The following is a 144,179-nucleotide window of genomic DNA, read 5'->3' on the forward strand; positions in this document are numbered from 1 at the left end:
GAGCCCAGTACTTGGTTTAATACCCTTGAAATTCTTAATTTATTAAATTTTTAAAAAATCTTGTATTGGGCCCTGCAGATTATATAGTTGATTAGGACATGTTCCTAGGAAACAGTGATAGGGGAGTGGGAAGTGGGACCAGGAAAGGTAAGAAAGGCAAGCAAGAATAGGTAAATGGGATCAAATATAAGGTGATCCACGGAAATTTAGTGGTGAACATGCTATAATGTATACAGTTATCTATATATTTAAAAGCCTAAACAACAGGCCAACCATCCGACCGTGTGACCATCTGACTGGTAGCTATGACGCACACTGACCACCAGAGGGCAGATGCTCAACTCAGGAGCTGCCGAGCTGTGGTGACTTGTCAGCTGTGGTTCTCAGGTGATGCACCCTGAGCCAGAGAGGAGGGAGCCTGATTCCAGGGTGCATCACCTGAGAACCACCCTCTCATAATCTGGGACACCTCGGGGGATGTTGGAGAGCCAATTTCAGCCTGATCCCTGCGGCCAGGCCGAGGGACCCCTCTGGGGCATGAATCCGTGCACCAGGCCTCTAGTTGAATTATAATGTTGCACACCTGAAACTTATATGTTGTTAATCAATGTTACCTTAATAATAATAATAAAAATAATGTGATATCCAGCCAGGTTTCATAAGGGAAGGGAGAGAATTTGGCCCAGTCTTGTAGGGAGCTCTATAAACAGTGGAGATGCAACCTAGAGTTATCCTGACTGCAGGAATTGGAGTATTTATACCCTCATGTCCCTTAGTCATTGGAGAAAGGCTGGGCTAGAGGCAGGGACACATTACTTCCTAGTTACTTCCAGCTGTCCCATGAGCAGGCAAAGCAAACCCTGCAAGCTAAGGGTGGTGCTTTGACAAGGAGATGCAGGTTCTAGTGATGAGAATGAAAGCACACCTGAAACCAGTGTGCACAAAATTTAACAAGGGTCAGAGGGAGGGAGTATGGCAGAACACTGACAGTAATTGCTAGAGTTAGGCTGTACTTTAATGTGATTCAGGGTAAGAGACATGCTTGCCTATCAAACTCAAGATTTCATGGGTAAAATTACTAATAGCAAGACAATATATGTAAGAAATAACAAAAGTAAGTCAATCAAAAATATAAATGAAAAAATCATATAGGAAGTACCATGATATGAAAGTGAAATATGAGTGGCTGAAGTTTGGACACATTGGCAGATTGGAAAGAACAGTGGATGCAGGGCCGTGGGTAAAAGCATAGAGTCTGGAGCCAGGTGCCTAGGGTTTGAATTCTGGTTCTGCTACTTTTGGACTACATGGCCTACCGTCCCTGTGTCTACCTGCTAGGGTTAGGAGGATTAAAAGAGTTAATATATATATATATATATATATATATATATATATATATATATATATATTTAAAGCAACATCTGCCAAGTAAGTATTAGCTCTTGTTACCCCTGCCTACTCCGTGCCTCTCAAACTATCTGTGGTATTTCATTTTAAATCTGTTACAGTTGATGCTTTTATACAACATGATAGATCACAAAATGGATAATGAGAAAATGAAATAAAAGACATACAAAACCCAAGGCCATATTTTTAGTTATTAAAGTCAACAGGCAGAAAATTACTCAGTCAAATTGCTATAAAAGTTTCTATTTGCTCATCTTCAACTCCTATGCTCGTCCTATTACAGACAGGTAACAGGTCCCAGGCTTCCCTGTTCTATGGACCAGTGGACTTTGAATAGCACTGGATTAGAAAACCTTCAGTAAGCCACTTAAGTTTTTGATGTATCAGTTTTTAGGTTTTTGCAAGAGATGAATGAGCTTATGCACTTATGAAACTATAAAGTGCCTCATAAATGGAAATTACTGGTAGGACTGTAGGAGTTGATTCTGTAATCTGTGGCCAAAATTCCGTATCTATACCCTGGATAGAAACTCCAGGGTATGATAGTATCAGTCCCTGTTGGCATCACACTGTTCTATAGAGGTATGTGCTTGGAAGTGTCAGTGTCTGTAAATCAGTCAAGCATTTTCTACCACTGTACGAAGCAGGAAATAAAGGGCTCCCCTGGCAGGCTGTGGCTTGCACCCCAACAACTACTGCCCTCCACAGGTGGCTACAGCCACACTCCTGGGGCAAGGCATCCAAACAGAAACTTTCTCTACCTGCGGCATCCCTTCTGCAGCCTGGTCAAGTGATTTCACCAGAATGATACGTGAGTAACGGTCAGAAAGAAAGAGTGGCCGAAACCGGTTTGGCTCAGTGGATAGAGCGTCAGCCTGCGGACTGAGAGGTCCCGGGTTCGATTCCGGTCAGGGCATGTACCTGGGTTGCGGGCATATCCCCAGTGGGAGATGTGCAGGAGGCAGCTGATCGATGTTTCTCTCTCATCGATGTTTCTAGCTCTCTATCTCTCTCCCTTCCTCTCTGTAAAAAATCAATAAAATATATTTAAAAAAAAAGAAAGAAAGAAAGAGTGAAGATAATGGCCTTACTACACTAGGCCCCACTTCCCTTCAGCGGGTGCAACTCAACTCACAGACATCCCTCACCAATGCTCTGAGACTCCATCCATTTCAAGTACGGACTCTGCCCACGCTGGTTCTGAGTGACCTCCTTTGGACTCACCTTCTCTTTTACCTCCACCCTGTCAAATGAGAAAGCAGATATTTAGGTATCTATGGGAAGTTGTCTGAGTAATAAGATTTCTGAACATCTGTCTTTTTTACTTTTTCTGGACACCCCATCTGATTCATCTTGGTTTCTCCCCATTATCTTTAAGGCCATGTGTGGCCCGTAGCAGGTGCTCAATGAACGCTCGCCGAATGACTCTATGTACCAATCATTTGAAGTCTGTGAAAACAGATGTGGCTCTTCAAACTAGGGACCCTGAATCCATCCAGAAGAAAATCCAGCCAAATGCAATGAATCCATGACACAGGACTCTGCCAGGTGCTGGGCGTTAGGAAACACACATTTCATGGGGGAGAGATGGAGGTGAAGCTCATGACGGGTGCATGTACTGCAAATACAACAATCCACAGTTGCATCTCCACTTTCTGGGAAACGAAATCTCTCCGTGGCCCCAGGGCCCTTTAAATTTTACTGTGACTGTTTTCTTAAGAAATTCCTGGAGCGGAGCCTAACTTTGGTGTAGGGGGTTGGCAGCGCGCATATTGGTGGCCCAGGGGACTGTTGGCATCGGGGTTGGCGAGGGGTTCGCACGCGAAAGGAACTCCGGAGAAGTCAGAGCAGCCCCCTGGAAGGCAGCGAAGTGGGGGGCCCCGAGAGTCCTTGAACTCCAGGGCTTCCGTGAACTCTGGAAAGGCCAAAGGAGAACGGCCGCAGCGGCCAGATGTTGGCGGAGTCTCACAGCTCCCGACCTCCCCCCTCTGCCCGCCGGGACGCGACAGGGGTCGGAGTCCGAACCGGGAACGATCAGGGCGTCTGGGGCAGAGGGAGGGCTCGGGCCGCAGGAAGGAGTCCTGCCGCCACCGCCCCGCCCGTCGGGCTGTCCGCCCCGCCTACCCCGAGCGAGGCGGGGCCAGGGCGGGAGAAGAAGACGGAGGAGGAGGAGAGGTCGGAGCCGTCTCCAGGAGCCCTTAGAGACCGAGTCCCGGCGGCGGCGGCGGGGCAGCCACCGGCAGACCAGGGAGCACCCGGCGGTGGACGCAGGTGGTGAGTAGGGCCCCCGCGGGGACAGGGGCGCAGCGCGGGGCGTCGGCTGGCCAGCTCGGGGGCCGCCTCCGAGTTCCCGGTGCTGGGAAGCGAGATGGAGGGAGGGGACGGAGGAAGGGAGGAAGAAGGGAAGAGTGTCCCGGAGGGCGGGGACTGGTCGGGGCCCTGGTCGCCGGAGAAGGGGATGGGGGAGGGAGGGCGAGGGACGCCTAGAGCGGGGACCGACGGCGCGCTCGCCTCGACCAGCGCAGCCGGAGGCTCGGGGAGCCAGGGGCCCTTCGGGCTGGGGCTGGGGCTGGGGTAGCGGCGCCTGGGGGTGGGGGCGGGAGCCGGGGGAAGGTCTCCCCGCTAGCTTCCTCGCCCGCCCCGGGCCGTGCGCCCCGAGCGCGGTCGGGGCTGGGAGGCTCCCGTGTTCCCAGCACAGGCTTGGCGGTGGTGCCAGGTTTGGGAGGAGGGCCAGCGTCTGGGGGCGACCTGGCGCCACGCCCCTCTTCCCTACTTTCTTCCGCTCTTTCTGGGGAGTCGCCCGCGGGTGCGCAGCCCTGGAACCCGCTGGGCGCGGAGGGTCTGGCGGGGAGATAGCCGGTCACAGAGGAAGACTCGAAGCGCATACCTCCCGCCAGGGACCCCGAGCAGGTGGTGACCCCAGAGGGTATTGGCAGGTGATAGGTACGTGGGGAAGTCAAGACTCGGACATGAATCGTGCATGATTAAAAATATAAGTATTGCCCGGACACTTACTGCGTGGATCAGGGCTACTTTTTTCATTTTGTTATTTTTTAAGTGTTAACTAGAGCATATCAATGAAAGCTAATTTCCAAACGCTGTAGCTCACGTCTCGGACACTCACTTGTCCCTCGCCGTACGTTTGTGTCTTGTAAACTTGACTTACATCATTCATAACTTTCGAAAAGGAACTCGTGATTCTCGATAAATCACTGCCGTGGAGTCAGACTTGGGGCATCGGGTAATCTAAGGGGAGGAATTGACGAGGCCTGTCATCTTGTGGTCACCCCTGTCCCCGGGCGTGGTTGTCTGTATACAAACAAGTGCAGAGAGAAGGAAATGGACAAAACCGGAGAAAAGGGAGGTCCCCTGTACCCACGTGTCAGGGCACGTTTAATGGCTGCTCCGAGTGGAAACAAACCGGGAATTTATTAGACCTTGTGGAGTTGGAGAAACTTCACATGACCAGCTTCCTTCCCATCAGTTATCCGCCCCCCCCCTCCCCCCCGCCCCCTCGCCTATCCCCGTTGTCTTTGCGGATGGACGCTGTTTATATTTCCTGGGGCTGTTGTAGCTTCGTCTGAATAGATTGTCTGTAATGAATCTTTCGGATGTTGTCAGAGGCAGGGTCTGTATCTGTGTGTTCTCTCCTTGAAAAGCGGAGTTTGCTGTGGTTTTTAAAGCGCTAATCCTTGTACTGCGCCTTCGCTGCTGCTTCTCAGCTCTCCCCGTAGATCCTCCGGGATGGCGGCCCTCACCTAGAACCAGGAAGGCAGGCAGCGCTGGAGTGAAGGGTTGGGTATTACTATTGCCAAAACAATCATATTCAAGTCAGGAGCTGGTGTGTTGTTTTTTGTGTGTGTTTTTTCAAATCAAATTGTATGTATTAGCAAGTCCCCTTCCCAATAAACACAAATGATTCACATATCTCATGATTTTTCAAAGTAATCAAAGGTTTTATAGAGACTTCAATGATAAAAGGACTTGAGGATCAAATGTTCAGTCCCTTTAAGTTCCCTAACAGTTAACTAGCATCATAAAACCTTGGGTTAGATCCAAAGAAATACTGCCCGGGCCATAAGAACTGCGACTTTAAACCTTATGAAAAATGCAGTCATATCTTTTTTTTTTGCAGTCGTATTTTTTACTGTGTTTAACCCAGGTAATTCACTAGGTATTGAACCCCGATAGCATTTAGATTTGTGTAGAAATACATAAATATGTGCATCTGTGCTTCACAAGAGACTGAAAAGATGAATATTATAGAAATTTTCTATGTAGCATGCTCCAGGCTGGTTTGAAAGACTAGGTCCCTAACAATAAGATTTGAGGTGTTAGGCTTGTGTTGTTGTCACTTGTTGAAGGAGGAGTGGTTTGTCAGGTGTGACAGCTAAGAGCTTCATAGTGAAAACACTTGAGGAAATGGTTAGCTAATTCAAGATTAGTTCTTGTTTTTTATGTTGAAAACCTCTGAGAAAAAAAGTACATTCACAGGCGGGGGGAGGGCCAGGGGAAGATAAATGGTGATGAAAGGAGACTTGACTTGGGGTGGTGAATGCACAATACAATATACAGATGATGTGAAGTATTATAGAATTGTACACCTGAAACCTATATAATGTTATTAACCAATGTTAGCCCAAATAAACTCAAGAAAAACGGAAGTTCACATTTAGAATTATGTCATTTATTGTGTTGGATTTGTAATTGGGTGTGTTGTTTTCTTTTTTAATTTTATATGTCAGCCTAAGCTTAGGCTTAAGTTAGGGAGGTAGATTGTGGAAGTCAAATAAAATTTTTCTGAGGCCTGATTCGGAAGAGAAACAGTTTAACAGTGGTTTGTGGTGTGGGTTTTGGTTTATGCGGACAGACCTGGATCCAAATCTCAGTTATTTAACCTTTTTCAGTTTGCATTGTAAAATGGGGATGACAGTGGTCTCTATTTCTAGGGTTTTTATGAAAGTATATGAAACAATCTTTGGAAAACACTTTGCACCTAACACACAGTTAATGTCTGAAATTATTAGATATTTTCTGATCCAGCTGACTTTGGCAGCAGGCTCTTGGATAAATTATGAGATGGCAGCTAGAACCTTCAGGAAATGCTGGATAGTGTAATTTTAAATTCCAAAGAAGGCACCTGATGTTACAGATAGGAAGGTAGATAAATAGGTGTAAGCTATTTGTGTACATATGTGTGTCATGTTTCTCCCACAGTGATATGAATAATTATGATTAATGGATTAACAGTTTCAGTATGCTTTTAGTGTTCAAGTTACAGATGTATAATATTTTTTAGAACTAGGCAGTCAGAAACATTTCATTAATCATATTTAAATTTAAAGAGAATTTATATTTCAAATAGTCCTGTGTATTAGCCCTGTATAGGAAATTAAACCAGGAACAGAAGTATTTGTCTTGAACCAAGTATGACTTTTAGTTAAAATATGAAGAAATGTGACCCAAGGGTATCCAGCTATTTACTTTCTCATGCACCGATGTCCAGTGCCAACAGATAAGCCACAAGTAGTGTTTAGGGCTGATTGGGAATGTTTAGTAAACGTTTTGTAAAAGCCTTATGACTGATTATAAACTTCCAGGGGAATGCATGTTCAGTTAATTCAGGAAATCGACTCATCATTGAAACATTTGCAAAATTTTAAAAAATGCTTTCATCTTTAAAAACAAACCCTTTTATAAGCGCCTGTTGTTTTTCTTAATGTACATTGGGTGCAAAGGATTGCACTGACTGGGATCATAGCTCATGCCACACATGGCTTCTCATTTTACTAATTGTTCCACAGGGACACAGAGATGGCGCTTTATAATATTTTAAAATAGCTGTAAAGGGTGTAATGTAGTTATGAATCATTTCTTGCCTATCACATTGTACTCTGAAGCAGTGGAGGACTTGACTGAATAAATTATTGATTCTTTTTGCTCCTAGAACATCGTAGCATAGTGATGGATTCCTGGCTCCTGCCTCTAGGTGTGTAGAGTGTGGCAAGTTACTTAATATCTCTGTGCTTCAATGAGGTGTTGTGAGGAAGTCATGAATCAGTCTGTCTAAAGCATTCAGAACAGTGCCTGATACATAGACTATGTTCAACAAATATTACTGTTAAATTATTACTTACTGAAATTTTCTTTCTAAATGTTATATAATGAGCATGTATTATTTTTGTAACAGAAAAACAACTGTACAAAATTTCAGTGTTTCCCAAAAATCTAACAAAGCTCAGTGTTTTTAAAAAATCCTGCCAAGCAGTACTTACGAAGTAAGAGAATATACTTAGGCAATTGTCATTGCATCTTTTAAATGTGAAATGTGACACAATTTAATCCTCCTAGACCTCAATCTTATTTTCCTTTCTTATTAGAAACTTAAAAGAAATCAATAATCCATGAAGTCCATGTTTTCTAGGTTAAGTAGGGAAAGGGCAGTGTGCACAGTTATAGTGCATTATTACAATTACAACCAGGTTTAAAAAAGCGTGTGTATAAACAGAAAGTCTAGAAGAACATCCAGACAAATGGGTGATGGGATTCTGGTGCTTTTTCCCTTTTCTCTCTCCATTTTCCCCAATGAGCATGAATCCTATATAATAATAGCCTAATATGCTATGTGTCTGGTCATCCAGTCAGCCATTCAACCAATCAATGCGTAATATGCTAGTGATATGCTAAGGCCGCTCAACTGCTCACTGTGATGTGCACTGACCATCAGGGGGCAGATGCTCCAACTGGTAGGTTAGCTTGCTGCTGGGGTCTGGCCCATCAGGACTGAGCAAGACAGCCGGACATGCCCTGGAGCCCTCCCACGGTCCCTCTCCTGCTGGCCAACCTCCCGCGTCCCTCCCTGACCCTGATCATGCACCGGTGGGGTCCCTTGGCCTGGCCTGTGCCCTCTCACAATCCGAAACCCCTTGGGGGATATGGAAGAGCCTGTTTTGGCCCGATCCCGCAGGCCAGGCCGAGGGACCACACTGGTGCAGGAATTTGTGCACCGGGCCTCTAGTATATATTAAAAGTAATCCATTTGTGTAACAGTTACTCAGTGAAAGTTCTGATTTATTAGCTACAAATAGCAGGATTTTGTTACTGTTTTAGAAAAAAACTCCAGCCCACATAGCAGTTAAATGTCAAAACCTTGGTAGTGGGAACTGTTCAGCAGTACAAGAAAGGTTCTTTCAGAAGTTTGCAGGTTTATCTTTTACGAGATGTTTGCAATTAGGCTCCGTATACAGACTTAGTCCAACAACCTTGACTATGGAAGTTGTCACTGCATTAACGAGCTGCATGCACACAGCACCTTCAGCATGTCAGATGCCTGCCAGACAGTCACAAAGAAGACACAGTGCACTTAATTTAAGAGGAAAGTTCGATAGCTAAAAAATACTTCCGGCAGAATTGTGTGACTCCGTTTATTGAGCTTTTCTACATCCTGGGCCCAGGTCTAAGCCTTTTACATACATGGTCTTGCTCAGTCTTCTCGGCTGAGAAGCCTTGGCTCCCTCAGTGGCCAGACCACAAGTCGACCCCAAGTTGTTCAACTCCACGCCCCACTCACTGAGCACTGTGCTAAGAGCTGAAGTGGAGGTGCGTCCAGCTTCTCTTAGGGTTGGGATGATCCGCCTGAGAATTATCATTGCCTTTCGTTGGTCCCACCCTTCTTCAGACGTAGATGTTGACATTTCTAGAATTGTGTCAGAGACCCAGCAGGCCTGAAGTGATCTGTGAAATCAGCCTCTCCCTCCCCTGCATTCCCAAAGAGGGCTTGAGAGTCCAGATGAAGGAACTGGCCTGCTAAGTCCTATTCTAGAACCAGCTCATACCAATAGGTCCTCACCCCTTTTCCTCTTTTAGGAATGAAAGGTGAATAATGAGCAGGTGGCTGGGATCCCGGGCAGAGAGTGGAGGTGGTTTGACTGAGGGTTACTTCTGGCTGAATTATTCCACTTATTCTCTTGAACATCATTTCTAGTGTCACTTAAATGTTTGGTTCATCATGTCAGGCTTTATTGGGTGTCGTAAAAGTGCTTAGCTGTGAGTGTCTGGTTGCCATCCTCTGACAGGGAGGGTTTTTGTCTTCTTTTAATGGGCCTGCATTTCAGAGGATTACTGTATAATAAAAACCAGGGTGTTGCAAACTCTTAAGACTGTTCATACTTTCAACTCTGCTGGAGAATTAATAGCTGAAAGAAGAATTTCTTAGTAAATCAGTGGCTAACAATCTTTTGCAGTTTTCCTCCTTCACTGATTATAAGCAGGTGACTTTGGAGCCAGGGCGATAGGAGGCCTTACATCGCCGTGAGCTTTCTTACGGAACAGACTACCATTCATTCCCCTTGCAGTCAACGTCATGTAATTGATGTAGATCCCGTTTGGTTGACTCAGGAGGAAGCGTAACTTTTGATTTGACTTGGGTTGGCGTCCTCACAAATGCTCACTGGAGTGGGTTCTGAATCAGCCTTCCTCTCTGTGTTTGCATTCTGTATATAGAGGGTTGCCTTCATTCTGATAGCTCAGTGGTTCCCAACCTTCTGGCCCTTTATATACAGCTCCTCATGTTGTGACCCAACCATAAAATTATTTGTGTTGCTACTTAACAACTGTAATGTTGCTACTGTTATGAATCGTAATGTAAATATCTGATATGCAGGATGGTCTTAGGCGACCCCTGTGAAAGGGTCATTCGACCGCCAAAGGGGTCGCGACCCACAGGTTGAGAACCACTGGGGATAGCTGTATGCAAACCAGCATGAGCCCTGGGGGGGGGGCGGGGGGGGAAATTTTGACTTTTCTGATGTGTGGGGAGCCGGCACGGCCATGGCATACTCATGCCAGCTCCGCCTGGTTCAGTGACCCTGAGTGGGGGCGATGAAAGGCTTAGAAAAGACAGACATGAGAATGAAAGCTGGGCCTCGGTGGGACGTTGCCCCTCTGATGGACAGCGCCAGCGCCCACAAGCCCTGTCTTTATTTTATAGCAGATGCCACGAGGCAAAGTAAGGGCGTGATCAAGATGTTTACAAACATTCTCCTGGGTTTCAATCCTTACTCAACTACATGCACCTGAACTATATCAAGCCCACATCACTCAGGCACGTGGGGCCACGTGTTCGGACCACAGGTTCAAGCTTACAACTATAGCTGTTGGCTATAATTGTGCTGGGAAGGCTCTGCCCTCCAAGCTGGGACTTGCCCGTGGCAATGAGAGGACAGTGCCCTCTCCTCAGTCCAAGGCTTGAACCTGTCCAAAACACTGTAGCCGTGCCCCATACTGATGTAAAATAATCAGGCTTTTATTTAGCGGCAGATTACCAGCCAAGATGTCCCTGAGCACTGGATAGTAAACCCTCAGCTCTACTGGGGACCCTTTGACTAAGGCCCCAAGCTTGCAGTGACCTCAAATTTTGTCTGCTTTTCAGGGAGAAATTACTGTGAAGGAACATGGTTTAGTTCTCAACACGAGCTAAATAAGCCTAAGGATGGAAAGAGGATTGATATAAAACCATCACACCAGTTTAGTCAACCCGAATCTTGGGCAAATTGGACAAGTGTTGAAACCAGCAGGCTTGGTGCCTGACCTGTACCGAAACCTTTGAGTTATCAGTCTGCTGCTGGTACATGAGACCATCTTCACATGGGTGTATAAGGTCATGACCGGCTGCTTAGACAAATGGTTAGGGAGGGTTGTATGTCTGGCCAAGGAGCAGAAGGATTGGATTGTGACTTCTTGACAGGGCTGTCTTGAACCCATGTTCAGGGTATTCACTGCCCAAGAGTGCTGGCCAAGGGAATAAGTGGTAACACAAATCTTCTTAAGGAAACCGTGTGTCCTGGCTCAGGCTGCCTCTGCCAGAGGAAGGGACACTTCTTTCTGATGCCATCAAGCCCGCGAGGCCAGGTCCACTGGGAGGGGTTGCCTTTCTCACGCACACAAAGTTGTGATGTGGTCAGCAGTCGCACTGCCTCTCACAGCCCCTCCAGCCCTTGAATGCCATGAGCCAGCAGAGTCTGACACATGTGGATGCTTAATAAATACCAGTGGAACTAAGGAATAAAGCATGTTCTCTATAGCGTGTGCCAGCCACGTGCATGAGCCAGCCATGTGCATGAGCCACTGTTCTTTTTTAATCAAAAAAGTAAAATTGATTGTATTGGCTAGGAATGCCCGTTCAGTGGTTCATGGTCCCTGTGACAGGCTTCAATTCATCATTTCCTAAGACTTGCACTTGGGGTGGTGTTGACATTGCTGACTGTTGGTCGAATGCCAACAACATGCTTAGTGTTGCCTGACACATGCCGGGGTCCCCGCACCCCTTTTTTGTAGTCCACCTGATGAAGGGAATGCAGTGCTGACTCCTGGGAATGGGCACAGGGGTTCATGTTATTTATCGACCAGTGGCGGGCTCTCCCCTTTGGGACAGGATGCAACGGACAGTGGCCTTAGGAGCCTTTGGAACTTATGAGCGCTGCTTCTTGTGCGAAAAGACTTTTCTGGGTTAGGGGGTAACAGGTAGGGAGCCTTGTTGCTAAAGCTACCAAAAACTAAGAAAGGGAGTGTGTATGTGTGTGTGTGTCCGTCCGTGTCCGTATCCCCAGTGCCAGCTGGTGCTTCTTGCAGGCCTTCTCTTTTAGGTTGATCCCTTAGAAAACCTACTCTCAGAATTAACTTCCCTCTCCTGGCTCCTCTCCTGGGAGGTGATCTGCACAGCAGGTAGGATCAGCCATGTTTAGTGGGTCAAACTGCTAAGACAGTGGTTCTGAGGATGAAGGTTTGTACTTCGGACCTTGGTCTTCTACTGTTTCATGGAGAGGCTGCACCTTATGGGAAAAGCCCACAGGCATAGGAAGGTGAACACCTTTCACATTTAATCTGGTTAAATGCAGCTTTCTTCAGGCAAACTCTGATTCCCAAAACAGAAATAGCAGAAGATAACAATCCCTAACAAGGATTCCCTATAGGGTTTTTCTTAAGATTGCAAACTTAACCTGTTGCATTTACAGTATGATTTGATTTTACAAAATTCCAGGAGTCTCAACTTTTCAGGAATATTTCTCTGTCGAATTAAGCAGAATATTCCTATTCCGGCACATGCTTTGCCCTCTTTTTTTTTTTCTTAACATAAATATTTGATGAGCGGTGTGCTTCAGCCATTACTGTCCACATCCAGAGAGCAAATAAATGCTCCTGGCATGCTGCCTAGGAGGCAACCCTAGTGCATCCCATTCACCCACAGGTCTGTGACTTCCTCCTGGCTGTAATGAACATCAGAGGGCCCAGGGACAACCCACACCCAGCAGGTAACATAAAACAGGGCAGAGATCAACTCTCCATGTTCACTCTGCTCACCTCCTGAACTCTGGACCCAGCTTCCTCTGATTTACTGACTTGAGAACTCACCTGCCTTCACCCAGGTTTCCCAGATCCCTGAGCTAAACTCCGTAGCCTTGTGTCTTCCAAGCTGGTCTTGTCTTGTTCTTCACACTCGTATGAAAAATGGCTTAAAATAGGCAATATATTTATATTGTCCCCAAGAACCTTACAACCCTATCAAAAGGTTCACTGAGACAGCTTGCTCCCCTCTCAGCCACGCCTTTCCCACACTCTCTACATAGCAACCTGTAAATACAATCAAATAAGAATATATATTTTTATTCTTCCTCCTTTCACAAAAGACAGCGTATTAAGTCTACTCTTCCGATGTATTATAAATACTCTTCTGTGCCTTGCTTTCTAAAATTAGCCGTGTGACCTGGAAGTCTCAGCTCAGCACATTGAGGTCTCTCTCAGTCTCGCTCTCGCTCTGTTCTCTCTCTCTCTCTCTCAGCATAATAGTCTTCCATTGTGTGGATGGACCATAATTTATTTGGCCAATCTCTATTACTGGGCCTTTGGAGTATTTCCAGCCTTTTGCTATTACAAACTGTGCTGCAACAAATAAAGGTGTAATAAGTCATTTTGCCCTTGTGCAGGTGTACCTAAAAGCCGGATTCCCAGAAGTGAGCTGCTGAATCACAGGGCTCATTTATCCCCCTCTGGAAGGGCTGACTCATATTGCCCTCCCACAGGCGATGTGTTACTGGCTGGCCTGTCTCCCCACAACCCCACCAGCAAGAAGTGTGTCATCTCATTTTTCTTAATCTGTTTAGGAGGAAATGGTAACTTTGGTAACATTTTCAAATGATGAGTAGGTGGGGGTTGGGAGCCATTTGTACATCTTTTCTTGTGTGCTGTTCACACCTGTTGATTCTCCTGTGGGCATTTATTGGCCTTTCTTCCTGAAGCAAGACTCTTGCCTACACTGCTGTCAAAATCTCTTAAATACTGACTTCAGAATGTGATGGCTCTTTTGGGCCTAAGGGTAGAAGTTGGCTGCCAGATTGTCAGCGCAAAATTGAGAGAAGTGGAAAGTAGGGTTTTCTGCCAGTCGCTAATGTCTGATTTATAAATAGTTTTCAGCTAATGGTATTATTAAACTGAGGCTTCTCCAAAACCTTTATGAGGATGATCTTCTAGTCTAGAATTTCTCCCTCTCCAACAAAAACAAGAGAGAGGGGTTGAGACTATATAAATTCCAATGGTACTTTCTGCAAAATCTCTTAAGAAATGTGGAGTTTTCCATTTACATGCCTCTCCGGAAAGTTTACACATGCCGCATTTTTAATCTGCTAAAGTGGGCTCCTCTCTCCCTTTGATCTCACAGAGAGAGATCAAATGTTTACTCCATTTCCAAGGTGAAAGAGAAGAGAAAGTATAAGTATAATTCGAGGAGACCGGCCAAAGTTCAGGATTTGAACAACAGGTGTGGAGTTGGAGTTGCACACAATCATCTTTCTTTTTGAGATGTTCTTTCAGTCGGCTGTTGGGATGCTAGTGTAATGTACATTAATTTTCCTCTGTTTAAAAATGAAATCCATCGAGAGAGAACTTACAGGTTAGGACCTAGACCAGTGATGGCGAACCTATGACACGCGTGCCAGAGCTGACATGTGAACTCATCTTTTTGGATGATTTTGCTTTGTTCAATGGCATTTAAATATATAAAATAAATATCAAAAATATAAGTCTTTGTTTTACTATGGTTGCAAATATCAAAAAATTTCTATATGTGACATGGCACCAGAGTTAAGTTAGGGTTTTTCAAAATGCTGACGCGCCGAGCTCAAAAGGTTCGCCATCACTGACATAGACTGTGCTTTTGTTTGTTTGCATTTAGAAATTCATAAAGTTAGCTGACATCTCCATCAAAACAAACAAACAAACAAACAACAACAACGAAACTTCACAACAGTGATAATGAAAACCTCTCCTCAGAGTGCCTACACTTAGCTCCGGAAAGGAGGACCTGGTCTCCCAGGCCCAGTGCTCCCTTGCCGGCTTCTGAATATGTGGATTCTGATTTTGGTGGGAGTTGCTTTTCAGCTCTCTGGGGGCTTATTGTTTTCTCCTGGTGCTTCTCTTTCCCTGTCACTGAGTGTTGCTCTCCCCACTATAGTGTCAGCTCCATAGGACAGGTTCGTGGTCTGTTGCTCTGTCGCCAATATCTAGAATGTTGACCTAGCACCTTGAAGTGCTCCATCCATAGTGGATGGAGGAATGCTACTACAGGTACCTAACATGCTGTACTGTTTGTTTTTGTTTAACTGCTAAATTGGGCTCTTGGCCAGGTCTTCGTGATCAACATTGTAGAGATCTTATGTCAGACACGGACCTGATTGGGGCTGGGGTGAGGGGAGAATCATGTTAGCCATTCCTTGGCCTGTCAGCAGGATTCTCTAGCCCAGTGGTTGGCAAACCGCGGCTCGTGAGCCACATGCAGCTCTTTGGTCCCTTGAGTGTGGCTCTTCCACAAAGTACCACGTGCGGGCACGCATGTACAGTGCGATTGAAACTTCGTGGCCCATGTGCAGAAGTCGGTTTTGGGCCTGGGCGAGTCTATTTTGAAGAAGTACTGTTGATGGTTGGCTCTGTTGACTAATGAGTTTGCTGACCACTGCTCTAGCCCAGTGGTTCTCAACCTTGGCTGCACGTTAGAATCACCTGGGAATCTTTTTAAAATCCTGATTTCTGGGCCTCATCCTCCGGAAATTCTGTTTCTTTGTTACTAATGTTGTGGCCTCACCCCATAACAAAGAAACAGAATTTCCAGAGGATGAGGCCCAGAAATCAGGATTTTAAAAAGATTCCCAGGTGATTCTAATGTGCAGCCAAGGTTGAGAACCATTGGTTTAGAGCTAACGCTTGCAGCCCAAATCACCTGGGCAAGTCACCTGACCTCTCGGATAATTTGGCCCATTTTCAAAATAGAGTTAATATCACCATATTTCAAGAAGTCTAAGATGCCATCCATTATGAGACGTGACATTATTCTGTGTGCAACAAAGAGAAAAAATTGCCCATTCAGCTATAACCCACATCAACTGTAAGAGTGTGTTAGTTTTCTGTGGCTGCCGTAATGCATCACCAGAAATGTAGCAGCTTAAAACAAGACCCGTGTGTTATCTCACAGCCTTCGGCCGGCTTCTCTGCTCTGGGTTTTACACAGCTGAAATCGCACTGGGAATCTTCGGGAAGAATCCTTTCGGGGGTCATTTAGCTTGTTGGTAGAATCCAGTTCCTTGCTTTGTGGGACTGAGGTCTGCCTCTTTGCTGGCTGTCAGCTTGAGGCCACCTTCAGCTCTTAGAAGCCTCTCCCTGGTCCTTGCACTTGGACCGTACAATCTCAGAGCCAACAGTAGCATAAGTCCTTCTTGTGCCTGGAATATCTTTGAGGTGCCCTTCTGCACCTCCCTCGCCAGAGAAAATTCTCTCTTGTAAAAAAACAAACAAACAAAAAGCTCATTTGATTCGATTGGGCCCACCTGGATCATCCAGGCTACTCCCCCTGCGTTAAGATCTGTAACCTTAATTACACTGCGAAGTCCCTTTTGCCTCCTTACAGAATATAGGCACAGGTTCCAGGGATTAGAACATAGATATCTTGCGGGGTGGGGACATTCTGCCTATCACAATGAATTGTCCCCATATCAGGGATGTTAAAATGTGAACAGAATATGCTTCTTAGAATTGATAAAATACGATCTTTGTCTTGGGTTTAGGAATAAAGGAGCTACTACTGTAGATAAAGCATTCAGCCTGGTAATAGTAAGTGCTCAGGTGTTAACTATTGTTATTGTAATTATTTATTATAGGGCTCACAGACTACCCATCACCTTTCATTTCGATTGAATTTATTCTCACAGTTAAATATGTTTGGCCAACCCTGAGAGAAACAGTATGGCAGCAGTTCATTTGATGGCAGTGAGGGTGATAGTTACTCCTTGAGTGACAGCTGCATACCACGTGCTAGGCCAGTGATGGCGAACCTTTTGAGCTCGGCGTGTCAGCATTTTGAAAAACCCTAACTTAACTCTGGTGCCGTGTCACATATAGAAATTTTTTGATATTTGCAACCATAGTAAAACAAAGACTTATATTTTTGATATTTATTTTATATATTTAAATGCCATTTAACAAAGAAAAATCAACCAAAAAAATGAGTTCGCGTGTCACCTCTGACACGCGTGTCATAGGTTCGCCATCACTGTGCTAGGAGCTTCACATGCACTTTCTCTCACCTTGCAGTAGCCCTCCAGGTAGGGAATACGTTTACAGGTTCTGAGAGGGTGTACACTGCTTCACAGCAGGCAGTAAGCGGTGGTGACACCTTGCTCTCAACCCCGGTCTGTCTGCCTCTGCAGTCAGCGGTCTTCGTGGCGCCAGGTTACCTGTCCCACAGTGCCTGGGGGTACTGTGTGAGAAGTGCAGGAGGAAGCGGTGTCCACCAGGTGTGTGGGCTGGAGGAGGTGGCCTCCTGGAAGGGACACAGAGAACAGACATTGCTCTGTGAGGTGTCTCTCTTGTACTCATATTTGTACTCTTTGCTAATAATTGTTTAGCTCATTGAATACTAAGGGCCTGTTTTGTCATCTTTTCTCCAGTTTAAATAAGCACAAAAATGATCTTTTTTTCATTGATATTATCAGTTACCTACGCTATGGGGAGACAGCTATGAACAGTATTGTGATATTTTGATTTATACTAAGATATATGTATATGAACTTCCTCCCTTTCCTGGCACAGAACTCCTAAAAACCTTGGAATTTCTTAAGTGATGAGATAAAGGTATCTTGCTTATGTTAATGAGGTGACTTTTGGACTTCACCTAAGGATGGGGGCTGTTTTCGAGGAAAACCAACCCCGTGATTAGAAGGTTGGAACTTTCAGCCCCACTCTTCAGACTTCCTGGAAGCGGAGAAGGTGGGAGTTTGAATCAGTCACCAGTGGCTTGTGGCTTAATCCATCATGCCTACATAATGAAGCCATCCTTTTGTGAAAACCCAAAAGGATGAGGTTCAGAAAGCTGCTGGGTTGGTGAACAGGTGGAGATGCAGGGACATGGAAACTCGGTGCCCTTTCCCCATTTTTTGCCCTCTGCATCTCTTCCATCTAGATGTTCATCTGTTTCATTTAACATCCTTTGTAATAAATCAGTAATCTAGTGAGTAAATGAGCTTTCTCAGTTGAGCCACTCTAGCGAATTAATCAAACACAGGGAGGGCGTCCTGGGAAGAACCTCTGACTTATGGCTGGTGGGTGAGAAGCACAGGTGAAGTTGTAGGGCTGATCTCTGAACCTGTGGAATCTGATGGTGTCTTTCGGTAGATAATGTCAGAATTGAGTTCAATTTTAGACACCCAGCTGGTGTCCATTCCTGATGGTGTGGAAACACCCCCCTTTCCCTCCTCAGTGAAAATTGGGATTGTTGACCAGACCCTTTTATATATTGTGTGTGATTTTTAGCAGTAGGGAATTTCTTCTTTTTAAACCATTGTAGGTGTCACCTGGGCAAATGGTCAAGGAGAAACGGAGGAGAGCAGTTTAGCAGAACTGGAGTAAAAATAGTAGTTGTTGGAATTCAATAAACTACTCCGAGGTCACAGTTTCTAGAGTGTTCCTAAGACACAACTACAGATTGTCTGTCTTAGACTCTTCACATTCAGATAGACATTGTTGGAAACCATCTAATTATCTTCCCATCAAAACGTGCTTTTCTTCCTGCTTCTTCTGAAAAAGTCAGTGCAAAACATCTCCATCCCCCCAGGAAGCCCAGCTCTGAACCCCTGAGTCACCTGGAACCCCTTCCTGCTCTCCACCGCCCTCCAGCTCAGACACCTCTCACTCCCCACCAATGCCTGCACATCTACTTCGGAACTAGCCCACATGCCTGCTCTTTACCCTTCCTGCCTCTCACCTGGATTGTCGCCATGGCTTCCTAGCTGACCTCTGCCCTCCAAACTGCCCCCAGGGTCATTTTTTTAAAACATAGATCTGAATGTCACTTCCTGTCTCCCAGCTGCCTGAAGGCATTATAGTTAGTGATGAGTTTCACACTGTCCAGGGTTAAGGCCCGCCTATGCTTTTTATGAACTCTGGAATCTTGAAAGAGTTATTCGGTTGCTCTGTCTCAGTTTCCCCATCTGTGAAATGGGAGTGATAATAACACCTACCTCACAGGTTCTGGAATTTAAGTGAGTTAATATGCGTGGAGCACTTAGGACAGTGCCTGGCACACAGAAAGCCCTCAGGAAACATTATTATCCCATAGTCCTTGAGAGCACAACCAGAGCTCATCTTTCCTACTGCTTCCCACATCATCCCTTCCCCCTCCCGGTGCCGTGCAAAGCATGATCTACAGACAGAACTGTTTGTTAATGATCTGCAGCTAGGTAAGTGCACACACGGAGAGTCCATAGTGAGAGATTTTCATAGCAATTAAACAGTCATTTTACATCTCTTGAATCTAATAAAACACTAGACTTGCATTTTATATTTCATTTTTCTAACGGTTTGCTTTTATTGCATTTTATAAAAGTGTTGGTCCATGATGAATTGGAAATAAAATCAGAAAGCTGACTGATCTTTCACCATGGATAGTTTGGGAAGCATTTCTGTGTTCCCACACACCTTTCTATTGATTCACACTGGCCAGGTTACCCATACTCACCATGTAACATTAAATCTCTCAGGATTTTTGTTACACCGTTTCCTCTGTCTAGAGATTATTTCATATTAAGCACCTGTAATAAGTTCCAGACTCGGGGGACATAGGCTGACTAAGGTACAACCTCACTTTTGAGAAAGTTTCACTCAAACTATCCAGCGAGTTCCTGATTGTCTTTTGAAACCTAGCATAATTTCATTCTTTCATCCATTAAGAAATCATTTATTAAATGCCAACTGTTTACTAGGTACTCGCATTCTGTTCCTGCCTTTAAGGGCCACCAAGCTAATGGGGGTGACAGACACGTAATGATAGTAGGCTCGAGTGTTAAACAGCAACGTGCGGAGGGAAGTGTGGAGGTACAGAGGAAGGTGTGCCTGGCTTTGCCTTGGCTGGGGCAAGGGCATGGGGAGGTCAGAATGGTTTCACAGTTAAAGTAGATGCAGTGTCATCAAAAGGTGAAGACCCAGATATTGAGGGCAAGCCTAAGGCCAAAGCCCAGCTCTGTCACTTGCCAGCCATGTGACTTTGAGTGAGTGGCTGCCTCTCTGTTTTATTCCTTTCAGGCCACATAACAGAATACCACAGACAGAGTGACGTATCAGTGATAGCAATTTGTGTCTCCACTTCTGGAGGCTGGGAAGCCCAAGATCATGACACTGTAGGTCCGGCGTCTGATGAGAGCCCCCTTTCTGGTTCCTAAACAACTGTCTTGTCTTCTCACTGAGTTCTTACCTGGGCAAGGTGAGGAGCTCTGTGCGGTCTCTTGTATAAAGGCGCTAATCTTACTCATGAAGGCTCCACTCTCATGACCTAATCAACTCCCAAAGGCCTCACCTCCTAGTACCATCACAGTTGGGTTTAGGATTTCAACATGAATTTTGAGAGGACACACACATTCAAGACCATAGTACTCTCTGAATTTCAGAGTCCTCCTCTGTAAAAACGGGGATAACAGTATCTCACAAGGCTATTTTGAGGCTCACCTGAAATTATTATATACACACTAGAGGCCCGGTACACGAAATTTGTGCATGGGGGGGAGGGAGGCTCCCCTCAGCCCGGCCTGCACCCTCTCGCAACCCGGGACCGCTGGCTCCTAACTGCTTGCCTGCCTGGCTGATCACCCCTAATCACCTCTGCCTGCCAGCCTGATCATCCCCTAACTGCTCTCCCCTGCTGGCCTGATGACCCCCTAACTGATCTCCCCTGCCAGCTTGATTGCCCCCTAACCACTCTCCCCTGCCAGCCTGATTGCCCCTAATCACCTCTGCCTCAGCCCCCACCACCGTGGCTTTGTCTGAAAAGACATCTGGAAGATGTCTGGTCTAATTAGCATATTACCCTTTTTTTAGTATGGATGGGTCTAGAACAGTGCCTGACATCTACAGCTCCATAAATGTTAGGGGATATTACAATTGCTGGCACCTTTTTAATCTCTTCTTTACCCCCATCACTGGACCTCTTTAGATTTCCCCTTGTCTGGGTTTCCAGGGGTATGCTGTTCAACCAATTATCACACCGAATTGTACAGTTTTTCCTTCCATATTTCTGGCTGCCCTCCAGAATATATTTTGTCCCTTGGAGTCAGTGACCTTCTTTCATCATTATATTGCCAGTGATGGGCAGTGTCCAGTGCAGAGAACACTCAATGAATGTTTAGAGAATTTATATTTTATTAAAGTAATCCAACTTTGAGCACTTTTGAGAAAGCTTTATGAGGAGTCTGGTTGTCACGGACTGAATGTTTATGTTCCTCCAAATTCATGTGTTGATATGCTAACCTCGAATAGAAGGGTGTTAGGAGGTAAGGCCTTTGGGAAGTGAGTGGGGATCTCATGAATAGGACGACTGTCCTTATAACAGGGCCCTCGAGACTGGTCTTGCCTCGTCCACCCTGTGAGGACATAGTGAGAAATCAGCCACCTTGAACCCAGAAGCAGGCTCCTACTGAGTCTGCCGGTGTCTTGATCTTGGACTTCCAGCTCCGTGACTGTGAGAAATACCTGTTTGTTGTTTAACTCACCCAGTCCATGGTATTTTTGTGATAGCAGCCCGAATGGACTAAAACGCTGGTCAAACATTTTTTTCCATTTTACAGATGGAGAAACTGAGGCTCTTTCTAGACAGTTCCTGTTACTTATCCAAGGGCATGGAGCTAGCAAATGGCAGAGGTGAGAGCAGAACCTCACACCTCTTGTTTTCCTGTTTTGTGCAGCCTTGTCCAATGCACCCTGTGAGTTGGGGGTCTATCTGGGTGCCGGCTGGGCTCTGAACCTCTTATCACCCAGCCCCGCCTATACCAGAATGGCTGAGTGGGCAGGAACCAGACTTGGAGAAACCTTGTGACACACCCTCTCCCCACCCATCTCACCCTCTGCTGCCCCACTGGTATTTATAGGTCACACCCTCCTTGATGAGGGCCCACCTGGAAACCTGAGGTGCAGGTGGGGACAGAGGCGGCCTGAGCTGGAGGCAGGAGGCCTCAAGAGAATGGAGGGAGGAGGGAGGACCTTACCTAAGAGTGAATAATTTATAATGAAGACTGTTGGGCTCAGTAAGTGGACGAGGAGCCACCTAGTGAAGGTTGGAGACTTAAGGAAGCTCTTGTAAAGAGATCCAAAGGGCAGTGAAGCTGTTCCTTGGACTTCTTTTCCCTCCAGAAATGTCTTGATGTATTTTCCTTCCCACCCTCTTTGAAAGAGGGTAGATAGCCTTTACATTCAGGAATATATTCTGTGTCCTACTCATTTATTAAGGGGCAGGGCACACCAAGGACTCTGACCTCAAACTTTCTCCCCGAGAAAAGTTTAAAATTTAGGACTTTGTATCTTTTTAAAAATCTTTTATTAGAAAAAAAAAAACCAAAACATTTCTTAAAGGGAATAAAATTTAGTGGCCCAGGCAGCCTTGATAACAGGAGACCAAGGTAGTGGTTTAGAAACTCATCTGCACATTAGAGTCAGCTGGGGAGTGATTTTCAAAAACCCCGAAGGCCTGGCTGCACCCCAGGCCTGTGAAGTCAGCCCCTCTGGCGTGGGGCCCAGAGGGCAGCATCTCTCAGGAAGCTCCCAGGCCGTTCAAGACCCCAGCCAGGGTGGGGCGTGCCGGGAGGGTGGCCTTCTTGCTGCCCAGTTACCTCGGAATCCCTGCAGTGCAGATCTTGGCTGCCGATGAGTCCTATGGATTCTGGCTCATTTTCCCCCATGTGTTTATGGGGTCTAGGAGCAGCCTTTTGAGCACAAATCCTGTCTGCCTGCAGCTCACAGAGCCCCTTCCTTGAAAGACACTGAACCCTACCTTTAGGCTGTCTAACCCAGCTCTTCTACTTGGGAACACATTATTGGTGTTTCCTGTAAGGTGAAAAAAACAAACAGAAAGGAGTGTCCTTGAAGGGAGTGTCACTGTTCCCATTTTGACACTCACCCATAGTGTAACTCTGGGGACAAGCTGCATGTGTGGGAAGGGGGCCCTGGCCAAGGCCCCTCTCTCTGTGGCAAGTCGTACCATCTCCTGGACAGTTTTCTTGAGAAAGCTGAATTGGGATTCTGTGACATAGTATCATGTATGGCCAGGTCAGTCCTATGGAGCCTAAGAGCAAAGTATTGTTTTCGAGGGGTCTGTTAGGCTCTTGAATTTTTACTAGAAATGATTTTAGTGGTCAGTGTTCATTTTGTTCTATGTCCAATAGAATATTTTATTTTTATCAGACAGTAAAGGAAACATTGTGAGGGAAGGTGACATGCAAAATTCACATTCGTGGAATTGATTATTTATTTTGCTGGATACAAATACTTTTTTTTTTTTTTTTGGCAAGATTTTGTTGGATTGAATGTCCGCTTCACCAGGATTTTCCCTTGAGAGCTAGAAGCCTTCTGTGTGGTAACACTTTCCAGAAACATCTGAAAGTGAGAGTCCCTGGGGAACTCTTATGGTCATAAACCGAATAAAAATGAAATGTCAAGAATGCAACCTGGTTTTCAAACTAGCTTCACTTTTTACAACTTTGATGATGAGGGTGAGAGGGAAGTAACTTCTTTGTGTGCCTGCTCTTCACCAGGCAGCACGATCCCATAAAGTATATAATTAGTTCGTTTTCCCAAAGGGGAAACTACAGCTCAGAGAGGCTTAGTCACTTGCCTAAGGCTGCACAGCTCATGAGTTGCAGAGGCAGAGTTGAAACCTGAGCCCTCCTGACTAGACCAAGCAGCCCTCTAGTTCTAAAATACACACACACACTTAACTCAGTAACTGTTCATTTTCTAGTCCCTTTAAGAGACTTTTACTGTCCTCAGAAGATTGCCCTAATAAGCATATAAAACATAAAAGCACAGTAAAGCCTGAGGTTTTTCAGAGTCAGCATCTGTGTGAGGACAGAAAGTCCAGCGAAGAGGAAGTGGAACTGCTTCCTGGCAGGTACCCTGTTTCTGAAGAGCCGAGCAATTGCTCATGCAGATTTGTTGTTAAACTGACTCACAACAGCTGCGACAGTGGGATTATCAAGTTCCTTGCTCAATTGTCTGTGCCTTGCCCTTGCTCAGTATGGAGCTGTCATAGGTAGGAACTGTTTCGCTAAGAGTTAATATGCCTTCAGTTGATGGTTGCACTGAATGCAGGCTTTTGGGTTATTTCACCAGAAAACAATGTTGAGGAACTTTTGAGCAACTGTTGGGAAAGTGACAAAATTAAAGGGTTGGTGCTCTCCGGAATTTCTAAACAGGAAGGGCTCAGGGTTGGCAGCCTGAAAGGGGTGTTTACTTAATTAGCAAATACAGCATTTTTTAAAACTTTGCAAGCTATTGTAGTGTTTTCTAAAGGTGTTTTTAAATTTATACTTTATGAGGTGAAACAGTGCTCGGTGATGGCAGGAAGCAGGTCCCTGGCTGACAGACTAATCCCAGCTCTGCCACTTGCTCCTGTGTGACCTTGAACAAGCTGGAACTTACCCTTTCAAGGCCTCAGTTCTGTCTCCTGGAGAATGGAGGAGATAACGTGCCTTCTTCCTGCAGTTACTGTGACGCATAAGTTACAGTACATAAAGTGCTTAGGACTGTGCCTGACACGAAGGGAGCTAAGACACGCAATGAATGTTTGCCTTTGTTGTTTTAATTAATTGGAATTTAATTGGAGAGGCCTATAGGTGGGGAGGAGGATGCCCAAGTACCTCCAATCCAGTCTTTTGGGAATTCTGCCAGGATAAGTAAGTGATTCTGTTCAGCTCGATGATTTGAGGTTCATGTTGTTTTTATTCTCACTGCACTCCACATCTATATTTCTGCAGTGTGGTGTACGGGGAAGGTCATTGAACTATTTAGTTTTTAAACATGTTATCATTCTAGCTGTACTTTGAAAAAGTGTTAGATGTAGATGTGGCCTCTGCTGAAAATATATAGGGTGTCCCCCCAAATGCATACATACACTTTGAATAATTATAAAGGCAGTGTTTATTAACCCTTTGCGGTCCAATGTTATTTTTGAAATTCAAACAGTCTGGTCCAAATTAATTGACGGGATTGAATGTTGAACTTTTTAATGTTCTTATTGTTCGATGTTGGACCTGCTCCTAGCGCCTGGTCTGTCGAGTCAGCCTCGAGGTTGGACCGAAAAGGGTTAAAATGCATCTCATTTTCAAAATTGAGCTGTCAGCTGTTAAAGTGTGTATACATTTTGGGGGAACGCCCTGTCTATTCAGTGGGGTGGAGCTCCAGCCTCGGAAGCCATCAGGAGCTCTGTAAGCGACCCATCCATGTTCCGGGTGTGGTGGAGGTGGGGTCTGCGCTTAGGCACTGACTGACGCTTAGCCATCCCATCCTCTGGGAATCCAGTGCCCCCTCCCCACTCCAAATTCAGAGCGAACAATGTAGTTTCCTTCTGTGGTGAAGGGAAGTGTATCAGCTTTCTGGAGAAATACACTGTTGTTCTGGCCCTAAACTCCAACCAAGTGGTCATGTAGGAGGTCCTTATGTGAAGGACAGTGGGGATACGTCCCTTAGTATCTTCAGAAGTTCTTCCTGGGGAATATTTGGAGAGATTGTCCTGTGGCCGTTTCTTATGTTAACCTTGAAATAATGAGAAAGATGCTACTTACTTCATTCTCATTCAGTGACTGTGTTTCTACAGGAAAAGCTAAAGACCTCGTGCATTCTGTGGATCTAATCTGACACGGGGTCAGCAAGGAAGTCCTAGGAAAGATAAGTGGGTGAAGTCAGGAATCTGCCGTCTGGAGTTTTAGGTACAGAATTACAGAGGTTGCCGTTGAAAAGAGGCCATTGTGATCATGGAGCCCAGCTTCTGCTCTTGACAGATGAGGGAACTGAGGCTCAGAGAGTTGCCTGAGTTCATAGAACTAATTACTATCCCCGAGATTCCAATTCCAGGTTCCACTGCTCTTTCCCGCCAACGCCGTCCTGTCATGAAGGCTGTGCTGTAGAGCAGCTCTGAGCCCTAGAGCTCCCCGGGGTGATGGCAGTGCTCAGTCTGGCCAGTGTGGTCGTCACCAGCCACGTGTGGCTCTCGAGGACTTGAAACGTGGCTAGTTAACGGAGAAGTATTTTTTTTGCTTTATTTAGTTGTAATTAAAGTTTAAGTTTGGCCCGTGTTGCTCAGTGGTTGAGCGTTGACCTCTGAACCAGGAGGTCACAGTTTGATTCCCGGTCAGGGCACATGCCCAGGTTACAGGCTCGATCCCCAGTAGGGGACATGCAGGAGGCAGCTGATCGATGATTCTCATCATTGACGTTTCTATCTCTCTCTGCCTCTCCCTTCCTCTCTGCAATCAATAAAAATATATTTCAAACAATTTGAATTTGTATAGGGATATGTGGCGAGTGGTTGTCACGTTAGAGAGCCCAACTTTAGAGACATTGAGAAGGAGCAAAGTCCTGTCCTTACCTCCTGCCTCATTCGCACCAGGTGGGAGGCTCCCTTTTCCAGTGGCTCAGGTACAGCCGGTCTGTGCCCAAGCAGAATCACCCTGGGCCAGTCACCGCCCCTTTCTGGATGCAGGGTGGTTCCTCTACAAAATAAGGGTGTTGGACCAGATCTCTCGCCAAGACCTCATGATGACTATGGACCTGAGTCTCCACAGATCAGCAGTGGGACCTTCAGCAGAGCACCTAGCCTGCCTGTGCCTCAGTTTCTCCACCTGTCACCTGAAATTAACACCTGTTCTGTCATCCTCCCTTCCTGCCCCCTCTCCCCGATGATATTGGGAGAGGCTCAAATTAGAAAATCAGTGAGAAGAGCTCCCTGTGGCAACTTTTTAAAAAATAGTCTTTGGTGTCTCAGAATATTGTTGGTTTTGGCACAAGTGGTGGGTGGGTTTTCTTTTCTCTTAGATGCTGCAGTTGGTGAACTTACCATGTCAAGGTTATCCTCATTGTCAGAGTAGAGACAATAATAACACAGTCCATATGAAACAGGAGCTGGAAGTCATGGTACTGATGACAGATAACTGATTTGATCAGTGGAAGCTAGTTTTTCACAATAATCTTGCTTAACTAGGCATTCTTTACCTATCACTTCACACTCTGCTATTTTCATCTGAGAAGCCAAAGCAGATCTTTCTGCCCCCACGCCTCCCCCCCTCCCCCCCCCCAAAAAAAAAGAACTGAGGCTCTCCTTGCTGGCTTTTCTTTCTTTTGCTTATTTTTTCACATCAGCTTGCGTAAGTCCCGTGTGGGATACACAGTACCGTGTGTTCTTCAGTAAACAAATAACCCCCCTCAGGATGGTTTCCTTGGTTATACCTCTGCCTCCTAAGCTCTCAAACCTTATTCCCAGGTAGTGATTCTCCACTGTGTACCCACAGCTCACTGGCGGGCGGTCTCCTGATCAAAAGATCAAGGCATAGAATGTATTTTTGCTACCACAGATGAAGTGGGTCTTCTGACCTGATGTGAGTGGGGTACAACTTGCTCCGGGCTGCGGGCAGTGTAACATCAAGCTGCGGCCAAAGAAGATAGTTGCTAGGTTGGCACTAGTTAGAAGTTGGCCCCCAAGCGTGTAAGTGGAGTGGGGCCAGCAGTGTGGTGCTGGCTGGTGACCAGTGCAGATCGGCTTAGCTGCAGATGCCCTTTAACACCCAGGGAAGCATTCTTTGACCTCAGCAGCATTTGCCCTGTAATTATGGTCGCATGGTTTAGTGTTGTGCCGAGGCTTTTAATTCTTTGCATGGTGCCACCCAAAATTGTAGCGTCTGTAACTATGCCGAAGACCACTGTTTCCTGCCCCTGAGGTCCCTGGGGATGGCTGCGGGAATGAGGCTGGACCCGGGGTACATGTGGAGCTCCCTCCCTACCCAGTGCCATCAGAGCTGTTTCAAGTTTACATGCTTCACAAATCAGCCCTCTGGAGAAGATCCCCTTTGAAGAAAGGATTCCTCTGCTTACAAGATAAAAATGTTGAAAGCCACTACTCTAAAGCAGCGCCTCTCAAATTTTAGTGAATCACCGGGAGGGAGGGCTTGTTAAAACAAAGATTGCTAGGCCCACCCCCTGGGGAGTCGGTGTGTCTAAATTGAGGCTTGAAAATTTGTATTTTAACCACTTCCCAGATGCTGCTGCTGCTGGCCCAGGATCCAACTTGGAATATGAACCACTGATTTTAGAGAACAGAAATAATATTATGAATGACCTGTTGTGTATTGGGTACTGTGTTAGATGTGATCAATTACATCTCATCTGAAGCTAAAAACCTTGTATTGCCATTCACATTTCATAAAGGAGAAAACGAAAGCATACTGGGTTTCAGTAACTCACTTGTCTTTAAATTGCTGATCATCAGAGAACTGGAATTTGAGTGGAGGTCTGGGCCAGATCTCTTTAATCTAGGACATCACTTGCCTTTCTTCTGTACATCAGTTGTCCCCAAGTTATGGTCCAAGGTGGGGACGGGGGCAGATTTATTGCAAGGGGATTGCCAATCTGCATGTAAAGCAAGCCTGGACCTCAGACTGAATGCCTCACCTGTAGGGTGGCTGCTGTGCAAATGTATTTTTGTGATAAAGACACCATGAAGTCAGATTACGTGTCTCAGCTTAATATAACTTCACGTGCACCGAGCATCTTCTCACACAACGGATACTAAACTGACAGCTACGATTCCTTAGTGTCTGGAAAGTTGTGTTTTTGTTTTTGGTGCTAAGAACTTGTCTTCATACTAAAAAAATGTTAGGAATTTCACTAAGGCACAGTGTCTGGTTGGCTTGTCTAAGTCTGGGCTCAGGGAAGGTGGGAGACATAATAGTCATTAACTGGTTCTCATTCAAGAAGGTTGCTGGAGCAAGTAATGTTGTCCTGTTGATTGATTCCATCAGGAATCCTGCCTTCAGCGGCTGGACGGCCAGCATCACCTGCCCACAGCTCTGAGCCGCTTTCTCCGGTTCCTCCCTGTCTCTCCTGCCCTGCTGCTTTCCAAGGCCAGCCCTTCCTCCTGGAACCTATCATGTCCCTTGCCTGGATTCCTTCCCCATTAATTGTCTTCTCTCCCAGTTGCATTTTTGCTTTCCTACTCTCTCATTCAAATAACTTCTTTTTTTTTTTTTTTTTGTATACTCACCACGTACCAGCAACTTCCTCCCCTCTCCCACCAGTGTGCTCAGGCCTGCCAGCTCTGCTAGTTGCGACGATTACACTCCTACAAGTGTCCGGCTTGGGCGAAGTACTAAACTTGCCTCAGGTACCGCTGACCACTTGTGGGTTCTTGGATAAGCTACCTCCATTCTCCAAGCATCTGTAAAAAGGGAACAAACTTCCAAAGGTTGTTGTGAGGATAAAAGCAAAATAAAACATGTAAAGCACTGAACGCGGTGAGTGCTCAGTGAACTTATGGCTCAGGGAAGGGAAGGAGGGAAAGTCATTATCACTGCTGTTTCCTCCGCCCACATCTCCTGCATTCAGTCCTTGCGGGCGCAGAACCACCTTGTAATAAATCAGTGCTTCCCTTCTCACCTTTTTTTCTTCTCCATTATCACCTCATAAGAAGAAAAGGTAAAATACGTTTAAGTTGATTAATTAGCTTGCATTTAAATTAACTTGAATTTCTCCCTAATGAAGAGAAATTAAATATTAAGGGAAATATTATTAAATATTAAGGCATAAGATTTGTATGGGGTTAGGGTTAAACATTAGAGGGCCATACAGTATTGTAATATCTAAGAATGTTTTTACTCCTCTCACCCCAAAAGCCCTCCCAAAGCGACTGCATACATTAGAGCTGTAACAGTCTTCTATTTGTGAAATCTTCTAGCTTCTCTACCTGCATCCTTGGCCTCTCCTTATCCTGTCGGCCAGTGGTACCCCATCCTCTGCCTGCTGCTCCTCTTATGGCTCTTTCTCTGTCTGCTTTCCTGGTCCACTCAGTCACACTGGGGCTGAGATGCCCAGGACAAGGTCACATCTTAGTAGAGAGAGACACACCTCGTTCTTCCACAGCAGGACACAGACCAAAGAGTGGAGGGCAGAAGGAAGCCAGTGGGCGCTTGGGAGTGCAGTCAGGGAGAGGCGCGTGTGGTGGGGCGTGGAGGACACAGCGGGCAGGGCAGGGAGAGGTGGCAGACAGGACAACCCCGGGGCAGTGTGGGAATCAGGGCTTCAGATGTCCCACTTTGAAGACTTGATTGTGGCCCTAATGATGGCTTAGTTTTATTTTGTCCCCATCTTAATATATGGCCTTCAAAATCATAAGAGCCACAAGTGCCACTTTTCAAGACACTGTGCTTCTGGGAAGCAGCGAGTGCCTCGCGGGCGGTGAGAACAGAGACTGTGGAGTCTGGTGCCGCGAGAGCATCCGATGTCGGGTTTGGCAGAGCAGCAGGAGTAGGGCTGGGGCCTGGAGACAGAGCCTGAATGTGCCTTGCAGACAAGGGGTTGGAGCCAGCAAATGGCTTTATGCAGGTGCTTCCTTTTCGTGTCCCCGATCCCGTTTTCTTTTTCCCATTTGCCCTTGTTTACATGCCACATGGCCGTGAATCGAGCCTTTACTTGGTGCCTTTCCCTGACTGTCCGTTCCCTCTCCGCAAAGGACCTCCAGATCCTTGTTGGAAGTCTGATTCTTTGGCATCTGCGGGACCAGCCTTCTGGGCACCTCCATTAGGATGCCCTGTGGGCACCTGCATATTGGCTCATTCTTCTGGGCACCCGGGCTTGAAACCTTAGAATGATCTGAAGTGCTTGCCTTCTTTTCTCGGTAAGAAACCATAAGAACGGCTTGTAGATGAGCTCTCCGGCACCGCCCAGGTTCACTCAGGCATTCAACAGGTATTTCCCTCCCCTCCCCCTTCGTTTCCGCCCCCTTTCCTTCCTCCCTCTCACCTTTCTTCCTTTTTTCTTTTGTAGTTAATATTTTTTGAGCCAAGAACTGTGCTGCTGCTTTGTGTGCATATTTTCCATTTTGCATTCACAGCAACTTGATGAAATGACATTGTCTGATTCTGCAGACCAGGAAAGTAAGGGTCAAACAGGAAGGGTAACTTGTCCCAATTCACACAGTTAAATCCCAGAATTGGGGGAAATCTGGGAGGGGTGTCTGACACCCCCAACCCACCCCCCACGGCAAGCCTTTCACCTAGACCAGTGGTCGGCAAACGGCGGCTCGCGAGCCACATGCGGCTCTTTGGCCCCTTCAGTGTGGCTCTTCCACAAAACACCACGTGCGGGCGCGCACGTACAGTGCGATTGAAACTTCGTGGCCCGTGCGCAGAAGTCAGTATTTTGTGGAAGGGCCACACTCAAGGGGCCAAAGAGCCGCATGTGGCTCGCGAGCCGCCGTTTGCCGACCACCGACCTAGACCCCTGAAAGAATCCAGATCGGTCTCTGCTCCTCTTCTCCCCACTTCAAGCCTTCCCAGACCTGCTCGGTTTAATCCCCTACAACACGGATGTGATCATGTAACTCCCTCACTACAAATTCCTTGGGTCATAAACCACTTGTACTGACGTCCAGGCCCCTCAGAGCATGGCCCTGGTTTCTGGCACTTTGGACATCAGGGTGTGCAGGGTGGGAACAACGTGGGATTTGGTGCCGCAAGACGTGCGTTCAGCCCGGGGCCGCCACTTCCCAACTGCGTGATCTTGAGCAGATCATTAATTTGTCGGAACCTTATTTGTTTGCTTACTCAGAGAGTATTGATTGTGTGCCGTATGGGTGCTACTCATGTGTGAGGGTTTGAGTATTCATTCACGAAGAAAACAGGCAGGGTTTCTGCCTTCACAGAGCCCCAGGCTGACCTCAGTGTCTGTTTCTGTACCAGAGGGGTGCTCATCCTCGCCGTTTCACTGGGCAATTGCAGGGACTTGATAGAGATGGCGGGCGTGACCGTGCTCTGCTGTATGCAAGGTGCTGGTCACCTGAAGTTGTATTTTCTTATTCTTCTGCTCTGGGCAAGCTCCCGGTGCATTTCTAGCTCCTCAGTTTTGCATGTGCTCCTCCCAGCCTTCCCTGCCTTAAACATCCTATGTCAGTGATTCTCAACCTACCTAATGCCGCGACCCTTTAGTACAGTTCCTCATGTTGTGGTGACCCCCAATTTCAGTGTTACAAATTGAGCATAATTAAAGCATAGTGATTAATCACAAAAACAATATGTAATTATAGATGTGTTTTCCGATGGTCTTAGGCGACCCCTGTGAAAGAGTCGGTCGTTTGACCCCCAAAGGGGTCGCGACCCACAGGTTGAGAAGCACTGTCCTATGTGGTCTTGGTGGCCCAACTGAAGACATATCTTATCCAGAACCTCCCTGCTTACTATGAAGTTTTATTCATTCCTTAAGGGATCCAAGAACACTTATTAAACACTTTTTAGAACAGTGTTTTTCATGGTGTGGTTCATAGACTGAGGGTCTCAAGATCCTTTCAGGGAGTCCACAAGGTCAAATTTATTTTTATAATACGATATTACTATAGTATTCGACTGCTGCATATTGACAATTGGAAAGATGCTGCAAAAAGCAGTGGTAGCTAAAACTCCTGGTGCCTGCTCATTCGTAGGGCCGTGCTGCACCAGTGCCCACGTTCCTCACCAACACACTCACAGGAGGAAAACAATATGAAGTGCCATTTTCACTTAAGAATGTCCTTGAAGCAGTACAGATTATTAACTTTATTAAGTCTCAACCCTTGACCACACATCTGTTTAATATTCTGGATGACTGAATGGGGAGAATGAAGCTCTACTGCTAATAATTTAGTGTGATGATTGTCTTGAGGAGAAACACTTGTGCGATGGAGTTGCAAGCTGAACTAGCCACTTTTCCACCTAACACCATTTTTACTTGCAAGAATGTCTCACAGACAAACTATGATTAGTCAGACTTGTCCATTTGGTTAAAAAAAAAAAAAAAAAGAACAAAGCCAGCCCATCACATCGAGGAAAACACCTGTCAGTATTTGTTGCCAATGGTAAAAGCCTAGCTTTCAAGCAAAAATTAGAATTTTGAAAAACTTGTGTCTGCCTCTATAAGCTTGACAGCTTTCTAAAACGTAGAGACTTTCCTGATGAGATCACTGCTGACGTTGACGAGTGTGCTTTTTTGATATTGTGTGATGAACTGTGTCGACGTTTGTAAAACCTGCATAACTCAGTGAACCGGCATTGCTCAATGACCAGTGTGTGATGTTACAAGCCCTGCATGGGTAAAAGGTATATTCAAATGAAGATAGACTAATCCATTTTAATATTGTAGCAGAGTATGAAAAGTTCATTGAAAGGTTTTCAGCTATCTTTTTAAAAAACTGTCCCTTACTTAAGGTGTTGTATCAGAAGAATATACATAGTTCCCTGGAAAGGTTTTTCATCTACATCTGTGTGAGGCCAGCCTTTTTTTTTTTTTTAAATAATCCTGCCTCCCTAATGCTCAACTTTCCAGAAATGACTCATTTTTTAAAAATATATATATTTTTATTGATTTCAGAGAGGAAGGAAGAGGGAGAGAGAGCTAAAAACATCAATGATGAGAGAGAATCATTGATCGGCTGCCTGCTGCATGCACAGCATGGAGAATCAAGCCTGCAACTTGGGCATGTGCCCTTGACCGGAATTGAACCTGGAACCCTTCAGTCCACAGGCTGACGCTCTATCCACTGAGTCAAACCAGCTAGGGCCAGCCTTTCTTTATATACTACTAAAGGCCCGGTGCACAAAATTCATCCACTTGGGGGGTGTCCCCTCCACCCGGCCTGCGCCTTCTCACAGTTTGGGAGCCTTCAGGGGATATTTGACTGGCGGCTTAGGCCCGCTCCCTGTGGGAAGCGGGCCTAAGCTGTCAGTCAGACATCCTTAGTGCTGCCGTGGAGGCGGGAGAGGCTCCTGCCACCACCGCTGCTCTCGCCAGCCGTGAGCCCCGCTAATGGCTGAGCGGTGCTCCCCCTGTGGGAGTGCACTGACTACCAGGAGGCAGCTCCTGCATTGAGCATCTGCCCCCTGGTGGTCAGTGCGGGTCATAGTGACCAGTTGTTCCACCGTTGGGTCAATTTGCATATTAGCCTTTTATTTTATAGGATAACCAAAACAACATATCCCAACAGATAAAACTTAGAAACAGAAATGAGAATCCAGCTATCTTCTATTAAAGAGAATTGCAGCCACAGCTGGCATGGCTCAGTGGTTGAGCATCAACCTATGAACCAGGTGGTCATGGTTCAATTTCCGGTCAGGGCACATGCCCAGGTTGTGGGCTTGGTCCCTGTCCCAGGGGAGGGGGTGTTTGCAGGAGGCAGGTGATCAATAATTCTCTCATCATTGATGTTTCTATCTCTCTCTCCTTCTCCCTTCCTCTCTGAAATCAATCTATATATATAAAAACCTAAGCGACTGTTTGACTGTTCAACCGGTAGCTATGACATGCGCACTGACCATCAGGGGGCAGACGCTCAATGCACAGGCATGGAAACATGGAACAGACTGATGAATCTCAGAGGGAAGGGTGGAGGGCGAGAAGAGATTAACCAAAGATCTTATATGCATACTAGAGGCCCGGTGCATGGATTAATGCACCAGTGGGGTCCCTCGGCCTGGCCTGTGGGGATTGGCTCTCTGACATCTCCCGAGAGTGCAGGCCAGACCGAGGGACCCTACTGGTGCATGAATCTGTGCACCAGGCCTATAGTGGAAATATATTTTAAAAAAGAGAGATTTGCAGAGACTTGACATTAAAGAGACTTAAAAAAAATGTAAACACAGTTCTTTTCTCAGTAAGTTTTCTTCTGTTTTGGAAAACATCGTTTTTCATAAAATGTTGTTTTTGTTAAGATCTAACAGATTTATCACTGTTATAATTTTTAATGCATTGGTAAATATTTTTTAGATTTGTGTTTTAGTTCCTAACTATGAATAACTATATATTAAATCAATAGATTAAGCCTAATAAACAAAACCCTTTGTGGTCCTCAATTTCAAAGACTGCAAAGGGGCCCGAAACCAAAAAGTTAGAGAGCTGCTGTATTAGAACTGTGTGTAAACAGTTCTAGTCGCTGGTCTACATCAGCGAAACTTTAAATCCCTCCTCACATGAAGTTTATCCATGAATAGTACTGTGGTTCTGGGTTCTCTGACATGACCTAGTTAGATACAAAGTTAGGACAAAGAGGCATGAACTGATTAGAGAATAGTCTACAGTACTCTGTCATCCATGGCCACGCCTAGGGATGCATTGTATTATAAGTCCATTAAAGATGGGAAGAAGGACAGTGAACAGTTCACTGGGAAGACTAAGGAACCTGTCTGCCATGCCTAAAGCCCCTTCTAAAAAGGTCCAGTTTCTGCTAAGGGAAGCAGCCTGAACTATTTCTTAAAAATGAGTGGCCACGTTCCTAAGTGTGGCTTCTTCTCCCCCTTCCCTTCCCCTATATCCTGTGTGAGGGTTCAGAGCTGAGGAGCTAGAAATGCCCTTGACTCATAGTTGATTGGGTCAAGAAGAGCCCCTGACCCTAATGCAGCCAGAGTCTGACAAGCAACCTCGTCTGCTGTGAGAACCTCAGCCCAGTTTAGAGACTTCATGGGCCCAGATCGGATTCTTTATAAGAATTTGTGAATGAAAGATACCTGGGACTGGGAAAGCTGGCAAGTGACATTCTAATCTGCGGCTGGGAAGACGATTACAGAGAGCCCATGAGGCAAACTGGGTCAGCAGAACTGTGAGGAAGCAGAAGCAGAGGGGAGGACCCAAGATGTATGGCAGGAGGAATAGAAGCAGAGAAAAAAAGGAATCATCATTGGTGTGGAGGATCCCATACTCGGGCTGTGATGGGAGGCCAGAGAATCCAATCCCTAAAGCTTCCTTGCTCCCCTCAGTTCTTGAACTACTTTTTATGATCTTAGGAAGGCCTGTCCCTATGGCCCTTATTGTCTTTTGTGTCCTTACAATAAGCTCGTAACATTTGAGGTCACCTGAGAGAGTCTGTTTCTTAAAAAAAAAAAAAAAAAAGAAAGGAAAAAAAGGAGCTTAACATACAGAAAGGTGATTGGAAGATTGGAAGTCAGTTGGGGAGGTGGGGTGGGAAGTGGGGGAGTCACCTTGGAGGAGATGCCATTAGCAAGACCTGACAGGACATGAGTAGACAGAGGGCATTCCAGACTGTGACCATAACTTGGCTATGACATGTGTGTGAGAAGAGGATGAGAGGGGACGTCACCCAAGTAGAGTAAGGAAGAGATTGCTTAGCTCAAGTGGCCTTATGCTGTGTAGGACATTGAAAGCAATTAGAGTAGGTGGACTGTAACAGGTAAAAGGGACCTTCTGTAGATTGATGTGTGTGTATATGTGTGTGTGTGTGTGTGTGTGTACACTAGAGGCCTGGTGCACAAAATTCTTGCATGGGTAGGGTTCCTAGGCCTGGCCGGCGATCAGGGCTGATCCGTGGGGTGACCAGCAGGGCGATCGGGGGGGCCCCCACTGGCACCCGCCTTGGCTGGCCTGGGGCCTGTGGGCTGGGGACAGCTCCTGCATTGAGTGTCTGCCCCCTGGTGATCAGTGGGCATCATAGCGACCGGTCGTTCCACTGGTCATCCTGCCACTCGGTCAATTTGCATGTTAGGCCTTTATTATATAGGATACATGTATGTATATATACATATTCTTGAACAGAAGACTGGAAATGGAATTTGGGGAAGAATAGACTGGCTTGGTGGATAGAAAGATCTGAGGAGAGAGCATTTGAGCCAGAGAAGTGGGTTTTGAAGCCATTGTGGCGATCCTGTAGAGTCAGTGAGTGCACTGGTTGCCTCAGGCCTGCTTTCTATTGAACTTGAAGAGCCTGAGAGAGGTCTTGGCTCTGAGGAAGTGGTTTTCTTGTTGGGGACATCTCAGAGGCAGCAACCATGTTGACCCGAATTGGACTGGTCCTTCTTTTTTTCTTCTCCAACCCCATTTTCTAGGTCAGATCTGAAAAGTGTAATGAGAAGTATTTGAATAAAATCAATTAGAGGTTTTTCCAAAAGTTAGAAATACCACAGTAAGGGACCTTTTCTTTAAGCCAGATAACCCTGGTTGGTCTTGTTGAGATTTCAGGGGTGGAGTGTTACGTTTTATTTTTGTGTTATCCATACTTGGGTTTTTTTCTTCTTCACAGTTGGTTTAACTTATGGGTTTCAGCTGCCTGACTCAACTGTGCTTTTGGTTCTAAGTGCTCAGCAAGCAGCAGGACTGCCTTTCTCTGCAGGCTCTTGTCTTGCACTTGGTGACACATCCACTGAAGTGGGGGTTTCCTGCCTTTCAAAGGCCTTTATGTTAATGGGAGAACAAGTTAGGTATGAATAGAAAAATAATCTTAAATATTATTTTGGCGAGGATGCCTTTCTCTAACTCCTAAACTCCTAAAAGTATAAAATTCCAAGTTAGAATGAGCCAGGCATTAAAGTGGGGTGAGCTGAGGTAGGAAGCTAACTAATCCATTTCTATGGACCTTAAAATGTTTGCCCTTAAGCAATTGCCTTGATTCTCTATATCCCATCTATAACATGTAAATAATCTTAACAATCTCTTTCTTAGTGTGGACATGAGTTAAATGAACTAAAGTGTAACTTGACTGGTAAACATGTATTATTGAGCATCTGCTGTATGTCATATACTCTGTGTCTGGCATTCTAGGAAACAAGATTGAAATGGGCTCATAGGAAAGTTCTTACAACTGTGTTTAGTATGTAGTAAGATATTCAATAAAGGGTACCACTTATTGTGTCCTTACAATAAGCTTGTGACAGGACCTGTTACAATAAATGAAAATATTATTTTTATTTGAGGGATTATCAAATTGAGAGATTATTGAGCAAGCCGAATTAGCCATGGGAAGGGTGTGGAAATGCAGGCCTCAAGAAAAAAGCATCCTGAGCGTGCCAGTCTCAGCAAGGAATGACGCCCCTGCAGAGCACAGACTGGCTTATCTGAATTTACAGTTTGGAAAGAGTCACGTATTGTGCTTCTCACACATGCACACACACAGAGCATTCATTACCATGTGGCCTCAGGCACTGAGAACAATGTATATGTTTAGCCTGGCAAATAAATGGGTGTCTTTTTTCAGTAGGGCATTCATTTTCATCATAGGCACCTAGAAGGCATGCTTTTCAAAATTGGTCATGTGTTAAATTATGAAGATGCATTTTGTAAGAATTGTGTAATATTGATCATAAGAAGGGCCATGCAGATAAGAGAATAGAAATAAGAGCTGATTGTGAGTGATTTTATTAAATTCTGAATTCTTATTGGAATTTTAAGATAAAAGCTATGCTTTTGAGTCCAGACTCACATTCTGATGCCAGGCAGTGTTCACATGCATATTTTTGTGTAGTTGGGGTCAGGGCGTACATCCTTTTTGTTGCTCTACTTTTGCACCTGACCTTGGTTCGTGTTCCCTTATGTACCCTCACACTCCCCATCTTTCTCCTTGTGATGGCAATGACATGACCCCCTGCACTGATAAGTAGCCATTGGCTTAACTTTTCATTCAATACTGGGCATTGAGGTTGTTTCCAGAGTTTCACGGTGAGGAACATATTTGCTGAAAACATTGTGTTCAGATTGCTTAGTTATCGACTTATGCACCTTCTAGAATGGCTCTCTCTGCCAAAGTCTTGGAAGTGATATCAACTCATTATACTAAGAGTCTTAAGAACTGGCCATCAGGGTTTTTCCTGAGACAGCATCTGATTCTTTGGCTTATGCTTACTCATTTATTAGCAGATAGGTAGGGAGGACCTATCAGGTGCCAGAGAGTAGCAGGCACTTTGGTGAGCAAAGTAGAAAAGGTCTCTGACTGAAGGTGCATATAGCGGCTCATGGAGGCAAGGTGAGAAGCAGAAGTCACCGTGGCGACATTGCCATCCTTTGAACACAGAGTCAGATTTCCAGTTGAAAGGGGGACATTTGGTCTGAGTGCTGCAAATGTCTGGACACAGGACAATGTCACTACTTTAGATTAGCTGTAGATGCTGGGGTGGGGTGGGGTGGTCATCATTGTAGACTATTAAAAGCTTACGGTTTCTGTCATTTCTAAATTCGGCTAACAAAGTAATGGCTAGGTTTGAAACTGCATGGTATAGAGAAAAGATAGTGAATTCAGATAGTCCTAGATTTTTGACTCTAATCTCTGCCACCTGTAGAATAGTGGTTTGGGGATAAACATTTAAAACTAATGAACTTCAGTGTCCTTATCTCTAAAAGGGGCATAGGATCATCTACCCTTGGTTTGTTTATATCCTCAGTGCCCAGTGCAGTGCCCAACACTGGGTAGGGGCTCAGCAATTGATAGTTGGCAGAAAAAAAGAAAGGATGGATGCATGGATAGATGGATGAATGAATAGAGGATTGTTTAGATGGATAGATGAATGGATAGAGAGATTACTCTGGATTGAGAAGACCGAGGGCCTCTGTGCTAAATCATATACATTAAAAATAAGATTTTATATATATAGTATGTATGCATAGATACGTAAGATAAATGATTTGTGCAAGTTATATTTGCCCTATTAGCTTGAGATTTGCTAAGCAAATTCTTTCACTGCTAATTTAGTTGAGACCAAATTAAGACTCCATAAATCTTTTTTTGTCATGTCATGTATATCAGGCTATAAGTAACAGAAATCATGACTAATTGTGGCCCTACCAAGGAGGGGGTTAATTTCCACATTTTTAGAAAGTCAGAAGGAGGCACCTGCTTCTCCCATTTGCCACTGATCTTTGCTCTTTTCATGCCTTTGGTCCACCCTCTTTGCTATGTTGAGTTTTTATTATTTTTTACTACCTATATTTCTTTTGATTAGCATTAGCATGGTACATTGTTTTTCAGTCTTTGACTTTTATTTGCCTTTATATTTAAAGTGATTTTTTTATAGGTGGCATATAGTTGGTTCTTGCTTTTTTTTCTCCATTCTGACCATCTGCTCTTTAGTGATTACTTATATGCTTGGATTTAAATCTACCATCTATGTTGATTTTTACAAATTTAGACTTGCTTTCTCGTGGTCACCAAATGGCTATCACAGTTCTGTGCTTCCTGACCAGTTTCAAAGTGGAGAACTAGGGAGGTGCCTGTTGCACAGCTCCTGGCAAAAGCCTTTCCCAGAATCCTCACAAAATTTCCCCTCAGGTCTCGCTGGATTGGCAGGCCACACACGTGGCCCCCTTAGAGCAGGGTTCCCACCTTTTCTGAGCTCACGGCTTCTCTTCCCAGACAACTGGGATTCTGTTCGGAGGGCACTGTGGAGGGGGAGCCATCATAGTGTCAGTCACATTTTCACCCATGTAAACTAGTTGTTTTTTTTAAAAAAAGGCAGAAATTTCAGTTTAGTGGATATGGTTTACTTGTAAGACTGACGTGTTAGCAGATTCAGGATTTGCAAGCCTCCCAGTTGGGATGTTAACATATTGCGGACCGATCACGAGAATTCTCGTGTTTTCTGTTCTAAGGCTTGTGGCCAATCATACTGTAAAACAATGTTAGCTTGTAAGAACATATAAGTAACTTCAAAATGCAATGGGTATTTAATTTAAAGTGTGCCTTTAATATTTATGTAAAACGTTTTCTGTACTCGTTCAACAGAAACTTATCTGGCCACTGGGTAAAGCTAGCAAAGAAACTACTGGTCCGCAGTGTGTTAAGATCGTGTTGGTTTTAAGCTGAGCAGAAATGTTTTTCTGACTATATGTCTCTTTGTTGTGTGGGTGAGGGTTTTTTTTTTCTTCTTCCTTTTTGAGTAACAGAAGAAAAATAGGAGTAAAGAGTTAAAATAGTCAAATATTTCCTGGAGTTAGTGGTAGGCCTCTGAAATGCTGCAGCCCTGACAGCCCTATGCGGAAACTGGCCAAAGGACTGCTGACAAAATACTTCCCCCACCAGGCGAAGTGAAGAGAAGAAAATGTAAAACAGCCTTTGAGGGAGGCTGGGGTGGGGCGGGGAGAGGGGCTGAAAGGAGGGTTGGCAGTGAAGCTTTGCAGAGGAGTGTAGGAATTTGAGGGTCGGTCATGGTATCACCAGGGTGGTTTATGTTGGCTCTGCCCCTGCTCGCTGTCCAGAGGACAGAGGAAGAGAGGAAGCCCCTTGCACAGCCTAAGCAGGATGCAAAGGCAACAGTGGAATCAAGCCCAGAGTTAAATTGCGTGCACACACATTCTAGGAATCCAGATTTGTGGTTAAAAAAAAAAAAAATCAAAGTGTTTTGTGGAAGCTTTGGACTTGGATGGCAAAATGCTTAATAATCAGAATCCATCATTTTCCTTTTCTGGACAAGCCACCTAACAACTTCCTTTCCTAAACGATTAAATAAATAGGATTCTGTGTAATAAACATCAAAATTTTAAGCTTGAAAGAAAGACAACATGTAAGTAAAAGTTCACTAAGATTTGTCTATGATTCATTGCATTTTATTTATTGAGGATGTACAAGGGCAGAGCTGATATTGATCAAAGTTTTCTAGTTATGTTATTTTTTTTCATATATATATATATATTTCAGAGAGGGAGGGAAGAGAGAGAGATAGAAACATCAATGATGAGAGAGAATCCTGCTCGCCCCCTCCTGGGGATGGTGCCGGCAGCCCAGGCCTGACGCGGGATCGAACCATGATCTCCCGGTTCACAGGTCGACACTCAGCCACTGAGCCACACGAGCTGGGCTTAGTTCTGTGGTTTCTGATGTTAGCATTTGATCATATCCTCAAGTGACTGGAGGTTGATATTATGTTGTTTTTATATAAGAATTTCAAAATCTCCCGTATAAAAGCTCCAGAAATGCGATGTTTTAAGGAACAGAGAAAAGACACAGTAGACAAAAATGCCAGTGGACCGAACTCTTTGAAGCTGAGGTTTGCTAAGAGGCCAAGAAAAGGAGAGAAAGGTGGAATTCACAGAAGGAGATACCAGTCCCTGCGGGGCAGCATTCACTGCCACGCTGGGAAAATGCCAGGGGACTGGGAGAATGGAGGGAACACTGACCACTTGGTGCATCGTGATAAATGAGGCTCATTCATGGAGGAAAACACTGCGCTTCTGAAAAGCATCCATATTGGAGAAGCAACCAGAAAACCCAGATGTATTGGAGATGGCTGGCAGGAGGCATCTCTGCTTCCCTCTTCCTTCTGTCTCTTCCCAAGGGTTTTCTTAATATTACACAACATTTTCTGTGGCCACCGGGCCCAAGCTGCCTGGAAGGATACAACAAAAGTAGTGCGGCAAGCCACTTGGCATCGACAAGGGAGCCAGCCGTATTCAGAATTAACTGAAAGAAACCCTGATTCTGCCATAAATAAGGCAGACAGTCTCTTTATTGAATTCTCTGAGGGTTGTTTTTTGTTTTTTTAAGGCAGTAAAGCTTTAAGGCTTTAGCATGAGGCAAAAGATTGTAAAACATGTCAGATGCTTAGTAAAAACCCAGGGTAAAGCCATGAGTTTGTATATATTGATCTTAGCTACCACAGCATTGATCCCCAATGGAATAGCACCCTAACACTCCCCAGTGGGGTGTCTCAGGACAGACATCAGAATTCGCGGGGGGGGGGGGGAGGGGAAGACATATGTGTCACCTAAAAATCATCTATTATCTTATGACTCACTTGGGAAGAGGGGAAGTACTTATTTCATAATACAAACATCCGAAAATGAAGTTCACCAAAACATTTCTGGCTGGATGAGACCATGCATTCATTCAGTAACAAGAAACATTTTTTATTGAATGCCTAGTCTGTGTCAGGCGGCGCCTCGGGCCCTGGGGGTACAGCAGGGAACACACAGCACCCTTCTTTTGGTGGAGTTTACATTCCAGCGAAGGAGAGGGCTCATAAGTCATGGCATAGAAAATAGAACGTTACGTGCTGTGGAGAAAACAGCAGGGTAAGGGCGGAGAGAGTGGGCCTTTCCGAGGAGGTGACTCTTGTCCCCGAGACCTGAAGGATGTGCGCTTGTGAAGGGTGCAGGCTAGGGTATCTGTGAGAAGCTCGGGTGGGAGGAAGAATCCGTGCTATGACCTGAGGCAGGAGACTGCTTGGAATACTTGAGGATTAGGCTGGATAGAAAGAGCCAGGGCCGGTTCATGTTTAGCCCGGTAGGCCAAAGGGTGGGCTTTAGTGCGTGTGCTCAGCATGCTAGGAGGCCCCCAGAGAGTTGAACAGGGAATAAAGTGATCTGATGACACTCCTCCTGCTGCTGGGAGACTGGACTTGGAGTGGGGGGGTGGGGGGCAGGCCAGAGTGAAGTCAAGCTCAGTATGGAGGCTACTGAAGTCATCCGGGTGAGACAAGCTGTCATTTTGGATCATCGCGGTGGGGGTGGGGGGAGCAGGTGGAGGAGATGCTGAGGTGTGATTGGATTCAGGAGATGCATTGTGAAGGCGGGGCTTGCAGGATTTTCTGATGGACCGAGTGGATGTGGAGTAGGTGAGAATGGAGACAAAGATGGATGAGGATTTGGGCTTGAACAAGGGCAGGAATGATGGTTTCCCACTTTCAGCACCTGTAGCCCCAGGGGTGTGAGGAGATTATTAATTTGGTGGTAGCTGTGGTTACGTTTGAGATGCCTAACAAGGCATCTTGGCCGGGGGAGGGGGTGGTGTTAATGATAAATAACTCTGGAGTTCAGAGAAAAGGCTGAGATTGGAGGTGTAGATTTGACAGTTACTAGATTTAGGGAAGAGGAGAGCATCCAGCAAAGGCAGCTAGCAACGTATATTATAGTTTCCGAAAACAGCTAAGAAAGGGCACATCAGAAGCTAGTTGAGGAAGGGAAGGTTTCTGTGGTTATCGAAGATGAGTGTGAGTTTTAAAAGGTTAAGAAAGTCTGTCCTACATTATCAGTACCCACAACTGTGCATAAAATTTAGACAGACATGTTCACAGGGTCAAAAGCTAGCTTTGCCAATAGAAGATAAATAAGGACTTAATGTATGAATTAGTTTTTCCATTCCTTTCCCACTAGGCCACTGTGAGCATTTCAGGTATAGATAATTAGGCATAAACTTGTACATCAGAGCTTTTTTTCCTTCCATTTATTGGAATCCCAGGGTGTGTCAGGTCAAGAGTTCACTTTTGTGGGCAGGAAAGCAAATACATAGAAGTATAAAGTATAGACTGTGCAGCCAAAGGACCTCAGAGGCAAGTTGTCCATGCAGATATGTAAACAAAGGAGGAACAAGAGGGCCCAAGAAAAGGGGCTGAGCGTGGGAATGGCTAGTTTCATGGTTAGACCATTGTTGAATGTCCTGAATGCCTCTAACTGCCCTCCCAGTGTCTGATGAACGACAGGCATTTTTTTCTTGGTTATTTTTCTGGCACAAGTGATTGTGTGCTGGTGTACTTCCCCAAAGGGTGAGCAGATTGCCTGTGTGGTCCAGAACACATGTAAATGGGAAGGTCCATCAATGTCTGGAAACCTGTCGAAACTGAGGCAGCGAAGGGGGCTTTGCCCAGGAAGCAAGTGGGAGGTGTAAGAACAGGTAGGCCCTTCTACTTCCCGTTGAATTGTGTGGATTTAATTTTTGTTGTTGTTAATTGAGAATTAACCAGATTATCTTTTAACATTTAATATGGAAAATCTTCCTTAAAAAATTAGTCTTACTTAGCCACACAGAGGAGTAAACATATTTTCAGTTTAAACTTAAAAAATCGAATCCACACAATTCCACAGGAAGTAGGAAGTGCCTACCTGATCTTACCCCTCCCGTGTGAGTGGATTGTGTTGAGCACAGTTGGCTTTGTTGCTTTCTTGGTGATACAGGAAAAGAGGAACAAGTCCGTAGAATCTCAATATCCTGTCTACTCCTTTGATTGGTTTTCAATGACCAAGATTCTCAATGCCCAGCCATGTTTTGGTTGCTACAATTTAAGACTGAACCATTCAGTGGAGTCAAAACCCCCAAACCAGGAGGGTATTTCATGGAATCCACACTCCACCCATCTATGAAGTTGGAGTCTGGGGCGTGGTGGGAGCCACAGCCTCACTGAGGAGCACTCTCATTTCCTTCTTCTGAGTCCAAGGCGCGGAGAAGGAAGAACATCCACCCGAAGGTCTGACCGCCTCAAAACAAAACCGTCCACTCTCGGGCTCAAGGCACTGCCCTTTGCTGTAACCCGCCCTTAATTCACTGCACAGTCAGCGAACCTGAATATTTCTGTGATGACGCTATCTCGGTGCCTAACAGAACGTGTGTCATCGAAAGGAATGATACGATTAGAGAGCTATGCCTTGTGGACAAAATGATTATTTTCAACATACAGCAGGCTCTCGATTTACCCACGATGATCCCCTAAAACTAAAAATTTTAGAGGGAAATGTAGGTCTCATATACATTACCAGTAATAAATGCTGCTAAATTTTACTTTTTTAAAAAGTTTCCTGAGGCTGCCGAAACCGGTTTGGCTCAGTGGATAGAGCGTCGGCCTGCGGACTGAAAGGTCCCAGGTTTGATTCCGGTCAAGGGCATGTACCTGGGTTGCGGGCATATCCCCAGTAGGAGATGTGCAGGAGGCAGCTGATCGATGTTTCTCTCTCATCGATGTTTCTAACTCTCTATCTCTCTCCCTTCCTCTCTGTAAAAAATCAATAAAATATATTAAAAAAAAATTAAAAAAAAATAAAAGTTTCCTGAGGCTAATAAAAATTTAATTCTATGAATAGTTATTTTTTTCCTTGAATAGCTTTATTCAAGCATGGTCAGATTTTAAACATATTTTTGCATTGAAAACTAACCAGAAATATGTTGGAGGTCATTGTTTGTTGCCAGAGAGGGTCTGAGGCTCATATCCTCACCCAGTTCTGTCAGGAGTTCTCACAAGGAGTCCTGAGCCTGGCTGAGGTTAGCTGAGCTTCCTGGGGCTGGGTGTGGGGGAGGGCCAGGAGAGGGTGCCTTTGAAGCGGGATTTAATAGTGGGCCCTTGGCTCTGGCCATGTTGAAGCCCTTCTGCACCTTCCTCAGGGGCTGTTGTACCCACGGCCCCCTTGCAAGGAAAGGAGTGCCCTTGAAGGGCTTAGGGTCCCTTTTATCAGACCGACTGTGTGCAGCAGCTGCCTGAGTCAAAGCACTGTAGCCAAAGTGCAAGAGTCGCCGTCATCTCACCCACAATCCCTGGCACTTGTCTGTAGCTCTGCATGGCTCAGTTTTTCACTTGCATCCTGTAAAGATTTATCAGCCACTGTCTGCCTGTCAAATACAGCCATAAAGCATTATCCCAGGTGGCTATGTTTATGGAAACTGTGTTGTGTTGTTTTTCTTTGTCTTCTAAACATCCTTAACTGTGTTAACAGTAAGAATGTAAGCCATTGCAACGGGGGAGGCGCTGGAAGAGCCTCCATTAACAAAGATATACGAAAGTATGTGCACTACTCTGTGTGGCTAAGTAGACTAATTTTTAAGGATGATTTTCCATATTAAAAGTTAAAAGATATCTGGTTGATTCTCAATTAACAACAACAATTAAATTCAGTCTTTTGGGCTAATTATTGTTTTCCGTAAGCATCAAGTAAGCGATTCCCTTGAGCTAGTGACCACTAGTGAGCCTCGTGCTTTGTGCTTTGCAAATATTATTCCATATGAGTTATTGCAAGTGGTCTAGGATCCCCAGACACCCCCCCAAGATATCCCAGCGGCTCCCATCGCTCAAAGGGTCCAGGTTAGCTTCCAGGGGTTAGATCACATTTAACTTTGCACCAGTTCCAATATAAAAACCTGGGGCGTAAACCCTATCGCCTGCTTCATGCAAACCCTATCGTTTGCTTCACAAACTCTGAGTGGGTGACCAGCCATCTTGCTTTGTGTAGCACTGAGGGGATTCCTGAGACCTGGCACTTTCAGTGCTAAACCTGTGCAGTCCCACTCACGCCAACATGAGTTAGTTTCCCTAGACCAGGGGTGGGCAAACTTTTTGACTCGAGGGCCACAATGGGTTCTTAAACTGGACCGGAGGGCCGGAACAAAAGCATGGATGGAGTGTTTGTGTGAACTAATATACATTCAAAGTAAACATCATTACATAAAAGGGTACGGTCTTTTTTTTTTAGTTTTATTCATTTCTAACGGGCGGGATCCGGCCCGGGCCGTGGTTTGCCCACGGCTGCTCTAGATACAAATGTGCAGAATAAAGATAGTTCCACTATGACAGGTTTCAATAAAGTGTGAGATCTCCTCCTCAGTTCTGGTGATCGGATGACTCACAGGCTGTCGAGTATCATATTGTGAATGTTGGGCGCCTCATTGCATAATCTGACCCAGGTTATTTTCCCTAGTGAACATTAGTAGTTTCCTGTGAAATTCCTGATATTAGGAAACAGATGGTCTGTATTTTTTTAAAACTTTATTTTTGTTGTTGACGCTATAGATGTTTCATATTTTTAACAATTTTTCAACGTGCTGAACCAGGACTTTTGTGCTCAAGTTGTGTGTGTGTGTGTGTGTGTGTTGAGAAACAAGTTATATTAGAATTTGCAAAGAAAAGCATAACAGACATATCTACAGAATGATTTATCCAAGGCTGGATACATTTTTGGACAATCTGTTTAATGTAGTTCAGTATTGTTTAACTAATGGAGACTTTTGACCTAAGAATGTGTTAGACCTGTCTTATGATAGAATGCTTGCCAGAATAAGGCATGGTGCAACAATAAGCACAAAATTAATGCAGCCTATACGTTAATGCTCTAATCTTTAACCAAAGTGTAATTTTTTTATGTTACTGTTGTCTCTTAACTATATAAAATTCTCCCCCCCATCTCTGCATAAATGATTGCCACCTTAGTGCAGAGCAGGGTGCTGGGCTCTTGGGGAGAAACAAACATAAACAAGATATGGACTCTTGATACCTCATCCAGTAGAAGAGATGAAACATATTTTGAAGTACCTGTAATAAAATGTAGAAAGTGGTGTAAAGGTCTAGAAATTCAAGGGAGGAGCAGTTTCTTTGAGTCAAAGTGTGAGGGAACACTGGGGGAGGAAGTAATATTTATACTGGGTTAAAAAGAGTAAAAAGCAACACTTAATTTAGGTCTAAGTTATTTAAATTATTTTAACTGCTTTATGCCCGGTGGCATGGCTCAATGATTGAGCATCGAATGACAAACCAGGAGGTCTCAGTTGGATTCTAGTCAGGGCACATGCCTGGTTTGCAGGCTCGATCCCCAGTGTTGGGCATGCAGGAGGCAGCCAGTCAATGATTCTCTGCCATCATTGATGTTTCTATCTCTCCCTCTCCCTTCCTCTCTGAAATCAATAAAAATATATATTTTTTAAAACACAAAAAAATCCCTGCTAAAGATGGTTTGTTATGTAAGCCATTGTTTTGGTGGTTTTGCTAAAATGATAGTAACATTTCTTGAGCACCTCCATGTAGCAGGCACAGTTCTCTGATGTTTTGTATGAAAGCTTTTTAACAGAAAATGGTGTAGAAATGGTGCTTTGGATAATAATGCATCTCGCACAAAATACATGTCTTTGTTTTACCTCCCAAGCTTCCTTTCAACAAGGAGTCCTTTGGTTCAGAAAAAGGACGTGGAATCCTATTTCACCAATTTCAGGATTCAGTGACTGTCAAGTCACCTGTCCTGTCTAGGGCTCAGTTTTTGCCGCTGTACAGTGGGAATTGTCAGACTCTCCGACTCACTCACAAGGTTGCTGTGAAAATCAAAGTGGGTGTAAATGGACATTAAAAAGCAATCAAAAGCCAAAAATTTGCCAAGAGGCAATATCCTAGCTGGTGAGGTTTATATAAAATATGGCTGTTGCTTATTGTTTATTAAAGCTTATTGTGTAAAGGAAAAGATTATCTCAAAATTATAAACTATATCTGAAGTATTTTCATAGCAAATGCATATGTAAACTCGATTATCATCACTATAAAGAACTCATTCAGCCCAGCCAGTGTGGCTCAGTGATTGAGCATCAACCCATGAACCAAGAGATCATCAGTTCGATTCCTGGTCAGGGCACGTACCTGGGTGCAGGCTCTATTCCCAGTAGGGGGCGTGCAAGAGGCAGCCAGTTGATGTTTCTCTCTCATCAATGTTTCTATCTCTCTATCCCTCTCCCTTCCTCTCTCTAAAAACCAGTAATAAACATATTTTAAAAATAACTCATTCAAATTCAAAAGAAAATTATCAAGATCCTACTACATAAATAAGCAAAGAATATAAACTTACTATTTTTCAAGGTGACAAATCATTAATGAACAAATAGGAAAACCTGTCTCTCCTCCCTAATTATCTTAGAAGCACAAATTAAAACAGCATTAGGAATAGCATTTTGTGGACAAAATGTCAGGATTTCAGAAATTCTCTATTATTTTATAGTGGTATTGTTGTTTGTTAATAAAAGATCCTTTAAAAGCAAAAAAACTACTAATTCTAGTGTAGGAATTTAGAGTAGGGAAGTAAGTTAAAGGAATGAAAAGAGCTAAAAGCATGAAGACATCTGATGTAATCTTATAATTGACTGTAACTTAAATACTTAGTATTAGGGGAGTGATTTAGTAAATTAAAATTTTTCAACATGAAGGACTATTATTAGGCCCTTTAGTAAAAGTAAGACAATCATTATGAAGATGCATAGAAACACACAACAAATATTTAAAATTTAAAGTAAAATGGAAGAAGAAAATAATAGCCATCCTTTGTGGAGTTTTCTCCTGGTGGCACTACACTGATGTTCTCCCTTGTGCAAAAGGTATTTTACACTTTAGAGATCTGTTGTCCAAAACCTTGTAGCTCATTCATTGAGGAGCCAACATTCAAACCCAGATCTGTCCAGCTCCAGTGCCTTCACTAGGTTTACTACCAACAGCACATAATTATGGCCATAGTCATATAAAAGCATATGGCTATGGAGGGCTAGCAGGCACAAATAGATAGTAGCACTAGTGTGGTGGGAATATGGGTCAGTTCCAGGGAAGCTTGCTATCCATTTAAAACTTTCGTTGACAACAATAACAACAAAACCCAACTGTTGTTGCCCTTTCAAGAGAGAAATAGAAAAATATGCTGTGTGTAATATTTCAATTTATTGTGTACTCTTTTTATGTATTCTCTTAAATATTGGCAAAATAGAAATACATGTGTGTGTTTTTAGATTTCTCACCAACTTTGGCATAATCAGGATTACCCACACACAAACCCCCAACCTATCTATAAATTGCTTGAGGACATATGCCACTAGCTCCTCAATTAAAAAACAAAACTTGAGGTCTCTGAGCTCTCTGTGGATTGAGGACAGTGACAGATGGAAGAGTTTCTCCAGGTGAACAGCCCAGACCAGCTCTTCCTGACAGAGTCAATGTCAAGGCAGAGATAATGGGGTGGCACCGTTTGGGTAAAGTAGGCCAGTTCACCCACTCAGGGTGTGTCCCTCCCTGGGACAGAAGCCCTTGCACAATGGGGGCAGATGTCCTACTGTCTCTTAGCTTTTGGGGCTCAAGACTTGACTTCTGATTCTTGAGCACATACATATATCATTGCTTTATAAAGTCATTATCCCTGCCAGCATCTAATACCAGGCAAATTTCTCTGCTGGACTCAACACACAGGGTATATTTCTTTCAATTTAACATCACCTTTGCAGAACATGTACCCTTTATGCCTACAATAGGGTCTTTCATATGTTTCAAAGGCCCTTTTATATCTCTTTTGCCCTTTGAGATAACATCATGTCAGAATTTGCAAGTGAAAGCATAATAGACCTGACTAGAGCACAGCGGAGATGGCTCCAGAGCTGGAAACATTCTGCCTCATACTTCTCAGTGCAGCCCATTCGGGGTCGCGCCCTGTTTTGTAGGTGGGGAAATTGAGGCACAGCTTAGTTAAGTGATGTACTGGAAGTCACTGGTGGTGAAGACCCTGGAAGCTAAGCCTATGCGTCTAGTCCTCGGTCTGGTCTCCTACAGTATCTATGTTATTTTCTAGAGCAGCGGTTCTCAACCTGTGGGTCGCGACCCCTTTGGCGGTCAAGCGACCCTTTCACAGGGGTCGCCTAAGACCATCCTGCATATCAGATGTTTACATTATGATTCATAACAGTAGCAACATTACAGTTATGAAGTAGCAACGAAAATAATTGTATGGTTGGGTCACAACATGAGGAACTGTATTTAAAGGGCCAGAAGGTTGAGAACCACTGATCTAGAGGATTGAAATGAGACTGGAAACCAATACGTTCACACAGATCATAATCCAATCACCACTCAAAGCTAAAGACCTCCCAGGGCTGTAAAGTAGTCCCCTTACCCACGTTTCACTTTCTGCAGTTTGTCACCTGTGGTCAAGGTAGTCTGAAAATATTAAATGGAGAATTCCAGAAATAAGCAATTCCTAAATTTTAAATTGAGCTTCGTTCTGAGTAGTGTGGTGAAATCTTGCACCGCCCAGGCCTGTCCCACTTGGGATGTGAATTGTCCCTTTGTCCAGCATATCCATGTTGCACACGCCCCATCTGTTAGTCACTTAGGAGCCATCTTAGTTATCAGATCATCTGTCTCAGTATTGCAGTGTGTCAAGTAACTTATTTTACTTAATAATGTCTCTCACTTACCTCACTTCATCTCAGCACTTCAATATTTTATCATCTCACCTCACAAGAGGAAGGCTGAGTATAGTTCAATAAGCTACGAGAGAGAGAGGCGGGGGGTGGGGGGGGCGGAGAAAGGGAGAGAGAAGCCACATTCACATCATTTTTATTATAATATATTATAATTCTATTTTATTAGTTATTGTTGTCAATCTTTTACTGTGCCAAATTTATAAATTTAACTTTGTCATTTGTATGTGTATGTATAGGAAAAAAGCATAGTATGTATAGGGTTCAGTACTATACCCAAATTCAGGTGTCCACTGGAAGTCTTGGAATATATCTCCTGCAGATGAGGGGGAACTACTGTAATTTTATATTCTATAATTGCAATAACGTTTACAATAATGAAAGGAGTCTAGCAAGTTCTTATGTATGTTCTAGACAAGTCCTGTCCAATAGACTTTATGGTGATGGAAATATTCTATATTCATGCTGTTCAAAAAATTAGTGGCTTTTATTCACTTGAAATGTGGCTCATGCAACTGGGGGGAATGAGTTTTTAATTGTATTTAATTTAAATTCTCATATGTGCTGGTGGCTACTGTATTGGACAGCACAGTTCAACACTTCAATGCTTTCTTGACATTTCTACTTAGATGTCTCAAAGTTAACACAGTCAAATCAGAATTCTTGATTTATTTATTTTTTTTTGTCCTCAACCTATTTCTCCCCAAACAAAGCCATCATTGACCCAGTTGTTTGAGCCAAAACCTAGGTGTTATCTCGACCCCTTTCTCTCCTCATTTCCTGCATCTACTTTATCAGCAGGTCCTGATTATTTTACCTTCAGAACCTCTACTGAATCCACCCACCTCTCTCCATCTCTACTGGTGAACCAAGGCATCATCATATCTCACCGGAACAATTGAATGGCCTCCAGTGATTGTTGGTTACCAGTGATCCATTCATTCACTGCTGCCTCTTCCAGACTCCTCCATACAGCTACCAAAGACACTATCAAACACTTCAGTAGGTTGCGTCACTCCCTGCTTGTATGGAAACATTTGTGGGACTTTGAATACTTATTTTCTGTCCCCCATTACAATGGGAGTTCCATTATATCAGGAACCTTGCTTACCTCCTTCAATATTGTCTCTCCAGCACCTACAGCTCTGCTCAGCACACAGTCAAACCTCTCAATAACAATTCAATGAATATTTATTGTGGAAGAGGATGAGATAGCAAGAGTCAAAATGTGATCTGTAACTTGGTTGTTAATAGCTGAGATGATGCTGACATCCATATACATGGAAGTTGATGGTTTCTTTTGCATTCTGGATGTAAAAGGAAGGGTGGGCATTGTGACTAATTGCATGTATCTGTGAATGGGGAGGCTGGTCTACAGAACTGATGTAATCTCTGCCATGAACTAGAAAGAGCTTTTTTTCTCCCTAGACGTCTGTGTATGTCCCAGATCTTGAGACCTTTGTCTTTCCCACTGTGAGAGAAAGGAGAGTGTTCTCCTACAAGGTCACTTTTTATATTCATCCAAGAGGAGTTTAGATAGTAATGGGAAGAAACGTGTTATGGAACTCAGGTGTAGTGAGTGGCAAAGTCCTGTCTGGTCAGCAAAAGGAGATTTTCAACACGAAGCTGTTGTTTAAAAACAGTATTTGGCATAGGCTCATCACTGAGTTATTTGAAACCAAGAAAACCTTAGGAAGCAGGGTTTTGTGTCCTTTTTTCCTTGACTATTGCATTTTTTAAGGAAATATCTTTTCTAACATTCCTTTATAATGACCAACCAAGGCATTCAGAAGGGATGTTCTTACTTAGGTCCATTGATCCATGTGCAAAGCTACATGAAGCTGATGAACTAGGTGGAGATATGATAGACTTGGTCAAGCTCTGAGTTGCATTTGTTTCCCCTAGTACTGAACAGGCCTAAGAAATGACCATGCCCTTGGCACTGACTGGATTTAGAAGATGAAGCTAAAGCTAGCTTTGCTAAAGTTCATATCAGACTCTTAATCCCAGTGGGTTTTTATCAGGCACGAGTTTATAGCCCTGTCCCCATCCTTCCAACGGCAGTCCCAGTGTTTTCCTGTGTGTGCTTTATTGAGCAACTACTATGTGCCAAAAACTTTGCTAGGTCCTGGAAAGACAAAGATGAGTTAAACATTCTCAAGCTTCAAATATTCTGCAAAGAAGTGGGCAGAGACCAAGAAACAAAAACAAATAAACAAACAAAAACGAAACAGAAGCCACTTACGGTAACAGAGGAAAATGCAGTGACAATGAGAGTAGAAGGCAGTGGGCGGTGAAGAGTGCAGGCTCTGGAACCACATTGTCTGGCTTCACAATCTCACTCTGCGATTATAAACCGACTTATAAACTGTGTGACCTTAGGCTACTGACTTAACCTCTGTGCCTCAGTTTGCTCACCTGTTTAATGGGGTAATAAAGCACCTACCCCATATGGTTGCTAAGTGGGTCAAAGAAGCACCCTAAGCACTTGGACACAGCTCCATGAAAACCAGCCTCTGTTATCATCAGTAGCGGTAGTACATAATTATCGATTGAATTGAGTGAATACTGTTACTGCGGAGAAGTTGTCTGTAAGCCAGCCAGGGGAATTGACAAAGGCTTCCCAGAGAGGGTGACTTTTGAACTGAAATTTGAAGATAGGCTAATATTGTCAGGAAAGGACAGGTTTGATAGAAAGAACAGAATCTGCAAAGCCTTAGAGGAGTGGGAATGTGGGGTGTTTATGGTCCTGTGAATAGGTCTGTGTGGATACAGGACAGGGTGCCTGGGAAGAGTGCCCCAGAAGGGGGCAGGCCTGAGATCACTGGGGCTTTGGAGACTGGGCTAAGGAACTTGGACTTGATCCTAAAACCTAGAGGAAGCACTGAAGGACGTTCAGCAGGTTCGGCGCTCAGCATGCAAGACTGGGCAGCAGCGTCTCTCAATGGCCTCGGCCTGTAGCCTGTTGATTCTAAGTGTCACTGACCAACTTCCTTCCCTATGATTTGGATAGGGCCGTGGTCGGCAAACTGCGGCTCTTTGGCCCCTTGAGTGTGGCTCTTCCTAAGCCTTAGGAGTACCCTAATGAAGTTAATAACAATGTACCTACCTATATAGTTTAAGTTTAAAAAATTTGGCTCTCAAAAGAAATTTCAATCGTTGTACTGTTGACATTTGGCTCTGTTGACTAATGAGTTTGCCGACCTCTGGGATAGGAAGTTCCCATATGTGGACCTGATATTTCTCACCAGATGTGGTTTCTTTGGGACCACAGATTAATAAAGTGGAAAGGATGTGTTTTCTTGATTCCTTTCTACCTGATCCTTCCTCTTTTACTCCCTACCCCTGCTAAGACAGATACGGGGATGGCTGTCTTACCCCTTTGAGAATCAGATGAAAGTGATAGATCCTTCTCTTGGAAAAATCATGAAGACAACATTTTTCCAGAGCCTTCACATTTCCCTTCCCCTGCACCCCACCGTGGTCATCCAAATAGGCTCCCTGACCCAGTGCCACCTTTTGACCCCAGGCCTGCTTGTGGTTTTTGTGTTCTTACCCCAAATTGTTAACTTGCTAGCACATCCACTCTTCCATCTGCCATCACTGCTATTATCTGACCGTGTATCATGAGAGCAGCCTTGGATCACTTGGAGGTTATAATTAAAACTGAAAGCAATTATCTTATACTGAGCCGTTCAAATTTAATTGTGAGTATAGTGGCTGAGGACATGGCCCTAGGGGGAGACGGGGCTGGGGAGGGCAGGCTGTGTGGATTAGAATCCCAGCTCTGTCACGGTCTTATAACCTTGAGTAAATTCTAAATCTCCCTGTGCCTCAGTTTCCTCATTACAAAATGGGAATGCTATCATATGCTTCCCTCATGAAGTTATTGTGAGGATTAATTTAGGTGACATAAGAACATGCCAAGAACAGTTCCTGGCACAGAGTAAGTGCTATATAAGTATTATTACATGATTATTTCTACTGAAATGACATCATGAATGGGATAATGTGGATTACTAGGAGCAGGAAAATAGATGAGTAAAATCTCCATATGCATTTGACTCACTTTGGAGCCTTGCCAGTACCTGGCGGCCAGGAATAGATTCTCTACGTCTGTACTGTCTGGCGGGGTAGTCACCGGCCCCCGTGACTGTTGAGTACTGGGAGTGTGACTAGCCTGAGTTGAGATGTACTGGGTCTTAAAGATTTAGCATGAAAAAAAAAAACAAAGTAAAATGTCTCATGAATAATTTTTATACTAGTTACGATGAAATAATATTTTTAATAAATTCGGTTAAATGAAATGTATTATTAAAATTAATTTTGTCAGTTTCTTTTGCTTGCTTCTTGCGGCTACTAGAAAATATAAAGTTATATGCGTGGCTTGTTCTATATTTCTACTGAGCAGCATTGCCTTAGGCTCACCATGATCACGAAAACAACATTTTGTGGTTGCGATAAGGTGGCCGCTATTGGAAAGCCTTGTACATGCCTCCCATTGCCATTCAAGTTCTATTGGACCGGCCATTTTTTAAATTAGTTCCTTCGAGGAGCCATGGCGTGGTCCTAGCCGGAGGGGATTGAGGGTTGAAGGCAAGAGCAATAACGAGGGAGGCTTCTGCTGACTTGGAGGGGTTTGGGATGAAAACACTACCATTTATAGTTATACTGGGCTCAGCCTTTCAGCACTCCCTGAAGTGGATGAGAGATTGCTTTCTCTTCAGGAAGTTGAAATATGTCGGCGAAAAACTCCCCCTATTCCATCAGGAGCCAGAAAAGGCTTTGCTCATCTTTAAACTAAAAGAATAACCACTCAACATTATGTCAGTCACTTGGGACCGAAAGTGATTCCAAATGAGATTTACTTAGGGAGTGTTTTGTTTAATTCTGTTTCAGATTCACTCCTCCACTTGAAACCTGAAAACGGTGGGCCACACACAGTCTGACTGGTAAGTTCTCTTTCACTTTTAAAACAAAGTGACTGTTTGACATTATTTTTGAAATGACATTCACACTTCTAAATTAGATGCATCTCTACCAGTACTATGATTAGATGTCTATTTATTCACACTATTTTTCCTCTCCCTGAAATGATTTAAGAAGTTTTCATGCCTTAAAAAGAAAAAAAATCAACCCATTTTTCTTTTGCTAGGATCATGGTCAGGGAACAGATCTGGGATTATGTGCCAAATACTATTAAAATAAAAAAAATTTTTTTCTTTTGTAATGAAACTATTTCCAGGCCCCTGTTGATGGTCTGCTTGTTTCAAGCAGTATCCACAACAACAGTGCCACTTCAGCCAAGGAATGCAGACAGTCCCTTGCAGTGTGTTGTAATGAAAATTGGCTGACAGCTATGACATATTAGCTTTCTTATTGCTCTATTTTTTCTCTCATCTCTCTTTGAACCTGAATGTGATTGTTGTGAGAGAAGAGTTCTGGGGTAGAAAACTGCCTTTAGATCTAGGAAAGCAATATACTTTATAAGTGAAAAAGCTTTGGGGGCTTTCATGTGATATCACTCCCTGATATTGTGGCAGTACTGTTATTTGCAGTGTGTAGCAGATAGCTTTTGCTGCATAACATACCATTCCCAAATTCACAGCCAAAAATTTGAGCTGAAATTTACTGATGCAAAATGACAATCACTTCTTCATCCCACAATTCTGCAGATTGGCGATTTGGGCTGGGCTCAGCTGTGTGATTCTTTTGGTTTCAGGTGGGATTTACTTATATGTCTGTCCATGACCAGAATTGAATCCAAGGACCCTTCAGTCCGCCAGCCGATGCTCTATCCACTGAGCCAAACTGGCTAGGGCCCAAGGAGCATTCAAAATGGGCTCAGTTCAGATTTCTTGCCTGAATCAACTTAGCCAGAAGTAGGTAGTAGACAATAAGCAATACCTGTTGGCCATGCCTCGTTCATGTGTTCCTTGAGAGAAGGTGAATACCACCAGAATCACAGGGAATGGGGTCCCCTATGTAAAAAGGTAATTTTTTTTTTTTTTTTTACCAGAAGAAGGAAGAAAAGATAAAATTTCTAGGTACCAGAGTCCACTGATTTTGAAATTATTAATTTGGGGTCCACTAACCTTGAAAGGTTTAAACTTAGATTCAGTATCAATTACATTGACTACCCATTGCAAATTCGGTGTCATGATCAGATTAGCCACAGCAAGCATTCGGAGAGGATGAGGATAAATCGCTCCATTGCAGGTAGATAGCTTTCGACCCGAGGACCTCAGGACCCATAGGAGTGGATATTAACCTGGAGACAAGGAATGGCCTTCAGTGGATCTATAATCCATGGAAGGAATCAACGAATGGGCTTCTATAATTATTATTATTTACTTTTTTACTGGAGAAAAGGATCATGCTTCCGTCATTTCTCATAGGGTTCCATGGTCCCTTGCTGCTTAAGAGCCATGGCTTCAGACTTATTTGAATTGTTTTAGATTTGGCTGCTGTAATTTTATGTGTTCATTTCTTGTCCTGGCTCCACTAGTGAAGTTTAGCGTCCATGATAAACATAGCTCCTTATGGAGCGGAGACAGTGATGTCAGTGGCTGAGTATGTTGCATTAAATTACACGTTGAGGTTTTTAGGCATATATGTCAACTCTTCAGAGTTGTAGTTGCCGTGTACCTACTGCTTACTTTGGTGCCAGGCTCGGTGCTAAGTGCTTTACATGCATTATGGAACTATATACTTAACACACATGACTATAATTCTGCGAACCTCGGGTCTGTGTATAGTACCACCTGCTAGAACCAACTCCTTCCAGCTGTCTCCCTGGAAACACTGGATACAGACTCTAAGTTTCTCTTTTTCTTTATGTCTGCTATTGTGGGTCCACCTGTCTCCACCTTCCCACCTCCAGATGATAGAGTCATAGAATCTCAGAGTTGGGAGTGACCACTAAGATCACAAAATGCAGTGGTTTTTGGACTCTGCCCTTTGCTTTTCTAGCTCAAGGACACCTGAGAAAGAGGAGCAGGACCCAAGTCCCTGTCCTGCTTCGGTCACAACTATCTGCTGAAATTCACTCGCCTGGGACGATAAAAGAGTTCAGGGTTAGAGGTCAGACATGAGGCTGAGTCCAGGCTACTGCTTTACTTATCTTCCTGTGTGACTCTGGGAAAACTGCCTAACCTCTCTGAAGGGGAAATTTATGAATCCCCTTCATTTGAAAAGGGGATAATAATACCAGCCTCATGGAGTTGTTAGGCGGACTGAATGATGGAAGAAGCTCTGTAAAGATCTTGACCTGTGCCTCGCACATAGTCAGTGCTTAGTGAAGGTTAGCTGTCACTAGCACATGGCACAGTGTGGCTTGTGGCACATAACGAAGACGCAGCTTTATTCTCGCCTCCCACTGTTCCTCTAAAGTTTATTCAATGGGCTGTGTTCTCCCCCGATTCCTGATAAAAACTTGGTCAGGCCTATGTCACTTCTGGTTACTCTTAGGTAATGAAAAGTCCTAAGGCCACTTTAAGTGACACACACACATGCACACGCACACACACACACACACACACACTCACTCACTCACTTTGGAACCTGGAAATGCTCACCGTACTCTAGGGACAGTCAGTATTCATTCCAAGAGGAGACTTTCCTCCATCTTACCAGTGAGGTCCCCCTCCTCCAGCTGCCTCCCCACCTCCCCAGGCCTCCCCAGGTGCTGCAGCAGGGAGAGAGGGAAAGTTCTTACCTGACTGCTCCCATCCCGCCTTACACTGGGTTCTCTGAGCCTGGCTAACAGGGAAGGGACTCTGCTCTCTTGGCTGCTTCTGTGGCTTTCTCAAGGACCCCACTGGAACTTTCCGTCCGGGATCTCCCAGGACTCGGCAGTGCCTCTCCTTCTGCAGCTGCTACGTCTGCCAGCAGCTTCTGGCTTCCATTCAGATGTTCTCTTAGGGGGCCTCTCACCCTCAGGCTGAAGCCCTCTTGGATAGAGCCTGTTTTTAAAGACCCCCAGGCTGGCCTTCCTGGTGCCCAGAGTTCATATTCCTTTAACTGCCCCCCCCCCCCCGCCCCTCCATGAGGGAAGGGGGCAAGCAGTCACTCTGTCCTCTCCCGCCTTTGACTAGGCCACTCTGCCCCCTCCCTCCCCAACCCACACTTGGCTTCTCAGGCAGGTGTCACATACCCGTCCCCACACTCCAGGAGGCGCATACCAAGCCCTCCAGATGTTGCCTTTGAAACCCTCTCTCCAGAGCCAAAAGGCTGGCCCCCTCCACCCACCCACCTTCGGGAGGCCAGAATCTGAGCATTTCTGAGGAATCTGCCTCAAAATGCCCCATCACTTTCCACTGTTTTGAGCCCGTTTATGTTCTCCTTCTGGGTCTTCCTGCCAGCGAGGCCAACTGCTTTAAGATTTACACAAAATGGCCTGGCCCCTTGCTCTGGAATTTCCCATCTGTTGAATCTTGATGCGGCAGTGGAAACGTCCACTTTAGGCCCTTGTGATCGTCACTGTGATTCCCCAGTGCAAGGCACTCCTCTTCAGCCCCCGTGCAAGCTGCCCTTCATCCTGCGCTTGAAGCCTGTCCAGGCGGGGCACGCCCTCCTGGGCATCCCATTCGATATCCGGATAGCTTGCAATTGTTGGAAAGGTGTTGCTGCTGTGAAGCTAGGCCTGGCTCCGGTAACGCCCCATGAATGGGGCCTGAGGAAGTCTGCCTGGGTGGGAGAGATTCTGAGTGGCAGCCAGGCTTTCGCTGACACCCTGGTCTCCAAAACCACAGAGAGGCCTTGGGCCTCGTCTCTGGGTGGGTTTTTTCCACCGTCACACCAAAGTGCACTTGACAATAACCCCAAGAGGAAGCTGGTGTTTGGAAACACTGTGCTAAGTGGCCATTTTTCATGCTCATGGCATAGTGTCTCCTGATCTGAGAGCTGATTTCCAGTGCTTCATGGGGGGCATGTTAATCAGGGCTCCATCCAGAGTTTATGAACTCTGCAAAGTCAAGCCTTGTAAGCATGTGCCCCTCTGACCTCCAAAGACACCCCAGCTGGCTCGGTTGGTTGGAGCATCATCCCATACACCAAAAAGATTGTGGGTTTGATTCCTGGTCAGGGCACATACCTAGGTTGCAGGTTCGATCCCTGGTCAGGGTGCTTATGGGAGGCAACTGATCGATGTTTCTTTCTCACATTGATGTTACTCTCTCTCAAATCAATAAGCATATCCTCAGGTGAGGATTTAAAAATATATATGTTATTTTTTTTTTTTTAAAGGAAAGCGGTGCAGCCACTCCCATCGGTTGGTCAACAAGTGTTTATTGAGCATCTGCTATGTGCTTGGGGCAGGGTGAGAGGGAGCAGAACCGAAGGGAGACTCCGGGCCACCGACCACCCACATGGCTTCCCAGCTCCTCAGCTGAGCCTCAGGACCTCACACTGGCATTGTGTGGACAAGGGAAACCTCTCACCAACACGCTCCTCCACCCGCAGGGCCAGCATGGAGCTTAGGCTTCAGGGCCTTGCAGTGCCGAGGACCCCTCCGGAGCCCTGTAGCTAATGTGATAGTCCTAACGTTTGCATTCCTTTTCTAAAGCATTACATGAGGCTCAGGACCCACAAACACTGCATCTGTCCCTGGGCCAGGGAGAATTGGCACCCTCTTTGGGTCTTCCCCTCAGCTCTGTTGAATCTTAATGCGGCATCTTAATGTTTCACCATCACCAAGACATTAAATCTCCAGTTTCCTCCTCCCTCGGGAACAGGCTTTGCCCTGTGTGTGTCCTCTTCTGCACCTGAACCTGAGTTCCCCTGGGAGCTCCTAACCCTTTACATAACGTAAGTGAGGGGGCGGGGGGCGCATTGAGGAATTGCCGTCTGAGGTCCTTCCTGGTGACCAGACACCCTCCACGGAGTGGGAAGGTCCCACCATCCCTGCAGGAAGGCAGGAGAGGTGTTCTCAGACCTCCAGACTTTGTGGTTGATCCAAGGTAGCCCCTGCAGAGGAGCGGGTAGGAGGGAGCCAGGCCTGCCTACATGAGGGCGGTATCAGCTGTCCAATAGAGGCCCAGCGAAAACTTCTCCAAAGAAAGAAAAAAGAAGAGGCGTATCCTTGAAGCGATGTCAGTTTTGGCAAAACCGTAATCCTGATCTCAAGCTGTAGGAGAATGGGCTAGATGAAGTGTTCTGCTCACTCTTGCCCCTTAATCATGGCCCTTCCCTCTCATTCCACAAAAGGCCTGGAGTGCTTTTTTTTTCTAATCAGCCAGGATTCAGTGTATTGAGAAGGAGTGGGAGGAGGGAAAGGCCTTTTTATATGCGAGCATCTTTCTAACACTACGTGAAAATCCAAGTTTGAAAATAAGGTCCCTTTTCAGCGAAATGCTAGCCAACGTCGCCCCCTGGAGGAGAAATGGAGAATTGCTTAAAATGAGCCCCATAGGGCAAACTCAAAGGCTAACATGGGCCAAATAAACAAGGTTTAAGTGGGCCACAAAAAAACAAACGCTTCAACTTTCATAGAAACGTAGGTTTATTTCAATAGAGACATGACCCGAATATTTAGCTTGAATTGTGTTTTCTATAATAAGTGCTTTCATATTGAAAATCTGTCTTTTGTTCACCAAGTGGTCGTTCATTTGTGTCCCTGGATGAATGTTTGTCATCCTCATTGTTTCCGATCTCCCAAGAGGAGGGACAATCCTGGCATTTATATTAGTGATGCTCATAATAGTGTTTTTGGTGTTTCTTTTTTTACCTTTCTCTGGTTGGCAACCCTGAGCTGCACTACAGGAAATGGCATGTTAAGAGGGTGTTACATCAGATTAATTGCCTATTTGGGGGCTGTTTTCCCTCAAAAGAAGGATGTGAAAAGAAAAGAGTGTACAGACACCTTCTGAGTTATTGTGATGTCTTTTTCAGTATTTGGCAGAGGTGTCTAATGCTTATTGGTCATATTTTTATATATTTGTGTCTAATTTGTCATTTCATGTAATTTTTATGTAAGAAAAAACTTTTGACAGTCCTGTCTGTTTGCTTTTTCCCTGGTGCGTAGAAATAAACTGTCCCAAGCACTAAACAGGCATTATTAAGGGGGAGGGCTGCATACATTTCCCGCAGGATTCCTTCCTGGGAGAGTTCTCTGGTATCTGGCATCCTGACTCACTCTGACAAAGCCCAGAATGGGCCGGGGGACCTGGCATTCCTGTTGATCCGGTCTCAGTCCATGGCACAGGCTGGTTCCTCTTCTTTACGAACATCCACCCTCCTTGCCCGTGGCTGCAGCCACCACCCCTGTTATTTGGAGGAGAAAACACACATGGACCTCCCTCTCTTCTGGGGCACCTGTCCCCTTTCCTATTGAAAGTGGCCATGAGTCTGATGGGAGACGGGCTGGTTCATTAATGATTCCTTGATGTTCAGGTAATTGCAGGGCTGAGCAACACAGAATGGCTTGTGAGTTCCCTCTAATTTCAGAGTATTTGCAAGCTTTGGTTACTATTCACAAATTGCAACACGCTGGAGTTCAGACTGCTGACCGGACAGACAGACAGGGAGGAGAAGGGCGGGCTTTAGAAATGGTTGTTGAGATAGGGCAGGATAGGGGTTTATATTTTTAGCAAAGGACGATGTGCTGTAGACATTTTGGTGGAATTTCATGGTAAACACTGTGAGATGGAACTGAAGAGGTTCCGTGATTTCTCTCCTGCTCCCCAGCTGCAGCCACCTCTGTCCCGTTTCGCAAAGTACCAGGCTCTTGTCTGTCTCCACCTGGAGCGCTCCCTCCAGGGACTTGTCACCGGAGTATTTCATAGCCATTAGCACCAACTGCATTGTAATGTTTATTTCTTTACATGAGAGCTTGATGTCAGCATCCAGAAAAATACTGGTGCAAAGCAGATTCTCAGTGGATATTCGCTGAATGAATGAAAGTCGGAACACAGGAACGAGTATATGCGATGTCGTGGGAGGGAAAAAGACCTTCATAACCATGCTGTAAACAGGGGTGGGGAACCTTTTTTCTTCCAAGGGCCACTTGGATATTTATAACATCATTCGAGGGCCATACAAAATTATAAACTTAAAAATTAGCCTTCTATAGTTGGTTAAACTTAAAAAAAATTTTAATATGTATTTTTTACTTCAGAGAGGAAGGGAGAAGGAGAGAGAGATAGAAACATCAATGATGAGAGAATCATTGATCAGCTGCCTCCTGCATGCCCCCTACTGGGGATTGAGCATGTGCCCTGACCGGGAACTGAACTGTGACCTCCTGGTTTATAAGGCGATGCTCAACCACTGAGCCACGTCAGCTGGGCTTTGGTCAAACATTTAATTAACTCACCCTAATGCCTTGGCAGAGCCAGTCCAAATGATTGCATGGGCCTTATACAGCTCTTGGGCTGGACATTCCCACCTCTGCTTTAAGATGAAGTTGACTAATACAGCAATGCAATATTATTTTTTGTCTTTCTGAGTCAAAATATATCTTACAACATGCCAGTATGCAAGGCCAGTCAGCCTGAGGTGGAGTAGACACATCAGTGTGGGAGCACAAATGGATAGGAGCGTTTTTGTTTTTGTTTTTTTGGTAATCTTCAAGGAGAACATTTTCCCATTGATTTTTAGAAATAGTAGAAGGAAGGGGGAGAGACAAAGAGAGAGAGAAACATCGATGTGAGAGAGACACATGCATATCAGTTGGTTGTCTCCCACAAGTACCTGGACCAGGGCCAGGGATGGAGCCTGCAACCAAGGTACATGCCCTTGGCCGGAATTGAACCTGCAACCCTTCAATCCAAGGGCCGCTGCTCTGTCCACTGAGCCAAACTGGCTAGGGCTGGACAGGAGCTTTTTTTAAAAAAAGTTATTTAGCCCTAGCCGGTTTGGCTCAGTGGATACAGCATCGGCCTGCAGATCAAAGGGTCCTGGGTTCAATTCCGGTCAAGGGCACGTACCTTGGTTGCAGGCTCCTCCCCGGCCCGGGCCCTGGTTAGGGCTCATGCAGGAGCCAACCAATCGGTGTGTTTCTCTCACATTGATGTTTCTCTCTGACTTTCCCTCTCTCTTCCATTCTCACTAAAAATCAATGGAAAAATATCCTCAGATGAGGATTAACAATAACAAAAAAAATTATTTATCTATCAACAGCCTTAAAATATTAATTTCTAATGCTACAAATAAATCATTAATGTAGAAATTAATAAAAGTCAATAGATAGTTGGTAGGAAGAGAGAGAAAGCTTCATTTTGGAATTATAGCAAAATGATAAAACAGCCCAAGAGTTTACATTAAGGGAATGTTCATGTAAAATAATCTTACTACAATCCTTAAAAACCATGCAAATTCACTTTTGTGGATCCAAAGTGAATAACCTGGACCTGATCAGGAAAAAACAGCTGACAAACCCAAATTGAGGGGCAGGCCACAAAATAATTGATCTTTACTCTTTAAAAAATCGATGTCATGAAACAAAGAAAGACTCAAGAACCATCCCCGATGAAAGGAAACTAAAGAGATGACAGGACAATGAAATGCAGTGTAGAACTTTGGCTTTTCTTTTGCTGTAAAGGACGTTCTGCAAGCAGTAGGAGGTGCTTCCTATGGCTCTGGAGCTGAAATTCCTTGCTTTACTTGCCAATTCTTTGGATAGTTGCTGAAATTTGAATAAGGTTGTTGATTAGATAATAGTGTGTTGATTGTAGTGTGGTTGTGTAAGGAACTCCTTATTTATAGAAAGTACAGTGAAGTATTTAGGGATAAAGCAACATATTCTCTCTCTCTCTCTCTCTCTCTCTCTCTCTCTCTCTCTCTCTCTCTCTTTCCTGCAGGGAGCATACAGGATATAAAATGTTGGCATTTCAGGAATCCAAATCTGGGTGAAGGGTATCAGAGAATTCTTTGTATTATTCCTGTAACTTCTCTCAGAAGTCTGAGATTATGTAAAACATGGTGCTTATGAAGAGTGTGTAATCACATAGAGAAGGAGAAGAATATAAAATGGTATAATAGTGTGTGATTTCAGTGACTTTAAAAAAATTCATGGACAAAAAGAGTAGGTACAACATGATGCTTTTTAATTGATACTAATATGTGTTTTTTATAGATATAAGTGTGTGTGTGTAAATACTTAGTATGTTCTATAAAAAGAGGGACCTTTTTAGGGCAAGATCAAACAGAACTTTAGTCTTACTTCTAATGTTTCACTATTCACAAAGAGCAGGTATGTATATTATTAGTCTAATGTTCTAATTAAAAATTAAATATTAAGCAAAAATAAAAAGAACAAAAACGCATGGACAAAAGATTAGAAGGAAATATAGCAACATGTTAACTTTTATCTCTTATCTGAGTTAATATATTTTACGCTCTTTCTCTGAGTAATGTATTTCTTGAAAAATTAGGAGGAAAAAATCTAAATGAAGATGCAGCTTTCTCTCAAAGACCTGAGTGAAATTGCTCTTTGTGTCTTTACAGCCATGCACATCATTCTGTTAAAAGGATACGTGCATACACACACACACACATACACTGCACACATGCACATGCATACACACACATACACTGCACACATGCACATGCATACACACATACTAGATATACATATACACACAAACTTTTTTAAACTTTTGCTTTCTTTAATGGTATTTTGAGGGAAATCCTACATTGGGCAGTTTAAACCAGGTGACCTTGTAAACTGAAATGCCTTGCTTTACTTGCCAGTTCTTTGGAAGTCAGCACCTTGCAGTCCGTACACGGTTCTGGGTACTGAATACATAAGGATGCAGGAGCCACCCGCTCCATTTTCTAAGGACGTTCCCTGTGCACAGACAAATCTGTGATTACCATCCTGTGCTAGGTACTAGGAGGGTGTAGATGCTCCTATGAAGACTAGCTCGACTGGGTGGCCAGGTGACAGTCAGGCAAGGCGAGCATTGATCTCTAGACCTAGAAAGCCAGGTGAAGTCTGGCCAGTCCGAGAAGGGGAGCAGAGCATGCTGGCTGAGTGTCCGATGTATCTGGCAGATGTTCTCCCCGTGGCCCACGCAGTATCACCCTGGAGACCTGGCTTGGAGGCCAGTCTGCACAAGACGTGGGGGGGGGGGGCTGCAGGGCCTGCTTTCCCAGGTGGAGAGGGCATTGGGTACGCGGTCTTGCCGCGAGCAGTAGGAGGTGCTTCCTGTGGCTCTGGAGCAAGGCCTCCAGCCCTGAGCTCAATCCTCCGTTTGCAGAATCACTCGGGGAGTTTGCCTGGAGGCCCACACCATGGAAAGGGATGTTGCCTGGGTATCCCCAGGGAGGGCAGACTGAAGAGTGATGTACTCAGTGGAACTGCTGGAACGAGCTTTATTCATTTGGAATAAAAAATAAAACCAAAGCGTTGGGTTTGGCACTGGGCCTTGCAGGCTCTGTCGCTATGTCTGGAGTCCCAACATTACCCCAGAGCAGTGTTGCTGTTAAGAAATGTGCTCCCTCTTCTCCTGGACAGTAACTCATCTTTTTCCATCATTTGCCCGGGCCCATCCTCCATTCAGGTCATGAGAGCCCCAGGACACCAATGTATAAGTATTAGTGACCCACCACATAGCTGAGTAAGCAGACGTAAAACAGTGGTTAGGAATCCGGCAGCTGGGTTCCAGTTGAAAGCATCTCCATTGATCTTGGGACCTTTTCTTGTTTTGTTTTCACCATTTGAGAGCTTGATATTTTACTCAGGTATTATTTCTGTTTTGAAGATATCGCATAGGTTGTCAGGAGGATTGCAGGAGCTGATATCAATTCAGGGCATGGCACATAGTGAGCATTCGCTAACTCCCAGTTAATAATTACTGAAGACCAGCGCAGTGTATGCGGGAAGAGCGCCGGGCTCTTGGTCAGGAGACCCGGCTTCTAGTCCCAGCTCTACCTCCACATCCTTGAAGGAAAGAGAAGCTGAGCTGGGAGGAGGCCTGAGAAATCTCTCAGCATCTAATCCAACCACCTCCTTCTCAGAAGCTCAGAAAAGTATGAATTTATTACTTAGAGCTTAAATGTTTTCCAACTCATTTCGCGGGCTGGAGTAATAACCACATCCCCATCCTATGATTGTTGCAAGGATTACAAGCCAGTGTCCCTCAAACTCTTGGCACAGTAAGTATCTGGCAGCAGAGTGAGTCCTTAATTCGTATTAAGTAGTGTTGTTATTGGGGACTCCCTGTAATTATCTCCATCACCCATTTGACTGTGAAGAGAGAGACCTGCTCTCCTTGCTTATCATTATGTCCCCGCCACCCGGCACAGTGACTGGATCACAGGAGGTACGCAGTCAGTGTTTTTTGAATGGCTGGAGGAAGTGTCTTGCTGAGGGTAGTATTTACTTCAAGTCCTAACTCTGAGGTCCAGGTTTTCCACATTGTTGCACGTCAGCTTCCTTCTCTCTCTGACTTTAGGGAACTTGCTTCATTTCCCTGGGCTTCAGTTTCTTTACTTTGAGTGTGATCCATCACCTAGGTGCCTTCCTGTTCTCAGCACTCTGTGCTTTGGCCCACCAGCTTTCTGAGAAGACACATGTGTGTGCTTTGCTGGCCACTAGGTGGCAGAGTTGGCCAAATATCAGAGAAAGCAAAATAAAAAATAAAAACGGGGGTCGGGGGTGGGGGGTGCATAGCATTGAAGGAACAGCCCCACAGAGAGTATAGTGGGAGTGGCCTTATCCTTGGAAACTCGTTGCACTTGGAGTTCACCGTGGGGAGGCAGCGCTCCCAGGATTTGTGTGCATGTTCTTTGGAGCCAAGTGTGGGGTTAGATCCCATAGCTCTAGGACCTTGAACACCTTGGAACTTCCCAGGGGCCTGTTACAGTGATGTCAGGCATTGAACATGCTCAGCACTTGGCCAGGATGGAGGAAGAGCTCTCTAAGGTTAGCAGCTATGAGAGCTGCTTCTGGTATAAAATAAAATGCCACGCTTTTGTTCCCTGCCAAGTCAAGCGGACTTGCTCCGTGTTTCATAAAGCCAGAATGCAAGTATTGCCGAGGTGAGCACTACGTAAAGCTAGAATTTTAAATAGCCCCTTCAATGGCAGGAGGGGTGACATTTCAGTAGCAGGTTGGAGGGAAGCCTGGGCTACTTGGAGGGTCAGCAGAACTCTTGGGAGAGCCACTGTGGAGTTTGATGAGCCCGAAGCAGGGTGTTTTGTGCATAACTGGGTGGCAGGGCGTGATGAGAGCATAGTCACAAAATGGCCTTTGCTGAAACTGTTTAAAGAAAGAATTTCTTTGTTGCACGAACCATCATTCAGATCAGAGTGTCTTATTTTAAAGTAATTTGGGGAGAATCTAGGAATAACAATAATTAGCATTGATTGCATATTTACTATGTGTAACTTATGCTAAGCATACACATGCATTATTCTGTGTAATCCTCACAACAACCCTATGAGGTAGGTTTGATTGTTATGCCCATTTTATAGATGAGGAAATTGAGGTACAGAAAGATTACTAGTATAATAACAGCCAACAAATACTGCCTGCTTACTAAAAGTCAGGCATCATTTAGTCTAAGATGTTTAAGTATCATTCTCACAATCACCCTATAAGGTAGATACTGTTATTACTTTCATTTTACAGATAAGGAAACTGAGCCACAGAGAGGTTATGTAAGGTCACACGGGGACTGATTAGAATAGTCAGAACACTCACTCTGGCCCACTTGATTTCAAAGTTCCTTTTGTTTTCTCACCACTGTTCTATGCTGCCTCCCACAGTACTTTGTACATGTATACACTAGGTACATGATAAGAGTTTATTGAATTGAGTAGTTCTCACACTATAAGCAACATGGAAAAGAATCTGTAAGGAAGAACAATACAGGTCTTCATAGTCCTGTGCTGGCCTGGCCTTCGTTAATGTTACGGGGTACATATGCTGCTCCCCATGCCAACGTTTTGTTGCAATAAGATATTCTTCCATTGGAACAGTCAGAAAAAGGCTGTCACCGTGGCAGATATTTTGAAGAAACACTTCCACGGGGAGGAGCCAGCTAATTTTATTGGTTTCACATTTTTCTGGCAGACACGTCTTGGGTTTGTTTGTTCTGGGATAGTGGTGTCCGGCCCCATCTCTTATCCTCTAAAAGCCAGGCCCGGAGGGTTGCCAGGGTGTCTGTCCAGCCAGCCCTCAGTGTTGCGCCATCAGTGTGTGCTCTGACACCCACAGGGCACACCCCAAGCCTCAGGTGAGCACGCTCCCCAGCCCTGAGGCCAGGCCGACGCCAGGGGACGTGTAGAGCTGAGGGCACCTGCTACCCCGTAAGTGAGCTGGCCGTCGCTACCAAACAATAATTTTTAGTCGTCATGGTGCCGAGGGGGTGTGAGGAAGGAAGGAAGGGCCCGGGCCACATTAATCATTCTGCAGGTGTAATAATTCAGCCCCAGGGGTTGGTTCCTTGTGTTTTCATGTGTCACTGCATTAGGAGACCCAAATGAAGTTAGACACAGACTTTTCCCTCAGACCTGTGTCTGGGACTTGCTTTCGTGACCATCTGTCCCTTGCTGCTCTTTCTCTCCGAGTGCACTGAGCCACCTTGATCTTCCTCAAGTAGGAAAGGCTCCTACTTGTCATTCCATCTTTAGTCCTATTGCCTGTCACCTTCTGGCCTGCTGGTCCGGTGCTCACTTCCCAGGACGCAGCGGGAAGTGGGTTAGTGTTTGCTCTGTCAATGAGAGAGCTAGTGGGCACCTGAGAGGCATAGGAGAGGTGAACACGATAGGCCAGAGGAGATTCTGGCCCGTGGGTTTTCTCTCTCCCTCCTAGAACAGGGCTTCCTCCCTGTTTCCTCATAAGAGCACACGTAGAGCCTTGGAACACTCAGACCACAGTGCCTGGGGCCTGAGGCTTCAGACGGCCAGTTCCTGCCTGGCCACCTGGGGCTGAGGCACACCTCCACCTCAGCCAGGGGAACTGGTTGAGAAGCTCTGAACCTCAAAGAATCACGAACCTCAAAGTGGAGATTCCCCCTGCCGTCGGTTATCCGGTACCCTTTTCACCAAACCCTTCTGCTGCCCGAGGTTGGAACTTCCGAGTAGGTGTTGATTTTAGAGATTTTAAGATTCAGATTGTTTGTGGGACTTGTGGGGAAAGCTGAGGGCTGAGCGGGGTCACAGAGGAAGCAGTGGCAGTGTTGGGACCAGAACTGTCCTTGTGCTCACGTAACTGCGCGAAAGGAGTGGATGAGGAAGCAGGACTTCATATCACACACGTGCACGTGTGCACACACATACACACATGCAAACACACACACTCTGGGTTCAACAGACCCATCCTGCTTCTCTTAAAGTATCAGATTTCCATATTTCATTCTAACAACCAAATAGAAATTTTAAAGCCCTGCACTGGACCTTGCGGCCTCCCACTCCCCATCCCGAACCCAGAGGGTGGGAGGCTGAGGTCCAGAGCGGTCGTCCTTTGAGCTACCGCCGCAGCACCATGAGCTCTTGGGGACCCACGCTCGACCCGTTCTGTCCCGAGAAGCCCCTGGTACTCCGCAGTGAATGACTGCCGTAGCCTCCCGGCCGGTGTTCCTGGCTCCACGCTGGTCGCTACCACCCCAGAATGCCGCCTGAGTGGGCTTGTTACAAACAAGCCTGATCACGCTACAGCTTTTCTTCTTTCTTTTTTAAAATATGTTTTTTGTTGATTTCAGAGATGAAGGGAGAATGAGAGAGAAAAACATCAATGACAGAGAGAGAATCATTGATCGGCTGCCTCCTGCACGCCCCCTACTGGGGATCGAGCTCACAACCTGGGCATGTGCCCTGACCGGGAATTGAACTGTGACCTCCTGGTATATGAGTCAATGCTCAACTAACTGAGCCACACTAGCCAGGCATCCTTTTTCATCTTTCTTTGTTCCCTTCACCCCAGATTAATTAACTTCACCTCTGCATTCAGATACAGCATAGATGTTCCTCTGGGAGGTCTTCCCAACTCACCGACGGCAGCATGGGCCTCCTATTGCACCCTCCAGTTAGTTCTTATAACACCACATTGTTTTGAAATTGTCTGTTTTTCTCCTCCCCTTCCCCCACGCCTAGCCTCCCCAGATGCTAAGCCCCTTGAGGACAGTGGGCCTGTCTTATCTGGTTGTAGCCCCAGGGCCTGGCGCAAGCAGGATGGACGCACATTGCGCACTCACCAGGCACCTGTGCTGCTCGGACTTTAGATGTGGCCTCTTTCTGCAACGTCTTGCTCTGCTTGTTGTTCTGTTGCAAAGCCTTCACATCGTGTCCGTATCAAGGCTCTCGTATAAACAAACAAAACTTAACCACTGGTGATGTCCCAAGACCAAGATATATTTAGCACAATTTGCTGATAATTACTGTTCATCATCATGACCCAAGGACACTATAAAAGTCTTAAGTGCCTTTGACTCATCAGAGGCTAAATTATTCATTTAGCAAACACATTGAGTATCAACTCTGTGCAAAGCATGTGGTCGGTACTATAAGGAGCAGAGAGGAAGGGGGAGGGGGCTACTCAGAGGTAGGCTAGAGCACCTGCCACTGAGGGAAACATTAAAAAAATCTGACATTGCTCAGGGGAGAGCAGCCCTCTCGGAGTTTGCTTGTAATGGAGAAGACCCACAGCGCAGTCATTGTTCTAATGGAAGAAATACAGGTGCTATGGGAGCACAGCAGGAAGGCTTCTTGGAGGAAGTGACATAAATTGTGGAAGAAGTCAGGTGTTTTTTTATCAGAAAGTCACTCTGGCTGCAAACGAGGGACTGGCAGGGATTCTGACAGAAGGTAGACCAGCTAGGAAGCTGTCGCAATGTTGCAGTAGTAAGTGGGGAGCTGCTTATAGTCCCAACTAGGGTGGTGGCAAGCACTGCAGGTGGTGGCAAGTCTGTGGGTAAAAATATCGACTCATTTGAGAAATATTGCGGAGGTAGAGGGAGCAGGACTAGGAGGCAAAAAAAGGAGGTGCAGTGGGAGAGAGGGGAGGCCAGGGTGACTCCAGAGTGTCTGGCTTGGGCAGCTGCCCAGGCAGGGATGCCACTCCCTGAGCTGGAGACCACAGCAGTAGGCGGAGGCTTGTGGTGGGGACGGGAATGGTGAGTTCAGGTATGGCTGGCGCTCAGTGCGTGGGAGGCGGGTGGGGTCAGAAACGAGCTGGAGAGAGAATCAGGAGCCAGGACACGCAGGGCCTCTGGGCCCTGCTGGCGGGTTGGTTACACTTGATCCTCCTAAGAATTTGTGCAGACAATGGTGACGAGAACTGGAGGCCAGAATATGCCCTGAGCTACATTAGAAAGGTCACAGCTCTGCAGGCCTGGGCACGGGCTGGGGACTGCAGGGTTCTCGTGGGTGGCAGGAAAGCCAGCTGCACCAAGTGGGCCAGAAGAAAGTGTGAGGTGGCCACAGAGGGGCGGGCATTCGCTAGAGTGACCGCTGCCCCTTCACACGGCAGCATCACGACAAGGAGAGGTGATAGCCTGCTTTTACCTTGGCAGAGCCCTCGATCCAGTCACGCGCAGGGCGCACTGCCTGTGCTGCTGGGCAGGGCTTCTCCCGTCAACCGGCACAGAGCGAAACCACCCGAGGGACAGGGCTGTTCTGGACGCAGGTTCCTGCTCTCCCTACTCGGGCCGGCGCTCCTTTTACTACCGATCCCGTCCAAGAATCTTTATTCACCGCTTTACTGAGAGCTAGGATTATGGCGCTGAGGGCAGTATGGGGAGCAGGGAAAGGCAAAAGAAAAGGGAGAGAGAAAATAGCAGTGAAGCATGAAGGCAGCTCCGGAGCATGAGTGACCATGGTGCTTTCGGTGCACGGGGGGCGGGGGGGGGGCAGGCGGTGGTGGTGAGGGTTAGGGTTAGATGCCTGCCTGCCTGCCTCAGCTCCAGTTTATCTGAGCCAGAGCCTTGCTTGATGAGGTAAACGTCTTCCTACGGTTGCAATTGTTTTGGATCATGTGTTCATTGCAGAGCGTGAGTTGAAGCCCTGAGAGTATTTTTTAAAAAGGAGGTTGTGTGTGTGTGTGTGTGTGTGTGTGTGTGTGTGTGTGTGTGTGTGTGTTTTATGCATTCGATTTATTTACGAAACACCCACTGTGTACTCAGTTGAGTCCCAGGTGCTGGGCGTTTAGAGGTGAGTGAGACATGGGTCTTGCTTTAATGCAGTTAGTAGGGAGGACAGTTGCCTGGACTGGCCATTGTAGGACAGTGAGGTCAGTGCACACCGTGAGGACGGTGGTGGCACTGTAGGCGGCCACTAATCCAGCCTGGGAGTCGCCAGGAAAAGAGTGGAAGCTGTGGTTTAATCAGATTGGGGATGTTTGTAGAGACACGGGGACATAAATGAGCATTTCATGTCTAACAGTGTCTGGCACGTAGCAAACATGGGATGGGTGGCAGCTCACGTTATTTGTAGCTCCGACTAGTGAGGGATTAGCTGAGAATAGAGAGGATGTTGCTGAAATAAAGTAATGATACCTTAGCCAGCTGTCAGTTGCATCGAGGTAGGAATTGACAGTGTACAAAATCAACTGGAACAGGAATAGCTCATTGTCTTCAACATGGGTGCCACCTACAGTGGATTGGAGCCAGGTGTTGAAACGAAGTGGTCGTTAACTCATGTCTGGGTCCAACAAGAAAGAGCACTGATCCATTAGTGATGTCTGCCGTGAGTGCAGGAGGGGGAAGGGACAGTGTACATCTGCCATCCTAAAATTAGTATCATTCAAATAACTGGGATCTGAACACATAAAACCTGTGATCCCCACCCCTGCACACTTGGCATTTTTCAGACAAACAGCAGCACTCTGTTGGTGTGTGAAATGTTTTAAAGTAAGCAGTCATCCTTTCAAAGGGTCTGTTGAATCCAGGTACATTCAGACCAGTCTCCCATACCGGCTACCGCCAGGCAGCTGCCCTCTTGTCATTGCTCAGAGCTGGAAGCAGGAATTCTGTTTCTCCCAATGCTAATGGAGAAAAGGAATATGTGTTAGGTTTTCTCTACGAGCTGGTGTAAGAAAAGGTCGGGCAATGGGAATATCCAGTGATTCAGGGCTTCCCATGAGAGGGCCCACCACATCCTTCAAGGTGGAGGGGAGACGGCAGTTCTTGTGTCTTGGTAGTAATTCTTGCTGAAAGACACTTGTGACACCAGTGCACCGGTACTTGTCACGCTTCACGGTCATTAACCTGACATCTCTGTTGTGCTGCGTTACATGTTGATTTGGGCTAGAAAAGCAGCCGTGAACTCCAAAAGGTGGGGAGAGGCACGTCTGGTACCGCGTTCAGCATGCTAGGTTTGGGAGAGCTTCCTGTCTGCTTGTTATTTTGGTTTGGCTCTTCTAGAATATCCACAGGATAATCCTTTCTGCCAATCTTAGAAATACACGAGACATCATGCTTTTCATCCTGGAAAATTATATGGATACATCTTTTCAAGATGCTATTGCACGGGAACAAGAGCTAAGGGATGGCCTTTTAGGTTCCTACTTGTCCAGGGAGCTATTACAAGGAGAAGTACAAAGACAGGCATCTGGGTGCATGTATTTTGTACTAATGGTCCCAAACACGGTAACCCTGACCTTCTGGAAGGCCCCACCCTGGACAGTGGACAGTGTTCTCACAGAGCTGCCACTCTGCGGGCTCTGACGGAGCCTGGGCCCTGGAGCCCCAGACTGTCCTCACCACACACAGCCTGGCTGGTAGTGTTTGTCCTCCCCGAGCCATGGAAAGCTTTTCTCCACACATGCGGAGTCACTCCCAGAGGCAGACCATTAAATGGTCTCTCTGTTCCCCAGCAAGCAAGAGTCTTACCGACTCCGCCTTATTTTTGAACTATAGCTTTTACTTTTAAAGCGAATGTCATTCATTTATTTAGTGGCTAAAAAAAATATTTTAATGGCCCAAAATAAATATATATGCATAAATAAATAAATATATATGTGCACAAAAATACAAATGGCCAGTCCTGGACGTTGTGATTTTTTTTTTCTACATATCTTTTTTTGGAAACAGGTAGAATATAAATGGATATATAGGAGTGTGTAACAAAAGCAGATGCATCTTTTTCAACGATGCAAAAATAATTTCTTAATTTTATTTTGGAAGTATCAAATCATTACCTTCATAAAGTATCATAAAATATGAAAATACATCCAAGAAGAGGGTGGGAAATCTGTGCAAGTCACTGATGTAACTAAACGAAATCATGACATCGAAAGAACATACTCCACGCACGCACGGCCAGCCTGATTGTGAATCTGAGAAATGAAGTGGCTCCATTAAGAGGGTAGATACATATGAATAGGATATTCTGAGAAATGAACAGGCTTGGAAACCTAACCCCCAGTTATAACGCTGTTTCTATGGGAAAATATGCTTTATAAGTACCTTCTTTGAAGCCAACTTTTGAAACCCTACCGGTTTATAAGTTGGGGGCTCATGGTATAAAGCAATCACCTACTGCTCTGTAAAATTCCCAGCACTAGTCCATCGTCAAGCATTTATTAACTGCTGGGCAGATTACGCAGTGATAAGCATAGCAGGGCGAGACCAAAGAAATAAAGGAGCGCTTCTGCCCTCAAGAAGCTTGTACCTCGCTGGAGAGAGACGGCGTGCGTGCAGAGCCGCCCGAGAGTTTTCACAGTGCTGGGCCTGCAAAGCCATAGTCCTGCAGGCAGCGGTGCAGGAGGCCGGGAGGCCAGTGTGGTTAATCAGGAAAATGTGGGGCTCCACCGGCAAAGCATGTTCCCCATTCATTTGTAATCCCCCCAGGCACACCAAAGGCGCGCTCTCATTCTTCCTGCAGAGCCTGGCACAAGCGTGAAGGGATGGTGGCTGTGAATGTCACGTGACCCTTCCGTGCTGAGCAATTCAAAACCACAAATGGCATGTGGCATTCCCTTATTAGGAAAGGTTCGCTTTTTTTCTTCCTTTCTTTCTTTTCTTTCTTTTTTTCTTTTCTTTTGTGTGTGTGTGTGTGTGTGTGTGTGTGTGTGTGTTGAAGGAGGATTGGCTTTTGGCAGGCTGGTAGTGGTGTACCTCCCATCCCCAAAGTTCCAGCCCTGAAGTACGCCCTGGTGAATCAGAGCTGTCTGAGATTTGGAGCCTGCCTTCTTGAGTTTTGGGTCATGGTCTGGGAAAATCTACAAATGGAACAGGCCTTTAGCCAGTGACTCGGTTACCAGCAGGCAGGGTCTTTGCTCTGTGAGGAGGAGCCGTTGTTTTTATTCCCCTCAAGCCTTGAGGTCACCAAAAGGGAGAAGAGACCTGGGGGGGGGGGGGCGGACATGGGGGGAGTTGGCTGTAAATTCCTGCGTCCAGGGCTGTGTCGCATCTCCCTGGGAAGGCTGACAGCCTGTGGAGAGGGGGACGGGGCTGAGGCTGGTCCGCCAGGTAAGGCATGCAGATCAACCACTGTGTCCTCATTGGAAACGCCTACAATTGGACACTTGGCTCTGTTCCGCATATTGCCTCCGAGAAGTGCTTCCCAGGGGCTGTGGTCTGCAAATGCACTGAGCCTTCCTCATGCTGTTGTTCTTTAGCTTTTAGAAGCACTGATTCTGGTTACTCTTTATGCATTGGGGGGAGAGGGGAATGGTGTAATGTAAACCCTTCCTATCCAAAGGGTTTACATTAAAATAATAATAGTAATAATAATAATAATAAAGCAAACATTTGTCTAATGTTTACTATGTTTTAGCAACTGGAAGTGCTTCATATGCTTTTCTCAGTTACTTCCCCTTACATCCCTGGAAGGGTTTTATTATCCCCCCCCCCCCCCCCCAGGATAGTTTTTATTTATTTATTTATTTATTTACTTACTTACTTTAAATTGATCTTTATTGTTGAAAATATTACAGATTCCCCCCATTAATCCCCTCTACCCTGCTTTCACACCCCCTCCCCCAAGGCCTTCCCCATACTATTGTAGGCCCATGGGCTATTCATATATATATGCATATGCATCATTGGTTAATCTCTTCCCGCCCCCACTTCCCTCTGAAATACTTCAGTGTGTTTAGAAGGGTTTTCTTCTTATCCCCATTTTGCAGATGAGAAAACGGAGGCTTCGGGAGATTAAGTAACCAATCCAAAGCCGCACTGCTACTAAGTGGCAAAGCCAGGATGCAAACCCAGAGCTGGCTGTGTCCATCTTTAATTGCCGGACTAGTCTTTCTCTGACACCTTTTTGAAATTCACAGTTTCTTACAGATCTTATTACCTCTCCTTTATTCTCCTGCATTATTTAGGGAGGAGGGAGCTTCCCTCCAGCGGAGTGAGAAGAGGGAGAGGTCTTGGAAAAATAAGTCAGCGATGAATTTATTTTGAAAAATGGGGGCTTGTGAGGGAAGTGTTGAGCTGGCCTGCAGAGAGGGAGGCTATTCGGGGCCTCGCATGTGTTTCAGAAGAAAGCGTGGAAACGAGGGGGAGAAACAGAAAGTAAACCAGGACAGGGCAGGCTCCAACGGAAGGAATTGTTACCATCAGCAAAGAAAGGGGAAGCTCTACCTTCAGAAGTGGCGTGTTAATGATTAGCGCTCTGCAAACGTTTCAGAGCTCACATGCCCTCAGCGGTATGCAGAACTCCCTCGTTTGGGGGGAGTTTTGCTTTCCGAAGAACAAAACCATGACATTTAATTCTGAGTTTCTGCCTGGACTGGATGAAATCACGACTGGAAAAACAAGAATGGCGGTGCATGTTAATTATTTCAGGAACTCCTAGAGGGTGCAAATAAACCACCTGCCATCCAAGGAGACACTGCGGGCCTTCTCTCCTAGCTGCCCCAGACCCCTGTTCCCTTCCTCTCCCCTTTTTTTCTGTCTTGATTGAAGATCCCACATCCCCTGTGTTTCTCTGAAGGAAAAAAAAATGCATAAAGCAGATTTTTGTAAAGCAAACTGCCTCTTCCCAGAAGCCCACAGGTTCCTTCCTGTGCTTCTCTGACCTTCCTATGGAATTGATCTTTGATTGGCAGCCTGCCTCCTAACACGTTAGCCTTTCTGCCACCAGCATTTGAAAAGCCAGGGTATTTTTTGTCTGATCTTTAACCAAACTCTTAAATACCCAGGATTTCCCTCTTCAAAAGAACCATTTTGCAGGCAGAAGAATCCTTTTGAAAGTGAACTGTAGTCCACTTTGTATGTTCTCTCCCCTTTTTTCATCCCTAAAAGGAGGGATCGTTATTCCTGCCCTCCCCCCCCCCCCCCCCCCACATGCAGACTAACAGTCTCTGGTTCTAATATAGCAAGTTTTGTAATGATTTGTCCTTGGCAGATTAAGCATGCTGACACGTCACAACCACTCTCGGAGAGTTCCCACTTTGCCCCAGTGAGTAGAACTACATGCTCCACCATCCTTCTCGTGGCCAGCAGCCTCAAGTCCCACAGTATCTGTGCCTTGGCACAGGGAGCCGACATTGTTTGCATAGCGTACATTCCTGGACAACTAAACTAACCAATTTAACCTTCAGAGCATCCCCATCGGTTTGTGGGTGTTTGTTCCGGGGAGAGGGGGGTAAACGGTGGCTCTCATGGTTCACACATGATGCTACCCACACACGCACACGACATTCCAAATCTCTAGTGATCAGCTGAAAATTGCGTTGCTAAAATTCACAAGTGAAATCAAGTATTTAAGGTACTTCAGTGTTTTTGTTCAAAAGCCCGTAGCTTCTTATAACACTTCCCACTCACCCCACTCCCATTATACAAGAACTTTTTAAAAATAGCCCCCATGTCATGTGAAATTAATCTTCATTCATTAAGATGCTATAATAGCACATCTTTCTTGAAATGCATTCTGATTATGGAGACTTTAAAATTCTTATCTCAAAGACCAAGTCTTGGACCACCCAACACTCAGAAAATTCTTAATGCTTTTAAAGCTGCCCATTAGGAGTTGGTTCCAGAAACGACATCAGGAAAGATATGAGTAGGTTGAAACTTACCAGTTTCTCTTCCATTTTGAGTAAGTTTTAGCCCCTGGCTCTTCCCTCTCCCCCTTGCCCCCAAAATAAAACTTTTAAAATATGTTATTTGTTTTAGGGATGTCTAGCTGCCTTTTGCTTTCAAACTGGAAGTTAAGCCTTCTGCATCATCATCATCACCCACCTTCCTTTTATCTCCTTTCACCTTTCCCCACATTCAAAGAGAACAAATGTTTTAGAACCTTGACATCAAAATAAAATTGCAACCTCCCTGGATTGCTTACCGGTACATAATTTAAAAATCAAAACACCAACTGGTGGGTTTCAGCCAAACTCCCTATTTTTAGAACAAGCATTTAAAAATTGCAGATTTTATTTTAGGCCACACAGATGAGCAGTGCTGGGGGAGGCTCCTGGGCATGTCTCCATCCCTCGCGCGGAGCTGGTGTGGCCACCTCCTGGCCTGGGTAGCTGCCTCCCTCCAGTTGCTTTTTCCAGCACAGCGACTTCTGAGCCTCTGACGGATTGGTAACTGGAAAGAAAGGATATCGCAGGCTTCATTTTAAAAAGAAAAGAAAAGAAAAACCCCTAAAAGTGTAGTTCCTTTCAGTTCTAGTGAATTTGAGTGCTCATTGAGCTTGGGGGCAAAGTGGGGACTACATTTTTAATTAAGAATGGAGGAGAAAAGTTGTCTTCTGTTTCTTACAAGAGTCAACTTAATTATGCCTTTGTCAGCAGGTAGTTTATAGGGGAGTCGATTTTAAAAAAGGCAAAGGCTCTGGCCTTTAATTATCTCAGTTGGTATTCAGCTCTGGAAAGTTGGTGTACCTGCTGAGTATGTTAATTTAACCACTTTATAGTATCTGAACTCGCCATTCCCCACCCAAACCACCTCCCCAGAGAAAAGAATTTAGAGGAGGCGGGTAATACAGAAGAACTTTGTACCTGCATATCTTCCCTTCTGTTTCTCAGTACTTTGGACATTAATTAAAATCTTTAGGTCAGGGTGGTTTTGTTTTTTTTGTTGTTGTTGTTCGGGGGGGGGGGGGGGGGGCTTCTTATGCAACTTCAAAGTCATTTATTCATTGATTTGCATATTCCTACTTTCCACAAATTCAATCAATGGATTTTTTCCTAAGTACTTACTTTTTTATCAAGTGCAGGAATATAGACAGAGCTGCCCTGCCTTTGAGGACCTTAGATTCTAGGAGGACAGAAAGACAAGTAAATAAGACTGTGCTAAGATTTACTAAGTGCACACCTGTTACCCAGAAACGGGAGATGCTCATATAGATCTGTCTTTGCCAAGGGTTTCTCAGATGCACTTCCTTATTTGCCCCAAACCCTGTGAGATTTGGGGGGGGGGGGGGGGGCGGAGATAGCATTTTCTTCCGTTTAGAGGATAGGAGGAAATCGAAATTAAAAGAAATGAAGCCACTTGTCGAAGGTTATAACATTCCGGTGGAACCAGAACTCAGGGCACTTGGACCCCATGTCTGTCCGTCCTCTCCTTCCCTGTGCCATGCCACCCGGTCGCGCTGCGACCTGGCAGCTTTTACCGTGGGAGGAACCGAGGCCCAGACAAGGAGATGCCTTCTCCAAGTCACGCAGCTCTTTCACATTGGACCTGGGACTAACGCCCGGGACTTGGTTCGTGGTGTATTCTTCAGTTCGGCAGTTCAGAGCAAAGCCTCCTGGGTCCCACGGCCAGTGCTGGTGGTGGGCTTGCTGTGTTGGCCTCTGCGGGAGCTGATTAGATGCCTTTTCCATTGATAATGTATCCACTAGCACTTGTTTTGTCAGCTGCCTGTAAAAACCTCTGTGAGACAGAGTTTGTATTTATTTCACAAACACGTATGTGCGTATACAGTTTACAAATATTAACTTATGCGTTCCTCAATACAACCTGAGAGGAAAGGTACTATTATATTCCTACCTTACGGGTGAGGAAGGAGGCACAGAGAACATGAGTGATTGGCCCTCAGTCACACAGCTGGTAAGTGGCTGAGCTGGTCCAGCCTGGGCACCGCTCTGGCTGGTGTTTTAAATGGGCTGACATACACCCTTGGTGATATGCTAGGAGGGAGGGTTTGAAGCTAAAGAGGCCCGGGCTCAAAAGGCCCCTTCCTAGGTGTGTGATTGGGCACAAATGATTGACGTTCTCTGGGCCTCACTCTTCCCATCTCTAACACGGGCCTAATGCACATGTGGTAGGGTGATAGTGAGGAGGATGAAATGGATAGCGTTTACATGGCCCGTCACAAAAACACCTGCGTCCTCCTAGCAGCTCCGTGGTTATACGTTCTTGATTCTGGACCCGTTCTTGTTTCTATCTGTTTACATAAAGATATGTGGACTCTCTCCAGAGACTACACATTGGCACCCCTTCTCATGAATGTTCTTTATCTACTGAAAGTCAGTGATTTGGAGAGGTGCCCGATGGCGTGGGACACAGTGAAGAGGAAACACCACCACCGGTAGCCTCTGTCTTTCCTCGGACTCCCTGAGAGTCGGGCTCGGGCTCACTTACAGCAAGCAGTCGGGAGCCACACGTCTCTGCTGCTGAGCCTGGAACCATCTTGCTTAGAAGGCAACTGAGAAACCAGCGTCTAAAAGCGAAGGTCTGGAGTCAGTCTACTGATCCCAGCACTGATTTGCTGGCTCCAATTTACTTAATTTTTTCATGCCTTACTTTGAAGTGGGGATGACAGGGTTAGTGTGAAGATAGATAAAGTGGTCTTTGCACAGCCCTTAGCACAGTGCCTGCTACATAGAACGAACCCAATAAATACTGTTTCTTATTGTCAGTATTATCATCATTCTAAAGCAATGCCTTTGAGAATTCTCTTTCTCTCTTCCTCTCCCCATCTCTCTCCTTCCTTTTCTTTCTCCCTCCCTCCTTCTGTCTCTCCCACCCCTCTCTCACATACCCAAAGTGGCTTATTATTATTATATTAGTTTATATTACTATTAAGATTGACCATTTTCAGTAGTCTACATATCAGTCCCATTTTCTCCATCTTCAGAAAATTATTTAGCATCCGACTGATGTTCCCAAGTCTCTTAGGGACCAATCCCTTTTAAAAAAAGCTTGATGGAAAAAAGGGGGTTCAATGGAAAGTAACCTCACAGGGAGATCTGATCATAAATTCCTAACTAGGCACCTCACGGTGGGTAGTCACACCCCGGGCATATAAAGTCTTTAGTGAAAGGTTTATCGTCGCCTTCAGGAAGCCCATTGTTTCTGTGCATCAGGTTAGCACACCTATGAAATACACCGTAACCACCCCCAGGAGAGCCACCGTCTTGACTGGCCTGCAAGTTGATTCCTCCCACTTTCATGTAGTCGTCCTTGCAGGTCTCCTTCATCTCACATGCATAAAAGAAACGGCAAACGGTTACTCTCTGACACATTTTTCTCAGTCTGTTGAGATCTCACTTCCAGGTGTATCCTGTTTGGCTCAAACAAATTTTTATAAAAATTCTCTACAGGTTTGGACATTTCTTACGTAGACATGCCCTGCCTCATAACTTAGCTCCTGTTTCCAAAAAGATTCCTTTTACTGATGAGCAGAAATATAGAAATAGCTTAAGCATTACAGCAGCCTTTATTACTCGCCCTTTTGAGTTTTCTGAAGCTTTAAAAATATATGTCAAATTTAAATAGGGCTTCTTTGTGCATGTGGGACAAGGTTAAGGAGCAAATTTACACAAAGGCAGACGAGTAAACCTAAACTGTCCGCTTACCCTGGAGCCTCACCCACCGTGCAAAGGGTCCTCCTCCCCAAAAGGCCTCCTCCTTATCTAATCCAGCCCTATCTAGGTTTCACTCCTGTTCTGTTGCTTTAGGCCAGTGATGGCGAACCTTTTGAGCTCGGCGTGTCAGCATTTTGAAAAATCCTAACTTCACTCTGGTGCCGTATCACATATAGAAATTTTTTGCTATTTGCAACCATAGTAAAGCAAAGATTTATATTTTTGATATTTATTTTATATATTTAAATGCCATTTAACAAAGAAAAATCAACCAAAAAAATGAGTTCGCATGTCACCTCTGACACGCGTGTCATGGGTTCGCCATCACTGCTTTAGGCTGTATCTGCAGCAAATACAAGAAACATCGGTGCCATGGAATTAGGTGCAGTTTTTATTACTTACTAACAAGCATGCGTTGCATTTTGTTTCATTTAACTGGGCTGTGATGTTGTTTTGCCTACCCCGGGCTGACAATGGCAAGAAGAACCTTGCTTCTGCTTCGGGTACAAGGTACAATACGTACTAAACCTTGATGCTGAGAATCCAAGATTTAAATTCCTAAAATACTAGAGGGCATTCTTTCACCCAGCTTCCCATTCCTTCCTTACTTCAGATTCTGGGAAGGTGACTTGGTGATAATGCTCCACCCAGAGACACTATTGTTAGCAAACCCAGTGTTACTGAGAGTTTTATAATAAGCAATCAGAGACTTTTGTTCTTGTATCTTTACTCTTCTAATGAGTAAAACACCAGTATTATACATGCCATCATCAGAATATTTATGGTACCAACTTGCCATCTAATACATGTTTATTGTTTTTCTTTAAATCTATTTCAAATGAACCCATTTGTTAATTTAGCCATTTCTCAAACAATGCCATCCTTAAAACCATTGGTCTAGTATGTCATTATCGTCTCCTAATAAACATTAAGGTAAATATTAGTTATTATTAAAATAAAGAATGTATGACTGTGTGCTAGTACCACCAAAAGTCACTGTCTGTTCCAAAGACTGGAAAATCGCATTTTGATGCAGAGACCCATCCGAGGGTATAATTTGCTGTTTCTTCTTTGAGGTAATATGTGTCACTTTGAACACACTGTTCTGCACTCGTTTTCTTCATCTTCTTTGGACTCTACCTATCATTTGGGCCCCACTGACCATTCTTTGTGTCCCTCTATTGAGATAATAGTCACACTGACTCAGAGAGCCATGGTGGGGACGGAAGCTCTGTGCCCGGTGCCTGGCACAGAGTGAGGGGCTGTCTCTCCTCCTTGTGTGGGAGTTTGCTTCCCAACTCAGTTCGTCAAATTCTTGGGATCAGAGAATTCCTGAATTCTTTCGTGAACGTATTGTAATAGCGTCCTGTCTTCAGAAGATGCCCAGCACGTATCTATGTAAATGATTAAACATGTGGTGGTTGTAGAAGTCAGGGGAAATAGCAGAGACTGGGGTCGTGAGGATAACGCATATCTTGGTGGCAGTGTATTCGTGCACGTTGCTGTGGATGAGTCCCTTTGGTGACTCCCTTCTTCAAGGCATTCCTGAAAGGCCATGGGAGACTCTCTCTGCCTAGTTCCCCCTCATTCATGCTGCCTCTAGGTGGAGAAGGAAAAAGAACTGAAATTCAGTCTCAGGAATTTGGGAGTTTTATATATATATATATATATATATATATATATATATATATATATATATATATATATTTGACTTAAAGGGGAAGGGAGAGGGAGAGAGAGATAGAAACATCACTGATGAGAGATAATCGTCCATCGGCTGCCTCCTACATGCCCCTCACTGGGGATTGAGCCTACATCCTGGGCATGTGCTCTGACCAGGAATCAAACCTTGACCTCCTAGTTCATAGGTCAACACTCAACCACTGAGCCACGCAGGTCAGACAGGACTTTGAGGTTTTTAATACCTAAACTTATCATTGGTCCCATCACCTACCTGAAACATTGGAACAACTTTCCCAAAGATGGCTTACCCTGGGGTCGGACTCAGATGCTCGAGGACCCAGGCCAGGACAGCAGAGCTGTGAGTGAGGCTGGTCCACCTGGGATCTGCAGCCTCAAGGGGGTGTGCCTTTGGAAAGAAGCCAGAAACCTGGACTTTTAAGTGAAAAAGCCCAATTTCTAAATGTTGGCTTCATTTGTTGTTGTTGTCTAAATAATTCTCTGCGGGCCAAGTAAAACAAGCCTGTAGGCCAGCTTCTACCCACCAGCTGCCAGTTTGTGACTTTTGACTTAGATTTTGTTTCCTTGATGGATTTTAGAGTTTGCCCTTAGACAGACATTTTCTCAATAAAGTATTCCAATGTCAAATAGCTATTCTAATTGTTGTAAACTCTAAGAATGCTGGAATGGAGGGGTGATTTGTAACTTTGGTGGCCAGCGCCTCCAAAATCTGAGATTGTACTCTTGGACCTAAAGCAGAGGCTGAAATTTTGTCCCTCTTTGCAAACAAAGGAAACAGGTGCCAGGTAACTTGGTAGGGACCTTGGTTTAGGATATGGTGAACTTTCTTCCAGGAACTTTAAAAACAGCTTGAAAGAAAAGTTCATGTTGGCTGCACTTGTCAATGACATTATACAAGAAGATCATGACCTTAAAGTCCAGGTGTGCAATCAGTCAGAATAGCCAGGAACTCTCATTTGTTTATTCTTCCCAAAGGCCAAAGAAGCTTTAAAAAGCAAACCAAAAAATGTAAATTGTAAGAAATGCTTTTTAATTCTCAGAACTAATCTTTAAGTAGTATTTCTCTGTCTCCTTTCCCCACTATCTACACTAATAAAAGAGAAAGATGCAAATTGACTGTATTTTTGCGACACCCATCAGCCAATCAAGAGTGAGCATGCAAATTAACCCAACAAAGATGGCAGGTTAATTTGCATACAGAGGCGCCAAGCGGCCAGGGGCAGGGCCTCTGGGCAGCGTGGGAAGGCAGAAAGGCTGCTCCGACAGGAGCAAAGGCCAGCAGCCAGGGGAAGGAAGGCCCATTCTTGCACGAATTTTTGTGCATCGGGCCTCTAGTATATTTTATAAAAATGAACTGAGGTCAAATTAGCTAAGCTATATGATTAATGCATGACTTACATACCCAAGTTGAAGTGGAAATAAACAACATGGAGATGTATTTGAAGGAGTCATTTGTTTAAAAAAAATTTCTTTTAAGAACTAGTGGATGGCCCGGCTGGTGTTGCTTAGTGGTAGAGCGTAGACCCATGAACTAGGAGATCATGATTTGATTCCAAGTCAGGGCACATGTCCAGTTGCGGGCTTAATCCCTAGTAGGGGGCATGCAGGAGGAAGCTGATCAATGATTTGCTCTCATCATTGATGTTTCTATCTCTCCCCTCTCCCTTCCTCTTCTGAAATGAATAAAAAGACATATATTTTTAAATAATCACAAGAAAATCATCATTTGGAAAAAAAAAAAGAGCTAGTGGATGAAAGTATAAAACAGGTGATTTCCTGTTTGCTCATGGACTACTATTAGGTTATAGATGAGGTGGACTTCTGAGTGAGGTCAGGAGCTTTCTTGACTCTAGTTCAGAGGTTGGCACACTTCTCTCTGAGAGCCAGCTGGTAACTATTATAGGCTGTTTGGACCATCCAGGCTCTGTCCCAACTACTCAGTTCTGCCGGCAAAGTGGATAATACATAAGCAAGTGGGCATTCTATGTTTCAATAAAACTTTATTTGCCAATAATATGACTGCAGACAGGATTTGGCCCATAGGCTGTAACTTGCAGACCCTTGCTCTAGGTAGGTGAGAAAGAACTACAGAAGACTTAATTATATTTGTTTATGTGTTATATTCTTACTAGAGTCCCAGTGCATGAATTTGTGCACGGGTGGGGCCCCTTGGCCTGGCCGGCGATCAGGACCATCTCACCCAGTCCCATTTGGGGCCGGCCAGAAGGGGGAGCAGGAGGTTGGCTGTGGGAGCACACCGACCACCTAGCTGGCTGGTGGGGAGGGACCACGGGAGATTGGCTGTGGGAGTACACTGACCTCCAGAGGGCAGCTCCTGCATTAAGCATCTGTCCCCTGGTGGTCAGTGCACATCAGAGTGACCGGTCCACAGATCATTCGGTCAACTGGTCATAACGGTCGCTTAGGCTTTTATATATACAGTGGGGCCTTGACTTACGAGTTTAATTCGTTCCGTGACGGAGCTCGTAACTCAAATTACTCGTATTTCAAATCATAAAGTGAACGAGTGAGACACGTGATGCTGGGCTGATGTGGCGTTCACTGTGACGTTCGCTGCGCCATCTAGCGGTGGGGTATCTGAAGCTGGCTCGTAACCTGATTTTTAGCTCGCAGCTCTAAGCAAAAAGTCGGCCAAGAGACGGCTCATATCTCGAAAAACTTGTTAGTCAGGACACTCGTAAGTCAAGGCCCCACTGTATATAGGTTTTTCTCGCTCAAAACAATAATAACAAAAGAATATTTATAGTCCTACTTAGCAAATTAACTTTGCTTTCTATGTTCTGACCACTCTGTCCATTTCCATGTATAATTTTTATGTAGCTTAGAATAGCATGGGTAAAACTATTTTATTTAATGTAATAACTTAAATATTTTAATATAGCAGTACAACCTCCATAACATATACTTTCAGTGGCATAGGATTCTCCATCTGGCTGACATGCTGTAATTTATCCATTTCTACATGTTGTAAATTTTTATTTTCTTCATTTTAAATATTTTAATTAATATGCCACAGTGAATATCTCTATACATATGCCTTTTACTTTGGATTATTTCCTAAGGATAAATACCCTGGGTTGGGATTATTGGTTCAAAAGATATGAACTTTTTTTGCCCAGCCTAGTGGCTCAATGGTTGAGCATCGACCTATGAGCCAGAAGGTCACAGTTTGATTCCTGGGCACATGCCTGAGTTGTGGGCTCAACCCCCAGTAGGGGGCGTGAAGGAGACAGCCAATCAATGATTCTCTCTCATCGTTGATGTTTCTCTCTCTCTCTCTCCCTCTCCAAAATAAATAAATATATATATATATATATATATATATATATATATACATATATATATATATATATTTCTTTATTGATTTCAGAGAGGAAGGGAGAAGGAGAGAGAGAGAAACATCAACGATGAGAGAGAATCACCGATTGGCTGTCTCCTTCACACCCCCCACCGGGGATGGAACCCACAACCCAGGCACGTGCCCCTGGCCGGTATCGAACCTGGGACCCATCGGTCCGCAGGCCGACGCTCTATCCACTGACCCAAGCCGGCCAGGGCAATAAAAATATATTTTTAAAAAATATATGAACATTTTTTTCTCTTTGAAAAGTATTGAAAAGTGGTTTTAAAAGAGTTGTGACTACGGACAAGCCTACAGCAGTTTGGTTTCACAGGGGCCTTCACGGCCACATTAGACTCAGATTAAGCATGTCCTTTAGTCTCTGAATGTGTGGCCTCACTGTGTCTGTTCGAGCCCAGCTCTGGTTTGCTAGCCTGCCGGAGTGGAAACACACTTCCCTCCCTCACCCCCGGGGCCCATCTGCCTCAGTAATGGGAGGGTCATGAGGAGTAAATCTCTAACTTTCCAGGTAGACAACTCAGAAGCAGGCTCTTCCTTTGAAGTCATAGGTCTTGAACACCATTTCCAAAAGGCCAGCCCTGGTGCCCTGGGCCAGCCAGAGCCCCTCTGCTCTGAGATTGCCTGGCATGGAGCACACATGCCCATACAACACCCATAACAAGTTTTATCACCTTTATAAGGTTGGCCTTGCCTCCCTGCCATACCCCTGGAGCATCACGTGGGGCCTGGCATGAATAGGTGCCCAGTAAACTTAGGTTGTATTGCGATCTTGCCCCTGCATGGAAAACCTGCCGGGCGTTGGTGGTCAGTGGATTCAAAGAAGGTTGTAAGGACTTGCTCTGTTCTCCAGCAGAGACTGGAATTAAGGTGGTCTTCCGAGCCTGGAACTGGTGAAAAGCCAAACACAATGGAAGAGATGGTATTCCTGGGGCAGTGGCAGACAAAAAACACGTAGAATATGCCAGGGAGTGATCCACGTTTAGAAGGAAATTGAAGCAAAATTAGAGGAAACAAAGTGACAGGTGAGGTAGGGTGATGGCTCTTTCAGGCAGGGCAATCAAGAAAGGCCTTCCTGAGAAGACGATGTGAGCAGAAAACTGAGAAAACAAAGAGGATAACCCATGCACATATCTAAGGAAAGAGCATTCCAGGCAGGGGAACAGCATATGCTAAGGCCCTGTGGTGGGAGTAGGCCTTGTACATTTATGGGAAAGCTAGTAGACCACAAGAATTAGGAGAGTGGGAGACAAGACTGGAGTAGTGGCCACAGGCCAGATCTAAGGTCTCATAAACCATGTAAAGAACTTGGAATTATTCTAGGAATGATGGGAAACCACTGAAGGATTTGAGAAAAAAAGAACAATGTGATCAGATTGAATTTAGAAAGCTTCCCTCCAGCTGCTGATTGTGAAATAAACTGTAGGGCAGCGGGAGAGAAGGCCAACTAAAAGGCCATCGCAGGAGTCTAGGAGAGAGATGAGGGTGGCCTGGACCACGCTGGGAGCAGGGAGTTGCTATATAGAAGCCTCGGTTCAGGATGTGTTTTTGTAGGTGGTGCCAGCAGAGCTACCTCTGGGGTTAAGAGGAAGAAAGGAGTCAAAATGACTCCAAGTATTTGGGGCCTGAGCATTTGGGCGAGTGGTGTTGCCATTTTAGAAATGGGGAATGCCAAGGGAGGAAAGATTTTGGCCGACACGGGGGAAAGAATTGGAGGTGGTTTACACATGTTAAGTTTGAGGTGTGTTTTATTTTTTATTTTAATTTTTTAAAATATGGAACGTTTCACGAATTTGCATGTCATCCTTGCACAGGGGCAATGCCAGTTTTCTCTGTATCCTTCCAGTTTTAGTGTATGTGCTGCCTAAGTGAGCGCTGAGGCGTGTTTTAGAGACAGCCAAGTGGAGATGTTAAGCAGGCAGGTGGGTATTAGAAGCCAGAGCTCCAAGGGGAGGTCGAGGCTGGAGGTAACCAGAGAGAGGGCTCAGGATCATGGGAAAGACTTGGCGTGGACCAGAGCGAGCGCTGTGTGGACAGTGACCACGCCGGTGGTATTCACCTCTGTGCCCAGCACGACCGTTCGTTCGGTCTGTGTCTGATGTGTCAATTAGTCTGTGGCTATTCAGCTGTTGCATGAGGAATGTGGTTTAGTGCAAAACAAAAATCACGAACCGAAAAGTGGCTTTATTATTCCAAACAAAAAATAGAAACCTGGTGTGTAGTTTCTTAAGAAATGATTGGCATGTGATAAAATCAGAGCTTGAAGCCATTTAATGGAAAAGTTCAAAGTGTGTGGACAGAGGGTGGTAAGGGGAGCAGACGGGGTATTGCCAAGGCGGAGAGCATGTTCCTAGGAGCCGCACAGCGACTGTAACCTGAGTAAGTAAGGCCTTGAACGTCAGCGCTCTTGTTCAAGTATATGGAGATGTTGCTGTTAATAAAATAAAAGAGAACAGCATTTCTGTTAATATTTTGTCATTGTGTATTTTTGTAACAGGGGGTTCCCAAAGAACAACTGTCTTTGGAGGGCAGAGAGTTTAGTGAGTGTTTGTCCATTCAGAGGAGTCTTCATGAGGAAATGAGTGGCAAACATGGATCTAATCCGGGCCCCTTTACTGATACAGAAAGGGAAGGGGAGCGGGATTAAGGGATTGGCTTAATTATGCAGCTAATTAACGATTGGGCTTGGAATGACCCTAGGTCTCCTTAACCTGGGCCCAAAGCTCTTTCCACCACCCAGAGGCCTGTTCTGTCTTTCAGAACCAACTTTCTTCAGACCAATTAACAAGGCGTTGCCTTCGAACAGAAACCATTCATATTTGGCTATGGGACTATTTTAGTGATTTATTTTTGCTAATGATTTAATATGAGAATTATAATTAAATTTTGCTTTTAGCTAATTTCGAAACCCATGTACAATTCCCGAAGCACATTCCATTTGACAATACAAAAGAAGGATCCCTGAAAGTAAGATTTTTAATTTTCAGTAGATAATTTGCCAGCATCTGTTCAGACCTTGGCCGTGCGAACTCACTCCTTCAATCCTCCGTTTCTGCATCTGCAAACTGGGGAGTGAGCTGCTTACCCTCCAGGGTTATCGTGGACATTAGAAAGCACACATCATTTGATGCCTGCACAGACAAGGCCTTGGGGAAAGAGGTGAGACCATGTCATCTTACATACGAAGAAACTGAGGCTGATTGGAAGGGACCCAAAGAAACCATCCTGAGTCTAGCCTGGAGTCCAGTCCCCTAGGTTTTAATTACCCGCCAACTCATTCCCTATCTCCCGATGTTCCTGGCTCCTGTCTTCCCCAGGCTCTGCTTGCCAGGAAGTTGGCGGTCCATTACCACACGGACCGTTTCCCTGGCAGAGAAGGTGGCCCCGAGAGGGGCCCCTGTCCCGGGGGCAGGCGTCAGGAGTCTGAGCCTGTGGGCTGCCTGCGTAAGTTTCGCTGAAGCTGCCCCAGTGGCTCCATTACTCACACATCCCTGCCACACTGCAGCTGGCCCTGGCCCAAGCACAAGTTCATTTACATAGTTGCACAACAGGAAGCTGGTCCAGCGCTAAGAGCCACTCTGGCCCACTGAGAGCAAATTGCCTCAGGTGCCCCGGGTGCTGGAGCCCTGGGCTGTCCCCTCAGCTTCCCCTTCTGCATCAGGGAGCAGCAGCCTTCTCCTGCAGCTGGGAGGAGGGCTTGACATTTTGACGTTCGTTGTTGATGTTTTATGGGGGTTTTTTGGAGGGTGGGGAGTTGCTTTTGTCAACTGTCACATGTTTGGCAGGCATGACCGGAAAGGGGGGTGGGGGCTGCTGCATCAGGCAGGAAGGGGGTGCCTTTTGTGGAGTCAGTTCCTGCAGTTCTCCCACAGTGGCTGCAAGTGAAACGGCAGATGCGTGAGTCACTCGTAAGATGGGAACAGGAAGGCGTCCTGTTAATGCCAAGCCATTTTCAGTTCAAGTATGAGAATCTATCCCCATAAAAAGTCAGCCTGCACCTCCCTCCTTTCCCTGAGCGCGGTGGGTCCAGCACCTGGATCTGTCCCTCGGGGAGGAAGTCTCAGCTTGGGTTGGTGATCTGGAAATGGGCTCTGGTGTCCTCGGGCTGCTTCTGTTACTGAATCAGAAAACCTTCTTGGCCAAAGAAACTTTATGTCTGAGCTACTTTTTAAAAATAGTTCCCCTTGTTTCTCCGTCCCTTGGAATGGTAATGCACTTTATGGTGTTTTAGAATTTTCTTTTGAGTAAACATTTTTCATGTTATTCTGACAGGAACTGTCAGCAAAGATCGCTCCAGAGTGTTAATATTTACTGGGATTCTCTGCTTCTTTTAATGAATTCTCATAATTCCTTTGTTCTTAAAATTGTTCAGGATTCTTGATAATCATTATTATATCTCCCATTTATTGAATGCTTAGAGCCAAGCACCATTTTAAGAACTTCACATGTGCACTTAATTCTCACAACAGCTCCCTGAGGTACAGGGACTATTGTTGTTCCCATTTTGCAGATGAAGAGATTGAGTCTCAGGTTAAGCAATTTCCAAAGTTACAAAATGAGTTAAATGGCAAGAGCCAAAGCTTAAGCCCTGCTCCTAACCACTCCCTTCGCCCACATTTACTCAATGTGTGGCCAGCAGAACACTGTTCTCACAAGCTGTTTCTAGAAAAACCTATCTGTGTTCAAATAATTGGGGGAAACGCTACAAGCCATATGCCTGCTGCAGTAAGTGCATCTTAATGCAAAAAGACCTTGAGAAGCCTTGCATGAAGGAAGCCCACTATCTTTGTTTGAACTAGGGCTTTCCAAAATAGATGTGCCATGGGACTGTTTTTCCACACACAGTACACCTAGTCAGTCATAATGCGTCTTGAGAAAAACCACACTAGCATAAGAAGGCATATAACCTGTTGGTTAAGTGTGTGGGCTTTGGAGCCAAAGACCCTGGATTTAAACCCTCTATCTGCTACTACCTAGGTAAATTATTTAGCTTCCTCTGCCTCACTTTCCCCACCCGTGTAATGGGGAACTATAACGGCGCTCTCCCACGGGGAGAACTGTATTGGTCAGTGTGTCTGAAGGGCCTAGAAGAGTGTCGTGCACAGAGAGAAGTGCTGGGAATCAAAACATTGGCTACCTCTTGGGTCTGGCCACAACCAAAATGCTGTTTCACGGTGTTCGGTAAACATCGCAGAGGAAGCTTGCCCTCCCTCGGACTTAAGGGCAGAGACCTGCTCTTTCCGTGGTGTTCTCTGCAGCTACTCTGGATTCTTTCGGCCTCTCACCATCTGGTTGGTCCAGATAGCAGCGCAGACCTGGGCTCGGTCTCTGCCCTGGAGTCAGGATTAGCTGACTGTCCTCCTGGGGCAGGGGATAGCTATCAGGGTTAGCCACACGCTTGTGGGTGGCCCAGGCAGAATCTGCAGAGAGAATGTGCTGGTGAGAAAGGAACTCAAGTTCCCTATGTTTAAACAAAGCAGCTGCCCTTGCAAACCGTGGGCCCCTGGATTTCCAGAAGGGGAAACAGTTGCAAAGCATTGTACTTCCACTGAACTTGCCTCTCCCCCTTATCACCTGCCACTGTCCAGAACAGATCCTCCCCGGGGAGTGGGCGCTGGGTGAGGAGCCTTGCAGCTCTGCAGGCTCAGCTTCCAGGTACTACTGGTGTCTCAGCACCCAGCCGGCCTGAACCACCTCTTGGAAAGTCCTGCAACAGGCAGATATCACTGTGTGGTCTTGCTCCTCCCCTCCCTGCATGGTCTGAGGTTGGTCTGGCAATGACTCCCAGGATGATTGGGGGGAAAGAGAGCAGTTGCAGGAATTAACTAATTTTTAAAATGAATCCTACATAATTATATTCCCTTTGTGTGTTTTATTCTATAAATGTTAAATGTCTCAAGATAAAAATGTAAAATTAGAAAAATGCGCCAACCCCCTGTAAGAGCAAAGCTGATTGCTCATGATATATTTATTGTTGGGTGAAAAATGAAATTTGCAGAACTATATGTAAATATGATAATGTTTATTTTAAAAAGCCACATACACAGGTATGATGAATGTGCTTGCGACGGCCAAAAGAAGGGGTGGGAGGAAGGAAAAAGACTATGGACAGTAGTTACCCCCTTGGAGTGGAACCAGAAGGGAAGAGCTTCTATTCTAGACACATGCAATATAGTTTGAATTTTTTTCAGCATATTCCTATTGTTACTTTTTAAAAAGAAAATAATAAAAGGCTAACACCCCGATCTAGCTCCAAAAATAGGGCTAGACTAAATAGTAGGGGCCAATAATGGGTGTGTTGCCTGACTGAGCTGGAGGCTTTGCAGGGAGAAGGAAGGAAACTCAGACCAGAAAGCAGACCAGTTCTTGTCGCAGTCAGCACAGTGCACACTCAGCCTGACCTTGCAGTGTGCGGCTTTCGGCCTGTGCAGTTGCAAACGGTGCTACGTGTTGCTTTTGCTTTCCCAGGACTTCCCTCAGGGAAGCCACCCAGGCTGCTCCGATCCTCAGGGGTTTGGTTCTGCGTGTATTGCCCTTGGCCGTGATACAGCACTTTAATCACCCAGGCCCTGACCAAGCGGAGGGGCCCACCCTAAGCTCAAACACAAGTGGGAACAACTGTTGTGAGGGCAGTTGTTATCACTGGGTCACCTCTGCGGAGTCCTGGCTCCCGTGAAAGTTCCTCCCCCAAACCCTGGAGTCCCGCCAAGGCGGAAGAGATCAGAGAGTGTGAGGCAGAGGGGGGAAAGCCTGTCTGGAAGTGGGGAACTGGCGTACTTTCCCAGTGCAGAGGGGCCTGGGCAAGGCGTCCGATTTCCTTCTGCTTCTGTTTTCTCATGCACTGGATGTACAAAGTAATTTAATTACAGGGTGATTCTGAGGAGTGATAATAGAAGTGGGAGAGCTTCAAAAGGGAAGAGGTGGTGATGTACAAAGAGAAACTGGCCCAGTGGACATTATTATTAACTAGTGGCCTGGTGCACAAAATTCGTGCACGGAGGGGGGGTTCCCTCAGCCCAGCCTGCACCCTCTCCATTCAGGGACCCCTTGGGGGATGGATGTCTGACTGCCAGTTTAGGCCTGATGTCCGGCAGTCGGACATCCCTCTCACAATCTGGGACCACTGGCTCCTAACCACTCACCTGCCTGCCTGCCTCATCGCTCCTAACTGCCTCTGCCTGCTTGCCCCCAACTGCCCCCCCTGCCTGCCTGCTCACCCCTGCTGCCCCCCCCCCCCCCCCGCCGGCCTGCTTGCCTCCAACTGCCCTCCCCGCTGCTGTCCTGCTCCCCCCCAACTGCCCCTCCCCCCGCCGCCAGCCTGCTCGCCCCTAACCGCCTCTGCCTCGGCCCTGCCACCATGGCTTTGTCTGGAAGGACACCTGGTCTCCCAGAAGGTCTCCCAGTCTAATTAGCATATTACCCTTTTATTAGTGTAGATCAGGGGTGGGCAAACTTTTTGACTCGAGGGCCACAATGGGTTCTTAAACTGGACCGGAGGGCCGGAACAAAAGCATGGATGGAGTGTTTGTGTGAACTAATATAAATTCAAAGTAAACATCATTACATAAAAGGGTACGGGTTTTTTTTTTTTATTTTTTAGTTTTATTCATTTCAAACGGGCCAGATCCGGCACATGGGCCGTAGTTTGCCCACGGCTGGTGTAGATGGTACTGAGCTGGGGGGGGCTGCTGCTCAGTGCCTGAGCGGATTGCTCTCCGATGCAGTTTTGCTCATTTGCAGGCAGAGCCACCTTCTCTGCAGCGAAGTACTTGCTGTCCTAGAAATGCCATGTTTGTAGATAAGAAACCCAAGGGCCTGGGAGATCGCACAGTCCATCTCTTTCCCCCACCTTCCCAGATCCCAGCAGGAGTCGGGAAACAGTGCCCTGGGCGAGGCCAGACTCCCAGATTCCATGTTCTGGGTGCTCATCGGCATTTAAGCGGACTCTTCTGAAATAATGACCCCTTTATCCTGAGGGCGCCCCTGAAACTGAGAGTGTTCGCTGAGAACATAGGCTGGGATAGCGCTCCTCACGCATACTTCCTGGGACAGGACCTTAAATAACTGAAGGCTGCCGATTTTTCCTCTGGCTGCCATTCAGCACAGGGGACATTTAGGCAGAGACGCTGAATTGTAAGGTTGAATGGAGCACCTGAACCTGCCCAGCTCATTTATGTTGCACCCTGTGTTTTTTCTTTCTCACCTTTCCACTCTCCCCATTTGTTCAAAACCCATTTTAAGCAGACACTGCACCTTCATTGAAGTAAATATTTATTGAGTGCCACCGTGCATAAGACAGAATGTTGGCACTAAAACCGTTTTTGTCTTTCATTAGCTCAAGCCCAGCGGTGGTGGGGAGCACAAAAAGATAAGCACACAGATAAGCAAGAGGCAGTTAAGTGCCATAGAGGCAGAACAGTGTGTTTTAGACCCGCAAAGGAGGGATAGATCACCTCCATCCGTTTGACTTTCCAAGAAGCCACATTTCTGATCATAATCATTCCCTGTTTAACATTTTTCAGTGGCTCTCAGTTGCCTGCAATCTAAAAATTCAAAGTTCTGAGCCTGGCGACTAACATTTTGATGCCAACCCACACCCCTTCAAAGCTTTTCTTCATGGTCTCTGCTCTGGATGAACCCAACTACCTGCCTTTCCCTGCACAGCACCAGGGCTTTCACGGCACTAGCCTTTGTCCCTCTGTTTAGAATGCCCGCCCCTCCCAGCTACAAGCCCTGCAGTGCAGTGCCACCTCCTCCGTGAAGCCTGCCCAGATTTCCCCCAGGCAAAAGGAATCATTCTCTCCTCTGAACTCCCCTTGGACTGACCTCTCTTTTATGCTTCTTTTCTGCCCAAAGTTATTTATGGGTGCATCTTGTTTTCCCTCTACTGGATTGAAAGTGCTTTGAGGGTTTGTTTATTTGTATATGCTCAGGGCCTACCAAAGGATAGGAGCCAACCCCTGATAAATAGCTATGGGAAGAAGGCAGGGAGTAGTCTCCGGTTGGAGGATCAGCAGGGACTTGGTAGATGAGGTAACCTGACTTGACCTGGAAACAAGGGTGGAATCTCACTTGCAGGAGTTGGGAGGGGCCAGGGCTTTCTGGGGAAAAATCATAGAGCAAGTCCAAAGTTCAATTCCAGGAACCATTTGAATTACTGCAGGTAAGATGATTTTTCTTTATCCCTTTAGGTTTTGGGTCTCTTTGATTAATGTTTCAGACCCTCTCCCCAGAAAGTATACATACCCATAGCATTTCACAATTTCTCCCAGAAGGTATCTGGACCCTTAAGGGATAAAGAATCCCCCAAAACAAACAAACAAACAAACAAACAAACAAAAATAGTTGAGAGAAGACTGAAAAGGTATGTTACAGCCACATTGTAAAGGGCTTCTGGGCCAAAGTTGCACTTATTTGGGAGCAGTTGGTGTTTTTGTTTTGTTTTTGTGACGTGTGTGTGTGTGTGTAATATATTTTTATTAATTTCAGAGAGGAAGGGAGAGGGAAGAGAATTGAAATATCAATGATGAGAGAGAATCATTGATCGACTGCCGCCCGCACGCCCCAACTGGGGATCAAGCGTGCAACCTGGGAGTTCAGTCCTCAGTCCTCAGGTTGACGTTCTCTCTATCCACTGAGCCAAACCGGCTAGGGCTGTTTTTGTGACTTTTAACTGAAGTATAATATCATACAACACCTTACCCAAATCATAAGTGTAATCATTTTTTTACAAGCTAAACACACATGCACATATGTCGCCAGCACTGGGAAAAGCCCCCTGGTGCCCCCTCAGCCACCTGCCCCTTCTAAAGTAACCCTAGCCTGATGCCTGACAGCGTAGTTTCACCTGTTTTTGTACTTACTGAACTCCTATGGTATATACTCCTTTTTTTACTTTTTTGTGTGGTTTTCACTCAACTTTATGTTTGTGAGGCTCATCCACATTGTTGCATGTATTTGAAGTTCGTTTGTTGTCATTGCAGTAGAGTATTTCATTGAGTGAGTTATTCTTCTGTGTGGGTCATTGGGGGCAGTTTCCATTTGGGGCTGTTATGAGTGGTGCTGCTCTGAACATCGAAATGCATGTGTTCTGGTGAATATGTGTACACCTCTCTGTCGGATATACACCTGGGATTAGAATGGCAATAAGGAAATACATCGCCACCAACCAGTTGATTTTTGAGGGGCAGCATGATTAGAGATGAATTTTAAGAAGATATATCTGGCTGTGGCAGCCAGGATGGCTCAGAGCAGGGGTTTCCAATTGTTTCCAGGAGCCCTGGGGCTCTGAGCATCCTCTCCGGCGCTGCCACCAGGGAGAGAGGAGGGGAAGCTGTGCTGGTGGTCATGCTCCAGGTCCCTCCTTCCCAGCCACCCCCCAGCAGCGCAGGCGTGCTCCTGTCTGTTTAATGAGCTTTGGCCATTATCTAGGATTACTGGTCCATGGCCAGCAATGTGACAGGTTGACAGAGTTGGGGGAGAGCAGAGGGATACCCAGGAAATGAAGGCTGTTGCGGTCATCTCCCAGCACAGATCAAGGGAGGGCCTGGCCCAGAGGTTGATGGCAAAGGCACCAGGGAGGGAGGTTCGGATGGGACAGTAGAACCTGTAGGACTGGTCACAACCGCTTTGGATGTCAGGGAACAAGGGGGTGGTCTCAGAAACAGAACTAAAGTTTGGAGTCTAGAGAACTATGATAGAAGTTGTTTCATTAGCAGAGAGGTTGAGAAGCCCCGTCCAGAGAAGGGCCTCCTGGGTCAAGGAAGGGGGTTCCAGCTGCTGCCGAGTTTGAGGCAAGAGGGTCTCCTAGACAGCCAGGGCCAGGTATAAATGTCAGAGTCCTCTGCGAGCCCTTGGGGGTGAATGAAAGGGAGGACAGAGAGGAAAAACAGGAACTTGGGCAAAATCCTCAAGGACAGCTGAACTTAGAGGATTTAGAGAGAGAAAGTTGTCAGCCCAGGAGACAGAGCAGGATGGTCAGAGACGGGTCCAGGGAGGGCACAGCCCAGAGAGCAAGGACAGAGTCCAGAGGGTGGGACAGCCCAGCAGGCTCCGTGCTGAACAGAAATGAACTTGTGTCTGGAATGATGAAATGTCCTGAGGTGCCTTCTTAACCAGCAGCTACGCTCAGGGTTATGTGTGTATGTTGCTGTTATCTTTGAAAACTGGCAACAGTGTGCCCTTGCACATGGTAACTCAACCAGAAATTTCAATTTGCTCTAACACCCTTTCCCAGAACATTCTGGCTAAAAAAGAGCTTACCGTATTTGTGGGCACGGCTTTATTTTTAAACAACCATAAACACTATTTTCTGTCCTGTATGCTTGATTGCTTTAGAACCCACTTGGTGAGGAAAGACGCCCTGCCTATTTGGGCTGGTCCCCAGTTTAAAGTCTTCTGAGTCTTCTGAAGCAGCCCATAATTCTCTCAGGGCACAAGATGTTTGTGTCACCTACAGGTTTACTTTAGTGACAGCCCCTGCCTTGATCATTATGATAGTATACAAACATTAAGAGCTTAAACCAATGGTCTGAATATTTCCCAGGAGCAGGAAAGAGAGGACCATTCAGGGAGAAGCAGAGAAGAGGCACCGAGCATCTATGTTGTTCTTTGTTCAGGATGAGTAATCTGGAGTTCAGAAAGGGGAAGTGACTAGCCCAAGTCCCCTGCTTACTTCGGCAGAGCCGTCAGGGAGACCTGGGTATTTATTGTGCCTGAGCAATCCTGATGTGCTCAAGTCCCGTGGCTCTTTCCCCAGAGTGCATGTGCAAATCGCCAGGAGCGGTTTCAGAATGTACTTGTCCTGGGACTGACCTCTGATACCCTGATTCTGAGGTTTGGGGGTGAGGTTTGGACTTGGGTGCGTGGCAAGAGCTGCCAAGGTGATTCTGAAAGGCAGCCCTGTGAGGAACCCAACTTCTAGTCACCTTGTGGTTTCTGTCTTTCCCTGGACATATCTCTTAAGTGTAAGTCTAATCTACTTCTAAGAAAACGTCATTAAGTGGGTTGTATTTCAGAGAGGAAACACCCGTACTTTCCTCCATTTAAGAAGCATGTGGAATTGCATGAAATATTAAAAGTAAAAATACACTAAATATTAAGAAGGGAAGCACCAAAGGCTACTAAGATAAAGAATTCGCAGGAGACAAAAGGATTCTGATACTTTTCCAATTCTCCAAAAAAGTATCTGATTTATTGATAATATAAATTTGCATGCTAAATTTAAGTCCCAACACATAAGTAAATACTAAAATAAAATTCATTGACCCTGTCACATATAGATGGGATATGAGAAAACACTTTATAAACGGTTTTGTATGGCATTATCATTGTACCAGACTTAGCACATTAGAAATAGAATGCTAGATTTCTACACTGAGTAAAACCAGAAGTGATAAACAAGTATGTGGTAGCCTCTGCATGTGACACTTAGGTATGATTCCCCAGAATTTAGCTGGGGATTGTTTTCATTTATAAATGAAGGCACGGGCATCCAGCAGTATGTCATCGCCCGGACTGTGCGTTTATACGTGGCTGTTTAGAAGACTTGTATGCATTTATTTACTCAGTCTAGTAAAGTCAGTCTCATAATTTTGACATGTAACATAAGCATGTGTCATTTATTTTGACTTATATTGTGCATTCAAGTGTTCCAAAGAATCTCATGCTCTGCTGAAAATATCCCAGGGACAAACTTTTGGGAGGGTCGGCTTCAAGCTTCCAAAACTCATATTTGGTCACTGTCAACCCAATGCTGCTCCCGGTGATTTCTCTCAGGAGTTTTAGTCCCTGGGCTCATTAAGTGTTAGGAAAGTTTAATTACCTGAATTAAATACACGAATAAATAAAATACACTAATATGGTTGTATTAGCTACTCAGATTTGCTTGAAAGTATATGCTCTGCCCAGGGCCATTCATAAGAGGATTCGCCTTGGGAAGTAGCCCTTTTCCTCCACTTGCACTAGCTGACCTGCACAGGAAGATTTGAGCAATGGAGGCATCCAGGGGAACTTCTTTCTTTCCAGAGCTTTCAGCATCAGAATTGGGCTTTCCTGTCTCTGTGCTTAATACATTGGGGAAAGTGCCACCAAAGATAGCGGCCAGGTAAGGAGCTGCTTTGGAAACCAAGGATAGCGGGTAGCCTAACACCAACGTCTGTATCACCCTCTCTTTCCTAAGTGCAGTTGAGGAAAATATACACACTAGCGTTAGACTTTGAAAGTGCCAGTAGGACCATGCTGAAGATACAAGGAGCTGTGCAAAATGTCATGTCATAATTTAGATCTTTATTATGTTTCCTACTTAATATTTAATCAGAATCAGAGCTAAACTGAGTTTCTTTGACTTCCCTTCTTTGTTCTCTAGACAGTGCATCAGGAGAGTATTATCTGAAGGAGTCCTTTAGTAATGTGACATGATTGATCCCCATTTGTCTCATAAATTCTGACTTTTATGCACTGGGTTCAGGCCCTTATCAGTCACCTAAAATACTGCCCCAGGTCTTTGTGCCATCATTTCATTGGATGTTTATTGATGTCCTGCCCTGTGTCTAGCCCCAGGAATATATTGTTTCTTCTCTTTCCTAATATATGATGAGGAAGACTTGCAAGGCTGTTGCTTCCTGCCAAGGCCATTCACCTGACTCGTAACAAGTCAAATCAGTATGTCTTCATTCTTTGTGTATTGCATGTGGAAGAGGTAAAGAACCATGTAATACGGGGTGCTTGGTCTCAAAGGGACCCACCACCAGATAGAGGATTAGACTTAAAGAAAGGCTCTGGTGGGTAAAGGAGATGTCAGTATTTGTGAGAGAAGTATGACGACTGTCGTTTTAAAGCCAGCCCTTGGGATGCGTGGTCTGGTAGGTGACGAGCACACCAAGCGCAGCAGAGCCATTGAAGTGGTTCTAGCCCGGAAAGTCTGGGCCCGAGAGCAGCCATAGAAATTCTTCTTCGGGGCTTACAAGCAGAAATCTTTCCCACTACACTCCATTTGATGAGCTTGTTTTGTGAAATTCTTGAGTTTTAAGAGAATAAAACTTAATAAGCAAATTGTTGATAGTAAGTAACGTGCTGTGTATTTAAATTGGTGTCATCTTTCCCATTTGTTTGAGTGATACTGTGTCACGATTTGTTTTGTTTGACTCAACTCTCTTTGTCAAAAGTTTATATATATATATATGCATTTGAATTACTTCATCTTGCTGGAATATTTTATATCACTCTTTGAGACTAACTGGAGACATTTCTGAAATTTTACAAAACTCAGTGGGCCGAAGTGGAAGTTTGCCTTTTGGGTGCTAAATTCTTTAAATTGCATTGATGTTGCTGATGAGGTTTGGACCTGAAATGACTTGGCTTCCTGTTCCATGATTTCCCTCAAGTAACTTTTATTTCAAAAAAGGAATTAGTCCACAGGTTTGCATTTAGAGGGAGAATTCTAATCAGTTTACATAGAGAATTAGAACTGCAAGAAGCTAACATGAGGATTCCTTGTATCTTCAGTACTTTTCCTTTGAAAATATATAAACATTTAGGTACGGACGGGCTCAAAACAACAAGTGCTTTAACTGCGAGGGCCCACATATTATGTTCATTTTGGAATTTGGTAGACTTTGCTTTTCCTCAAAGCAGTTACCACGCCCCGACATGTTTGAAGGGACTAGGGCAGGGGTGGGCAAACTTTTTGACTCGAGGGCCACAATGGGTTCTTAAACTGGACCGGAGGGCCGGAACAAAAGCATGGATGGAGTGTTTATGTGCACTAATATAAATTCAAAGTAAATATCATTACATAAAAGGGTACAGTCTTATTTTTTTTTTTAGTTTTATTCATTTCAAACGGGCCGAATCCGGCCCGTGGGCCGTAGTTTGCCCACGGCTGGACTAGGGGCATGTTTCTTGCTATAGTTTCTTGGGAGAAGGTACGATGAAGGAAGAAAGAAAAATGAAAGTATCCTATTTTGTGATCTTTTGGCACATACAAGGTATGGGTGTCTGAACCACAGTGTTGGGCCTTTTGTGTGTGAGTCTGAGGGGAGGGGGGTGGAGAATGCAAGAAGAGATGCTTGCTGGCCAGTTACACATTGGCATCAGTGGCCCAGGGCCTGAGCACTGTGTAAAATGGGCAGAGGGCCCAGTTCCTGGCTGTTTTAATCCCATCTGTGCCTCCTCCAAAGGCAATTACTTCCTCTGCACTGTGGACATTGGACGTCCTTGCCAGATCACGATCCGGCGGAGGAAATGGTAGATAATAATTAACGTAACTTCTATGCCTTAATGACCAAGTTCATCTTATAGTGTTAATAATTATCGTGTGATAGGTTCCGAAGGGTTTAGAACCATAGAATTTTACTTTGAGTTTTTTATGCCTGAAATTTTCAAACGTGCGGACATAGAAGGCATCCCATGTCCCCTTCACTCTCTTGCAACAATGAGCAACTCCCTCAACGCCAGTCTTGCTTCACCTGTCTGTCTCCTTACCCACTCTCTCCACTCCTAGTATCACCATGCATTAGTTTTGTCTTGAACTTTATATCAATGGGATTCGATAGTATGTGCTCTTTGGGGACTGGCTTTCCGAGCTCAGGGTGATGTCTGATTCGCCCGTATGGTTGCACGCACTGTCGGTCGGTTTCTCTTGTCCCCTCACCTTTCAGAGGATGTCCAGCTGAGCCTCCTGGCGCCCTGCTCCCCTGCTTTCCCACCTCCGTGTTGTTCAGGCCTCCGTCTCCCAGCCCCTGCTGTCCACCTGTGTAAGCTCAGTCCGAGCCCATGCTGCCTGGCTCTCTCAGTGACCCTCTCTCTCTCTCTCTCCAGCATCGTCACTCTCTCCCTAGTTGCTCAACGCTCCTCCTCTGCTTTTGAAAATGCTCAGAAGACAACCATCTCTTAAATCCTCTTCCTAAAAATGTCCATTCAATTCCTTGTCTTCACCACACTGCCATCACACTTCTCCTACACTCACTGCCTCATTTCCTGAAGTAATAGTTCTCTTCTCTTCAACCCCTTCTTATTTGACCTCCATGCCCTTCGCACTGTGAAAGCCACTAGCGCCGAGGTCCCCAGGAAGCCCCAATCACCGAGTCCCATGAGCTGTGCTTGTTCTCTCTCCTTCCTTTACCCCTGAAAAGTGACTAAGAACTGTTCTTCCTCCTGGCTTTGTGAATAACAATTACTGGGATTTTTTTTTTTTTTAATCATAAAAGTATCCCATGTGGTTAAGAGCACAGACTGGAGCCAGGCTGCCGGGATCAGAGTGCTGCCTCCTCCACTTACCTTTGCTCTGTCTGACCTTGGCTCTGACCTTAGCTATGTTCTAAACTGCTGCCCTCACTTCCTTTAGTTCTAAATTGGGAAAGCCATAGTAACAACCTCATAGCATCATTATGTGAACTGTTAGAACAGTGCTTAGCAATTGTAAGTACTATGTAAGCATTAGCTATTAAGACCAGAAAAAATAAAAAAATGTTAGAATGCATAAAAACACAATAAATCTCCTAAAATTCTCACCATCTAGCAATAGCTACATTTTGTTGTATATTCTCCCAATATGTTTTCTGGATTAAAATATATTTTCAAATAAACATAATCTATACAGCACTGACTTTGGCCTTTCCTCTCCAGATTCTCTCTCTTACCCCAGCTGTTGTGACAAAGTTACTTTGACCCTTCACAAATGCTTAGCAACTCGACCAGAGTAGAACTCTATCTTCGATATGTTCTTCTGTTCTTTGGAAATCATTCTCTCACTTCATACAGCATTGTTTCCCTCCCAAAGCAATGAGCCCTTTGAGGGCAGGAATTTAGACTTCTGCTTCTCTGATCCGTCCCACTTCCTCTGCTCAGCCCCAGCGAGCTCCTAATATGGGACCTGCAGGCAGATGCAGTGCAGTGATGACTAGGAACACTAGGGCTGGTGTCAGCCCTGGCTCTTACTCATGACTCACTGGGTATCCTTGAGAGCTTCAATGTCCTTATTTGGAAAGTGGGTTAATGATACCTTTATCATGCTCTCCAGAATATAATGTTAATTAAAATTTTTATAAAGGGTGCAGTGCAATGCATACAACATACTTTCATTTATATTTTTAAGACAGATTATGTATAATCATATTTATGTATGCATAGGATGTCTTCAGAAAGAAATATGAGAAATTGATTACAGTGATTCCCCTGGGGAAGTCTAGAGTAGGATAATTAGTTTTTGTTTATACACTTTAGAATTGTTTATAATTTTTACATATGCATATATTCTTTTAAAACTATTCAGGGATGTTATGAAGAGTAAAATAAATAATTTTATATAAACTTTTACCACAGTGCATGACACAGAGAAAGCACTCTGTAAATGTTAGCCTTTCTGTTCAATATTAAATAGTTGCTGCATTCATTAAATTCATTTATGTATTCATTTATGAATAAACAAAATGAAACATCCAGCCCTCCTAAGTCAGCCAGGCAGATATGAGCAAATTATTTCTCAGCCAGACTTGCTACTCTAGGTAGAGCATGTAACGTGTTTTTAAAGGTCACTCTCAGTGTTGGCTATAAACATAGGTCTCTGCATGGCTGGGCCCAGTACACCGCAAGAGGGGCTGGCTCCTGCGCCTCTGTGGGTCACCATCAGAGCTGCTCCCCGTGCCCACCTTCACTGGAGGAGCCTGTTTGGGGCACAGTATGGGGGTGCAAAGCAGCGTTGTCCTTGGAATCTGGGTGCCACACATGTGGTCAGCCTGTGCTGGAGGTGAAAGTTCATGGCACCAGCAACTGACCTTAATCAAGTGCATGAGAGTCCCAGAGACTCCACCCCGGCTTCTCGGAGCTGTGTAGGAAATCAAGCAGGTGGGTAACCTTTGGCTTGGAACACTCAGTATTTGCAGGATACCTGTGGAAAGGTGAGCAGGGTGTATCCTGTTTCTAAGAAAACAAACACTGTGTACATAAACACCCCAGGGTGAGAGGTTCGAGCTGATCCCATGTGTTGGTTGCTACATCGCGTGTCCTAATCTACTTATGGAGGCCCCATTCTCTGCATTAGTCAATACGAGAGAGAGACGGTGGAATCGAGTAACTCACTGGCCTGGTTAAGGGCATGGCTTTGAAGTAGGAGAGATCTCGGTTTAAGTCCTGTTTCTACCACTTACTAGCTGTCTGATCTTATGCCAATTATTTCACTTTCCTGAGCTTCAATGGATGTGATAAATCCAACCTCTGTGGTTGTAGGTAATATTAAAGGAACTAAAGTATGTAGAAAGTACTTGGTAAAGTAGCTGGCACATAGTAAGTAATGAAAAAAAATGAAATTGCTATGCTATTATTATTGAGCTAGACTTCCCACAGTTTGGTGGGAAAACAGTATTCACACACAGTCCGTTACGTAAAAATAAGCATTAAATAACATACAATTAAGCACCGAAAGAAATGGGTATGGACCCTTTTGAGAGCTTGGTGATAGCTATAAATCATCAATTTGGAAAGAACACAATAGGCACTCACAGTGAATTTTGCATACAATTTTAGTAAATGCATGCACCCCCTGCCTGCTCTTCTCATGCATGAACCAGCCCCTTAGAGGTCCTTGAACCCCTGAGCATATAGCAGGAGTCCACAAAGGGAATTAATCAGTGTAAGCAAAAGTAGTTAGGGAGTCTCTTCCTGGAAGAGGTTAAACTGGGAACTAAGGCCTAAAAGGAAAAGAGAATGTAAGTAGCCAAGAGAAGCAGGCAGAGAACCTGGTGGAGACTTGCAGGTGGCGCCTGTGAAGGCAGCAGTGGTACACATAGCAGTACAGGCTTGGGGCCAGGCCTCTGGTTCAGACGACCTCAGCCAAGCAGCTGGCCCTTTGACACTAGGCATCTGTGCCATGGTTTGTTCATTGGTAATGGGGGTGGAAATAGAGCCTGCCTCACAGGGTCAGTGTGGGTATTCAGTAGGATAATGTCCTGACAGTGATTGGCACATAGCCTGGCGTCTGGCGTACAGTGAGCCCCATGTGGTCACACGCTGCTTTTATGAGTCGGGTTTCTATTATGGTAGCAGAAGTATTAGAGAGGACTTTGACTGCAAAGCTAAGCCCTTTGGACTTTTCCTGGGGGCACCAGGGAATCCTTTTTTTTCTTTTCTTTTTTTTTTTTTTTGAGACAGAAATAAGCTGGAAGTGCTGCTATATCAGAGCACAGGGGTCAGGAGCGATTAGATTTGGGAAGATAAGAGGCATGAGTCCTGTTCCAAAGCTGACGCAGTAGCTGTAGTGGTTCTGGGAGCCAACGCTGAGGTAAACTAGAAGCCAGGGGAATGGGGAAAAATAAAAACGGGGGGTTGTCCAAGTAAGAATCAAGATAATTTGGAGAGTACCAGGGTGCAAGGTTGCACTGTCGAATCAGGCAGTCACATGAGGTGACCGTTGAGCGCTTGAAATGTGGCTCATCCAAATCAACGTCACTTTTTTCATGTGGCCCCTGCAGAATTTAAAATGTCGCATTTCTATTGGACAGCACCGGGTCTAAGGAATCAGTAGGAGGGCTGGGGCAGGATGCGCGATGACCAAGGCCGTGGTGGTGTCACTCACTGAGAAAGGGACATCGGAAAGGTCGGGACTGGACAACGATGTCTCATTGCTTCCAGCGTGTTATGTTTGAAGCAGCTGGGCACTGTTCAGCTGTAAATTTAAATAGGCTTTCATTTAGACATTGGGATGAGGGTAAAGGGTCAGAGCTGTATGCGGTCATAGCTGAAGTCAGAAGGGGAGAGCATCATCTACCGTAACTGAGGGCCAGTGTGGGTCAGGCAGGTGCTGAGTAATTTACATATTGTTCTCTCGTTTCCTCCCGCTAACAAGCCTGTGAGGGAGGCACTATTATTATCCCTTCCCACTTCAAAGATGAGGGAACTGAAAATCAGAGAACTGAAGCCACTTGAGCTAGTAAGTGATGAGCCAGGATTCGAACTGCATCTGACTGTAAAAGCCCTTGTTCACTCTGCCCCACCATGGAGCCCCTAAGAAACCAAGTCAGGAGGAGAGGTGCGGAATGTCATGGCACAGGCAAGGACAGGGGAGTCCAGCATCACTGAAGCCGGGGAGGAGACATTGTCCAGGAGGACGCAGCTGTTAAGAAGAAGTTAGACTTTTGTAGCAAAGAAAGATAGTAAGTGCTAAGAGCCATTTCAGATGGAAGGAGTCTTACTCCCATTGGGTAAGAACATTTTTCAAAATGAGACTTTTCCAGGGTTTGTTCAGAGCTCTGCAAAGGTAAACATAGACAGGAAGGGGCATTCTTTTAAATCGGTAAGTTCTCGTAGCCAGGCGGAAGGAAACACAGGTACGACTAAGAGGCGGAGATTCTGATAGTCATTATTAGCCTTTCTCGTGAGGACCGACATCAGAATCACTTTGGAAGCTCTTAAATACAGATTCTTGGGCCTTGCCCCAGGCCGACTGAAGCAGATTTTTTTTTAACAGGTGCCCCAAGTGTTCTAGATACACCGTGAAGTGAGGAACCCGCTGCGCAGGCTCGGCAGCTCTCTCCTCTGGATTTATTACCCAGGATTGGCTCATCCTTGTGGTTCCCTGCCAGGTTTGCTAAAGACGGGAGGAGGATGGGATCATCCTGTTCTTTAGCAACAGTCTTACCTGGAATCTGGGGCAGTTTTCCTTTCAAATAAGAACAGCCAATTCTTCTCGCTGAGGTCTTTTTCCGCGGCCCCTTCCCTCCGCACTTTGTGCCGTCTTTGTTATAGAGACCACCTGTCGGGATGAGCACAGGCCCGTGCTCCTGGCCCACACTTGCCCCTGCTTTCCTCCCACTCCTTCCTGGTACCCGTGATGTTCAGGGCAAGCAGTGTAGAGGGGTCACTGAGAGGATGACCTTGAGAGTCAGCTGGCCCGAGTCCCAGCTCTGCTTCGTTAAGTCACTGTAATCATGACAAGACCTTTTTGATCACTCTGTGCTTCGTCTGTCAAGTAGAAATGATAAAAGAATTCATCTCTAAGAGGATTAAATGAAATGATACATGGAACTGACTTACCTGACACATACTAAGTACTCAATGAGTGGTGGTAGTTATCCACTTTCTTTTTAAAATATATATATTTTTATTGATTTCAGAGAGAGAGAGAGAAACATCAGTGATGAGAATCATTGATTGGCTGCTTCCTGCACACCCCCTACTGGGGATCGAGCCCACAACCTGGGCATGTACCCTTGACTGGAATCGAACCCAGGTCCCTTCAGTCCCAGGCCAACGCTCTATCCCAGCCGTGGGCAAACTACAGCCCACGGGCCGGATCCGGCCTGTTTGAAATGAATAAAACTAAAAAAAAAAAAAAGACCGTACCCTTTTATGTAATGATGTTTACTTTGAGTTTATATTAGTTCACACAAACACTCCATCCATGCTTTTGTTCCGGCCCTCCGGTCCAGTTTAAGGACCCATTGTGGCCCTCAAGTCAAAAAGTTTGCCCACCCCTGCACTATCCACTGAGCCAAACCAGCTAGTGCGGTAGTTACCCACTTTCATCATTACAACAGCAACTTCATCACCATCATTATTATTCAGGGACATGTGTCCTGGATGGCGGGTAAAATCAACGAATGAAAAATGAGGACCTCAGAAGGGTTTGCAAATAGAGAAGCACAACTTCTAGCAGCCGAGCTCTATTGAGGTCGAGAGAGAGCTGCCCGTGTTCTTCTCGCTCTGCTGATCCTGAGCCTTGTAAACTTCTTAGAAGAGGTCTGATCACTGTCGCCTCCCCATCTCCAACCACCATTCCCACCGCTCCCAGCAGCCTCTCCTCATCTCTCTCCCATTTCCCTCCCCCACAGGCACTTTGCTCTTTTTGCTCTTTGCTCTCAGTGCTGGACAGGACCAGGATCGCACAGGTCACAGTTTCAACCACCCTTGGCCTCATGGCCTGCGGGCTTTGGTCGGGAGAAGGAGAAAAAGAATTTTGTCTTACCTTTCCCTCTTTTCAAAGGCACATGCCCTGGTTGCAGGCTCGATCCCCAGTGGGGGGCGTGCAGGAGGCAGCTAGCTGATGATTCTCTCTCATTGTTGCTGTTTCTCTCTCTCCCTCTACCATCCTCTCTGAAATCAATAAAAATATATTTTTTTAAAAAAGGTTTGGGATTTAGCGTATTCAGCAATAGTGGCCTGATACTAATAGGAATCATAGCCGACCTTTGCAAGTTATTTACGGATCACAAAACGGCACGTTAACAATTGTGTGTCAGTTGGGATTCAGCTACTGCAAACAGAAGCGTTCTCGGAAACAGCAGAATGGGCTTTAATTCAGGGGACGGGGCGCTTGCATAATCAAAGGCAGGCCTGGAGGGCTCTGCATGGAGCCCTCCACGCATTTCCAGGCTTCACCGCAGAACTGGCCCCAGGCCCGGGCAGGAAGTGAAGAGTTGGGAGGCTGCTGCAGCCACACAGCTTCTTAGCACCACACTGCTAGTGACTGGACACCAGTGCCACCGCCTCCATAAAGAGCAACTGGCCCACCACCCCGCTCACCAGCAGAAAGGACCCAACATCAGGAGAGTGGCCTTCTCCCTTGGGCCACACAGAGCCCTAGCTGCTGGGGAACCTGGTGTCTGAGTTGGCTCAGGCTGCCATAACAAGGCACCACCGACTGGGTGGCTTAAACAACAGAAATGAATTTTCTCAGTGGTTTGGAGGGTGGAAGTCTGTGAACAAGGTGTCGGCAGGGTTGGTTTCTTCCGAGGCCTCTTTCTTTGGCTGGTTGGTGGCTTTCTTCTCCCTGTGTCTTCACATGGTTATCCCTCTATATCAGTGATGGCGAACCTTTTGAGCTCGGCGTGTCAGCATTTTGAAAAACCCTAACTTAACTCTGGTGCCGTGTCACATATAGAAATTTTTTGATACTTGCAACCATAGTAAAACAAAGACTTATATTTTTGATATTTATTTTATATATTTAAATGCCATTTAACAAAGAAAAATCAACCAAAAAAATGAGTTCACGTGTCACCTCTGACATGCGTGTTATAGGTTCGCCTTCACTGCTCTATACCTATCTGTGTCTGCATTCTCTCTTCTTATGAGGCCACCAATAATACTGGATTAGGGCCCATTCTAATGATCTCCTTTTAAGTTAATGGCCACCTTAAATGCCCTGTCTCCAAATACAGTTCATTCTGAGGCACTGGGGTTAGGACTTCAACATATGAAATGAGGGGAAGGGAGCACAATCAGCTGATACCAGTAGGAGACTTAGAGTCTTACTTTCCATCCCTGCAGTACAGCAAGGGACCCAGGAGGGCAGGGTAGCTGCCCAGCGCCACCCATCAGGGACTGTGGAGTGCTTCGAGCACTTTGCATGGGATGTGATCAGAGGGTGCACATACTTAATGCTCAGCCAAAGTACTCTTTATACTTATTACACTCACATGCTTATTTTATCTGATCTTAACAGTCCTTTGAGATACAAAAGTATTATTATCCCCCATTTTTTCCCATGAGAAAATTGAGGCTTAGAGAGGTGACAAGTCCTTCCCAGGGCCCCAAAGCTAGGAAGGGGCAGGAGTGAGCTCAAGTCCCTTGGCCTAATCCTTGAGTACGCCTGGAACTAGAGAGCCAAGGCATAGTATAAAGGAAGGCCACAGCATACGTTCAACTAAAGGGCCCAGCAAATGTTAAAGGGGCAGCCACTACTCAGATCCAGCCCAGATTATAAGGTTTCTCCGACTTTTCCAGAAATCTTTCATTTTCAAACTTTGACAATCACTGTAATGTTAAAACACAGACACTTTTGAGTTAACCTTTCATGGGCCCCAACCAAACACATCTGCGGGGTGGATCCAGCCCACAGGCTTTGACAGAAAATAACTGTTCATGAAAATAGTCAGACCCAAGGATCTGACTCTGCACTCCCCACACTTCCTGCCATATTAGAAAGATGTTGCTACCTGGTCATATGACCTTGAAATTCTTCTTGTGCTGTCTGAATTTTCCTCTTGTGTCTCGCCACATACATGGTTTCTGCCTTGTTAGCGAGCCGAGGGGCCCAGTACTCACTGAGCATGTGTATGTACAGGGTGCATTACTGACAGGCACTCCCAGCAACCCTATGGGATAGGGAGTATGCCCCCTTTACCAAATGAGAGGACAGGCAGGAGCTGGAGTAATACCCTGATAGCTGAAGGTTTTTTGTTTGGGCTGCTCTTTTCTAACAGCCACAAGGGGTGTGTTTGCTCATGAACATCAGCTTCACTCCAGTGATTCAATTCCTGGCCAGGCCATGGTGACTTGTGATGCAGATCCTGGGGCTGCCTGGTGTCTTCCTTCCAGAGTGTGATATTCTTCCCACCTCTCCCTGCTTCAGGTCTCTCTAGACAAAGATTAAAATGTCCATATTTCCCTAAGGGGACATTCTGTTCCTAGGAATTCCTAGGACCCTGGGAATTCAGATGAACAACAGCATTAAAACCAATGCAAATTATCTGAATAGCTAACTGCTACATATGTTTATTCAAATCTGTTAGCCACATGCAAAAATGAAAACAAGGCTACTGGAGGTCTGCACAGGCATGCACAGGCCTTGGCCTTTCTGAGTGGCTCGAGATCTCCAGATGCTGACCTCAGTCCTTGCCTAGAAGCAGCAGCAAGAACATTCTTGCTTAGCTTGCGGATGGGGGGAGGGAGGGAAGGGGGACCAGTCCTCCAGGGCATTAGACAGATAAACAGATACCTTCTGTACCAGAACAGGTATTGCACAAACATGAGGCAGTCGGCAAGCTCGTAACTCCAGGTCTTGGAGCGTCAAGGTCACCCTTGATTAAGAACCACATCGTGGACTGTTCATTGATGACCCGAGTGTCTGTGCATCAAATCCATTGGCATTGCATCCTTTGCGTGGTACCGTGGGAAGCGTGGCTTCTGGGGTGAAAAGGCTTACAAACTAGGTTAGCTTGGAGCAAGTTTTTCTCACCTGAGTTGTCTCATCTTTGAAACAAGGATGAAATCCTAATATACCTTCTGGAATTAGAGCCAGGCTTCATGGACTAATGCATATGAAAGCACACCGTGTGCAGTCTACAGTCCCATACAAAGAGCAGGTATTGTTTGCCTTGGAAGCTATTCTTGGAGTAAGAATAAAGCATGCTTTTCATCCACCTAGTAGCACAAACAAACAGCTCTAGATATCCTTGCCATTAAGGGAAGACCAAAGAAAACCCTCTGAAGGTGTAGAGGTGTTTGTTTCCCAGCCTCTTGCTCCGATTCTGCTCAGGCCCAGCTGTTGAGATGCGAAGCCGCAGCTGCAGCTTGGGAGGAAATCCCCAGCTGGCCCTCCAGCCCCGGTGCACAGCCCCACTCCCCAAGCTTTAACAGCAGTGGCCCTCCTTGCACAGACAAGAGGCAGCTCAGCTTCTGAAGTTGAAACAATATAACCTTGATCTGATTTCTCCACAGGAAGAATGTTATAAGATTTTATTCTTGGAGAAGAGAAATTGTATTCGAGTTGGGAGCCCGAGAGAGGCTGGCAGGGCAGAAGGGAATGGCAGTCTACCTGAGCAGTGGAGAAGCTGTCTGGTGACAGGGGAGGCTGTCTGGGAGGGGGCAGGTCAGAACACAGACATCAGGATAGGGGAAAGCTGCAAGGAGCCATGCTGGCGGGTGTGCACTGTGAATTGCTGGCTGTTTTCAGTCGTGACTATAATAGAGTCAGGAAGTAAGGAAGTCCTTCATGTACTAGATGCAAAGTTTCTGGCCAGTGTTCGAGAGGCCTACCCAAGCATTTTCTAAACAGAACCTGACGGCGGACTATTTGCTTATGGCCATGCGGGTGGGAGCAATGACTGATCTGGTCCCGATTTGTGTGAACTGTTCCGCAGTTACAGGAAAGCTTGCTCAGGCCTTGGAAACTTTAGCCCTGGAGGCTGAGCAGAGGAGGAGAATGCTTGGCGCTATTCTCATGCCAGGGGAACATTTAGAAAGTCCTTAGGGTGCAGCCTGGAAACCACAGGCCGTCAGAAAGGGTGTCATGTTCGCTTTCTGGAGGCTGGGGGGCCAGTGCTCAGAACCAGGGCCAGCTGGCAGGGGAGCCCAGGGTAACGTGCCACAGGGAACAAAATATGGAAGCAGCGTGCTGTGAACCAGGGCACTTCATACTTTTCACAGTGAGCCTGCCTGCTGCCTGGGTCCCATTTCAAAGACTGTTCATAAGCTCGTGCCTGGGAGCACAGGAATGGGCTGGGCCAGGCCAGTGGGTGTGAGCAAAATCCCCGGAGGACCTCCTAGGCCTGCTAGGGTTGGGGCGGGACGACTGAAGAATCTGAGGAAGAGGCAGCTGGTCAGGGAGTGCATTGAAACGAGGTCACCCTAAGCCACCAGCCCCACCCCAGCATTCCTCCTCCCAGCTTCCTGCACTGCTGGAGCTTCCTTATTTCAGGGGATTCCTCTGTTGGATGTCACGAACCATTCCATTCTGTCCTGACACTAGCGTGCTGCAGAACTGCCTGCGGATGCTATAAAAAGGGGGGCTGATGCCCATAGACCACCCAGACCTAGTCAGTCCAAACCCTTGAGGCTCATTGACCAGGGCAGCCAGACAGGTACACAGGGAATTTCGGTTCGCTGTGCTGGGTGTGACCCCCGAGGAGAAATATAATAGCAGCTGCTGTTCGTAGAGTGCCTTGGTCCTATGCGAAACACGACGTGTGCGTCAGCAAATTGGATCCTCAAAAATAATTGTATCCTTATATTACAAGTGAGAAAACCCGGGCTCCTGGAGGTTCAGTAACCTGTTTGAGGAACCAGTTTCGTCCAGCTAGTGTGAGGCAGAGGGAGGGTCCCAACCCAGGAATGTGACATCTGCTGATTAGGCTGGATTTTCAGAGTTTTGCCCACAGTTTTATTGGTGCATTTGACCCAAGGCTGCCTGTGACCTCAGAGGGCAGAAGCCCTACCCAAGCCCTTTAAGTCAGCCACTGGGAGCATTCTAAGTGTGGAGCTCGGGCCTTGACCTCAGCCACTGGGAGCATTCTAAGTGTGGAGCTCGGGCCTTGACCTCAGCCACTGGGAGCATTCTAAGTGTGGAGCTCGGGCCTTGGCCTCAGCCACTGGGAGCATTCTAAGTGTGGAGCTCGGGCCTTGACCTCAGCCACTGGGAGCATTCTAAGTGTGGCGCTCGGGCCTTGGCCTCAGCCACTGGGAGCATTCTAAGTGTGGAGCTCGGGCCTTGACCTCAGCCACTGGGAGCATTCTAAGTGTGGCGCTCAGGTGGACACGGCGGAGCGCACAGGGCACCTGTGTTTTGCAGCCTTGTCTGGTCCAAGCGTTGATGGCAGACATGCTTTGTGCAGCTGCGGCCCCTCCACAAAGTTGAGACAACCTGGGTTTGCTGCTGGTGCCACCGTGCCCTCAGACTGCTCAGCCCTCGCACAGCACCCAGCGGCACACCTACCGTCCGTCATCCGCCTGCTCCTATGAGTCATAGAACTGCCACACGGCTGCCAGCTCTGCATTTCCCTGCAGATGCCACCAGGCCCAGAGAGAACATAGCCATATATGGCAGGGCTCCAGCCTGCCCTCCCCTTAGAATATACCACTGGACAACCAGATAGGTTGAAGCTCAAGGTCCAGGAGGCTTCCTTTGATTTTCACTGGGTGGCTGGGGAAAGGGAGGAAGAGGCAGCCTAGAACCCAAGGGCTGAGGCCCGCGAGGAGAGTTACCCGGGGAACATGTAGTGAGTGCAGGATTAGCAAGTGCCCTGGCTGCCAGGGTGAGGCCCGAGAGGTCAAAGGAGGGAATGATTAAGTTTCATTAAATATGTCGGGCTGTTCAGCTTACCCCCGCTTGCTATTTGCTGTGGATCTGTCTGTCACTGGGATAAAGACGTCCTTATCTGCCTAACCAATGTTCTCCCAACGGTTGCAAATCCTGGTGGCACCTAAAACTGCACCCTTTGTGCAGAGTTCTCCAGGGACAATGCCTGTTGCCATCTTCTGTTGCCAGAACTTGCATCCGTGTGATAGTTGGGTAAGAGAGCCAGAATGAAATGAAACCAAGCCTTCCACTGAAGCACACAGCAGTGGTGCTAACTGCACGCATACCGTGGCTCGGGTTGCACATGATCACGTTTGCTGGGGGCCCTCTACCTACTGCAGAAGTTTATGTATATTTGTTCTCCTTTAGAAAATCCTGGGACAGGCTACTTTGTGCTGTATATGGGGTGCATGGATTACTAGTACACTACTAACTAGTACTGGGTTTCTGCAGGCCGAAGATTTATGAAGGTGCTCAAATGGGTAGCAAGCTTAGACACCCAGGCTACCACTCACTGCCAAGGGGTATTTCGGTACCTCAGAGAGGTTGTTGACTGGGAAACTGCATCCTTTCCCCCTAAGGTAACACAAAGCATTAAAAATGTTTAAACAACATAGAGATGATTGTTGTTGACCTTTTAAAAAATTCTCTCCAGCTTTCAGGTAAAAACAACAATTGAAGATGTCAAGCAAAACAGCAAGCACCAACAACATCACCCAGGCAAGGAGAACTGTGCAGCAGTTAAGACTAGAAGCTTCCATCGAGAGAATAAAGGTAAGATGATTTGCTTGGATGTGTTTTCTGAAGGCCAGGCCGCGTTTCAGAGGAGATGTTGCTACTTAATGCAGCTTGGTGCCGGGATTTTCCTAGAACAAGCTGAAAGCCTTAGTCCCTTTAATTTTCATTTCTACCAAGCACAGGCCCCATTTCAGAAGCACTGAGTTAGCCTCTCTATTGGGACAGAAAACCTAAAACCTGTGGCAGGATTTCTTGAGGGCCTGCCTTCCCTGAGCCAACACGGTCAGGTCCTGGGATTGCTGGGTTTTATGTTGGCACAGGGATTCCTCGTCATCCCCCTGGAATTTATTAAGTGTTCTGATTTACCGGTGCAGCTGAGGCAGGCCTGCATCACAAGTCGGCAATCGGGGTCTCCTTTTTAGGAGAATGCAGCTTTTTAACGGTGTGTGGGCTTTAGTGGCCACGTTCTGCACCTGGGTGAGCCATGCCAGCCCTGGTAGAAACCGGAAGGTATGTGCTAGGTCACCTGACTTAGGAGTTTCCCCATCTCCCCGCCACCCCCCCCCCCCCCCGCCCCCAAATCCCAAGGAAGGACTAGGCGGTGAGTGCCCTGGAATGTTGTGAGTAATGCTGTTTCCTAGAAACTCAAGCCGTCACCTGATAAATTCCTCTGGGCCTGGAGATGGTCACCTGTCTTTAAAACACGAGGCCTGCTGTGCTGAGGTTGACAGGGTTCAGCTGAGGACACTGGTCTGAGCATTCGCAGGGATCTCCCACCAGCCTCTGAACCGGGCCTGGCATTTTCCATTTTTAACTCGAGCCAGAGCGAGGCCCTGCATCCTCCCATGCTGGCTTTGTCTCTTTTTACTTTCCCAAGCCCAATCAGGAAATCTTGAAACTCCAGTAGTATTTGGCTCTAAACCCATAATTTGGTTTTTTAACTGTGTCCTGCATCCTAAACGATTTTTGGGGTGGGGAGGGGGGAGATAGAAACTAAGATACAATCTTCCATTGATTCATTTTTTTTCTTACCACCCCAACTTTTTATTTTGAGAAATGTCAAATCTATGGAAGAGTTGTAATAGCAAACACCCATGTATTCTTTACCAGGATTCATCCATTGTTAGCATTTGCCCTCTCTTTTTCTGTCCCCGCACACACACACTCACAAAATACAATTTTTTTCTTTGAACTACTTAAAAGTTATTGGCAGACATCGTGACTCATCACCCCTAAATACTTCACCAAAGTACAAGAGCATTCTCCTACATGACCGCCATACAGTGACAACATTCAGGATCCGCTGAGAATATTATCTAACACACAGTTCATTCATGAAGAATCCAGGCCACTCTCTGCAGAGTGGCCCTCAGTCGAGACGGAACTGCTTGCTGACGATTAGATGCCAGTTAAATGTTCTGGCGGAACACTAGCTACCTGGTGTTCACAGTAGGAGACAGATGATGTTAGTTTTATTTTTTTATTAAGGAAGGCCTTATCCGCCAGATTTCGCCATGTGAACGTGCCTTTCCCCCTTTTAACAAGGAATCTGCGACCGACATTGTTCTCTGACAGTTCCACCCAATGCGTGAGCATTCAAACACTTTTTCCCCCCAGTTTGTAAATAAAGCATTCCCTTTCTTGCTTGTCTGCATGTTAGGTATCAAAGGCATCAGCTGATCTCATGTCCTACTGTGAGGAGCATGCCAGGAATGACCCTCTGCTGATGGGGATACCAACCTCAGAAAACCCTTTCAAGGACAAGAAAACGTGCATCATCTTATAGAGGAGAGTGAACCAGTTCCTCGCGTCTCTTCAACAAATCAAATTATGAGCAGCTCCTTGAAGAGAAGTACCTTCAGCTTATTTGGTAACCACTGCTAATAACTAAAATGCTCTTAATATGGAATAATAGACTCTGAAGTCTTTATTTTCCAAGTTGTCCTTTCTCTGAAATACCCTTTACTGATCTAATACAAAGTAACAATCTTGTTTTCCATTTGGTAACCGTGGTGTCATATTGGGTTGCTGCTTAACGCAAGTCATTCTGGGCCTTTTAAAAAACACAAAGATAGGCTTTCAACTATATGAATGATCCATTTATGTCAAGACCTAAATTACCTAAGCCCCTGTCTAGATTAAAATGCCAAGAATAACTTAAGTCCTTAAACCATTATATTATAATGTGTTCTTAATAGGGTTGCACCAACCTGTACAGTATATACGGATGAGGAGTGTTTTGTGTATATAGATATATATATGTGTCTTTGTATATACACATATCAAAGCTTACTTGCTTAATAAAATGCTCTCCATACCATCAGTCCCTCAGCTCCAGAAGTTATCCCTTTATCTTAAGCTATGTGTGAGTAGAATAAGAAACTCTTTTTATATAGTTATTGTACAAAAACTAAAGGCCATCCTAAAGGTTGTATTCATTGCCATCAAGCAATGAAGTCATCTCTTGCTGACCCTCTCCGGCTACAATACACTGTGCCAATTAAAATGTTTAAAGTGACCTGAACGCCCTTTTATAATGTGAGGTATTAATTCTCAAGAGGCCTTTCCGGCTTCAGTGATCCTGAGTCGAGAGAAGGGGAGGACACCAGGCAGGTGTGCCGGGGGCTCACGGTCTCTGGATCAGGGTAGACACCTCTGAAATTTCCACCCTACTGATGGGAATGGGGCAGACAGAGTGCTCAGGAGCCTGGCAGGGAGAGGAGCAGGGATGTTTGAAAGCCAGCTGCTATTCCTGATCAGACTTTGTGACTTAGCTCCTCTTTTTCTCACTGCCTTGCCTTTTATCTTCCTCTCCTGCCAGAACAACTCTTTGCAGAGGTAATGTTCACCTCCCCGGCCCAAGTGGGTGGAACATGGTGGGAACTGAACATACAAAAAACATAAAGGCATTAAGACACAAGCTCTTCCCACACATCTGCAGTGTCAGTGTCATCCCTACCTTGTCCACAGACCATTGAGAGACGTGGATTCAGTGGCATATGACCCGGGACCAAGGGTTCCAGCCGCTGGGCGTTGGGCTCCTTGATTTTCCTCTGGGCACAAGTGCAGCCCTCACCTCCTCACAGTGTCCAGCGGGGATCCCACAAGGAGGAACCTCCTATAACCAGAGAGTATGTTAACTTTGTCAAAGGGGAGGAGAGGTTCTTTTTTTACTAAATGCTCACTTTAGGGCCCAAACCATACCCGTGGCCTTTGATATTTTAATTCATCTTTAGTTCATTCAAAATAACTACTAATGAAGGATTACAAACATATTCTCAAAAAGGACTCAGCCCCAAGAAGGAATTATGTACAACGGATTTTTCCTAGTTCCGTGCAATCTTGCCCTACAATGCAAGCCCCTTTCAAAATTGAATGTCTGGGCTTGGAGTATTATGGTAATTGTGGATAAACAAACGCAGGACTATTTTTTAAACTGCTCAAATATGTTCAGTATTTCTCCACGCCACCCATCTATTCAGCATTATAAACTGCCCTCGTTTTTCCAAGGCCATGTGAATCTCGCCACTGCCCTACACCTCTTGTCATCTGGAGCTTGGTTCTGCAACATGGCCCATTCCCAAGTGAGTGCTAGCCACCTGTCCAGGGGGGGGGGGAACGGTCCACCTTTCCAACGGTGAACTTTGAAATGTGCACTAAAAGACAACTTTACATTAAATGCTTCGCTTAAGGAGATATTCTTTTTTTAAATAGGTATATTTTTCTGGTAGTTTCAGAACACTAATGTTTCCTTAAATATTTATAATACGTCTTGTTAAAGTATTTTCATGCAATTATGTCTATTATACAGGTATGTGCACAATTTTGGTAGCAGGCATAGTTTATTCTTCAATACTCAAACATGTTCTTTTACCTAACAGAAAACAAATATATTTTGCTATATACTTATTCATATGCTTGTAGTGATAAGGAATGGAATTGAGGTCCCAGGAGATTTTATTTTATTTTTGCTGGCCAGGCATAAGGGCCATAAGTATAATTGTCACATAACTTCCTAACTAGGTAGAGGGCCTGTTCAAGAAAAGTGAAATCAAATCCTTCGATGCTGGACCCAAGGGGTGGTGGGGGAATTGTAGCTAAATGCTGACTTACTTATAGCTAGATGTTGATGTGAGAAAATATAATATATGTATACATATATATGATATGCAGAAGTCACTTTTATTTATCAGGCTTCATTCTCCTTATGAAGCCACAGTTCACCTCTTCTGCAGCAGCTGGTTTATGATGATGGACAAATGTCCAGTGTGTGTTATTTTTCCAACTACCACTGTAATGACACACAATCACATATATAAATGCAGCTTTTTTGGCTTCCTACCTGTGAAGCCATTTAAATATGTTCACTCTGCTTTGTCTTTGATGCTGCTTCTGTTAACAGTGATTTTTTTTTTAATTCTTATATCTTCATTCATTCATCATAAATCTGTCCAGTTGAGGCCTCAGGATCATGGCAAGGCATGCTAGATAAAATGTCATGACTCCAAAGAATTTTCTAGAGAGAAAACACTGTATACCAGGTGGTTCCCAAGTTATAGATTGTAAGTACTTTTTTTCTAAAAGGAATCAGGTTTTTAATATTTCCTTACTTTATTAAAATAAAAAGTGCCATACTTACCTTTTAAAGGAAAGGTGTGATTTGCTTCCTCTTTATTTGGACTGTTTTTGTACTTGACTGATTTTTAAACTACCAGAAAAAGAATTGTACCGATGATTTTGAGACATAGGTTAGTTTAGGTAATGGGGGATGTGCCAAATTTTCTCTTCACATGCCTCTTTTCAACCGATTTCCAACTACAAAAGTGTCGTCTGAGTGACTCCACCCAATTTTAAGAATGAATCGGTTTAAGAAGTGAATTACACTACACGCCAGTCCTTTCTCAATAAAATAAACAGAATACAGACTATGTTTTGAATTGTATTGATTTCTTTTATGGTGTATCTGTTAATAGGAAAAAGTGCATTAAATCAATAGAATTACATGTATGTTAAAATAGAGCACTTACCTAAGTTGGGTGGCTTAGATCGTTTTCTGTGTCCCTGTGTCCTGTGGCTTTGGACAAGGCTCTTCATCTCCCCAGGCCTCCACTTCGCCGTCTGTAAAACAAGGGGCTTGAAGGAGATGATGGCTGAGATCCCTTCCCACCCTCAGATGCCTCGGTCCAAGGGCCCACCCCAATACTTGTCTGCCAACGTGTTGGTGCTATAAGCTGCTTCAGATATAAAATTGGTTTGTCTATCATGTATGCTCATTTAATAGCTTATGAAAGGCCGTTTTGTCACACAGCCTTTTTTTTCCCCAGTTTTGTGGACTTGATTGCTGTAATAATGTCTTGTTTTTAGCTGTGTAACTATAAACATATATTCTCTTGATGTCTCGTTAAAATTTGATATGTAGTTGATGGGATCTTGTTATTTTATAAAATTTTTTGGCTACTCATCTGTCCAGCATCTGATTTACCTAAACACTGTGATCATTGTTGGGAAATCTGTCCTATGGAAAGAATAAAAGCATTTGTTTTGCAGCTAACATGTTCACAGATTTGAAAGACGTTTCATTAAAGCACCATTGATCTATGTCCTGGGTCAGTGCCTCATTGTGTCATCCTACGCGTGTTTGGCTGAACAAATGAAAAGAGGACCAGTTCTCCTCCCCTTTCCCTTCATTCCTTCAGTTAACACTTTCTGAGCACCTGCTGAGAGCCAGGTGTTGAATGCAGACTCTGCTGACACTCAAATCAGACACACATCAGCCCATGAGAAGCTGACAGTCTAGACCAGGGGTGGGCAAACTTTTTGACTCGAGGGCCACAATGGGTTCTTAAACTGGACCGGAGGGCCGGAACAAAAGCATGGATGGAGTGTTTGTGTGAACTAATATAAATTCAAAGGAAACATCATTACATAAAAGGGTACGGTCTTTTTTGTTTGTTTGTTTGTTTTATTCATTTCAAATGGGCGGGATCCGGCCCGCAGGCCGTAGTTTGCCCACGGCTGGTCTAGAGTGAGGAGGGTAGGAATCACAGACATACAGAGAATAATTACATCACCATGTGAAACGTGCCATAATTCAGGGGAATGCCCAGTGCTATGAGAGCCCAGAAGAAAGAGGTTCCACATGAGAAGACTTATCATGGAGGTGATGTTTGAGCTGGGTCTTCAGAGAAGAAACCCTTTAAGCACTAGAATGAAGTCTTAGGAGGAAATGACAGAGGAAAAAAGGGAGCTCAAAAGCCCGTGTGCAGAGCGTCTCCTGTACTACCTGTTTGTCCCACAAGAAACAGGAAGTCAGTGGAGGTTGTCAGGGAGTGACAAGGATTCCCAATGTGTGGAGGGCTGTTTTCCATGCTGAGACCCAGCAGTGACCATGGCAACAGATAACAAATGGGAAGGTCATTAGACTCGAAATGACTCATAGTCACCAAGCGTTTGCTGAAGGTGCCCAGCCTTCTCCCCAACCCCTTTCCCTAGGGCTAGGATTCCTGCGGAGATGAAGGAAAGACAACTTCATCCAAAAAGGTAAAAACAGCCAGTGAGCACCTGGTTATGGACTGGGCAGAGGTGGCCTCTGCTTCTGAGAACCAGTACTCAACACACTACAAAGGATAGGAGCACGTGATAGTCACCTCTTCCTTTCTAGGAAAGGACTGAAGAATTTAGACACTTTCACCATGAAAAATAGGCAACAACTGACAAACACTTTCTCTGGCACAGGTCAAATTACTAGAAGTTCTTGTGACTTTCGATGGAAGACAATTGCATGGGGGATGGTAGATGGGGTTGGGTAGCATTGAGCTTAAAACAAGGTGAAGAGAGGAAGATTAATGAGGCCAAAATGGGTAGACTATGTAAGCAATCACGGCAGATGCTATGTTACACTTAATGTCATGAATAAGGAGCTCAGACCTGCAGGTAATGATGGGAGCATGTCACATGGCCTTTCAACTCTCCTGGTTATGAGCAGTGATCAGCTTCTCATTGGCAAAATACACATAACACATGGATACTCATTATAAGCCACCTTATGTAAAGCTAGGTAGACAGTCTTGAGTATTTCTCCCTCCTTCCTTCCCTATGCCCAAGTTTGCAAACATTTAGCTTACAGCTCTGACTGGAGAACCTGGTCCCACGATCAGCTCTAACCGTCTCTGCACAACCTGGTGTGACTATCGCCTTCAGCTTGTTTTTCAGAGTACAGTTCTATTCTCCTTGCTCCTCTACCCCTCTTACCACTGCCAACCCCTAATAACCTCCGTCTTCAGAAGAGCCCTTTTGTTTCTCCAATGACTATCTCCTTATCTGAGTCATTCACATCTATTAAAGGTTGTTCAGCTGCAGGCTACCCCTGGGCAAACATGTACAGTTGGTCTCAGGAACCCTCACCTCCACTATCAGTTTTTAAAGGAACTAGTATTTTCTCTGCCCTGGAGGAAAATGAAAGTTCAAAAAATGTTCATCCTAAAAATGCTAATGGCTTAATATACAAGTCCATAGGAAACCACTCGCCCTATAAAATAGAACTATGGAGAAAGCAATGCTTAGCAAAAGGAATGGAAATTAAAGTTTTAAGTATGGGGCGGGGGGGGGGGGAGGGGAGGGGAGGCAATGAGGAGAGTAAGGACACATATGTAATACCTTAATCAATAAAGAAAAAAAGTAAGTTTTAGGTATCACTGAGAATTAATTTTACATATGAAACATTTCTATACTCCTAGACAATCCATTTAATCATGAAAGCAAGTAATTTAAGTGGTTGAGTTACTTAATGGTAAGATCATGAGTTTGGGAATCTAAGAAATGTACAGCTGAGACAGCTATGTGCCAGTTGTTACTTCTGGCCTCTGGGTCCGCCCTCCTCCCCCTGCCTATTCTACATACACACTGCTTAGTGACAGAAGTGAGAGCTCCCTCCTATGAAAGACCTCCTATTAAATCTGATATAGGACATTCACCATGTGATATCACAAGGACACTGGATCCACACGTTGCTATGTTGGGGCAGGTCTACGGCAGTCACTCACTGAACAGATGTGGCCAGTGGTACCTACTCTGTGCCAGGTGCTGATAGACCTGATTATGAATGTCTCCGAGGTCAGGGTAAGGATAACCTTAAAAATTGGCAAGTGAGATTTAGATAGTACACAGATTTATGTACCACTGACTCTGAACAACACAGGTTTGAACGGTGCGGGTCCACGTACACGGGGATTATTTTTCAATAAATGCCTGTACTGTTTTGCGCTGTGGTTGGGAGTCTGCAGATGCAGAGAGCTGACTGTATGCATTGATGTACTCCATTTTATATAGGGAACTTGGGCATCCACGGATTTGGGTAACCATAGTAGGTTCTGGAACCAATCCTCCCATGCAAACCAAGGTACAACTAAGTTTTTGAGAAGTCAAAAGTCATGCACAACTGCCAGGGTGTCAGCACCCCTAACTCCCGTGTTGTTCAAGGGCCAACTGTATTAGGAAATCTAGAACTAGCATTAGTTATGTTACAAAGTTCCCTTCTAAAATAGATGTCAATAAAAAGTAAGCCAATCTGTATTTTTAAAAATGTAAACATATGTAGTATATAACTTGTACTTGGATATGTTAACATTCATAAAGGAGCCTTACAGCGTGTCAGGAAACAAGCATCCATTTGGAGAACTGCACTCCGAGCATCCTGCATGTGTGCAACAGAACATTGCTACCTTTAACCTTCAAAAGGCCAATGTATTTTTCCCATTGGCCAAAGCATTAGATGGATTGGTTCTAAATAGACCCTTGTAGATCTGACATCAATATGGGCCATATAACATCTGTCGATATTACCAGACATTTGTGTGAGGCGTTGGGGAAAGGAAGGACTGAACAATGACACTAGGCTGGCACTCTGCATCTGTTCTCCCATTCTAAGCCTCACAGCAACTCTTAAAAGGACAGTAGATGTTATTTTACCCCATCCTCCAGATGAGGAACTTCGGCTCAGATAAGTTAAGAAAGTTATCCAGGATCCTACAATTAGAAAGTACAGTTGCTAATTTCATACACGGAGGTCATTCAGACACCACAGCAAATGGCCTGTCTTTATACTTGTAGCATTGTTTGAATAGGGCAGTGATGGCGAACCTTTTGAGCTCGGCGTGTCAGCATTTTGAAAAACCCTAACTTAACTCTGGTGCCGTGTCACATATAGAAATTTTTTGATATTTGCAACCATAGTAAAACAAAGACTTATATTTTTGATATTTATTTTATATATTTAAGTGCCATTTAACAAAGAAAAAATCAACCAAAAAATGAGGTTTGCCATCACTGGAATAGGGGGGAGAAAAACAAAATAACATTGGGGAAATTTAAAATTAATCCAGTAAGACAAGTAAGTCCTTCAATAATCAAGAGTGTCATGGCCTAAACCTTAACTAAGGATAAACAATAATAAATTGTAGTCACTTACTTTGGTGAGGTATTGTTCTCAGTATTTTGTACCTATTAATTCTCACAACCAACCATCCATGAGGTTGCTATTAACCCCATTTTACATGTACGGAAATGGAAGCTTGCAGAGATCCAAAGCATATTTGATACACTTAAAAAAAAAACGAACACCTGCGCTTTTCATAAGTCGTCAGTGTGAAGTGAGAGGAAGAACACATGCCTGGGACTCAGGGAAGGTAGGTTCTAGTCTGACTGCCATTAATTTGCTGTACAACCTGAGGACATTTATGACTTCTGGTCATGTTTCCAGAAAAAAATAATCTATTCTTTAAAAAAGATTTAGACTAGTAATTGTTAACATCTCTTCTAGCTTTACATTTTATACAAATTTGAGAAAGGAGAGCATTTCACTTCTGGTTGTTTTTTGCCATCTCCACCCCACGTCATTCTACATTTTCCTTCTTGAATTGAAAATCAGGAGGAAAAGAACCAAAGTCTAGAGTATGGGGTCAGAGAAGGGTATGTGGGTTTGCTGTGTATAATTATAGGTATTTAAAAGATATTTAAAGATTCACTTCCTGATACTTCAGCTGCTGACTCATCAGCAGGACTGGGAAGAATTTTTAAGGAAAAGTGAATATAGAAAGGTATTTTGTATATAGGCAATTAATAGAATTAAATGAGCAAAGTTCTTCAACAAAGAAGATCTCAATGCCCTATAAGAAGATCTCATAAAACATAATACAAAAAATTAAACTAGTCCACTCAAACATTCCATTTCAATAACAGAACATTTGCTTTTTTAGAAGCAGGGTGAATTTATTCATTTGTTGAGCTTCTACTCCGAATATTGTAGCTCCTGTTCGCATTATGCTAAGTGTGTCCTAGAATAAACCCAGAAAAGAGAAGGATCTCCCAGGATAGTTGGAGTGGCCGGGGGGGGGGGGGGGGAGGAAATAAGAGGTAAACAGATAAATCACTATACAATGTGGTAAGTGCTATTATAAGAAGCTGCTCTATCTTAATGAGTCAGAAAAGGTTGCACAGAGGAGGCAATAGATCAGTTGGGCCTTGAAGGATGAGTAGGAGTTTGTTCATAAGAATAGGGAAAGATCTTCTCAGCAGCAAAAACAACAGTGGATCCAAATTCTAAGTTCTAAAGATTTCTGAGATATCACAGATCTTTGAGGTGGGAGTATGGGAAGGAGAATGTTAAGGAGGCTAGAAAGGAAGTTTGGATCCAAAGTTTAAGAGTTTGTATTGATTATATAAACAAAGGAAGGGAGTTGGTAGAAATTTTAAAATAAGGTCTTGACATGATAATCTTTGTTTTCATAAAGATAATTAGACTGAACAAGGAGAATAAATTAGTGGAGACAAACTGGCAGTAGTAGTATTTCTTTTCTTTTTTTTAACAAATTTTATTCTAAGGTATTTTTTGGCAATAGTATTTCTAATCTTTGTTGAGCCCCAATGGTATTTCACAATCCTTTTATTAGGATTATTCAACTCCCCCATTCCAAACCTTTATCACCCTCCTCAAACCCTGCTATTTATCTCCTTCCCATCATGCAAAAAAAAAAAAAAAAAATCCTGCCTTCTCCATAAAATAAAATGTTGGGACCATTTGTCCTGAATTCCTAAAACTTCCCACATCCAAATGTCTCCATCATACTCATCTGAGTATCTTCCGTCAGATGCTCAGGCTGAGAAGCAACCTATGGTTCAAGGCCAAGTCTTCCAGCTATCCCCAAGTCCCTAATCCTCTTCTCTCCTTTATTAAAATGTTCCAGAGAGTGGTCCACCTTCCCTGTCTTCTTTTCCCCACCTCCCATCTTCTCAATTGGCTGCAATCTGGCTTTTCCTCCCACCTATGTAATGAAACTGATTTTTTCTCAATAGAATGGCCAGTGAATACCTAATTTCCAAGTTCAGTGGAACCCTTTAGTCTCTGCCTCCAGGTCCCCTCTAACATGTGAACCACTTTCTTCTGTAAACTCTCCTGTCTGTACTACCATCTTTTTGTTTGTCTTTGGTTAATCCTCACCTGAGGATATTTTTTCATTGATTTTTTTTTTTTTTTTTTTTTTTTTTTTTTTTAGGGAGAGTGAAAGACAGAAGGAAAAACAGAGACAGGCATTGATGTGAGAGAAACACATCGATTGGTTGCCTCCTGTACACCAAGGTACGTGGCCTGGACCGGAATCAAACCCGGCACCCTTTGGTCTGCAGGCCAATGCTCTATCCACTGAGAAAACCAGCGAGGGCTGTACTACCATCTTTATGACATCACTCTCATTTCCCCCCTCTGTCTCCTCTTCTTATGTCTACCTCCTAAAATCCCATCCTTAGGCTCAAGTTTCTATCTTAGCCCACGGCTGCTCTTCTCATTGTACCCATTCTTAAAGATCTCACCCATTCTTATAATTGTTGTGTGCTCAGAACAAAACCAAACCAAATCGAAACATCCAGCCTATATTTTGTCCAAGCATCAGACTTGCCTATCCTCCTGGACATTTTGATAGATGGTCACCCAAGGACCAGAAACACAACCCATTTCCCCTCCCCAAAATTTCATTGGTGGCACTATCATCACTAAATTGCCCTCGCTGGAAACCTGAGAGGCATTCAAGAATTCTCCTCATTTCTTACCCAGTCTTGCCTATTCTATTTCCCCAAGTACTTCTGAAATCCATCCCTGATTTTTCTCATCAACTACAAGTTCAGGCCCGTTTCATCTCTTGACTGAATTACTCTAAAAGCCTCTGTCTAGACTGCAGCCTCTGTGGTTGCCCCTGGTATTAGGGTAATCAACTGCCTGGGTTCACTTGGGACTGTCCAGGTGTTAGCCCAGAAAATCTTGCATCCCAGAAATCCTTCAGCCTCCATTGTTCACCCTACTTTTAGTTGCAAATGAAACTAGCTTAAGGCCATTTTTCTTCTCTTGGTTCCAGTGGGGAGAGGAGGAGGAAGCAGGGAGCATGCAGTGAGGGGTGGCCTGCTGTGTGTGTAGCTTGGAAATGGGGGCATGAGTCCCTGAGTGGAGCCCAGAGGGTCAAGAGTGTCAGCGGTGGGAAAGGGATGGTGGATACAGAAAAACTCAACATAGCATCATCCAAAGGCTGCTGGAGTGAGAAGGTCCAAGCCTAGTAAGAATGTCCAGATACCAGAGAATGAAATCAGAGGATTGCGCTTAAAATCCCCAGAGATCTTTCTCAGTCAGCCTATCCTGCTGGAACTTGAAGCACTGCTCAAAATATGCAGTGATAGCCTTGGGCAATACTACTATTTGCTTAGACTTTTTGAGGACGGTGGTTTCCCGCTGGAAAGCAACTACCTGTTGGGGGATTATGTGGATGGGGGAAGCGGTCATTGAGACTATCTGCCTCTTACTTGCATACGAAGTCAAATACCCCAAGACCACAAGTGCGCCAGCATCAATAGAATTTATGGATTTTATGATGAATGTAAAAGAAGATATAACATTGAACTATGGAAAACTTTCACAGACTGCTTTAACTGTTTACCGACAGCACCCGTTGTGGATGAGAATCTATTTGCTGTCATGGAGGCTTAACACCAGATCTGCAATCTATGGGGCAGGCTTGGCGAATTGTGTGACCAACTGATGGACAAGATCAAGTTCTTCTTTGTGATCTTTTGTGGTCTGACCCCAACCATGAGATCTTAGGCTGGGGTGAACATGACAGGCGTGTTCTTGACATTTGGTGCAGAGGTGGTTGCAGAATTTCTCCATAAGCTTGATTTGGATCTTATAATGTAAAGCCCATCCGGTGGTTGGAAATGGATAGGAATTTTTTTGCAAAGAGGCAGTTGGTCACTGTTTTCTGCACCCCATTACTGTGGAGAGTTTGGCGATGCAGGTGCCACGATGAGTGTGGACGAAACACAGAGGTGATCCTTTCAGATTTTAAAAGCTGCAGAGAAAAGGAAGCTGAGTGCCACGAGATCCTACCACTTCCAAGGGGTATGATCACAAAGCAAGCAAAGAAAGAGCTGTCTTTTGACACTGCCTAGTCAAGACTTTGTAATATAGAATACATAACCTTCAGTTTTAAAACTGGAATGTGTTTTGGTCGGCTTGCTCAAATAGTGTGTTTGTGCCTCCCTTCCATTTTTGAGTTACTTAATGAATGGCATTTGCTGGTTATAATAGCAAATGAAAGATTTCACTCCCAAGGGGGGGGGGGGGCGAAAATGTTTTATTTCATTCTCTCTTCCTTTTGCAAGCAGTTTTAATGGGGGTATTAAATCTGTACACCCCCGGATAGTTTATCCTAAGAGGTAAGTGAATAATTGACCTTTTTTTTTTTAAGTTCATTACAGCCATGAATACATAAGTGCTCATTTTCTTTAGGCTCATATAGAGAGCCCTTAGAGGCTCAATCTGTGCATGTTATTGTCATAAAATGCATACTGTTGGTACGACCCACTGAACATTTTTTTTTTTAATTTTAAGAATTCATTTCAAAGGGATTGCTTATTTCTCTCATTGTCTTGTCATGTACAAACTGATTTTTATAGTTATCAACATTAGGAGTAACTTTCAACCTTGCCAGCATCACTGGTATAATGTGTATTTAATTAAAGTACACTTTCCCCTACCGTATACTTAAAATGATGATGAAAGCCATTATTTTAAATGCTTGTGACTCATTCCTAAAGCCAAAGTTTCTGTTGAAATATGTACCGACACACCCCTAAGTATAAGAAGGCATGGTTGTGTGCCTGTGCACCTTCTTGAGGATTCAGAATCAGGTTTTTGAGTTTGAATAGCAATTAGTAACATAGTGCAGTTTAAGCTATAAACGTTAACAACATTTTGTACAATTTCCATAGTTGATTCATTAAGTAATCTTTTTACAGCTGCATCAGGCCTGAACCTGTCCTTGCAGAAAGCTCCATATTACAGACACAACACTGTGCTATGCGAGTGACCCATTAGGCTTTCTTTGGCCTATATTCTTTATTTTGCATGAAGTTGAGACTTCTAAGTCAAAACAAAGGTACTAACATGCTATCCACCAGTTTACACAGAACGTATATAACCTGTGACTTTTTAAAACTAAAATCTGTTAAAGAGAAATCTGTTTCCACAGATGACTATGTACAATACCATGTAATAAAAGTGAACTCAGACTTATTAAATGACGAACTTGTTAAAACCTCTCAGTGTCTATTTATCAGCACAATACACACAGGAGCACTGTTGGTGGCATATTAATAGATTTGAATGAATAAATTGCTCTGGAAACAAACAAAAACAAGCTTAAGCACATTACTAAAAAGCCATGGGCCTCGCCTCAGGTGCAGCTGGATGCAGGCGCTCTGCTTTCAGGTTCCACCTTCTGTCTTTCGCTCTGGAATAGACTTGTTTTCTGTGGCAGGCAAGCGGGCCAGCAATCGACCAGCTGGGCAACACCAGAGGGAGATTCTCTACTGGGGCAGAAAAGTCTCAGGAAGATCCGATTGGCCCAGCTGAAGTCACAGATCGATCCCCAACCAAACATCATGGCCAGGACGGTTGGCCAGGCCTATATTACAAATTTACCCTTGAGGCTGGGGTGAGGGGCAAAGAGGAAAGAACGTTCACTGGAGGAAAAGGGGGATGGGCAGGACAGACAAGAACAGTGAACAGCTGTCCCTTTACATTAACCCCACCCCCACCCCACCCGGAGATCCCACTTAGCACCCTGTGGCTGGGCAGTTGGATCATCTGGGAAGAGTGAGCCATAGAACACTCCAATTGGACCATTTTCATTTTCTACATAAAATCCTCAGAGCCCTCAAACTGCTTGCAGGACAAGCCCATGCTCCTCAGAAGGGCAAACAAGGTTCTCTATGATCTGCTGTCTGTTTACCTTTCAGCCTCTCTCTTTCCACTCCCTTCCTAACACTTAATTTTCTAGCAAACACTGCAGACTAAAAAAAAAAAAAAGTCCCTCATTCATCACGCTGTTCTCCCCTGACCAGCTCCTAATCATGTTTCAAGACTCAGGTCAAGCATCTCCTTTGCCTTGAAGTCTTAGTCCTCCTTACACCACCACCAGCTCACACACACACACACACACACACACACAGCACATGCCCAAACTTGCCACGGCACCACACCGACTTGAAAATTATGTTTGTCAGATTCCTCTTCTAGACTGCAGGTAGAAGAAATTGTACCACAATCACCTTTGTGTAGCAAGTTCTAGCATAGTACTTGGCACACAGAACAGGCTCAACCTTTGGTTTTGAACAGAAACTGTTCTGATAATCCAAATGAGTGAGAAAGAGCCAAATTGAGTTAATAGAAACAGCATTAGATTAGTGGAAATTAACAAAACTTAATTGGATGGTGTCTTTCCATATTCAGTTCTGTTGGGCTATATAGTTTACCGGGTTTTTTTTTTTTTTTTACTTAGATCACCCTCTAATTTACCAACATCACATAATTCCCTAGAAAACATACATAACACACGTACATAGAAAACTACCGACTCATGAGAGATGTCATGGTTATGGGGTTACATATGTTGACCGCTTTCAGAAACTGAGCTAAGTGCTCTCTGCATTGCTTCCTTTAATTCTCACAACAAACCTATGATATAAGCCTTGTTCGTTTTTCCTTTTTATTTTAGATATATTTTTATTGATTTCAGAGAGGAAGGGAGAGGGAGAGAGATAGGAACATCAATAATGAGAGAGAATCATTGATCGGCTGCCTCCTGCACACCCCACACTGGGGATTGAGCCCGCAACCTGGGCTTGCGCCCTGACCGGGAATTGAACTGTGACCTCCTGGTTCCACCTCCTGGTGCTCAACCACTGAGCCACGCAAGTCAGGCGTTTTCCCTGTTTATAAGGGAAATAACTGAGGCTTAGAGACGTTACACTAACTTTCCCAAGTTCTAGCTAGGATCCAAGATCCAAGCCCAGCTTTTTCTGGCTCTAGCAGCCCATTGTCTCAAAGGCTATACTCTTACTCTCTATCTTTGACCAGCTCTGTCTTTATTAGTTACACAAAGAAACAAAAGAAGTCAGAAGGTCCTTCTCTAGGTGAGCCATTTCTTGTCAAGGGATTATTTTGATGATGGTAATATGACTACAATATGGGGATATAATCAGGTGTTAAGTGGTGATACTAAGAAAGCTTGCAGCTCCTCTGCATTAAGTTCTTTCTCAGCACTTAATTGCAGAAAATCCATTAGCATAAGAGCACCCAGGGACACAAAAATCACTTCTGCCTTTAAGGTTCTGAGATGAAAAAGAACAATTCTTAGAATTCCCTCCTCCTGCTGTTTGTCTCCTTTGGTTTTCCTGAGGCTCGGTCCCACTTACTGGATAAGTCGAAGACTAGGCCCAATTAGTTCCACCCTCTGCTGTCTGGTTGGCCTCTGAGAGACAGGTTCACAGAGGCCTGAGCTCAAGGTGCAATTTTGAATTTTTCCCCTTCCTTGCCATGTGACCTTGGAGGTGTCCCTTGACCTCACTGAGCTTCAGTTGCTTTAGCAAGAAACTGAATTAATCAATGTGACAACATGTAATAAGCCAGAAAGTACTAATGGACGTAAGAAAAGTGGGAATGCCACTCACTTCCCAAGCTCCCACCTTGTTCCTGACATTGCACAGTAAGCTGTGCAAAAACAGGCTTTTATCATGCTGATCAGCGTCTTCCTTGCCCTGTCTGAAGTGCCTGCGCTGTGTCTGGCACATAAGGTCGGCTCATCGGTCAGTTCAAGGCAGTGCTAAGAGCCATTCTGCGTGAGGACGGCCCCACCTTTTGTGGTTCTTGTGCAGTAATCACTTTAGTAAACTGGTGACTTCTCTGTCCCAGGGAGCAAATTGTTTTAGTTAAAACTCTTCCTTGGAAATCTCTTCAGCCCTTGCAGAGATGTGTATTCCTCAGCTCCTCGTGGGCTGACAGCCTGGAGACTGGAAGCCAATCCAGTGAAAGCCTCTGCCTCCCACCCCGACTCCCTGAGACGGTGGAGTGGCTCTGCGGAGTTGCAGCTGGGAGAACTCCGAGAGCGAGAGCGCGGAGAGCGTGCAGCATTCCTCAGAGTTCCCTGATAATAAGAATTACCTGAAGCCCTCGTTAAAAAAAACCAAATTCTCAGCCTATCCCAACGCCCCTAATCTAAAGCTCCTGGAAAGAGGTCTTGAAGCTGTCTTTTAAATAAACACCTCCAGGTCTTTGTTATCATCAGAACAATTTGAGAAATTCTGACAGTGCAAACAGCTTGTCTTTTACACAGAAAGACTCTGAGCCCCAGACTGAGAGACATTAGTTGTTGGGGTGAAGGGTGAGGTCTGTGGTAAACCGGAAACCCTTTTATCTAAAAGGGAGGCACCTGCCCTGGCCAGTTTAGTGGTGAGAGCGTCAGCCTGCAGACCAAAGGGTCTCCTGTTTGATTCCTGGTCAAGGGCATGTACCTCTGTTGCAGGTTCCCCAGCCCTGGTAGGGGCGAGTGTGGGAGGCAAGCAATCAACGTGTCTCTCTCAGGTTGATGCTTCTCTCTCTCCCACCCCTCCCTTACACTTTCTATAGAAATCAATGGTGAGGATTAACAAGTAATAAAATAAATAAAAGTGAGGTGCTCCTCTCAGCTCTAGCCAATTGCTGCCATGCAGAATTTGGAACCATTGTTGCCACAGATAACAAATTTTCAATAAACGATAGAAATCAGGATTTTTCTAGGAAATTTCTCCATGTTTATTCTTTAAAAAAAAAAAAAAAAATCCTCACCCAAGGATATTTTTCCACTGATTTTAGAGACTAGAAGGGGAGAAAAAGAAAGAGAAAAACATCGATGTGAAAGAGACACATCAATTGGTTGCCTCCCACATGGGCCTGACTGGGGCTGGGGATTAACCTTGCAATCCAGGTACATGCCCTTGACTGAAATCGAACCCAGGACCCTTTAGTCCATAGGCTGATGCTCTATCCACTGAACCAAACCAGCTGTCAATTTAAAAATTGACAATAAAAACATTTTTTTTTTCTGAACATTGTGTAAGCCATATTTATCTTGGCTACCAGTTTCCAAGATACACTTTATGGGCCATAGTTTCGTCCTTTCCTTACCTCTCTCATGTTTTAAGTTATTTTTAAATGAATGGCTTTTTATCACCTAGTGAGAAGAGCCTGGCTTGCAAGGCTGATCATGGTTCATACCATCTTTCCCACACCACCTGTCATTAGAGAACATAGACAGACTGCCTAGGTTTGCATCCTGGATGGATTTGCCACTTACTAATGATCCTGAGCAAATTAATCTCTGGATATCAATCCCTTCACCTTCAAAATGGTGATGATAATAATAGTACCTACTTCTATTTGGTTGTAGTGAGTGCTAATAAGTTACTATAAATAAAGTGCACAGAACAGTGCTCGGCAGGTAGCCTCCAGAAGCCGACCCCAAACATGTTGAATTCATACCCCCCAAAAGTTGCAATTCCCCTTCCTGGAACACATGCTCTTCATAGTCCTTGGCAGGTCTCTTCATCCCTCGGGTCTCACTGATCTGGCAAAGCTTCCCTGCCCCCAGGAACACCTAAGCCTTGAGTCTACCCCGACATTGCTTCACACCCAGTATTGCAGGTATCGGGCATCTCCACAACTGTGCACATCCTTGCGGGCAGAGACCTTGCTTCTCACTTCTGTAATCCCAGGACCTAACACAGTGCCAGGTATGCGATGGGCTTTCAATAACCAGTGTTAAAGGAATGAAGGTGCTGCCCTTGATTTTGATTATAAACTTCTTAGGGACAGGCACTCCTATAGGCTATGTCTGTGTCTCCTTCACGGGACCTCGCAGGATTATCAATTATATAGACAGTTCCCGACTTCCAGTGATTCAAATGACAATTTTCAACTTCATGGTGGCATGAAAACAGTACTCATTCAGTAGAAAAGGCACTTTGAAATCTGAATTTCATCTTTTCCTGGGCTAGCGATATGCAATGCTCTCTTGTGATGCTGGGCAATGGCAGCAGCCGCAGCTCCAGGTCAGCCCTGGGATCATGAGGGGAAACAGCCGAAACTCCAGAGTGCAGTTATTAAATGCATTTCCCACCTTCAGTGGGATTATCCTGATGTAACTTGACTGTAACTGGAGGAGCTATAGTAATTTGTGCTGTTTGCAAAATATAATGCTAGCTTCTGATCAAAGAGCTTACAACCTTTCCCCCATTTCATCCCCATATGCCATCCAGAGATGTCTACCCTTTGAACTCCCAAAGCAATTCTCTGGGCCTTTCTCATGGTACTGAGCACTTCTTTTGCTTTGGATTACATCTATCGATGTACATGTCTTATTGCTTCACTAGACTGCAAACTCCCTGAGGCCAGGGTATGTGTCTGACTTCAAAATCACCACCATAGTCCCTTGCCCACAGTAAGCATTCCTTAAGTATTTTTTGGTAGTCTTCATGAATACAACCTTTTCACTGAATTTCTTATATTTATCTAAGGATTGTTAGAGAGGAAAAACAAAGATTCAACTCAGTCTGCATGGTGTTAAATCAGGCCATTGCGAGTTTTGTTCATTTGAAGAAAATATTCGTTACCGTTTGAAGCCTTGTACCACGAATCAAAGAACAAAATTTAACCCACATGGTTGAGAATTGAGGAAGCAGTGATTTCACAAAGGTTACAGTAAGGTAGCTCAAAACATGCTTTGGAAATGCTTCCAACTGACAGTATAAAAACAGCTCTTTCCTAGAAATGACCATTTTTTCTTTAGCTGGAAAATGATATGCCTTATAGGAGATTAGTTACCTTCATGAGTCTATTCATTATAGAAGTTTAACCTCCTGAGCCTTGGTTAATTGTAGAAAGGTGGAGGCAATGCTATTTTATGATGCTGAGGTGAAGTCGGCAGTGGAAAAATAGGTATTTTCCACAGACAACACTAAGGGGATTTTTGTTCCTGTTGTAACATTTCCGCCAACTTTCAATAAGTAGGTTTAATGGCATTTAAGGCGACAACAGAATAAATATTAGCATCAATTTGAGGTAGAAGACGTGCAGGTAATTCCACACGTTTACAATTAGCTTATGTTTCATGAGTGGATTTTTCAATGCCATGTTAACTTTACATAATGTTCAATCAGAAAAGAATAACAACAGTTAAAACTTAAAAATCAAAACAACAGCTTTGCATTTATTGTTGAGATTTTGTTGAAACAAAACAACCTGCAGAATGTATACTATCACTTCATATCTTTAAGTACTATCATGATTTAGAATAGAGATTATAAACTCCTTTCCTAAAATACATGTTATAAGCAACATTTCTCTGGTGCCGTAAGGTTTCCCGTTGCTATCCGCGTGGGTTTTAGTAATAGACACACTATAGTGAGCACCTATCACACGCCATGTAGTCTGCATTGATTAGTATTTCTAAATCATTCATTTAGTCAACAAATATTAACACTTACTGCTCACTGAGAAGTGTGCTAACTACTGGGCTATAATTATGAACCAGACATTACCTCTTACCTTCAGGGAAGGAACAGTCTTGTAGGAAGCAACAGCTCTGCAAGATGGGTAATTTTATCTCAATTTCACAGATGAGGAAAACAGGATGGGGAGGGACTAATACTGGCCAATCCCCATGCTCTTTGCACCCACAACCCTGCTTCCCTCCCTTCTGTTTTCCCAGTTTAATTTAACTCACCTTTGCAGGAGTGTTTTCAATCAAGTAATTTGGCAAATAATTGAAAATACTTACTTTAGTGGGAAGGTAAAAAAAAAAAATTAAAGCTTACTGCCCTCAATCTTTTGGTAACATAAAAAACAAATATTAAATACCAGTTATATTTTGGATTGGGGGCTGGCTTACATAAAATACAAGCCTTAACAAGGCCCAAAACCCCACATTTTTCACAGATGTGGAAAAACAGCAACTTAATGGCAAGGTGAAGGGCTCGTGGGCCTATGCTATGCATACGCTATGCAGAAACTTGGAGCTTTTTATTAGTTGGTTTATTTTTCTCTACTCTGATTTCTACTTTTTCCTGATTGCATGTAGTCACGACAAAGATGGGAGGCAGATGGCAGGGGTGCCATGGAGGGCATGGTTTGAGAAGTAGGCAAAAATCCTGTGGACTAACGCGACGTTTTAGTTTTTGCCTCAGAAGCATTTTTTAAAAAAATATATTTTATTGATTTTTTTACAGAGAGGAGGGGAGAGGGACAGAGAGTCAGAAACATCGATGAGAGAGAAACATCGATCAGCTGCTCCCCGCACGCCCCACACTGGGGATGTGCCCGCAACCAAGGCACATGCCCTTGACCAGAATCGAACCTGGGACCCTTGAGTCCGCAGGCCGACGCTCTATCCGTTGAGCCAAACCGGTCAGGGCCTCAGAAGCATTTTTGCTTTCTTTGGCTATATCTACATGAGATTGTTGCAGTTAATTATCAAGTGATTGTTCCAACTAAAAGATGATTGTTCTATGGAAGCCTTTTATTTCTTTTCCTCTTTTCTTCCATCTCTCCCATCTGACATCATTTAACCCGACTCCTCAGAACCATAGCAGAAATGTCCAGCTGGAAGGCACACAGCTCTCAAAAGAGAAGAAAGAAAGGCATCCGAACTCTTGGCCAAGCCACGTCCCTGTTTATTCCCCAAGTATGGTTCTGCAAAAGGCACAGCCCTGACTGTTACAGCCACTTCCTAACTGGCCTTCTTACCTACAGCCGCTTATCCCAATAAGCCCGTCTTTCTGAGTCCCCAGCGTTATCTTCCTAGAACACTGATCGCGTCACTCCTGCGTGAAGGCCTCTGCTGACTGCCCAAAGTTTATAGAAGGAAGCCCAAATGCCTAAGGGTGACAGAATGTCCTTCAGTCTGAGCCTAATCCCCCCCCCCCCCCCCCCCCCCCGCCCTTGTTCGCCTTTATCTCTCCCTATCTTTCTACACCAGCGGCACTCACAGGATCATTCTTTGTGCCTGGAACAGGTTTTGGTCTTTCAGGCTCCACACATTTGCACAAACTAGCGCCATTATCAGCTATATCCTTTCCCCCCTCTCTAGCTAGGGAAATAAAACTCATGTTTTAAGATCCACACAGAATGATCTTTCTCCAGTAAAAACTTCACTTGTCTTGCAGGTAACTCTCCTCTCTTTGAATCCTTAGCATTTTGCATATCATCTAATTGTAGCACTTAAATCTTTGAACAAGCTTTAATACTCCTTTTTCCTAACTGCAAACCCAACTCCTCTTCATTTTCTGACTGTGCATAGTGCAGAGTAAGGCATCAGAAAAATGTCTGTTAAATAAAGAATAAAAAATCAAAGGATGCTCCCATGTCGAGCCCAAGTGTTTAAAAAGTAGAAACATATACATGCATATATACACAGATACTGGCCTTCTATATATAGACACACACATATTATACATATGATTTCAGAAATTTTAATTTTTTTCATATTAAAAAGCTTTTTAAAAATAAAGTCCAAGTTAAAAGAAACAAAAGCACACCTTAAGGAATAATGCAATTATTCCATACCAGTTTATTGTAGGTATTGTTTCAAAAATTTTATAGCATAAATAACCTTTCATGTCAAAATAACTTAGTACAATTTATAATAAAACTTTGAGAATTTAACATCTCATCAAAATACAATAAAATATGGTTTTAAAATATGATTAACCCTTTCTGCTTTTCTTTTACTTGCAGGCATATAAACCCAAAATACCCAAACAACTGCTGCACATTTAAACTTTAACAAAGCATATTTGGTTTAATTAAATGTAACTCAACCATCCTAAATTAATACATAGTTTGTTTTCCTTCCTGCGTGGTTCTTTGCAATTTTTGTTCCTTTTGACTTGCATTTCTGTTTCAACACAGTTTCCTTCTTCATTTTCACCTCTTTCCATCTGCAAAGTCATCTAACTCTGGGCCCCCAGAGCTTGTAGTTGAACTCAGCCCCTTGACATCAGTTTCTGTAATCCTTGCATCAGTGTAGGGAGTAACTGCTTGAGTAACTACAAAGGTATTTCAAAACTTCAGTGCAATTTGGTTCAGTTATTTTCATTCAGATGCCATCACCGTTCAGGAAGATTAATTACTGGAACCCACTGATCCATGTAGCGACTTTCCCGGCAAAAGCAAATAAGTTGACTTAAGGCGGGATCCTTCCATTGCGATGAATGTGGATTCTAGGATCAAATTCAGAAAAATAAATTTACTATTAAAGATTCAGCATTTGCTAATAATTACACTACTGTTAAGGGGAAGACACGTGAACATTCTATACTTTGGCTGTGCGACATGAAGACCAGTTACAACCATAAAAAACAAAATTTCTTCCAAGTCAATGGGTTTCCTGCAAAACCACTAAGGGTAATTGTGTACTAAACTATACTCTGCAAAGTTTGAACTAATGCAATCCACTGAGCCATATGCATATGTTTGCATGACAATATTTATTCAGTTTTGCATGTGAGTATCATTCACAGGTCTGTCTCACCAAACTTGTACTGTGGCAGAGACCTGAATGAAACAACTGAGAAATATTTCCATGCTGTGCTCACAGTGAGTTGAGAGCTGCATAGCAGTTCACTAGAATTGCCACCTGTTATCCTCCCAAAAGACAGAGTAGTATTTTTCAGTAACAAAATGAGGCAGCCAAAAAGTAGTAAAATGTAGGAGGCAAAGCTATCACATGGACCGCTGCAACCACAAGTTATCTACCTACCAAAGGTTTGTTTTTTTTTTTAATCAGGAAAACAAAGCTCCATAAAAAAAAAAAAAAATGCAAGATTGCAAAGAAAAAATTTCCACTATCCTCTTCATGCATTTCTAGGGAATTAATTAGGTCTGTCTCCTACACCATTTCTATTTTTAGCTTTGACTGGTAGAGAATGAAGCTGACTCCTTAATGAGAGTGAGCCAGGAATTTATTTGGCTTTATCTAATCTGCCCTGCTAAAGGAATTAGTCACGGGAGGTGGTGCAGATGTAGGTAGGGAGTAGCTGGGCTGCCAGTGCTGACTCACAAGGATCTCTTCCGCTGCTGGCAGCCTTCAACGTGCTTAGACATGTTCTGTACCAGAGAAAATCCTGATGATGAAACTGGCACATCTCGGCTGAAAGTCCAGCCACACGCTAATGGGGCAAAGGCAGCCCCGCTCTTGACCCCCACCCATTCCACTCTGCAGTCTGGCCACTCTCAGGCCCGGCGCCCTGAGTTCCAGGACGCTAACCCCGCCCAGCACGGAGACCCCTTCTCCCTCACCGTCACCAGCACGCAGTGCAGGTCCGGGGGCTGCTCGGCGCCCTCGCTGGCCCCCGGGCTGGCGTCGGTCTCCAGCAGCAGGAGCTGGGCCAGGCGGCCCGGGTTGCTGACGCGCAGGATGTTGATGTCGTTCTCGCAGCAGAACGCCTGGATGAGGGTGAAGTGGATCTGCAGTGCCACATCCCTGTCGTCGTCCTCGTCGGCGGCCAGCAGGCAAAGCACCACGTTGTCCGGGTCGCTGCGGGCAGCGGGTGGGGCAGGTGAGCGCAGAGGCACCACCAGCCCTGGTGGGTGCCCGCAACACCCGCCCGGGTCCCGGGGGTCACGCCCCGATCCGCTCGCTCCCCCTGGGGCAGACACCCAGCCGCGGATGAAAAACAGCAGGAAGCGACGCTGCAGGGCGAGGGCCCGCCCGCGCGCGCGACCTCCCGGGGTCGGGTGGGAGGGGGTGCCAGGAAGGACGCGCGAGGGCCCCACTTACACATTGAGCAGCTTAGCCGCCTCGTACACCCCGACCGTGATGGTGCGCTGACTCAGGGCTTTGCTCAGCACTTCCTCCAGGGCATCCCCCACCTTATCCATCCTGCAATGCCGGCCAGAGAAAGGGGTCCCGTCAGTCCCGGCCCCTCGGGGCTGTGGCCGCCCGCTCTCCCTGCACCGCGACCCTCCCTCGGGAGTGCATGAGCCACTGCGCACCTCAGCTTTCTGCAAACCCCCGACCCCCTCACCATTCATGACCCCTAGAAGCTGGGAGTCCCGGGAGAAGCCCCAAGAGTGCCACCCGCCACCCTCCCCCGAGGGCGCAGCCGGTCCCTGGCGCCGGGCGCTGACACAGGATGCCAGCTGCAGGCGCCGCACCGGCAAGGAGGGTCCTTCTACCCTTTGCAAGGGCTCAGAAGGGCTCAGCCGGGTTGGGGAGGGGCACGCTCTTTTCGTCCGCGGGCACCCCTGGGAGGGTCCCCGAGGAAGAAAGACGAGAGGTACTCTCTGCAAACTTTTGCAAGCTCACTCCACCGCAAGCCTCCCACAGCCCGGCAGCACTGGGGTGCACAGCGGGCCAGAGTTCCGGGAGAGGCTCCGGCCGCCTTACCTTTCGGTCTTTTGCTCTCCAGCAGAGAATTCCTCCAAAGTCATATTGCAACTGCAGGTCCCCCACAGAGAGAGAGCGGCGGGGCAGCTCTTGCACCCTAGGGCGCGCGGGCGCCGGCTCGGTACTCCCTCACAGGCTCCTCCAGCGCCCGCCGCCACCGCGCAGTCCGGCCCTCCCGCCTGGCTCGTCCGCCCGTCACCGCCGGGCTCCACACTCAGCCCCACCAAGAGCCGCGCAACCTACACCTCAGCTGCCTCACAGCCACTGAAGGACAAAGGCCTCCGCGTACGAGAGTTATCCTGCCAACCCCCAGCCAACCACCTCCAGCCTCATTTGCATACGCGCGGCCATTGGGCTATGCAAATCAGCATTGGAGACAATTTGACCCCAGCTCCTGGAACAAGGCTGAGGAGCGGAAGGGGGAGGAGCTGCGCGGAAGCTAGCCCGGTGCGGGGGCGGGGCTGGGATACGGAGGGCGGGGCCTGGAGCTGGCTCTGATCCCTTTGGCCGGGTTTGCAGGACAGGAGTTCTTTGCCTTGGAGGGGAGTGGGGAGAGGTTGTTGTCTTCAGCTTGGGCTGGAGCAGGCTGCCAAGTGTTTTTCTAGTTGGTGCACATTTTTTTTTATTGTAGTTTCATGTCTTTTGTTTTTAGGGGTTGCTATTAAAATCTATTTTCAGGGTTAATGCACCCAAGTCTAGTAATTATTACTAAGCAGGTTACATAAAAAGAATGTGTCCAGACCTCTGGGGCAAAGTTTGCCTCAGAAGTGTTGTTTATGAAAGCCTAGGCAAAGCTGCTTACTACCAGTAGTATTATTTTGGTGCCCTGATGGCTGGTTTGATTTATTTTTGGAAGGTTGCAAGGGTTGGGAGCTCAAAAAAGAAAAATCAACACATTTGTGTTTGGTGGTGGCCGGGAACCAAGTTGGAATCTTTTCCACAGAAAGCAGAAGGGCTTCCCACCTGCCCAGGGTAAGTCTGGAAAACCATGCTCAGGAGGAGTTGGTTACCACACGTGTGATATCCTAGCCTTACAACCCAAATTCACCTCTCAGAGAGCCTTTCCCAAGGTGGGATCCTTCTACACCCCCACTAGCTACGAGACAAATGTCTGACACCCACACAAGCCACAGTCTAAGTTCAAAATGCTCTCAATATGCCCTAAGCTTTCTTGCATCAGGCAAGTATGTCACTACCTTCCACAGCGAGCCTGTGATCTCACTCTGAAATATTGATGTTAGATGCTGAATCATGAAGCTGCAGCTATAGGACCTTTAGTCATATGCTAAAATTTCACCTTTGAGATAATGGCAACCTGTGGGTGGAAAGTAAGCAGTAGTGGCATATTTTCAAAAAGCAAACTTTAATGTACAGACTTTCACTGAATAGGCTGAAAGTTCTTTCCTTTGTTTTATGAGTTTATGCAATAAATGAAAAAACATGTCTTAAACCTCCTGAAGTCACCAAAAGTGGTGAAAATGCCCTCCTATGTTTGCATTCAAAACAGTGCTTGCATTACTAAGGTTATTCTATAGTCAAAGGTCACAGAAGTAATTTTTTGCAAAGGTACATGGGAGTTTTTATATCATTCTAAACAAAATATTCTCCAGGTCTCTTGGTCTTAATTTAATGGAAAAGAAAAGTGATAGGTCAGTTTTCTGGCTCATTTATTTGAG

The 144,179-nt window shown here is 45.1% G+C and overlaps 2 protein-coding genes and 1 pseudogene across 4 annotated transcripts; 2 read left to right on the top strand and 1 right to left on the bottom strand.

Moving 5' to 3' along the window:
- Positions 1 to 3,555: 3,555 nt before the first annotated feature.
- GNG12 (G protein subunit gamma 12) lies at positions 3,556 to 118,540 on the top strand. 2 transcript variants are annotated; one of them, XM_081088076.1, is made up of 4 exons: positions 3,556 to 3,681; positions 56,351 to 56,403; positions 116,622 to 116,740; positions 118,365 to 118,540. In XM_081088076.1, exons 3-4 carry the CDS (start codon positions 116,648 to 116,650, stop codon positions 118,488 to 118,490), a joined length of 219 nt encoding a protein of 72 aa, XP_080944202.1. In that variant the 5' UTR covers positions 3,556 to 3,681; positions 56,351 to 56,403; positions 116,622 to 116,647; the 3' UTR covers positions 118,491 to 118,540. The 2 variants fall into 2 exon arrangements, with proteins under 2 accessions (XP_080944202.1, XP_080944203.1); XM_081088077.1 differs by lacking the exon at positions 56,351 to 56,403 and having other exon boundaries at positions 3,571 to 3,681.
- Positions 118,541 to 129,132: 10,592 nt separating this feature from the next.
- Positions 129,133 to 131,109, top strand: LOC308515529 (serine/threonine-protein phosphatase PP1-gamma catalytic subunit-like; annotated as a pseudogene). The gene is made up of 3 exons: positions 129,133 to 129,137; positions 129,246 to 130,139; positions 131,039 to 131,109. The product of its transcript is annotated as a serine/threonine-protein phosphatase PP1-gamma catalytic subunit-like (transcript).
- An 8,457-nt stretch (positions 131,110 to 139,566) lies between these two features.
- GADD45A (growth arrest and DNA damage inducible alpha) lies at positions 139,567 to 142,899 on the bottom strand. The gene is made up of 4 exons (XM_081088148.1): positions 142,504 to 142,899; positions 141,895 to 141,996; positions 141,414 to 141,651; positions 139,567 to 140,335 (listed from the first exon to the last, which is right to left on the bottom strand). Exons 1-4 carry the CDS (start codon positions 142,545 to 142,547, stop codon positions 140,222 to 140,224), a joined length of 498 nt encoding a protein of 165 aa, XP_080944274.1. The 5' UTR covers positions 142,548 to 142,899; the 3' UTR covers positions 139,567 to 140,221.
- Between the last annotated feature and the right edge of the window lie 1,280 nt (positions 142,900 to 144,179).

This window comes from Myotis nattereri (genome assembly GCF_964212035.1).
Source record: "Myotis nattereri genome assembly, chromosome: 3".
In the NCBI taxonomy this organism is placed as follows: Eukaryota; Metazoa; Chordata; class Mammalia; order Chiroptera; family Vespertilionidae; genus Myotis; species Myotis nattereri.

Bases quoted from the DNA above. Each gene is read 5' to 3' on its own strand.
- GNG12 (XM_081088076.1), top strand. From the start codon at position 116,648: ATGTCAAGCAAAACAGCAAGCACCAACAACATCACCCAGGCAAGGAGA. The intron at 116,741-118,364 runs GTAAGATGATTT...TCTGCATGTTAG, and splicing joins CTTCCATCGAGAGAATAAAG to GTATCAAAGGCATCAGCTGA.
- GADD45A (XM_081088148.1), bottom strand. From the start codon at position 142,547: ATGACTTTGGAGGAATTCTCTGCTGGAGAGCAAAAGACCGAAAG. The intron at 141,997-142,503 runs GTAAGGCGGCCG...CCGGCATTGCAG, and splicing joins GGAGAGCAAAAGACCGAAAG to GATGGATAAGGTGGGGGATG. The intron at 141,652-141,894 runs GTAAGTGGGGCC...CGCTGCCCGCAG, and splicing joins GCGGCTAAGCTGCTCAATGT to CGACCCGGACAACGTGGTGC.